Genomic DNA, 144179 nt, shown 5'->3' on the forward strand with positions numbered 1-144179 from the left:
TTTCAGAAACAGCCTTTTCAGTGACTGAGCCTGGCAGCTTCTGGCAAGTGCAAGTGAAGGCTGGTGGAGGCAGACCCTGGGGAAGTTTGCTGACCTGTCCCTGGGCCCCATGTTGCTAACAAACTGGCCTTAGAGGGCAGTCTGGCCCTTTCCATGTGCAGCCAAGTCCTATGAGACAGACACAGACTGTGGGTCACTTGGAGGAAGTGATCCATTTGCCGAGAACCAAATGTGGACAGTTTCTGAACAGGAGTTCGAACCAAAGTACCTTCCGGGAGTCACAGAAATGGCAGAATAAACAGTCAGCCACAGTCAACATAAGAACAGATCCAAAGGGAGCTCCCAGCAGGCACTTAACCTTAACCTCTGCTGAGATGAACTCCACTTCACTTTTTGTTGTTTTTTTAAAAAATTTTCTTCTTTATTTTCCTTGTTTATTGTTTTATTATTCTTCCTCTCTTTTATCTTTCTTACCTTTAATTTTACTCTTTCCTTTCTTACTGTTTTTTTTCTCTTCCTTCTCCTGTTTTCTCTCCTTTTTTCTTTTTCTTATTATTTGTCTTTCTTCTTTCTTTTTTCCCTTTTTATAATTTTTCTTCCTCTTTTCTTTTATACCATTTTCCTCCCCCTATTCTTTATTCTTATTTTCTTTTTTTTCTCTTCTGCCCTTTCATATTCCTTTTCTTTCCCCCTTTTTTTTCCTTCTCCTATTTTCTCTTTATCATTCTTGTTCTCTTTTCTCTTTCCAAATTCTATTGTCTTTTGTGGTTGCTTTTGTGGTTGTTGTAGTAGGGGATCTTCTGTCTGTTTTGTTTCTTGTTTTGTTCTGTCAGCACCTGTACAACAGCTCACAATAACAAAGTCAGCCTGAGAGAAGACATGAACAGGACAACAATCAAGACCAAATTATAACAGGAGAGCCCAAATACTCCACACACAGGACATTTCCAGAGCATCTAGCTCAGGAGATCAAAGAGACAACACTGCTGGGTCCCATAGAACACTTACTACATATGGCCACCCCACGAAGACTGGGAGACATAGAAGTCTAATTTAATACATAGAAACAAATACAAAGGGCCAGCAACAATTTGGGGACAAAGAAACAACCGACAATTGAAAGGAAAGGAGGAATCTGCAGAAAAAATGATAAATGAAATGGAGGCAAGCAATTTATCAGATATAGAGTTCAAAGTAATGTTTATGAGGATACTCAAGGAACTAGTGGCAATTATAAAGAACTTGTAAAGACACTACAAAGAAAAAAAAAATTATAGGCCAATATCCCTGATGAACATAGATGGTAAAATCCTCAACAAAATATTAACAAATCAGATTGAGCAATACATTAAAAAGATCATACACCATGACCAAGTGGGATTTTTCCCAGGGATGCAAGGATGGTCCAATATTTGAAAATCAATAAACATGATACACCACATAAACAAAATGAAGAATAAATACCATATGATCATATCAATACATGTCAAAATAGCACTTGAAGAAATCCAGCAACCATTTATGATAAAAACTCTCAGAAAAGTGGGAATAGAGGTATCATACCTCACCTTAATAAAGGCTATACCTGGTATGACAAACCTGTAGCCAACATCATACTCAATGGTTAAAAATGAAAAAACACTCCCCTTAAGATCAAAGAAAGAGATGTCCACTGTCACTTCTCTTATTTAACAAGTACTGGAAGTCCTAGCCACAATGATTAGACAAGAAGAAGAAATGAAAGGCATTCAAATTGGAAACAAGGAAGTAAAACTCTCGTTATTCACTGATGACATGATATTGTACATAGAAAACCCTAAAGAATCTGCCAAAAAACCTACTAGGCATATTAAATGAATTTGGCAATGCAGCAGGATAAAAAATTAACACCCAGAAATTGATGGCATTTTTATAATGAATTTTCAGAAAAGAAAACTAAACAAACAATCCCATTTACCACTGCAACAAAAAAAAATACACTTAGGAACAAACTTAACCGAGGAGGTAAAAGACTTGACCTCAGCAAACTATAGAACATTGAAAAAAGAGATAGAAGACGATATAAACAAGTGGAAGAATATACTGTGTTCATAGATTAGTAGAATGAACATCATTAAAATGTCCATACTACCCAAAGCAATCTACAGATTCAATTCAATCTCTATAAAATACCAATGGCATATTTCATAGATCTAGAAAAAACACTCCAAAAATTTATATAGAACTAAAAATAGCCCCCAAATAGCCTCAGCAATCTTGAGAAAGAAGAACACAGTTGGAGGGATCACAGTACCAAACTCTACTACAGAGCCATTGTAATCACAACAGCCTGGTACTGGCACACACACACACACAAAGGCATATAGACAAATGGAACAGAACAGAGACCTCAGAAATTAACCCATGCCAATAAGGTCAATTAATATTTGACAAAGGAGGTAAGAGAATACAATGGAGTTAAAATAGTCTCTTTAATAAATAGTTTTTGGAAAATTGGACAAGTGCATGCACAAAAATGAAACTAGAACACCATCTTATACCATACCCAAGACTAAACTCAAAATGGATGAAAGACCTAAATGTAAGTCATGAAATCATAAAACTCCTAGCTGAAACATAGTAAGATCTCACGTAGCAGTATTTTCATTGATATGTTGCCTTAAGACAAGAAAAATAAAGGAAAAAATAAACAAAGGGGACTTCATCAAACTAAAATCTTCTGCACAGCAAAAGAAACCATCAACAAAATGAAAAGGGAACCCATTACATGGGAGAACATAGTCACCAATAGTGCTTCTAGTTAATTTACAAGATATACCAAGAACTCATACAACTCAACAATTCAATCCAGCAATCCAGGAAGATAAACAATCCAATTAAACAATGGGCAAAAGACCCCAATAGACTTCTGCAATGAGGCCTACAGATGGCCAAAAGACATATGAGAAAATGCTCAATGTCACTAATCATTGTAGATTTGCACATTCAAGCTACACTGAGGTGTCACCTCATACCTGCCAGAATGGCTACCATCAATAAATGAAGAAACAACAAGTGCTGATAAGGATGTGGAGAAAAGGGAACCCAGGATCCTGCTGGTGGGAGTGCATACTGGTGAAGCCTCTGAAAAACTGTGGAGTTTGTTCATTAAATTGAAACTGAAACTTCCATTTGACACAGAAATCCCACTTTTGGGAATATATTCTAAGAATCCCGAAACACCAGTCAGAGAATCCTGAACCAATCAGAAAGAATATATGCACCCCTATCTTCATAGCAGCACAATTTGCAATAGCCAGGATTTGGAAACACTCCACATGCCCATCAGTGGATGAGTAGATAAAACCTGTACGTCTACACAATGAAATACTATAGCTCAATGGATAGAGTGTAGGCCTGGTACTGAAGGGTCCTGGGTTTGATGTCTATCCAGGGCGTGTACTTCGGTTGCAGGCTCGTATGCGTGAGGCACCCAATTGATGTGTCTCTAACATCAATGTTTTTCTCTCTATGTCCCCACTCCTTTCTACTCTCTCTAAATATCAATGGAAGAATACTCTCCAGTGAGGATCAACAAAAGAAAAGAAAAAAGAAAAAAAGAAGGATTTCATACCCTTTGAAACATGGAGGGACCTGGAGAGTATTATGCTAAGTGAAATAAGACAGTCAGAGAAAGACAAGTATTACATGATCTCACTCATATGTGGAATCTAATAAGCAAAATAAACTGATGAACAAAATAGATCAACAGACATTGGAGCATGGAACAATCTGATGAATCTCAGAGCGAAAGGGGGGTTGAGGGGTGGGAAGAGATCAACCAGAGAACTTGTATGCATTTATGCATAACCCATAACAGAGAGAATAGTGTGGTGAAGGCCTTGTGGGTCTGGGATGGAGGGGTCAATGGGTTGGGGGGAAGGGGATATCTGTAATACTTTCAACAATAAAAATAAATTTTAAAAATAAGTAAATTGTACAAATGCATGCCAGGTGTTGCTCCATATGCATTACTTATATAAACTCATTTCATCCTCACAACAAAATAGAAAGAAAGAAAGAAAGAAAGAAAGAAAGAAAGAAAGAAAGAAAGAAAGAAAGAAAGAAAGAAAGAAGGAGGGAGGGAGGGAGGGAGGGAGGGAGGGAGGGAGGGAGGGAGGAAGGAAGGAAGGAAGGAAGGAAGGAAGGAAGGAAGGAAGGAAGGGAGGGAGAAAGAAAGGAAGGAAGAGAGAAAAGAAGAAGAAAGAGAGAAAAGAAGAAAGAAAAAGAGAAAGAAAGAAAGAAAGAGAGAGAAGAAGGAGCTCTGACTTGTTCTTACTTTTTGAGACAGCATGGTTGGACCTGGAGATAATTATGATAAACGAAATAAGCCAGTTAGAGAAGGACAAGTATCACATGATCTCACTTATATGTGGAATCTAATGAACAAAATAAACCGACGAACAAAATATGTCCAGAGGTATGGATGCATGGAACAAAACATATCTCAATGGGACATAGGGGGTGGGAGGGTACAGGAAGAGATGAACATATAGGCATGTATGCATAACCCATATACACAGACAATAGTATGGAGAAGGCCTGGGGTGAGGTGGGGGTTGGGTGGAGGGGGGCAAAAAGGGAGAAAATGAGAGACATCTGTAATACTGTCAACAACTTTTTAAAAAGAATGAGTTTTATGGTATATGTCATACCTCAAAACAACCTTTTAATAATAGCAGTCTTGAAGCAAGACAAAATCCCAAAGACATACCAGGAAATATATTTGCATAAAAAATATTTTTGCATGGTGTAAATAAAATTAAAAGAAATATGTAAAGCTCACGAAAAAAAAATGCAACCTGCAAAGCAGACATTGGGCCTTTTCATTATGTAAAACATCCACCAAGCCAATAAATAAATTAACAAAAAAGAAACCAAAAATGGGGCAGTGCATATAGACTATTTACAGATGAAAACATACCAATAGTCAATAAAAAGGAAATATTTATCAAAACTCAACAATAATCTGAAAAATGCAGATGCAAATAACAACTTCCAAATTAAATTTATAAGAACCTGTGGATTCTTTTAGATGCTGCAAGGATGATGAATGGGTGGTAGCTTGGCAGTAACTATTATAATTAAAAAAGTGAATGCCACATAACTAACAACTAACATCCATTTCCAGATATCTACATTAAAGAAATAATACTACATGAGGTCAAGAAGACATAAAATTGAATTTTTGTTGTACCACGATTGGGAATAATAAAAACATTTTCAAATTCTAAAAGAAAAACGAATACATTTGTCTTGACTTGTACATCAAGACTACAAAGCACGTGACAGGACAGCGTGCTGCCAATGGCACTGGGTGTTGTGCCCGGTGCAATGAGCATACGTTGGTGCACCCCTCCACCATAGTTTGGATAATACAATGCTCCACCCCAGGTGTTTATACCCTCAATCATTTCTCACATGCATGCCCAAGATAACATATACAAATGTGATAGAAGAGGAGAGAAGCAGTCTGAATTTTCAGGTAAAGAACAGATAAATTATGATATAGCCATGCATAACAAAAACACACAGAGCTTTAAATAAATTACTTAGCACTCCCAACATGGCTAGGAAAAAAGTAAATCATAGTGCTAGTTAGGATGACAAAAATTACAAGGGCAATCACTGCCACCATAAGAACAAGAAAAAATGGTAAACTGGAAAATTATTGTTCTTGAAGAATACTTAAAAATTTATCTTGTACTTGGCGGGTTTTAAGCCCCGCCAATAGACTTAAAAATACTATAGATGCAAAGAAGCCTAACAATGCCAAATTCTGGAGATGGTCACCTTCTGCTTAGTTGAGCAGGGACAGTGCCCCTTTCATTCCCTGGGTCATCTGCCGAGCATCAGCATGGGTACACATTGGCCTGGCACAGAAAGTGAGATGGATAAGGAGAAACCAACTAAGTTTAAGTAACCCTGTGGGTGCCCTAACTGGTTTGGCTCAATGGATAGAGCGTTGGTCCATGGACTAAAGGATCCTGAGTTCGATTCCAGTGAAGGGCACATACTTTGGTTGCAGGCATGTTGCAGGCTTCTTGCAGGAGGCAACCAATTGATGTGTCTCTCTTTCACATTGATGTTTCTCTCTCTCTCTGTCTTTCCCCCTCCATCCCACTCCCTCTCTAAAAATGAATGGAAAAATATCCTTGGGTGAGGATTAACTAACTAACTAACTAACTAAATAATAACCAAATCTGTGGGTGTGTGTGATGGATTGGAGTCTATGGAGCTGTGAAGTATCCTATCTAATGAAAGAGAAACATGGTAATTAGCCGTACCTCCGCTACCCTTCCCATTGGCTAATGAGGGTGATATGCAAATTAACTGCCAGCCAAGATGGCGGCCGGCAGGCAGGCAGATTGAAGTGCACATGAGGCTTGCTTGCTTCAGTGATGGAGGACTCCAACGTTCCCCGCATGCCACTGCTGGCCTCTGAGCTTGCAGTTTGAAACATTGTTACAAATATAAAAGCTAAACAAAACCCCAGAAACCTGCTTTCAGCCAGCAGGGATCTCAGAGCTGGAGTTGAAACAGTGTTTCGATTATAGAACCCAAATAAACCAGATACCTGCTTTCAGCAGCCAAGCCTCAGAGCTAAAGCTGGCCCAGAATAAAAAAGAAAAGAAAAAGAGGAGCGATTGGGAGCTTCAGTCACCCTCCAGCCTGAAAACAGCCCTCAGCCCTTCACCCAGACTGGCCATGCACCCCAGTGGGGACCCCCACCCTGATCCAGGACACCCTTCAGGGAAAACCTGCCGGCCCCCACCCATGCACCAAGCCTCTATCCTATATAGTAAAAGGGTAATATGTCTCCCAGCATCGGGATCAGCATGACAGGGGGCAGCGCCCAAACCCCCTGTTCGCCCTGCGGCTCTGTGTGTGATACGGGGTGGGGCCACAACCTCCCTATCCGCCCTGCTCTGTTCATGACAGGGGAAGGCGCCCCAACCCCCTGATCAGCCCTGCTCTGTGCCTGATAGGAGGGAGCTCCCCAACCCCCTGATCGCCCTGAGGCTCTGTGTGTGACAGGGTGCGGCACCCTCCCCCCCCCCCCCCCCACACACACACACTGGCCCTGCTCTGTGTGTGACAGGGTAGAGCCATAACCTCCCCATCTGCCCTGCCCTGAGTGTGACAGTGGAGGCACCCCAACCCCCTGATCGGCCCTGTTCTGTGGGTGATAGAGGGCGGTGCCCCAACCCCCTGATCCACCCTGCTCTGTGTGTGACAGGGGGGAGCTCCTCAACCCCCTGATGGGCCCTGCTCTGTGCATGACAGGGGGGAGCTCTCCAACTCCCTGATGGGCCCTGCTCTGTGTGTGACAGGGGGGAGCTCCCCAACCCCCTGATTGACCCTGCTCTGTATGTGACAGGGTACGGAGACCCAACCCCCTGATGGGCCCTGCTCTGTGAGTGACAGGGCACAGCGCCCCAACCACCTGATTGGCCCTGCTCTGTGCATGACAGGTGGTGGCTCCTCAACCTCCCCATTGACCCTGTCTTGAGTGTGACGGGGGCGGTGCCCCAACCCCCCAATCGGCCCTACCCTGAGCGTGACTGAGGGTGGCATCGCAACCTCCCAATCCACCCTGCTCTGTGCATGACAGGGCATGATGCCCCAACTCCCCAATAGGCCCTGCTCTGAGCCCAACCAGGGGCTGCACCTGGAGATTGGGCCTGCCCTCTGCCACCCGGGAGCAGGCCTAAGCCAGGAGGTCGTTATCTCCCGAGGGGTCCCAGACTGTGAGAGGGCACAGGCTGGGCTGAGGGACCTCCCCCTCCCTCCCGAGTGCACAAATTTTTGTGCACCGGGCCTCTAGCCTATAAATATAAAAGCCTAAGTGAACGTCTGACCATTCCACCCTTCAACTGTTCAACCCTTCGACCTTTCGACCAGTAGCAATGATGTGCACTGACCACCAGGGGACAGATGCTCAATGCACAGGCATGGAAATATGGAACTCAGAGGGAAGAGGGGAGGGGAATGGTGGGAAGAGATTAACCAAACATCTTATATGCATGCTAGAGGCCCGGTGCACGGATTTGTGCATCGGCAGGGTTCCTCAGCTTGGCCTGCGGGGATTGGGCCAAAACCGGCAGTCCGACATCCCCTGAGAGGTCCCAGATTGCATGAGGGTGTAGGCCAGGCCGAGGGACCCCACCAGTGCACAAATTTGTGCACTGAGCCTCTAGTATAATATATGCAACTTTCCTTGCCAGCTAATTTTCCTCCCAGAATTTTCACTGAGTCCGTGCTGGTATGAGAACTTGGGAGGTAGATAGAAGACAGAAAAGCTCTCTGCAATCCTCTATAGTTTTATGCAAACAAGCCTCAGTAAGAAAGTCAGTGATGCAAACAATACTTTCAATCATCTTGACCTAATTAACATTTAAAATTGACATGTACATTGCTTATACCCAATAAGTACAGGATAAATATGTCTTTAAATTTCACAAAGAATATCCATGAAATAGACTATATATTATGGTCATAAAACAAGTCCCAATAAATTTCACAGGATTAAAAGCACAGAGAATGCATTATTAGGCAACAATCATATTAACTTAAAAATCAAGAGGATTGAGACAGCCAACTTTTGTAAGTGAAATAATATACTTCTAAATAATCCATGGTTTATCCAAGAGCAATCAGATGAAAAAGGAAATATTTTAAAGTAAGGAAACATTCCAACAGATTTTCAAAATTTGAGGTATTTAACCAAAGCAGTTAGTTATTAGAAATTTATAGGTTTAAAGGCTTATAACATAAATGGAGAAATATATAAAAACCATAGATCTAAACTTTTAAATTAAAAATTTTATGAAAAGTGAATTTATCAAAAAATAGAGGAAAGGAAGTAATAAAGGTAAGAGAAGAAATTAATATAATTGAATATCCTATCTAATAAAAGGGTAATATGCAAAATAACCATCACTCCATCACAAAGATGGCGGTGCCCCTAGCCACAAGATGACGGCGCCCAGTCCTCTCAGCCCCAACAAAGTCCTCCAGTCCCAGGGGGCAACTGCTGAGAGTGGGCAGCATGAGTGGCCAACCCGCCGGAGTCCTCCAGTCCTGGCCTGAGGTACAGGCAAGCCTCGGATGATGGCTCCCCAGCTGCCCAGGGCTGGCCTGAGGCTCAGGTAACCAGGGCTGGCAGAGCAGTGGCAGCAGCAGAGGTGTGATGGGGCATCGCTTTCCCCTGATCCTGGGTTTTCTCCTGTCCCTGGGGGCTCATGGACTGTGAGAGAGGGCAGGCTGGGCTGAGGGTCCCCCATTCAGTGCATGAATTTTCATGCACTGGGCCACTAGTAGATGTATAATAATAAAAATCAACAGGGCCAGAAGGTTTTTTTCTTTTCTTTTTTCTTTTTGCAAAAATACCTACAAGGTTGATAAGAAATAAAAAAAACAAATCCAAATCACAATGTAGTAACATCTGGAGTAAAAAAGATGACATTCCTACAGATCCTACAGACATTAAAATATACTAAGAGAATATTGTAAAGATTTTGCATAAGTAGATTTGATATTTTAGTTGAAATTCCTTGAAAAAGACTATTTCATTATCTATTCCTGTGTAATAAGTTACCTACAAAATTGGTGGCTTAAAATTTAATGATTTTTTTCATTTATTTTCATCTTCAGTCATTTAATGGAGTCTCACAGTTCTGGGAGTTGACTGAGCGCAGTGGGTGGTTCTCACTTGGTGTCCATCATGTGGTTAGAGTCACCTGGTAGCTGGGGCTGGTCCTCACTCGGGAGGGACACTGAGACACTCTGTCCCTCTGTATGCAGGTCAGTGCTCTAACATGGCCTATGTGGTCCCATCAGCAACGAAGGGAATATTATAATATTAAAATTTATATTAGCTACGGCTGGAGACTTTCAAGAGAGATAAGTAAAGCTGCAAGACTCCTTGTGCTCTGAGCAGGAATCAAACCATGACTTCCTGCTTCATAGGTTGATGCTCAACCACTGAGCCACCCTGGCCAGGCTGCAAGACTCCTTTAGACCCAGCCTCAAACCCGTGTGGCATCATTTCCACCATTTCTAATGGTCAGATTTATTGGGTGTGCAAGGGAGGATACAATCTACCTTTCCATGAGATGAATGAGAAATAATTTCACCCCTCTTTAATCTGTCTCACACAATTTACCAAAACTGACTCTAAAATAGACAATCTTATAGTCCTACATCTGATAAAGAAATTGTACCTATTAGTAAAAACATCCCTCAATGGGAAATCAAGGCCCCGGTTCCTTCTATGTTGAATTTACTAGATCTTATCTCCCCATATGGAATTGGCTTTTATTGATGATTTGAGTATATATCGAGAAAATTTTCTCAAGAGAACATTCCAATGACTTAGCAACATTGATTGCAAGGACCACATTCCTCCCATTGCATCGCAACGCCAATCTCAACCACAGCACTGTATTTGGAAGGGATCTGTTTCTGGAATTTTGTTCTGTTGTCTGGTTTGTTTACTATGTTAACTAGTATACCGCAAGATGTGAACTAATATGACCAATACCAATAATGTTAATTAGCATTCACATTTTCTTACCTTATACTACATTTCTTCCAGTTTTGTTCTTAGTTTTCAAAATTTTCTTGGCTAATTTAAGACTTTAGTATTTACATATGAATATTAATTTTAAATTTAGCTTGAAAGTCCCTCCCCCCACAAAAAAATAAACACAAAAACCCCAAACCAGAAGAAACAAGAAGAAAAAAAACAAGACAAGCAAGCAAACAAAAATTCTTGCCATGATTATCAATGATATTTTTACTGAATATAGATCAATTTGGAGAGAACTGACATCTTTAAAATATTTACTCTTATACTCTCCAAATTGTGTATTTGTGTCATTTTTGTAGGTGCATTAATTTCTCCCAATGCTATCATCTAGTTTTCAATACAGAAATCTTGTTCATCTTTTAGATTTAAACTAATAAGGGTGTTCATCAAAGTTGTAGAATCCAAGATCCACGAATAAATTCTATTTGTGTTTCTGCATATGGCAATGAAGACATAAAACAAAAATTAAAAAAAAACAATAACATTTATAATCACTAAAAGTAAAAAGAAAACACAAATATAATCCTATCAGAAAACGTATAGGATTTGTATCCCGAAATGCTGATGAAAGTACTCAAAAATCTAAATAAATGAAAAGACTTACCATATTCATCAGCTGAAAAATAGTGATGTCATTTATCTCCTGATGTCACTTACCCTACTTTAATGAAATTTTAATCCAAATCCCAGCAATAATTTTAATAGCTGTAGACCAAGTTACTCTAAAATTTATATGAAAAAACAAAGGAATCAAAATAAATAAAACAAATTTAATAAAGAAAAATAGAGTTGAGAGATCACTCTCTCTAACCAAGTTTAAAACCTTTGTATAGCTACACTAATTAAGGCTGATGGGTATTGTGGAAGAATGAACAAAGACTAATAGAGCAGAATAGAGAATCTAGAAACAGACCCATGCCGAGTCATCATTTTTTGTTAACCCTCACCCGATATTTTTTCCCATTGATTTTTTAGAGAGTGTGGAAGGGAGGGTGAGAGACAGAGAGAGAGAGAGAGAGAGAGAGAGAGAGAGAGAGAGAGAGAAAGAGAGAGAGGAAGCTCAATGTGAGAGAGACACATCAATTGGTTACCTCCCACACACATCTGGGAATGGAGCCTGCAACTGAGGTAAGTGCTCCTGATGGAATCAAAACTGAGATCCTTCAGTCCATGGGCTGATGCTCTAATCACTGGAGAACCTGCTACGGAATGCCAGGTCATTTTTGACAAAGGTGCAAAGCAATTGAAGGGAGGATGGATGGTCTTTTCAAACAATGGAGCTGGAGGAAGTGAATATCCATGGCAAAAAATAAAAATAAATAAAAGAGGCTGCTCTACCTATGGACTAACCTTCTTTCTCTCTGTCCCATTCCTTCACTGATAAACTCTCTTTCACACAAAAAAGGAAAAAACAAAGGGAAGAAAAATGGAAACAAAAAGAATGAGATCAATTCTCACACATTTTAAAAAATTCACTCAAACTGAATCAAAAATAATTTTTTATGCTCACCTGAGGATATATGTATTGATTTTAGAAGATGGAAGGGAGAGACAGAGAGAAACATCAATCAGTTGCCTCCCAAACAACCTCCTTGCCCTGACTGGGGATTGAACCCAAAACCTTTTTGGTGTGTGAGATGATGCTCCAACTGTTATCGGTGGAAGTGGGGTTCTTGGGGTACTCCTAGAATAAGCATTTCCGGAGGCCCCCATGAGAGCATGAGATATGGTAGAAAGCTTTATTTCCACGGAATTACATCCCTGGGTTTCCGAAGTCTCATTTCCCTGTGTCCAGTCACAGAAGAAGTACAGCTGGGCTTTCGGGAAAGCTAGAAGCAAAGCCAGTGTCCAGAGTTTCCATTCTATGTTGGAGTCAGGTCCAGTTCAGCATCAGGCTAGCTGCAGTCCATTAGCCCATTAGTGTGGGGTCCACGTGGCTGGGAACCATGTGGTTCAAGGGATTAAATATCCCAAATTTCCGCTGCTTGCAGTGACCACGCCCATCTGGCCAACCATCTCTGTCCCCAGGTGTGACTGACAGCAAGCGAGCACCTTCCCTATGTCATCCCACCTTTACTGGGCATGCGCCTATCTTCCCTTGTCCAGTCCTCTTCCCCCAATGTCTTGCAGGGAACATGCCTGTAATGTCTGGCCTTTCCTCTGCTCCTTTTAATAATTAGCTAATTAAAATGGTATCACAAACAACTGAGCCACTCAACCAGGGCTGGGTCAAAAATGCAAATATAAAATATAAACATTTTAGAAGAAAACACAGGAAACCTTTGGGACGAAGGGATAGATTGGTAAGGACTTTTTAGACGTGACACTAAAGCATAAACCATAAGAGGAAAACAGCAATAACTGGGGCTTCATCAAAATTAAAAATGTTCTGCAAAAATTCTGTTAAGAGGATGAAAAGATAACCTATAGGCAGAGAAAAATATTTGCACTCCCCAAATATTACAAAGGCATGCGTGTAGAATATATAAAGGCCTCTCCTAACTGCTCACTAACACCCAATGTCAAATGGGCGTAAGACAGGAACACCCAGCAGAGGACACCCAGACGGCAGATGAGCACACACAGAATGATGTGAACAGCAGCAGCCATGACAGAAATGCAGAAGGAGAACATGATAATGCACCACTGTGAAAACAGCCAAAGCATAAAGTGCTGACAATGCACAATGCTGGTGAGAAACTGAATCTTCCTGCACCGAGGGTGGGGATGTAGAGCAGCGCAACTCCTCTGGGAAAAGAGGTTGGCAGTTTCTTAAAAAATGAAACATACACTTCCCACACGACCCAGTGGTCACACTTCAGTACATTAATGCCAGAGAAATGGAAACTCACGTTCACACAGTAATGTTACACAAATGGTCACAGAAGCTTTATTTATAACAGCCCCAGAGGAGAAACAGCAGCGGGGCCCTTCAGTAGGTGGACAGACAAGCTGCGGTGCAGCCACACTGTGGGACACTACTCAGCAGTAAAGGGGAACCAACTGTGGATCCGCCCAGCAACCTGGAGCGCTCTGGAGGGCGTTATGCAAAGTGAGATAAGCCAGACGCAGAAAGTCACATTCTGTCTGACTCCATTTACCTGACCTTCTCAAACGCATAACATTATAGAGATGGAGAGCAGATCAGCGGAAGTCAGATGCCAGGGGATGGTGTCTGGAGGGAAGTGGTTGGAACTCTGAAGGGGAGCATGAGGGAGATCTCGGTGCTAAAGGAACACAGAGACTGTGCTTGATTGTGGTGGTGGCTACACAAATCTAAAATGTGGTAAAACATAGCAATAGAACTGTGTGCACACCATGTACAATATCAGTTTCCTGGTTTTGATACTGTACTATAGTTTCTTAAAATATACCATTTGGGGAAATTGGGAAAGGGTACACAGCAGCTCTCTGTACTGCCTTTCCAACTTCCTGTGAATCTATAATTAGTTCAAATAAAAAGTTTTTAAAAATTAGCTTTCTAGATAAAATTCAGAGCCCTCAAAATATTAGCAAGGGACTCATTCATTTGTGGTGGGAATACAAAGTGGTACAGTCACTTTGCAAGACACCGCTGGTTTCTTACGAAGCTGTACAGACCTTACCATTGATGCAGCCACCACAGTCTCAGGGATTCACTCAAATGAGTTGAAAACTTTGTCGACACAAAACCCCGCACATAAATGCTTACAGCAGCTTCATTTACAATTACCAAGTCTTGAAGTAACAAAAATGTCATTCAATAGATGAATGGATAAATAAGCTGTGGTACATCCACACAATTAAGTATTATGCAGTGACAAAAAGAAATGAGTTTTAGGCTATGAAAAAACATGGAGAAACCTGAAATATGTATTGCTAAGTGAGAGGATTATCTCTCCCTGCACCCCTTCTTCTCCTCACACTTTCTCACCTCTATTATCAGAGGCCAAACCCTAGGTGTTGAGACCCATTCTACTGAAGATCCAGATGTTTCATTGCCTTGGAGCAGGGGTCCTCAACCTACGGCCCGTGGGCCACTTGCAAGTACAAATATTGTATTTGTCCCCATTTTGTTTTTTTACTTCAAAATAAGATATGTGCAGTATGCATAGGAATTTGTTCATAGTTTTTGTTTTTTTTTTGTTTTTTGACTATAGTCAGGCCCTCCAACGGTCTGAGGGACAGTGAACTGGCCCCCTGTTTAAAAAGTTTGAGGACCCCTGACTTGGAGGCTCAAGAACCAAAACCAAATTCTGAACTGGTTGCCCGTTAGAGATCTCCCAACAAACCTCCCTCTAGAGTTTTCCAGATGAGGACTGGGCCATAGCAACTGGATTCCATATAGACCTCTGACTGAGACCACACCCTAATGAACCTGGGTATCAATTACAGAGGATGAAGGGTCACATATTCCCCAGCCCCTGTGCAGAACTGGCTCAGACACCCAAAAACTCCGCCTGGAATAGTTTATTGTATTTAGAAAAACCACAATCACAGTTTGAAATCCCAAGCAAGAAATATACAGATGTTTTCATAGCAAAGAAAAGATCTTATGGGGCCTATTGCAGGGGCACTGCATGCTGATAGTAAAGAAGATAACGGGAAATGGAGGGAAAACAGATATAGAAAGGGGCAATGGACAGGGCAGCCCAACTAAATCCCGGAATATGGAGAGATCAAGATGGCATCGCTACTCTTAGACTGACTTTGAGGTTGGAAAGTGCTGAAGAATGGTTGTCCTCACTAAGGGGAGCAACTGGAGAAGTGTCAGGTTTGTAAAAATATAAAGCAGAAATCTCTTCATTGATCTTCTCCTTAAGAAAGTCCATTACCTGTAGGAGGACACATAATTTTTAAAGATGAATATTTGAGCACTTACCTTCAGATTCCTTCCCCTTCTCCCTTAATCCGTTGACTATGAAAAGTCTCTTAATAATCATCTGACCTCTAGTAAATACAACTTTTCAAACATGAACTGCATAGATGAGCAAACTATGCTTTACCTTCTCTTAGAACCCTGACACCACTTTTCAGATTGGAGGGACAAAAACAATAAATCCACACTGACCCCCAAAGAGCCAAACTGTGGAAATACTTTTTATCTGATGGCCTGCCTCAGAAAATGTAAGCCAGGAAGTGCCCAAATCTTGAAGCTAACTTTCCTAGACCACCGGACCTCCTATTCTAATGTTAAACAGTAGTGTTAGGTCTGGAGATAATTCCTAAGACTGAATGTTTATGTCAGGGGTAGGGACCATCTGGTCTATGAGCGATATAAGGTCCACAGAATCATTTGGCCTGGCCCTGCCAAGGCATTAGGGGTGAATTAATTAAATGTTTGACCAAATACAGCAGGCTAATTTTTCAGTTGATAATTTTGTATGGCGTGCAAATGATGTTATAAATATCCAAATGGCCAAGCTTGAAGCTTTGGGATATCAGACAAGGCCTATGTCTGATTCTGTCCCAGCAAAGGTAAGTCAAGAGCTATGACCTTTCCCAACCTTTCCCCTAGGCATCACATGTCCTTTTCCCCACTCTGTTTCCTTCCCTTGATGACCCCACCCATGTCTTCCTCTGAACTCACCAAACCCACCTGCAAGAGCCTCACAGCGGCCCTCGGCGTTCAGCAGCATGGCCCTTGCGCACGCCCTTGATGATGAGGACAGTCCCAACGATGATGCCCACCAGACCCACAACCAGGCCCAGGCCACACACCACGTTCTCTGTTGTCTCTGGGAGCGGGGTTTGTGCTTCAAACTCTGGGGAAATAGAAAACAAAGTACAGAGGTAATGAATGTGGTCCTAAGTCAATACAATGGTTATTAATCACCTAAAGAAGAGGAAGACACAATGATGCAGTGAGGGAATGACAAGTTAGAAAGCGAGGAACGCTGGATAATGGGAGAAGACAAGACCAGGAATTACAGAGCTGTTATGGAGTAGTTCAGTGATTCTGAGTCCCAAAGGAGCAGACACATGCATCACAGAAGGAAACACAAACTATAAAGGAGGTGAAGGATGGTCCATACCCCAGTGCTTGATAAGAGGCTCCTCCAAACCCCAGTGCTCCACCTGGCAGTCGTAGACGTCGTCATTGGAGGGCAGGAAGGGGAGATAGTAGAACTTGCGGAAAAGGTGGTCCTGCCTGGGCAGGAAGACTGTCTCTGACACTCCGGTTGTGACAGGTTTCCCATTTCGAAGCCACGTGACATTGACCACAGGTGGGGAGAACTTGTCAATGAAACAGATGAGGATATTGGGCTCTCCCAGTTCCACAGGGTTGTTCGGGAACACAGTCATCTCTGGAGGTACTGGGGGACACGTGACAGAAGTTAGCCTTCCTTGCTTAGGCTGGCCCCTCCCTCTCTCTCTAAAACTGAAAAGAAGTTGATATTGTGCCCTGAGAATCTATGCCACGGAGTCAGGTACCCATCTCTGACACGTTCACCCATAAGCTGTAACCACTATTGAGGTATAAGGTATCCAAGGACTTCATTCCTGGCCTCCCAAGCATAGATTCAGGGCAGTAACTTTTTGAATGACAGTGGATGGCAGACAAGATGTGAGGAAATGACCAGAAAATGGAAAGCCCCATGAAGTAGTTGGGCCTGTAGCATTAGAATTTAAGGCTTGATGTGGCAAGGTGAGGCCCCCAGAAGGGAAAGTCATTCACAATAATACAACAAAAAGAGCTGAAGCGTCTATTTAAAAGCTACGATTCCCACATCTAGAGGTGCAGCAGGGAGAGGTACCGTTGGAGTTCGGGGTGTTATTGGAGCGCTTTATCATAGTTTCCAGGTTGGCTTTGTCCACAGCGATATTGGCCAATGCACCCTGAGCCTCAAAGCTGGCAAATTGACCAAATTCTTTAAGCCGCCAGACTGTCTCCTTCTTTTGCATATCCACGTGGAAAATCTCATCATCGTCAAAGTCAAACATAAACTCTCCTGACTCATCAGGTTTCATGTAGAACTCGGCCTGGATGATCACATGATCCTCTGAAAAGGTAGAAAAGGGAGTTAGGGTTGGAACAAGCCGAGAGAGATGAGGAACCCAGGTTGTGAGACACACATGTGGGCAGCAGGGGTGAAGGGTAGGCCAAGAGGAGGGAAGAAGTGATGGAGAGTAGGGATGAATGGGACGATGAGTGCTGGGTGAAGCATTTTTGTGTTGAACAGAGAAGGAGGGAGAAATTAAGGGGCCTGTTAGAGAGGGTGGATCGAAGGAAATGGACTGAGAAGCCTGCTTCTTGTGAAGCTGTGGTTGGCCTCCAGGTCACTAGCTAAGGAATGATCCCCACGGAAATCCAGCAGCAGCTCCTAAAAGGTTGGGTTCTGAACTCTGAAATCAGATTAGCATTTGAATTCTTATTCAGCTACTTACCAACCTAGTGATCATGAGCAGATTATTTCACCTCCTTATGTGTAATTTTAAAATTATTTTCTTTTATGGTTTTGCTTCTTCCATGGGTTTGTTTTTAATTTAAATCAGACTAGTTAAGTAATTTCTTAGTACATCATCAGGCCTATAACAAGCACTTTAGGGTCAGAAACTGGTTTGTATTTAGGGACTACACCCAGGGAAAATAACACTGGGGCCTGAGGTACCTGGGAAATTAAGATTGAGACCTTGTAGAGCACCCACTTTCCTGGATCTGCACCCACACCATGGGTACTCTGAGGGAAGAACTGTATTTGGCAATGAACCTTATGTCTCAAAGATCCTTATATTGAGACTGTCATTATGGGGTCTATTCTATATGGTTGATATTGAGCCTAATTTATACCAAGGGCGTAATCAATTTGAAGTAAGAAAGTTAAAACTGGAGAGTATGCAGCCTCCATGGTGTGTGTAGAGGAGAGGGGGGTTTGAAAGTCTGACTGTGTATGGATAAAGCCAGGGATTTACTTAGCATTTGCAGCTATGTATTCACGTGTATACACACACACACACACACACACACACACACACACACACACACACACACATTCTAGTTGCCTCTTCCCAACCCAAGGGAAGAGCCTCTCTCTTTCCAGATATGCATCCCCATGTATGGCTCTTTCTGGGCAATAGAAACCTACAGTTGCCATCATGGATATTGGAGCTGGGCTATTCCTTTATTCCAGTGCCTGCCACCCTCTGCAGTGGTCGCCTGGGTGAAAGGTATTTCTTCTCAAAAACACCTTCACTACAGCACAATGTCCGCTTAGGAGATGGCAGAGAACATCAGCTGTTCAATTCCTTACTCATTTTTCTACTCTCTTGGAAAGCCACTAAGTAGCAGTGATCAAAGATCATTGTAAGATCCAGTAAGGAGGGCCTGTCACTGTCCCGGGGGCAGTAAATTAAATGCAGCTCATATCGGCACACCTGTCCTCCCCCTCCCTTGGGAAGACTGTTATTTTTCGGTGACTTTCCTTTCTAGTGATCTTCCCCAAAATGTCATTGCTCAAAATATCCTGACAGGATCCACATGCCAAAAAAGCAACTACCGGGTGTCCAGCTAAGAACCTCTCACATTTTCTCATTTAATCCTCACAATGTTGTGTGAGGTTTTCAATTTTACTAATTATCTAGAAAGAGAAATTAAAGCCTAGAGAGGCAGCTTGCTAGTGCCTTCCAGACAAGATTTCTTCCTCAAGTTTGCCTTACCCCAAAGAAATTTACAGCTCAGGTTTGCTCGTCTAAGCTAAATTTGACTGACTTCAAATTGTGGTGAGAAGAGAACTCTTCCATCTTCAACTTATTACACTTTTAGATTTAGACCCACAGAATACCTATAAAATGTCTCTTTCACTTCAAATAGCGTCTTTCCACACTTCACAATGCTCTCAGCGCTTGTTCTCCCCAGTTATGATGCTCTCAGCACTTACCTTTGATGGCCCATGATTCCTGAAGGCACACCAGGCCCACTGTGATGAAAAATCCCAACACTGAGTCTCCAATTATGGCCATTTTCTTCTTGAGTGCTTTGATGGGGGTCAGCAGAGCTCAAGAGTGGAGCTGAACAGATAGGAATAAAACAGGGGAATGTAGTGTGAAATAGTGTCGGATTGATTAAAATTCAAATCAGTTGAGCTGCAGCCAATCAGCACAGTGTTTTAAGATGACACCTCTGTTGCTAAGGAAAGGACTTTTGTAAAGGGTCTGGGAAAGGAGATAGATTAAAAGTTAAATTTCTTAAACAAATGAACAGAAAACAACAAAAAATAAGTTTTTGAGAATGTTAGGCAATCACTCACACTTTTCCATCCCGATACAAGTTCTAGAAAGGGATATACCTGAAGCACATAGTGAGAAGATAATCAATAAAAAAACCTAAAGTGAGAGTTAGTGTCAGATCATGCATCTGTGCTGTGACAGCTAGGGAGCTTTTAAGATACAACAAATCATCTAAAAAGAAGGTAAATTATCAGGCTAAGGAGAATCCCCAAATCTTGTGGAGGACAGCTTCACTTAAGGAGCTGCTTCTTCTTTTGTTGTTGTTGTTATTCCTTACCTGAGGATATTTTTCCATTGATTTTTAGGGAGAGTGGAAAAGAGAGGGAAAGACAGAGGGAAACGTCTATGCGAGAGAAACACATTGACTGGTTGTCTCCTGCACAAGCCCCTACCAGGGCCTGGTCCAGGAAGGAGCCTGTAACCAAGGTATGTGCCCTTGACCAGAATCGAACCCTGGGCCCTTTGGTTTTCAGGTCAATGCTCTATCCATTGAGCCACACTGGCTAGGGCTTAAGGAGTTTCTTATTGCTTCAGGCTTCTCCTTCAGTGTCCTAGACTCCAAGATGGCCAGCTCTTCAAGAGTTAGGATCCCTGGCACTGTACTATCCTTAGGGAACTCTGAAAAAGAAACTGAGTTTCAACACTCCCCAAAATGGAGGGGGGTGGAAATGGATAATGGTTGCTGAAAACAGTGAACTATTAAGGGGCTATGTTTTACCAATGCCTACCATCTTACCTATGACCAGAGATGGAGTAGACTGTGGGGGACACTCCTCTCTTGACGACTTGGGCTGGGGAGTAGGCTGAAGTGGATTGGGCAGAGCTAACTTTACTGGGAGTGATGGGGATGAGCTGCAGGAGGGCTGTGCCATTACTTCCTCGTGTCATAAGGTTATGAAGTTCTGATCCAAAGACTCAATTTTGATGTTTACTATTGAGAATACTGAAAGTCAAGACACACTGACCTTCATGTTTTTAAAAACATAGTGCAATACAAAAGAAAATGAAACTACACATAGAAAGGGCTGGGATCCAGAGACCTTCAATGAAGAGAGACCTGTAGATGAGGCAGCCCATCAGATGGTGAGCTCACTGTTTAATATCAGTTATGATACATATGCTCAGGGTGGACTTTCCACTTCTGCTGAGGCCTTACCCTGCCCTGCAGCTGCCTCACAAGTCATGGGGGCAACCACCCCATACACACGGATGGTCTGATCATATCCAAGAACTTTGATGTTCTCTGACACTGACTTCTAGGTCACTTGGGGAGACCACAGCACAGCTCTGTCCTGCAACTGTTAAGGACTACACTTCCTGGAGGCGGGGGAATGGGCCTGAGGAGAGCTGCCCAGTGTCCGACTGCCGAGAGCTGACCCTGTGATTCAGGCTTTGCCATCTCTTTTGGAGGGAAAACCAACTGTAATTTTTCTGTGTCTGCCTTTGCTGCCCTCATGCCTCATTCTTATCCGTAGCTCAATAGATAAATGGCCATCTAGAGACGTCTTACAGAAAAGCATTTTACAAGTCAGAATAGCACCTTCAACTCGAGCTGTTGCTCGGCAACTAATGATACTGCTCAGTCTAAAGCACTGATTGGTTCTCCTCCTGAGATTACTAAATCTGGGAGATTTTGCAGAAGACTTTCGGTTCCCTCTCTCTGTGATGGTGGAGAAGTTCCTATCTGGACCCACTCAGGGTTCCCTGTCGCCTCCGAGTGATTGAGGAAGTTTCTGAGGTGCATGGATGGTGAGGAGCCCCTGTACGCAGAGTTCAGTCAGGAAACAGAAACCCCACAGACACTCCCACAGGACGTTTGCTACAGTTCTGCCCTATTTCAGGAAGTTTACCTTAACACTGCTAGGTGTTCTGAGGAGCACAGCCTGCACAGACCCCAAATGCTGAGAGGTCAGAGGTCAGAGGCCTGTGGAAGCCACTGCGGACATCTGGCTCCTTGAGAGCGCCAGGGGAAGGAATGTTCCTGGAACCAGGCGACTTGCCAAGACTCCTGTCTGGGAAACCTTTGTGTCCATGGATGAGAAGGCCTCAGACCAGCTGCCACCTCCAAACCTCACAGCAGCGTGTCCACTGAAACCTGGGGCAAGGAGGGCCCAAGAAATGCCGTGTCCTAAATCTGTTTCCTATAGTACAGGCAAGACCATAGAGGTGAATGAGAATTTAAAAAAAAGACTAAATGCAAATACTATAGCCACCGTAGCTCACTCTGGCTCCCCCCCAGCACTAAACCTAGAACCCAGGAAAATATGATGTGGGTTACAGGTTAGGCCTGGGAAATGACAGCTTTCACATGGGACCAGTCAAGTCTGGGACCTTCATGTTTGTGTGGCTGGAATTCTGAGAACTGCAGCCTCTTCCTTTTGCTCCCTGCCCTGCCCTTACCCCTCCAGCACTAAGAATCTTGCTGCTTCTCCTGCCGAGGCACCCGGAGGAGCTGCAGGGTTTGATCTGGGCATTCCTTTCCCAAATCACCCTGTAGGACTTTCCTTGTTCTGTAGCTTCTCTCCTCCAATCCTGACAGGAGGCAGAAGCTAGTTGGCTGAAATGAGTCTCTAGCAGATCTCAACGAATGTGCTGGGGTGGGGGGTTAATGGGCCTTCCTAGCGTGTCCTGTGTGGGTAAGGGCCGCATGGTGTTTGGGCTCACCCCCAGCTGCGAGGATGACAGCGTGAGAGTCTGATTCATCCTCTCTTCACCTCCACCTGAAACCCAGCACTTTGAAGGCCCAAGTTCCCTCTGCACAGGCCCCAGGGGCTAACATTGCCCTTCTTTGCTTCGGTAGTTTAAGTACATATACATATACATATACATATATACATATATTTACATATGTTTATATATACAAACACAAACACACTTTTATGTTTGCTGTGTGTGCATGCACGTGAGGGTTTGGAAACTATGAATCCACATCTCACAGTACCTGTCCACCAGCCCATCACAGCTTCCATCACTACAACCTGAGCACCAAGAGGCACAAGCTTAGCTTCCTAACCCAGAGACTGTGAAGGAAAAGATTAATTTGAAAAATCACCAAAAGAGCCTAAGAACTACTTTCAACTTCCTTTGTCATCGTGCCACTCAGAAGCCAGCACGAATCCTAGGAACAGAGGGCATGCCCTGCAAAGCTGCTTTTATCTTTTGAAAACTTGCCTGCCCTCACCGGGAGTCTTTCTTTCAACTCTCCCACGACTAGGGAATGACTTTAGTCACTGTCCATGGAAGGCACAGTCCAGAAACCGCACCCTTAACTGTGGCGCTCTATCACGAGGCCTACACTGCGGGGTCTCATCGGGGTCGGAATGCTTTAGTGGAATACAGATGGGTTTCATAAGTACACCTATGAGTGTATGGTACTCAGGGAAGGAGAACTGGAAAAGTCTATTTCAATCAATCAAGTTATATAATTTTCGTTTACTCATCAATTTTTGAATTAAATGCTATTTGATCATACTCTATTTTTAAGGTATTGTTTTGTTGTATTTTAGAAAATCTGAAGCATACAGATGTCGCTGGTGGGCTGGATACGCACTGAATGAGATTTTTGACTGAGCTGAAATTCGTGCGTCTGCTATTGCCCCTTCCCAGATTCTCATTAGGGGAGCTATTTCCCTGTCATTGTACAGGAATTGCAGCATACCACGGGGAGTGTGCTCAATTTTAATGAACAGAATATCCTCTAATTCCCTTCCCTTGCACAAATATATCTTATTCAGCAACTAGGTTATTTAGTTCTGTGTAACAAAAGCCCCAGTTTAATTGAAGATGAATAATTTCTCCCCCTTGCTGGAGAGTTTTGGAGGCAGGAATGAGTTGGGTGTTCCTTCTTCCGCATGCTCCAGCTGGGGTGGGTGCAGCGAGAGGGAGGGAGAAGAAAAAGCGGGCGATGTCCGTGGGAATAAAATGTGTGCATGCTCTGGGCCCGCTGGTGCTCAACGCAGAGTTTTCCTCTTGGGTGAGCTTTTGTAGGCTCTTCAGATTCCCTCAGGGCCTAAACCTGGGGTGTAGGAAACACTAAAATACCATTTGTGCCCACAAACTGTAGGTGTGTAGGGCATTTCAACACAGCCACCCTTTCCAGATCTGCCACCTTGCCTCTAGGTCTCCTGATGGGCATCAGGAGCAAATTTCATTGTTTGCAACCACCCAACTCTATGGCAGCTAAAGCAAACTCGTGGGTGCCCTAGAAACAATTTCACTAAGTTCCAGGCAAGTAAGTTAGTCTCTTTCCCACATGCGTTGGGGGGGTAGAAGTAGAATTAAAAGTAAAGAGAAGATCTATCCAAAGATATCACAAGCCTGCCCTCCTATACTTTCTGAACATCCGTTAGTCAGTGGAGAGAGAATAATGAACTTTTTCCCATTTGTAAATTCTGCAAAAGATGTAAGCCCATAGACGTATCTGTATTAATGGCCCCTTAGGTGAAACCGAGGAAAGAAGATACACATTAGACAAACATTATATGTTAAGAAGTATAAATCACATTATAGTACAGTGAAAGAATGAACATATGGCTAGCACTGTGAGCTGTTTCTTAATCCAGTTTCCTCCAAGGCAATAGAGAGGATTAAGCTATAACCTGGTTTTCTCAGAGTAAGCATTACACAGGGTCTTCGTTAAGGAATAAATCTGAGTTTCTCTCCAACCATTTTAAAGTTACCTGTGCTTTGTTCCAAGAGTAAAATTGGTATTCGAGGCATCAACCCATTGTTTCTATCAAAGCATTCAGCATTACAGTGACATACTTCCAAGTTACTAAAGACATCTACTCTTGTGGGGTAGAAACCACATAAAACTGCTCAGTGTTGAAGATCATTCTTTCAGAGGAAAGTAGCAGGCTTTAAAAAAGTATGTTTCCATTGATTTCAGAGAGAGGAAGGGAGAGGGAGAGAGACAGAAACATCAATAATGCGAGAGGATCATAAATTGTCTGCCTACTGCCTGCCCCCTACTGGGGATCAAGCCTGCAACTGGGGATGTGCCCTGACCAAGAATAAAACCATGATCTCCTGGTTCATGGGTCGACGTTCAACCACTGAGCAACACTGGCTGGGCAGACCTTTCCTTTAGTCAGGAGGACTGTAGGGGCTGGAGTCTGAAGAACTGACCATGCCCAGACCCTAGTGCAGTGGTCCCTGCCAGCACTCCCTGGATCTATGCAGCATGACTGAAATGTTTATCCATTGAACGAGAGCTCTGCCCATTTCCAAAGATTATTAAAAATGTCTATGCAGCCCTCTTTTACATTGACTCTGTACTAGTGGGTATAATTGAGGGAGAGAAACTGAAAACTTGAAGATGGTTTATTTAATGTATTTGGTTAGCAATCAGGGCCAAGGAGCTGGGTGCTAAACATACAAACCACACGTAGTAGAGAAGATAAGACAAGAAGCATGTGGATGAGAAGAAATGTGAAGGATAAATCACTAGACCCATAGCTGACTGGCTTAGGGTGAGGAAAGTGGTAGAAAACAGATTAAAAAGTCCTTAAATAGTTAAGCTTTTAAGTCAGCATGTCCTGAATGAAGATGTGTACAAAGACACGGAGGTCAGGGGCTCTTGTCCCCGGACTCACAGCATGAGGCCAGCGCAGGAGTCAGAGGGAGGTTTGTTGCATGGTTACAGCAGAACTGGGAGCACAAGTGGAAGAGCACTGTCTAGAGAGCAGGTAGGGTAATGCACGAGGAGTGGTCAGGGCAATAAGATGTTTCGGGAAAACCAAGAGGGATGATAGAGAATGACAACGTATTTGGGATTTCTGAGGTGGCTTTTGAATAGGCCAGGGGTTTGTAATTAGTTTTACTGAAATTCTTGTTTTTGGTGCATTCATTCTCCCTCATCAATTAAAAATACTGCTAGTAACATATATCACATTCAATCTTACTATTTAATTTGCTAGATAATAATTGTATTTCCTTATTCTGAGAAACCTGAATTTAAAAGAATTCTAGTCCTTTGGTCAAGGGTTGAAAGTGGAAACAGTGGTATTTCAAACCTAGTCTCTAACTCTGTGGCAGTAACATGCGGAGTCCAAGAATGAGTCCATTCCAAACACTAAGACCCCTTCAACCGTAAATCAGCCTCAGGCAGGGCTGACACTTGTCTTATTAAATGTGCTTCTAGGTAAACATTTCAAAGGTTCTCAGGAGCCATCTCTTTCCTGGTTTTTCTAACACATAGTAAAAGTGGGACCAGGCTTCCCTCTTCTGGTTAATAGTATTGAATTCTTTTTCATATATTTATTTCTAGTTTTATTTTTTCAGGTACAGTTGACATGCAGTATTGTATTAGTTTCAGGTGTACAATATAATGATTAGACATTTCTGTATCTCATGAAGTGATCCCCCTGATAGTCTAGCAGCCACCTGACAGCATTCATAGTTATTACAGTGTTACTGACTATATTCCCTATGTTGTACTTTACACCCTTGTGAGTATTTTTGTAACTGCCAATTGTACTTCTTAATCCCTTCACCACATTCACCCAGCTCCCACCCCCACCCATCTGGTAACCACCAATTTGTTCTCTGTATCTATGACTTTGTTTCTCTTTTCTTTGTCAGTACATTATGTTGTTTATATTCCACATGTGAGTGAAATCATATGGTATTTGTCTCTCTCTGATTTTTTACCTTAGCATAATACCCTTTGGGTTTATCCATGTTGCTAGGAATGTCAAGATTTCATTTTTTATGGCTGAGTAATATTCCATTGTATATATCTATCACGTCACCTTTATCCATTCATCTATCGGTGGGCACTTAGGTTGCTTCCATATCTTGGCTATTATAAATATAATGCTTCAGTGAATAGAGGGGTGCATATATATTTTTGAAGTAGTGTTTTGAATTTATTTGGATAAATACCCACAAGTGAAATTGCTGGGTTATATGGTAGTTCTACTTCTAATTTTTTGAGGAACCTCCATACTGTTTTCCATAGTGGCTGCACCAATTTACAATCCCACCAAGAGTGCACAAGAGTTCCCTTTACTCCACATCCTTACCCACAGTTGTTTGTTGATTTGTTAATAACAGCCATTCGGATGGGTGTGAGGTGATATCTCAATGTGGTTTTTACTTGCATTTACTTGATGATTAGTGATATTGAGCATCTTTTCATATGTCTGCTGGCCATCTGTATGTCCTCTTTGGAGAAATGTCTGTTCAGGTCCTATGGTAATTTTTAAATTACATTATTTATCTTTTCGTGTTAAATTATATGAATTTCTTATATATTTTGAATATTAACCCCTTATCAAATGTATCATTGGCGATTTCTTTTCCATTCAGTAGGTTGTCTTTTCCTTTTAAAGATGGTTTCATTTGCTGTGCACAGTATTTTCAGTTTGATGTAATCTCATTTTTCTTTTGTTTCCCTTGCCTAGAGAGACATGGCCAAAAAAATCTTGCTATGTTTTCTTCTAGGAGTTTTATGGTTTCAGGTCTAAAATTTAAGCCTTTATCCCATTGTGAGTTTACTTTTGTATATGGTGTAAGAACATATTTTAGTTTCTTTTTGCATGTATCTATCCATTTTTCCAACACCATTTATTGAATAGACTGTCTTTATCCCATTGCATATTCTTGCCTCCATGTCATAGATTAATTAGCCATATGGGCATAGGACTATTTCTGCACCCTCTATTCTGTTCCATTGATCTACGTGTCTGTTTTTATGCTAGTACCACACTGTTTTGATTGCCTGGTGGTAAAGTTTTATATCAGGAGGCATGATACCTCCAACTATGTTATTTTTTTCTTCAAGATTGCTTTGGCTATTTGGGGTTCCATATAAATTTTAGGATTATTTGTAGTCCTGTGAAAAAATGCCATTGGTGTGTTGTTAGGGATGGCACTATATCTTTTTTTTTTCTTTTATTTTTTTTTTTATGTCGTCTATATCTTACTAGGGGCCCAGTGCGCAATTTCATGCACCTTGAAAGGAACTGTGGGCCGCGAGGCTGCAGTCAGCACAGGGGCAGGTCTTAGCCCATCCTCTGAGCCCTCGCCCAGCCCCTCCCGAAATGGCCCCTGTTCCAGTCTGCCGGCAGCCCCACTCCCGCCACCACCACTCCCAAGCACTGATAGCACTGGCCCTGCTCGCACCCACTGACGGCATGGAGCAATTGGGGTTGGCACCAGCAGCAGGTGTGAGCAGGGCCAGCACTGGCAGTGGGTGTGAGAGGCGGCTGCTGGCCCCAATCACCCCTCAGGAGCAGGGGGAGGTGGAGAAGCCCTGAGGGGCAATCAGGGTCGGCAGCCGCTGCTTGCACCTGCTGATGGTGCTGAGCAATTGGGCAGGCACCAGGAGCCAGCAGCAGGTGTGAGCAGGTCTGGTGCCAGCAGCAGGTGTAAGCACCAGGCAGGACTGTGGCACATGGGAGCAAAGAATTTTCAGTAACCACCAGAGGCTCGCCCCAATGACAGCGACCAGTGCCATGCTTTGGCCTGGCACCCCCACTCACCTGCTCCACCATTCTGCTGAGGCCGATGCCCGCCATGTTCCGTGTGCGCCCCCTGGTGGTCAGTCCACGTCACAGCGAACAGTTGTTCAGTTGTTCTGCCATTTGGTCTATTTGCATATTAGTCTTTTATTATATAGGACTAGAGGCCCAGTGCACAAAAAGTTGTGCACTCAGGGGGAGGGTGGGTCCCTCAGCCAAGCCTGTGCCCTCTTGCAGTCTGGGGCCCCTTGGGAGATAACTACCTGCTGGCTTAGGCCTGCTCCTGAGTGGCAGAGGGCAGGCCCAATCCCTAGGTGCAGCCCCTGGTTGGGCTCAGAACAGGGCTGATTGGGGAGTTGGGGTTCCGCCCCCTGTCATGCACAGAGCAGGGCTGATTGGGAGGTTGTGATGCCACCCTCAGTCACACTCAGGGTAGGGCCGATTGGGGGGTTGGGGCACCGCCCCCGTCACACTCAAGGCAGGATCGATGGGGAGGTTGTGGCGCCACCCCCTGTCACACACAGAGCAGGGACAATCAGGGGGGTGGTGCGCTTCCCCCTGTCATGCACAGAGCAGGGTCAATCAGGGGGTTGTGGAGCTCCGTACCCTGTCACACACAGAGCAGGGTCAATCAGGGGGTTGTGGAGCTCCTCCCTGTCACTCACAGAGTAGGGCTGATAGGGGAGTTAGGGCACCGCCCCCTGTCACACACAAAGCAGGGTGGTTAAGGGGGTTGGGGCGCCGCCACTGTCACACTCAGGGCAGGGCCAATGGGGAGGTTATGGCTCTACCCCTTTACACACAGAGCAGGGCCCGTGGGGGTTGGGGGGTTGGGGAGCCGCACCCTGTCACACACAGAGCAGGGCCGATCAGGGGGTTGGGGCACCGCACCCTGTCACACACAGAGCCGCAGGGCGATCAGGGGGTTGGGGAGCTCCCCCCTTTCAGGCACAGAGCAGGGTTGATCAGGGGGTTGGGGCGCCTTCCCCTGTCACGAACAGAGCCGCAGGGCTATCAGGGGGTTTGGGCGCTGCCCCCATCACGCTGATTCCGGTGCCGGGAGTCCTCGTGGCTCTGCTGATCCCAGTGCTGGGAGGCATGTTACCCTTTTACTATATAGGATAGAAGCCTTGTGCATGGGTGGGGGCTAGCTGGTTTGCCCTGAAGGGTGTCCTGGATCAGAGTAGGGGTCCCCCCTGGGGTGCCTGGCCAGCCTGGGTGAGGGGATGATGGCTGTTTGCAACTGGTCACACACCCTTCAGGGTGGGGGTCCCCACTGGGGTGCCTGGCCAGTCTGGGTGAGGGGCTGAGGGCTGTTTTCAGGCTGGCAGGTGACTGAAGCTCCCAACTGCTCCTTTTTTTCTTTTTTTTTTATTCTGGGCCAGCTTTAGCTCTGGCTCCAGTTCTGAGGCCTCTGCTGCTGAAAGCAGGTATCTGGTTTGTTTGCGTTCTATAATCAAAACACTGTATCAACTCCAGCTCTGAGATCCCTTCTGGCTGAAAGCCCGGCTGGGGTTTTGTTTAGCTTTTATATTTGTAACTATGTTTCAAACTGCAGGCTCAGAAGCCGGCAAGGCAGGCGGGGAACGTTGGAGTCCTCCGTCACTGAAGCAAGCAAGCCTCATGTTAGCTTCAAGCTGCCTGGCTTCCGGCCGCCATCTTGGCTGGCAGTTAATTTGCATATCGCCCTGATTAGCCAATGGGAAGGGTAGCAGATGTACGCTAATTACCATGTTTCTCTTTTATTAGGTAGGATAGTTGTCTGAGTACAGGTCTTATACTTCTTTGGTTAAATTTATTTCTTTGTCTTTTATTTTTTTGATGCACCTTAAGTAAAATTATTTTTTCAATTTCTCTTTCTAATAGTTTATTATTGGTACGTTAAAATATAACTGATTTTTGAATATTAGTTTTGTATCATGCTATCTCACTAAATTAATTTATCAGTCGAATAGTTTTTTGCTGAAATCTTAGGATGATTTAAAAATATATATATTTTATTGATTTTTTTTTTTTTTTTTTTTTTTTTTTACAGAGAGCAAGGGAGAGGAATAGAGAGTTAGAAACATCAATGATGAGAGAGAATCATTGATCAGAGGCCTCCTGCACGTGCCCTACTGGGGATCAAGCCTGCAACCAAGATACATGCCCTTGACTGGAATCGAACTCAGGACCCTTCAGTCTGAGGGCTGACGCTCTATCCACTGAGCCAAACAGTTAGGGCTTTAAGGTGATTTTCACGTAGTATTCTGTTATCTGTAAATAATTACAGTTATACATCTTTCCAATTTGAATGACTTTTTTTCCTTGTCTGCTTAGTGTGGCTAGGACTTCAAATAGTATGCTGAGTAAAAGTGGTCAAAATGGACATTCTTGCCTTTTATTTTCTGATCTTAAAGAAACAGATTTCAGCTTTTCACTGTTGAGTATAATGTTCAGCTATGAGTTTGTCACCCGGAACTTGCTCACCTAGGCAGGCCAGTCACCCTCTGTCTGACTCTCACACACCAGGCCCTCCCCCGCCCTAAGCCAACCCAGAGCCAGGTACCAGGCAACCAGCCACGGCCTCCACAGCCCCAACCCACCGGGATTATTCAAACTAGCCACTCCTGAGCTGCTTCCTCTGCCCTTCCTTGCACCCCGTGGAATCCCCATAAAGACTGGTCCGGGCTCTCCCCGCAGTCCTGCTCCTGCTCTGACCAAAACCTCCTCCTGCTTCCTCTGAGGCTGTGTGCAGTGTGCAGGCCCCTTCTCTCTGGAAAGGGAAGTAATGGCATTCACCTCTCCCGGTAGGAGCCTCAATCACCTCCGCAGGTTAAAGTCCCGCAGGTACAAGTGCAGTAATTTGCGCAGTGAGCAGGGTGACTCAGGGTGACAGAGATCATGAAGGCGTGGCTCTGGTGATGGGAGCAGTGCCTTGATAAGAAGAGGAGTCCACCTAGAGCTCACTCTCTCCGCCACGGGAGGCACAGTTGGAAGGTGGCCATCTGAGGTGAGCAGCGGGCTCTCACCAAGACCCCACAGGCTGGTACCTCAGTCTGGCTTCCTAGCCTTCAGAACTGAGGGAAATAAATGTGTAATTTATGGCCCCCCAGTCCATGATATTTTGTTACAGCAGCTGCCTGAGAAGAGAAAGAACTACTTTGATCCGTGCCTCCAGGACCCCCGAGGAGCTTCTCAGCTTGAGATTGCAGACCACCAGGTCCAGGTGCCTGGGCTTTCTCAGTGCCACTGCCTGCTGACATGCGAAGAGTCTCCACTGTAAAATCAAATTGTCACAAACAAAGACTTTTAACGATAAAAAGCTGAGGTCACGATTGCTCTCCTAAATGTAGACCCCAGGCCCCTGAGGTGATTGGGACACCCTAGGACAGGAGGCCACTGATGACACAAAGGCCACTCAAGACCACCAGGAGTTTGTAGGGTAAGCATTCAAAGGAAAATAAATCAAAACAAAATAACAAACAAAAATACACACACAAAAATGACCCAAAATAATCAGGGACAGACAGGAGAGAAAGAAAAAGAAGAGGAAAAAGGTTAGCTGTCTAGAGATATGAACCATTCTAAAAGATTTTGTTTAAGAGAAAAAAGGAGGCATGACCTGGGGGGGACGGGTAGGGACTGGTTATGATGCAGGCAGGTGCCTAGAGTACCAGGTCCCTCTTCCTCTTTTCCTTGTATCAGCCAGAGCCTAAGACCTGCACTTTAGGAGAAAAAAACCTAAGCAATAATGATAATAATAATAATAATAATAATAACAAGATACCTGAGGAGCAAATCAAAGGTAAATAAATTACATATATTTGGTAAAGTTCCATCATTTAATACAATTGAAAATTTATGCACAAATATATATTTGTGCATTGAGCATCTGTCCCCTGGTGATTAGTATGCATCATAGCAACCAGTAGTTCCACAGTTTGGTCAATTTTCATATTAGCTTTTTATTATATAGGATAGAATAAACTTGCTTAATTAGACTTGCTTTCTGATTTAGCTAAACTTTTTCCAGCCCAGTGAAGCACCCCTTTGTTCTCCCTGCGTGATCTACAATAATAATCTGCTTGGTGTTGATATTTACTGCCGTGTTGCTGACAATTACCTGAAAGAGAAGTTGGGGTGCTTCCCTGGGCTGGAAAAAGTTTACCTACATCAGAAAGCAGGTCTAATTAAGTAAGTTTATTCTATGTCTATAAAAGACTAAGCTGACTCACACATGCGCAATACATATAAAGCTCTTGCTGGCACCAATCACAAGCGTGTGTTTCAATCTGTCTTTATCCATCGTGAATTTGGTTGACACTTCTATTATTGAGAAAGGGAAAATAGCGATATTAAAATATTTCTTCTAATTGATTTCCTTTCAATGTGCACAAATCCATGCACTGGGACACTAGTAGTAATATAGTCCCCTGTAAATTCAAACAGGGCCTTCTAGGATTTAACTTATTATATCAAACCTAATTAATAAAAGGAATGATTATCCCCGCTGCTTCTCCTTTGATAGACAATTTTACTTGTTCATAAACTTGCAAAAAATAAAGTGTGCCTCACAGTGGATGACTGCAGCTTTAATGCTGGAGTTCCCCCATTGAGGCCTCAGACCCAGCCCTGAATGTTAACACCCAGTTAACAACCAGCAGCATTTTGCTGTAATAAGCTTGGCTAACGTGTTCTTTTCAGTGTCTGTTTCAGTAGCCTCCCAGCTGCAAGTTGGGCTCCCTCAGAAGGGACACAGCACACCTCCTCCAGGCTGCAGATGGGTGGGCACCTGGGCAGCTTCACCATGGTGCATGGTCTTTGCAGCAAGATCTTAACTGCATCACTTTTCTCCAGGGCACAGGTGTGACATTATATAACATTCTCCTCCAAATAAACTCACTTGACACTGTCACAGGGCACAACTTCCGGCGTCTTTTCTATTATTTGGGTTCTGGTGACGATAGTTTCCTCATTCGCAGACTTGACTTCCAGGTGTAAGTCAGCTCCTGTTAGTGCCTCAGAGTGAGACTCCTGCACTGAAGGACATTGGAAACCTCTTCTCAAGCTGCCCGAGGGCTTCCAGTGCCAGAGGCTTCCTTCGTTGGCCTCCCAATATACATCATTGAAACAACAGACAGCCGGCTGTATATCAGACTCCCTGGAAAATACAGGCTCTTATCGACCCTGAGCCTGTGACCCTCTGTACTCAGCTGCCCCTTATGCTCATGGAAACGACAAGTTTGGTCCAGCCACCACGTCCTTCTTAAGACAGGATCGAGCCAGAGCTGGGCCCTCAGGTGTATCCCACCTACAGGAAGGGGTGGCTTACTCTGTCCTCAGTCCCTTGCCAGATGTCATGATGCCAGAGGTCGTCCCATCCCAGGCCCCTTGGCCACCTGGGAAGCCCTTCAACTGAGTGAACAGTAGTGAGCATGCATGAACTATACGAATGGCACTGCTAACCATCAGACACGACGGGGGTCCCTGGAATATGGCTGATTTCCATCCCTTAGCCAGATATCCTTAATGGATGGGGCCCAGAGAGCATCGCACTTGGCCAGAGTTTAGGCCCGTGATGGCGAACCTTTTGAGCTCGGCGTGTCAGCATTTTGAAAAACCCTAACTTAACTCTGGTGCCGTGTCACATATATAAATTTTTTGATATTTGCAACCATAGTAAAACAAATATTTATATTTTTGATATTTATTTTATATATTTAAATGCCATTTAACAAAGAAAAATCAACCAAAAAAATGAGTTCTCGTGTCACCTCTGACACGCGTGTCATAGGTTCGCCATCACTGGTTCAGGCTGTCATATCAGCACTGGATACCCTGGCCAACAAATGGCGCCATCTTGGCGTTTATTACAAACAGTTGTGTCCTTGTCTGAAAATTGGGAAGAACTCTGATAATCTCTTGCTTCACAGCTACCCAAAATATAAATCAAAATCACACATCTCTCCACATTACTAAGACCACACCCTAAGGCACCCCAAAACACTCCTCATTCCCTTCAGAGTAACTGGCAATAACCAAGACACTCGTGCCATTTTCCAAAACACATAATCCCAGGCTCTTGGGAAAGGCATTCAATGGACCATTCATGTCCCTGAGAGGCCTCTGGTCGCCAGTTTAATTGAGAGACATAATGGTCTGCTCAGGCAACTCCCTTTCAAATTCTAGACCAACAAATACATCCCAAATGAGTCCGGGTCTTGCCCACCTTTATAAATTGTTGATCTTGCCTCACCCACGGGGCTGGCGGCCAGACGGAAGATGCAGCTGCCCTGGGACCCATCAGCCATAGACTGTTCCCTGGGCCAGGTGACTGCTCCTCAGATAGAGGAGCCATTTAAGTCCAAACTTCCACCCAAACCCAAAAACCTGGCAAGTGCAGCAGTTGGTGATTGTTGATCCTATTACTGGGTCAGTGTTTTACAATTCAGAGGCCCAAACCCTCCAAATGAGCCATTGTTTCAACAAACATGGCAAATGCCCCACATCATCTCAGGTGTGTACGCGGTAAAAAGAGTACCCCAAGCCCCACTCCCAGACTACATCACCCTGGCTCCACAGCGCATTCCTGGAGAAGACATCGCCTCAGGGCAGATCGGCAAGTCCAAGACCCACTGCCATGAAGATAACTTCACCCCAGACACGCAAACCTTCGCCCTAGCAATGCCCACAAACTGGCTCTCTTAAGGCAAAGTCAGACAAAGGGCAATTTTGCTTTTCCCCTTGGAAAGCAGAGATTCCATTATGTTTCTCAGCCTGCTGCCAGCTTAATCAGTATTCCTACCTGTGACTTTCTAAATTGGAGATTGTTGATTTCCCCAGGGGCCACCTGCCTCATATCAGTCAACCTCCTGCCCCGACCCTTACAGAGAGGGCCACTCACTGCCCACAACCTTCCTGCTAACTGCCTGCAGTTTGTCACCACTACCTCTCACCTTACGCCTGACCATGGCCACACTACAGCCACTTCTCCCCCGTGGTTACACACAAATGCCACTAATGTTTACATAGACTTACCAGTTCATATTCTCCAATAACACGCCTGCTGGGCCTGCCACCCTGACCTCAGCATACTTCTAACGTTTGCAACGCCACCAACATATAGCTAAGACCCTAAACAATTTCAAATATTTTCTTGGCTAATGCCACGTGAATAGAAAACCTAGTTATAGGCTGGCCAACAAGGTCTCCTTATACCTCTGCTTGCATTTCTCCTTTCTCCTTTCATAATGAAATGTTTTCTGTGCTTTTTGGAGCAACTTATACCCTACACCCTAAAAGTCACCCCAACGTTTCCTCACATGATGCCAGGTAGCTGCAGAGCAAATGAAATGCACTGCCCGAGGTTACTGCTGGTCCTGCCCGGTACGCAAGCCCACATCCTGGGGAGGGAGCCCCTTCCAGAAGCAAATCGGCCGCTGTTTTCACCTGCTTCCTGATCCCATGTGAATGCCTCTGGTTGCAGGGGCTCGGAAATAGCAGTGTCCAGATCCAGCCCCGTGGGATGCAGAGCACAGACACAAGGGAAACGCATGCAGTGACAAAGGACAGTATCTTCAGTTCACAATTTTTTGAATAGTTGCTCACAAATATATTACCCTTTTCTAATTCTTTCTCACAAATTTTATTTTTGTGTTGTCCATATATTTAATGGATTTTTAATTATTTTAATTACTTCAAGGTTGTGAATGAAAAAAGGGGCTAAGTAATAAATCTGAAAAGCTCAGTGGCCTGAAGTAGCCTCACAGGGTGATGTGATCATGAATTCCTAACTGGGCAGGTCCTGGTGGGGAGTTGTGCCCGAGGCTCATCTTCACCATAAGCAAGCCCTGCCCATTGCATTGTGCATCTAGGTTAACGCACCTTTTTATTTTTAATTTATTTTTGACACAATTACAGATGTCCCCCATTCCCTGCCCCTGTTTGCCCACCTCCCCTCAGCCCCAGCCCACTCCTCCCCGGCCCTCACCACACTGTTGTCTGTGTGTCTGTGTGTCTGTGTGTCTGTGGGCCATGCATATATGTTCTTTAGCCAATGTCTTCACCTTCTTTCACCCAGTTTCCCCTCCCCGCTGACCCCCTGCAGTCTGTTCCATGCATCCATGCTTCTGGTGCTATTTTGTTGTCAGTTTATTTTGTTCACTAGATTCCACATATAAGTGAGATCATATGGTGTTTGTCTTTCTCTGTCTGACTTATTTCACTTAGCAGTCTAATCTCCATCCTATTGAGGTCGATCCATGCTATCCCCAAAGGTAAGAGTTCTTCCTTTTTTACACCTGCATAGTATTCCATTGTGTAAATGTACCACAGCAGAGAAAGCTCTTTTCCAGGTCCCTCGGAGGCATAACCACCCTCACAGGATCACATGATCCTGTTGCCTTTAATATCATTTCTATTTACTATAAATGTTAACTCTCCTGTACCCACCAATGTAAAAGAAGTAGGCATTGATTCATTTTACTCTTTAATCATAGAGATGTCCCCTCCTTGCTTTCTCTCACCTCCTTAATCCACTATCAGTGGATTTCATTTACTTTCCCTCCTTTGTTCCAAATGCATAAAAAGAGCCACAAAGCCCCCTGGAGCCTTTTCTCAGTCTGTTGAGATATTGTTTCTGGGCCTGCCCTCAGTTAGGCTCAAGTAAACGTTAACAAACTCATAACATTTTCTATAGGTTTGGACATTCTTACACCAACTATTCTATATTTAATAGAAATACTAATTCTTTTTATGTTAATCAAACTTGTTTTAACATCTGATATAGCAGATCTTAAATGTTATTGATCAGATTTTAGCCTCTGGAGTTAGTGAGCACCACTAGGAATCGTATTCTTGTTTTCCATGTCAATATAGGATGCATTAGGCCACAGCAGGATAATTCTCCCACTAGTAACAACTAGAAAAACAATAATCACATTTTAAAATCCCATTTTTAAAGGAGTAACTGTTGACATAAGAAATGTCCAAACCTGTAGAGAATTTTTAACCAAGTGTTTATTTGAGCCAAACTGGTGACCTTGGCAGGAAGCAAGATCCAAATGCTCTGAGGACTGACCGTTTTGCTGTCTCTTTTGCAATGAAAGAAAGATTACAGGAAGGCGAGCTGGACCTCCATGGGTGCTGGGAATTGGAAGAAGACACCAGTAGCCGCAGGCAGAGAGGACAGACTTTATTGCAGACCAAGCTGCCACTGCAGACACAGGAGCCCTTGCACACACAGCAGCCCTACAAACAGCCGCACACCAGCTGGTCAGCAACACATCTTTATACCAACTCAGACAAAAGAGGCTTCTTGCCAAACAGTGGCATCAGTATCTGGGTTGTAGAAAGGTACGCCTGAGCAGTCAGTGTGTGCAGTAAAACTGCGTGTCATTGAACATGGGCCTTGAACATCCGGCATAATCTGGTCAGGGTCCCCACAACGAGATAGGAAACTAATGAGAGAAGATGAAAATGTCTTAAGTTCAGTCTGAATATCCTCAGTCTTCCAGGACTGGAAAGCCATGGATCACGAAGCTCTGGGAGCAGGAGGCAACATGTGGTCTGGGCTGGACCAAGGCTCTCCCAGCACTGACAGCTCACAAACTGGTCGACAGGAGGGGCCCGTACCTCACCTCTGCCCAACAGAGGAACAAGGAGACAGCACTGGTCAGAGAAAACATCATCGGACCCTGTACATTCACTTGCCTGCAATATCCAGCATGTAATAAAAAACTGCCATTGTATAAAGATACACACACATTTAAGTGATAATCAAATAAAAATAACAAAAACCAAAAACAGATCCATAGCTAATTTTGTTGGCATCAGAAATGTCCAAACCTTAGAGAATTTTTATGAGTTTATTTGAGCCAAACCGACAGCATTGCCAGAAAACAAGATGTCAAATGCTCTGGAGAATGGCAGTTTGCAGCTTCTTTTATGCATTTGGAGTTAAGGGAAGAACATAAGGAAGTTACTTGAAGGTGGGAGAAGGCAAGTGGGGACCGGATTAGTGTACAGTTAACAAGAGCATGTGCTCTCTTGGGGGTGATCATTATTCCAAAGCTGTACTCACCTAGATGCACAAAACTATGGGCAGATAAATCTTTTACTAAAGAAACTACAGGCCTTGGGTGTGACTGCCCACCGTGACCTGCCCAGCTCGGAGGTTATGATCAGGTCACCCTGTGTGGTTACTTTGAGGTAGATTTATTACAGAACCCCCTTTTTTTGTCCATAATTCTTTTATTAGAATTAGCAATAAAGGATTTAAAGTTATTATGATTAATATGTTCAAATAAAAAAGAAATTTGAGAAAATAGAGTTTCAAAACATAATTGTAATTAAAAACCCATCAAACTGATACTTTGAAAATAAAAAAATACATCTCAAATAAAGGGCTTAGTAGGAAGATTAGACAGAGCTGAAGAGATTAGTGAACTGGCAAACAAAAAAACAACAGCTCCCCTAGAATTCCATACACCCTGGAAATGTTCTTCAACTATTAGAATGAATGAAATGGGTTTTAGACAAAAGAAGGAGTTGAAAGGGATACATTCAATTTCCATTTTTATTAGATGATATGATAGTCTTACAAAAAAACCTTTTCACCCTAACAGGTTTGGCTCAGTGGATAGAGCGTGGGCCTGCAGACTCAAGGGTCCCAGGTTTGATTCCGGTCAAGGGTATGTACCTTGGTTGCGGGCACATCCCCAGTAGGGAGTGTGCAGGAAGCAGCTGATCGATGTTTCTCTCTCATCGATGTTTCTAACTCTCTATCCCTCTCCCGTCCTCTCTGTAAAAAATCAATAAAATATATTTTTAAAAAAGAAAATCTTTTCAGGAAAAGTTTTTAGGATTAATAAGCAAATTTAGCAAGATTACCATAACCAAGTTCAGTACTGACAACTGTTTTTGTTTAATGATCTATTGATGGGTAATAAACCAGCCCCAAATGAGTGGCTCACAGCAGCTGTTTTGTCCATGAATCAGTCTGGGCAGGGCTCAGTGTGAGGGACTCAGCTTCTGCCCAGGTGCCTCAAAGGCTGTGACCCCACAGCTGGAGGCTGGAACCAGCAGGAGGCTCACTCACTGGCTCGCTCGCTCACTCCTGTGGTTGATGCTGGTTACTGACAGGACCTTCCTGGGTTTGGCTGTAAACACGACGGACTCTCTGTGGCTGCCTGGCTTCCTCCCACGTGGTGGCTGGCTCCAAGCATGGGCCCACCTAAGAAAACCAAAGTGGAAGCTTCGTTTTCCTAAGGTGAGGCCTCAGAGACTGGTACAGCGTCACTTCCACTCTTTCCTATTTGTCAAAACAGCCCAAATGAAAAGGAGATGGATATAGATGGATATAGAAGAATTCGGGAGCAATATCTTCAAACAGGTGCATCACGAGTGCTCAGTCTTGTCACCTGACAGAAAACTGGGAGCCCTGCAGTGACACTGGGAGGCAGGCTGGCTTCTCAGAAAAGCACCCACAGCCTCACAGGTTCCCAGTGAGACCCAGCGCAGTGGGTACAACAGGTGGAGGCAAGGAAGTCCCCGGCGTTGTCGGATCTTGCCACCACCACCATTGAGGAGACGGTGAGAGAGGTTGGCCAAGCTCAGGAAGAATAACTGAGATCTACTCACCATGCAGCCCACATTTGAGAGAGAAAGAGAGAGGGAGAGAGGGAGAGAGAGAGAGAAGGAGAGAGAGAGAGAGGCTATTGATCAGTCACATCACATTAACTGAGAGGACTTTGAGCTGTGACATGACTGGAGCCATGAGCAGTAGCCCTGGAGACAGAAAGGGGAGAAGGACAGCCCCCCAAGACCGTCGGGTAGCGCCCTCTGAACCGACCTGAGCCGATTAGGGTTGAACAAGAGACTCTGGCCCTGGTTGTGCTGCCGCCACAAGACCACAGGGGCCCAGAACTGCAGGTGAGACTCAGGCTGAGAAACAAATCTGCACTATGAGATGAGTGGATAGGACTGTGGTGTACACACACAACGGACACCATTCAGCCTTAAAGAAGGAGGAAGTCCCGCTACATATGACAACATGCATGAACTCGCAGGACATGCTAAGTGAAATAAGTCACGGAAGGACAGATGCTGCATGATTCCACCTACATGAGGATCTGAAATAGTCTAACCAATAGAGGCAGAGAGCAGGAGGGCGGCGTCCAGGGGATGGGGGCGGGGATGGGAGTTGCTGTTCAACGGGCACAGAGTTTCTGTTCTGCCAGAGAAAGTTACAGAGACCGGCTGTGCAGAGTCCCGCCTACAGCGCACAGTACTGTGCGGCACACTTAGAAGCTGGTTAAGAGGGTAGATCTCATGTGGTGTTCTTACCACAAGAATGAAAAATAAAATTAACTGGAGAAAGAGGTGGATCGGAACATATAATTGCTACCAGCAAGAGGGTTATTTCATTACAAGTCACCTCCCCAATACCAGAGGCCAGCACTACCCTCCCGGAGCTTTTATAACCTGGGTGGGTCTCTGTCTCTTCAAATGTCAGAGAGAAAGAGTGGGCTCCAAACTTCAGTGTGTGCTGGCCCTCCCGCCTCCCTCCCCAGGGAGCTTCAAGATCTGGCTTGTATTCGGGGAGCTCCCACCACGGGCCTGAGAGAGTCCTGAGCTCGGACAACGGGCAGAGACCCCGTCTGCCTCTGCAGCCTCAGGTCTGGAGCTCAGCCCTGTGCCCACCAACGCTCAAGAAATCACCTGTGGGGGACTCTGGCGTGAATCTGAGCCCCCCTATTCCTGCTTTCTCATTCCATCCCTGTGTCATCGCCGACATCTTACCTGATTCCAGCAGCTGTTCCTCTGTGGGGTCCAAGTCGTCTCCTTAGCCTGAGTGAGGAATCGCAAATAGCCCCTGGGTGGTGGGGACAGCTGGAGACTGTAGCTCACTCGAAAGGATGGAATATTATTTCATCCATCCATGGTGCGTGCACAGCTCTCCCTTCCCTTTCGAGTACGACTTCTGTGCATGGGCCACAAAGTTTCAAACGCACTGTACATGCGCGCCTGCACGTGGTATTTTGTGGAAGAGCCACACTCAAGGGGCCAAAGAGCCACATGTGGCTCGCGAGCCGCAGTTTGCTGACCACTGCACCTACACGGAAGTCAGAGTCCCGTTAGTCTGCTCTTATTTTCTGATATTCTCCCCTGTTTATTCTGGGTCCCCTTTTGGCTCCTGGGCCCTCATGCCTGTCCACCTGGCTCTTCTGCACCCAGGCCCCTATATGCCTTTTTAAAAAATTGAGGTCTTTGTAAAAGGAAAATATGAGAAATGCTTAGAGACTCCAGATGAGGTCATATTTCCCTAGAGGTCATTTAGGTTTGCTTCCATCGGCCAGCAAGGCACCGCTGCCTCACACCAAGGGACTCCAATCAAGATTGAATCAATTAAAATGTGACCTTCAGTCCCTGTGAGGGATTGTCTATTTCTAGCTCATCGTCCGTACTAGACGTTCAGGTTTGTACTGAAAGTCCACTTTTACCCAAGGGGCCCCTCCTTTTTGTGAGCCATGAGTTTAAAATGTGTCCCTCCGGCCCCTTGGACATGGACACGCCAAGAGGATACATGGTGTGAGTGTGTTTGTGCAACGGGAACTGAGCCACATGAAAAGGAACACACATCTCAGAGTCACCTGGAGCTGCCGCAGCTTCCTGTCGGGCTTCCCCTGAACCTCAGCTTCCCCTCCCCGTGACGAACAGCACTACGCCCCTCTCACCACAGCCGGGACCCGGGAAGCACCCTCTGTTTTGCCTCCACATTTTCTGGCCTTTGCGGTTAGCAAGTCATTTGCAGACGTGCCTCTGTCCCACCTGGTCTGGGCCAATATCTTGCTGCTCTTATTCAAGGGGGTGATGCAGACAGTGGGTTCGTTGGGGCTGGATACACACCTGGATGGTTTTGGATGTGAAGGTGTGTTCGACCTTCATGGGATTCGCTGCAGGCTTGCCCTCCCCACGACCTGCCCAAGTGCTTTCCGGGCTGCCTGTGCCTCAGCCAGCAGCTCTAGGTGAGCAGAGAAAACTCCGGGCCTCCACGTACACCGGGCCCTCATGCCTGTCCACCTGGCTCTTCTGCCCCCGGGCACCTGTCAGGGTTTGCACCTGGATGACTCATCTACAGAAGAGAAAAACACCAGCGACGTAAAAAAGTTGAGGCTATTGATTTGCTTTCTTTGCTTCTAAAAATGGAATAACTGCCTCCTTTTTGCTGCCTGTTCCTGGTTCACAGGGCGCGGCTGCAGCTGCCCGTGCTCCTGTTGTAAAGGCGTCGTCAGAAAATGAAACATTCGGATTTCTAGCCTTTTCCAAAGGTCCTCCCATTAGCAAAGAGCTACAACAAACATTTCCATGCCCCGGCCTCTCCTTTCCTGTTTTAGTCACCTGCTCCCTTTTTTATCCTCTGTCAGAGAGTACTTCCCAGCACCGCCAGGGGCAGCACTGCTTTTCTGTTTGACGTTTTCCTGACTCTCAGCTCTGTCCTGCTGCTGATCAGTGACACCCACCTCATCAGTCTCTTCACAAAATGTGGGAAAGTGGCTGGAATCTAGAGGTATTTCCAGTGTCGTCCCGCATGCCCCTGCTCGTGCAGACAGATCGATCATTAAAAATTATCCCCGAGGACTCCTCAAACTGAAAATTATGTGAGCCAACACTTGTTTGCAGGGACAGTAAATAAAGAAGTTTTGGGGGAAATCACGTTAGCTTTATTAACTCTCACCCATGGTGGTAAAACGGTGTGTGTAGTCTGCATTTCAAGACCGACTGAAACCCATGTTCAGATGTGGAACGTATCACCTCCCAATGCCTCCTTCTCCACAAGCAGCTGGAATGTGTAATGCTGGGGAAGTCATACCTTGTCAGCTCCCCCCGCCCCCTCTTTCTTTCATTCTGTACGTTCTTTCTTGTCCCTGCTTCACCTTTCATTAAAGGTCCCGTCCAGGTGCACAGGAGGGCGGGGCATGGAGGTGATGAGCAGACACCTGAGGGAGCAGAGGTCCTGCACAATCCGGTGTCGGAGGGAGAAAGCCCAGCTTAGCTCGGGAATAACGTGCTACAAACAGTAAACGCCCTGACCCGGTGCTCCGTGGCTGGAGCGTCCTCCATACACCAAAAGGTTGCAGGTCCCATTCCCGGTCGGACACACACCTAGGTTTTGTGTTTGATCCCCTGTCAGGATGGATACGGAAGGCAACTGATCAATGTTTCTCTCTCACATCCATGTTTCTCTCTCCCTTCTCTCTTTCTCCTCTCTCTAAAATCAATAAAAACTGTGTGTGTGTGTGTGTGTGTGTGTGTTTAAAAAGGGTGACCATTTCCCTGGAGACGGCAATGGCTTCCTTAATAAAAGAGGAGGTCGGCTCTTCCTGAAACCTCCCTCTCTCCAGGGTACTGAAAGTCCACTTTTACCCAGGGTAAAAACCTCTGGAGAGAGGGAGGTTTTCACAGTCGCTGCCTGTGAAATGCTGTGAGGACCTTAGAGGATAAAGTTCTTAAAAACTCTAATCAGATCTCAACCCTACAAGTTACAGTTTGTCCTCATGCAACGGAAAGAAGAGCGTACAGGTCTCTCCCAGGCCGGGACCAGATCCAGCAGTGGCTCCTCTCCTGAGCTCATGCCAGCAGCCCGGGGAGGCACCGACCCTGAGCACTGACCATGCGGGCAGGAGGGGGCCCTGAGCACCCACCACCTGGACAGCTGGGGACCCTGAGCACCCACCACCTGGACAGCTGGGGACCCTGAGCACCCACCACCCGGACAGCTGGGGACCCTGAGCACCTCTCCAATCCAGGACCCCTTGGGGATCTCACTAGTGCCTCTCATCAGTGCTTTGTAGTTTACACTGTTTTGTAGAGACAGCACACATCGTTTGGTTAAATTCATCTCTAAGTATTTTATTGCTATTGTAATAAAATTACTTTTTATATGCAGCATTCTGCTGCTAGTATATAGAATTATAACTGTTTCTGTAAACTGCCATTGTTAAATTCACACATCCTGGACATTTTGATAACTTCCTTAGGGTTTTCTGTGTAAACATAAAATTGTTTTCCAGGCTGCAAAGTTTATTCTTTGCCCAAAGGAGTCGGAAATGGTGTGATCTGCTTGGCCCATTTAAAATATCATTTTGAGGTATAAGTCCTGCTTACTTAAAACTTTAAAGTACATTTTAAAAATCGTTTCTCATAACCAATTTTATGTTTTATTACAACCAGTCAGTTAGTTAAATATTTTAAACATGATCATGGAACTAAGCAGCCACCAATTCCCGCTCTCGGGTTAAGTCATTTTCACCGCCAGCATATCCTACAAGGGGTAGATTTCCGTTCTCTCTGCCAGCACTCCTTGTTCTCATGCATCCTGAGCACACATCCCCTGATAGTGACAGCACCGTGTCCCTAACCGGGAACGCCCTGCGCCCGCACCCAGCACTTTCGCCTGGCAGCGCCATCCCATGCACCAGCTGCGCCCATGCTGCTGGCTGCCTCCTCAGTAGCCGAGTTGCTATAATTTAGTGCCTATGTCCTTCCCTCTAGTGTTTTCTGCGTTGCTCCTGGAGAGTGCCGGCAATGACGCATGATGACCAGGAAGGTAGGCTAAGGAGGCAGCCTTGCCTCTGGCCTCTGCCTCCCCTTCAACCTCTCCATGGCTCCCCGCCCCTCTCCATGCCATCACTGAATTTCTCTGGGGCCTCCAAGGAGATTGAAGCATATTCGCAGCAGCAGTTTTCCATTATTCCCGCTCCCATTCCGCACAATTTTGAAAGGAGGAGATGGGAAGTTACGATCTGGGACTTTAGGAGACACAACTCAGTCCTCCCCGCTCAGGGTGAAGTCGGTCTGCCTCCTGGACACCTGGTGCAGGTTCGTGGACAGGCACGCCCTCTGGTGGTCATATGCGGAACTGCAACAGTCCTCTTGGCGTGACATCAAGAGGGCCGGGTACTGTGTGAACCAAGGAGCGTGGCAGGGTGTGCGGATGAATGCAGGAGGCTTGGGCGCTGGGGTGCTTTTCCTTAACCCTCTTCCTCCCTACATTCGGAAGGTTCTCTTTCCTCCAGTGTGCGACCTGCCCGGCGATCTCTGTGAGTGCATTTCAGGTCCGGGGGGAGTGTGCGGGGCCCAACCCCCATTCTAGCGCCTGCGCTGCTCTGGTTTGCGGGTGGCTGGGACTGACAGGTGTGTTTCACCCATGTCCTCACCTCTTCCCGGGAACTCCACTCCTGCAGGCCGAGCCTGCGTGGAATCAGTTTCACATAATTTTATCATTTTTAAAAGATCACGCATGATAGTCATTTCACACTTTTGTAACTTTTTCATTTAAACGTTTCAATCTTTCAGAGGAATTGGTTTATCAGACACTTTTGGATTCTAAGACGGCGATCACTCCGACAGCACAGCCAGCTCTGCAGCTTAGACTGCAGGTTCATCCGAACCAGGAATGACCTCGTTCCATCCCCTAAGTGAGAAAGTTCTACTGCGTGTCTTCCCTTTTCTTTTCTTTACTTTTTTCTTTTCTTTCTTTTTTCTTTTCTTTTCTTTTCTTTTCTTTTCTTTTCTTTTCTTTTCTTTTCTTTTCTTTTCTTTTTTTCTTTCCTTTTCTTTCTTTATTTTGGATGTATTCTGGTGGGTAATCTATAACATGAGGATATTTTGTTAAGAAAGCTGGTTGTCGATGGAGTCTTGGGGGCCATTACAGCTTTAAAGTTATGCTTCTGCTGGCATGAACTATCAAAACCACCCTCTTCTTCATTCTCCTTCCCAAGACTCCTCCATCCACAGGGTCTCACTTTGCTTTTTCTTCCGTGGGCCTTGCCAGATGGCACTGTGGTGCTTCCCTCTTAGTGGGATGGACACTGTCCCTGCCCTAAGCCAGGGGGATCTCAGGTGGCAGCCAAATCCCAAGCCCACGGTGCCCTGCGGAGGCCAAGGCAAGACTGGGTGAGGTAGGCGAGGGCGAGGAGGCTACACACCAGGCAGTCCCTGAGCTGTCTCCTGAGAGTTTATCCCCACATCACCTCCACCCCATGGACCCCGAGATATCACAGAGTAACTTGTTTCTCTCACTGAATAGCTAGTCTCCAGGCGATTTACACCCTGAAGCCCAGCACCCTGTGGGTGCAGCCTTCCCAGAGGTGGGCTGTTGACTTGCCCCTGTCCTCCTGCACACAGAGCCCTCTAGGACCCACTTCCACCCTTACTGCCACTGTAATGGGTGACCTGGACTCCTAAAACCTCAGTGTGAGGTAATCACTCCCCACTCTCAAAACCAACTACCTTTTATTTGTGTCAGAAGCATTTATTTGCAAGAGAAACAAATCTAGGAAACACTGTTTTAAACAACATTTCAAGGCCTCAGGCTTCTTCCAAACACCAGCAACAATGAGAGTCAGGCAGAGCATAAAGACTGATGGGGGAGGGAGGGACAGAGGGTCCCAATCCCCTCCCCAAGTGGCCATACTGAGGAAGGAAGGCCATCATCTACCTTTGAGCCTCAACCTTCTTTTTCTTTTCCTGGGAACGCCAGGCCTCTGACCTGCATTTGGGTGGGCATCTCAGGGCTCAGTCAATCCGTCTCCCCTGCAGGTAGGAAACAAACCCAGAGGCCTGTAGGGTGACGCTCTGCTGTGACACAGGCGTATGGGGGCTGAGGATTCCCTGTTCTCTCCTCGAGGGAACTCTACATGTGTAGGCCCAATGCCGGGGACTCCGTGAAATGAATAATTATTCTTTCTGGTGAGTTGACCTGACAACTGTCAACAAAGGTTTCTACCAAGTCCCCAAGGCCCGAGCTGATCACCAAGTCCCCAAGACCCTTCCTGATCACCAAGCCCCCAAGACCCGAGCTGATCACCAAGCCCCTAAGACCTGAGCTGATCACCAAGCCCCCAAGACCCGAGCTGATCACCAAGCCCCTAAGACCTGAGCTGATCACCAAGCCCCCAAGACCCGACCTGATCACCAAGCCCCCAAGACCTGACCTGATCACCAAGCCCCCAAGACCCGACCTGATCACCAAGCCCCCAAGACCCGAGCTGATCACCGAGTCCCCAAGACCCGACCTGATCACCAAGCCCCCAAGACCCGACCTGATCACCTAGTCCCCAAGACCCGACCTGATCACCTAGTCCCCAAGACCCGACCTGATCACCAAGTCCCCAAGACCCGAGCTGATCACCTAGTCCCCAAGACCCGAGCTGATCACCAAGCCCCCAAGACCCGACCTGATCACCTAGTCCCCAAGACCCGAGCTGATCACCAAGCCCCCAAGACCCGACCTGATCACCTAGTCCCCAAGACCCGACCTGATCACCTAGTCCCCAAGACCCGAGCTGATCACCAAGCCCCCAAGACCCGACCTGATCACCTAGTCCCCAAGACCCGAGCTGATTACCAAGTCCCCAAGACCTGACCTGATCACCAAGTCCCCAAGACCCGAGCTGATCACCAAGCCCCCAAGACCCGACCTGATCACCTAGTCCCCAAGACCCGAGCTGATTACCAAGTCCCCAAGACCTGACCTGATCACCAAGTCCCCAAGACCTGAGCTGATCACCAAGTCCCCAAGACCTGACCTGATCACCAAGTCCCCAAGACCCGAGCTGATCACCAAGTCCCCAAGACCCGACCTGATCACCAAGCCCCCAAGACCTGACCTGATCACCAAGTCCCCAAGACCCGAGCTGATCACCAAGTCCCCAAGACCCGACCTGATCACCAAGTCCCCAAGACCTGACCTGATCACCAAGCCCCCAAGACCTGACCTGATCACCAAGCCCCCAAGACCCGAGCTGATCACCAAGTCCCCAAGACCCGAGCTGATCACCAAGCCCCCAAGACCCGACCTGATCACCTAGTCCCCAAGACCTGACCTGATCACCTAGTCCCCAAGACCTGAGCTGATCACCAAGCCCCCAAGACCCGACCTGATCACCTAGTCCTCAAGATCCGAGCTGATCACCAAGTCCCCAAGACCCGACCTGATCACCAAGCCCCCAAGACCCGACCTGACCACCAAGCCCCCAAGACCCGACCTGATCACCAAGCCCCCAAGACCCGACCTGATCACCAAGCCCCCAAGACCTGACCTGATCACCAAGTCCCCAAGACCCGACCTGATCACCAAGCCCCCAAGACCTGACCTGATCACCAAGCCCCCAAGACCCGACCTGATCACCAAGTCCCCAAGACCCGACCTGATCACCAAGCCCCCAAGACCTGACCTGATCACCAAGTCCCAAGACCCGACCTGATCACCAAGTCCCCAAGACCCGACCTGATCACCAAGCCCCCAAGACCTGACCTGATCACCAAGTCCCCAAGACCCGAGCTGATCACCAAGCCCCCAAGACCCGAGCTGACCACCAAGCCCCCAAGACCCGAGCTGATCACCAAGCCCCCAAGACCCGAGCTGATCACCAAGCCCCCAAGACCCGACCTGATCACCAAGCCCCAAGACCTGACCTGATCACCAAGTCCCCAAGACCCGAGCTGATCACCAAGCCCCCAAGACCCGAGCTGACCACCAAGCCCCCAAGACCCGAGCTGATCACCAAGCCCCCAAGACCCGAGCTGATCACCAAGCCCCCAAGACCCGACCTGATCACCAAGTCCCCAAGACCTGAGCTGATCACCAAGCCCCCAAGACCCGACCTGATCACCAAGCCCCCAAGACCCGACCTGATCACCAAGCCCCCAAGACCTGAGCTGATCACCAAGTCCCCAAGACCCGAGCTGATCACCAAGTCCCCAAGACCCGAGCTGATCACCAAGTCCCCAAGACCCGAGCTGCTCACCAAGCCCCAAGACCCGAGCTGATCACCAAGCCCCAAGACCCGAGCTGATCACCAAGTCCCCAAGACCCGAGCTGATCACCAAGTCCCCAAGACCCGACCTGATCACCAAGTCCCCTAAGACCCGAGCTGATCACCAAGCCCCCAAGACCCGAGCTGATCACCAAGCCCCCAAGACCCAAGCTGATCACCAAGCCCCCAAGACTTGACCTGATCACCAAGTCCCCAAGACCCGAGCTGATCACCAAGTCCCCAAGACCCGAGCTGATCACCAAGTCCCTAAGACCCGAGCTGATCACCAAGTCCCCAAGACCCAAGCTGATCACCAAGCCCCCAAGACCCGAGCTGATCACCAAGTCCCCAAGACCCGAGCTGACCACCAAGTCCCCAAGACCCAAGCTGATCACCAAGCCCCCAAGACCTGACTGATCACCAAGTCCCCAAGACCCGAGCTGATCACCAAGTCCCCAAGACCCGAGCTGATCACCAAGCCCCCAAGACCCGACCTGATCACCAAGCCCCCAAGACCCGACCTGATCACCGAGTCCCCAAGACCTGAGCTGATGGCATCACCTGAGCTCCTCTGACTCATACCGAGAACCTGATGCCCTCCTACATTAATGTTCTATTCTTATTTTATTCACCTTCTCTGTTGTTTCAGTCTACCTTCTTTCCATGGCTTTCACTCCCAATAAAATCTTATAACTAGGTTGGGACTTTGTGTCATGATTATATTCTCCCACTACTCTTTTAAGAATATTTTAATGTGAGTTGTGTACATATTACCACTATTTTGTTTTTGTTCAATTTATTGGAGTGATGTTGGCTAATAAAATTATGTAAGTTTCAAGTATACGATTCTACGGTGCATCATCTGCATATTGCATTGTGTGTTCACCATCCCAAGTCAAGTCTCCTTCCATCACCATTTATCCTCCCTTTACCCTCTTCTACTTTCCCCCACCCCCTTCCTTCTGGCAATCACCATACTGTTGTCTGTGCTCATGAGTCTTTCATTTTTTTAAATTTTTACTTAATCCTTTCTCCCTTCTCACCCTCCCCCTCCCCTCTGACAGCTGCCAATCTGTTCTCTGTATCCCTAGTCTGTTTCCACTCTTAGTTTATTAGATTCCACATATGAGTGGAATCATATGGTACTTGCCTTTCTCTGGCTGGCTTATTTCACTTAGCACAATATTCTCCGGGTCCATCCATGCTGTCGCAAAGGGTAAGATTTCCTTTCCTTTTATGACTGAGTAGTGTTGCTATTTTAAAGCTAAGGACATTGAAGCCCCAGAAATAGACTTATCCAAATAAATCTTGTCCAAATTTATAGCAAAAGTAGAATTAAAATCTCAGACATCCTAAGCTCAGGGCTCCTTTTGCCATTTACTGGCTGAGGGAGCCTTCATGTGGGTCACACATGACAATAGCATGTGGAGGAGGAAACATCTGTGAGTGAATCACCTTTGGAAGAAAAGTCCTAGAAGGCCAGACGGTGAGTGTGCCTCTGCTGCCCTCTGGTGGCCGTGTAGATGCATGGGCCCCTGGTGACTGAACCATAAACAGAATGCAGACTCCCGGGTTCCAACACTATGTCCATCTTCAAGGGGTTAGGGAATATGTGCAGCGGGTAGAACATTTTCACAAGTCTGGGTTGAAAAAATTCTGCATTTTCCTATAATGGTTCCTAATTTTTAAGTCAAGCACTGTAATGCCCCCGGTGGTCACTGTAAGCACCATCATATCCCCACCATCTCTCTCCCCTGCTGTATCATTCCGTGCCAGCATTTTAGGCAGTGAACTTCCATTACAGTCCCTGAGCCTTCCCGGGCCACCTCTTCTTACCGGGGTGTGTGTGGGAGGGGGCTGGGGGGGCAGTGAGGGGTGAGGGGTAGAAGGGTGGGCGTGGGGGAAGAGGTGGAGGGGGTGTTGGTTGTTGCCTTCCTTTTGCTGATGCCCTGCAGCTTTGTGGGGAGGGAAGGCTGTGGGCACCGCTGCCATTCCCGCAACAGAGGGAAGGGGGCGCTGTCCGCCCTGGGGTATGGAGGCAGACAGGGAAAGGAGACACCAATGTTTACTTTTTTCTCTTGTCTTCACACCCTTCACCCTCCACAGGGGGAAGGGTCTTTATCACACTGAGAGGTGGAGGGAACATGCTCACATTAAGAATAGCAACCTCCAGAACAAAATCTTACCCTTTGCGACAGCATGGATGGACCTAGAGGGTATTAAGCCACGTGAAATAAGTCAGACAGGGAAAGGCAAATGCCATGACTTCACTTCTATGTGCAATCTAAGTGATAAAATAAGCAAACAGACTCAGATACAGAGAACAGACTGATGGTCGCAAGAGGGGAGAGGTTGGGGCCTGAGAGAAAAGGGTGAAGGGATTGAGAGTACAGGTTGGGAGATAGATATAGTCATGGGGGTGAATGGAGGGTGTAAGGTACAGCATAGGGAATGGAGCCAATAATATTGTAATAACTAATATGTTGTCAGGTGGGCACTGGGAATACCAGGGGTCTCACTTTGTGAATTACATGAACGTCACCTCAAGTTAGATCTCCAAATGCAGGCTGATCACGACAGGTGAGGGGAGACACTGCAGGGAAAAGTCAGTTTAAACCTTACCCTCATCTCGCATGTGCGTGTGTTTTACACCGAAATGAACTCCGAAAATGAAGTTGTTCTGGGAGCTCTTGAATCCCCAAGAATAGATCTTCGGGCCCAGGGCTACTCCACGGCGATTCAAGAAAAACTGACTTAAGGGGAAACTCAACCTGAACAACCCACATCCGTAAATGTGCCTACAAGCTCGGTGCTATAATTTTGTGCCCAAACACTGTGCTGAGAAGCCTACTCAGTTTCTTTGGTCGCTATCGGGGGTCGTTAAGCTCTTTATTTCCCAGCAAAAGGGGATGAAGAACCGGGCGGCACTGAGGGCACACAGGGGCCTGGGCCTGGGCTGTGCTGCCGGAGAAGGCCAGTCCTTTCTCCCGCCTCCCCCATCTCGTCTCCTCAGCAAGACGAGGGTGGGACCCGGCTGCTGGGTGCCCTCCTCACTGGGCCTCAGCCCTGCTTCCAGCTCTCAGCCTGTGAGCACCGTCTTCTGAGACCTGGGCCTGGGCCGGGCCGGGCCGGGGTCCTTGACGTCTAAGAGGCAGCGGGAGGGGTGGAGGCAGACCCGGGGAAGGGAGCTGCTGTGGGGGCTGACCTGTGTCCTGTCACCGGGCCGCGCCCTGCCCTGGCTCTCCGGGGACGGGGGAGCCCAGCTAATGCCACCGTTCAGTCTGCAGGAGGAACGAACTCATAACTAGACCCAGGCAAAGTCCACGGGTCCGAGTTTCAGTGTTTGGAGGATTGCAGCTGAGGCGGGACACGCCTCTCCATTGGAATCTGTCTGACTTGGCTGGGCCTCGGGGTGCGGCTCTCCCGATGGTGCGGGCGAGGCAGCATTCACCCTCCCAAGCCGGGCCTGGCCCGCACCCACAGCTGTGGCTCCAGCCTCGGTCCCCTGCTGCGCGGATGGTGGGAGCCCCGGAGCCCCGGTGAGGAGGGCGCCCAGCAGCCGGTCCGGAGCCGGCAGACGGGTGAGTGTGCGGGTCCCAGTGCAGGACCGGGGCAGGGTGTCCGGGGGGCTGAGAGACGAAGGAGCGGGCGTGGACAGGCGGCATGGCCCGGACACTGCCTGTCGGAACCCCTCCCACTTGGGTCCACCCTCCGGCCCCCCTCACACTCCTCGGAGGGCTGTGTGAGCCCCCGCGCGGCTATGAGCAGGCGGGTGCGGGAGGGGCCAGGTCCGCACCCAGGAGGCCGGGCACCTGGACGCTTCTCACACCTGGTGCTTGTCTGCGTCTTGAGCCACATGGCGATGCAGGGGGAGAAGGTAGGACAATGGTCTCCACCCGGAGCAAGGAGCGGGGCGGTTCAGGACGAACCGCCGGGGGCTCCGCTCACAGCAGGGAACCGTCACCCGAGTCAGAGGGCCCTTCGCTTCCTCTGAACATGTCCCGTCAGCATGCGATACGCTGCACCTGCTCTTTAAGTTACACAGATATATAAGCTTCACATTTGGTGAACTGACTTAATTCTCGCTAGTTAATTACTGCAGTTCCTTGGCACTTTGAGAATTTAAGTTTTGAGGGTTTTTTTTAACTAGAAAACCTCATGCCGGGTGATGGTAGTTTGTATGGGTCTGCGGGGTGTGTTAATACTGTGCGCTCAGACCTTGGGCTCAGACTTGTCCACCGAATGGCTAAGCACAGGCCACGCAGCCGGCCTCCTAACACCGGTGCTTCCCGGGAAGTAAGTGAAACGGGCTTTCAGAACCCGGTGACACACCCGTGAGAGCCACTCTGACACCGGGGTTTGCCCTATTCAACATCAGCGGCAGCTTCAGAGATTCCTCGCCTACATTCAAAAGGTAAAATAGAGGTGTCAAAAGGCTGACCGCTAAAATGCTATGATTTAAAGTCACAATTTACCAGTAAGTCCAGTTGCAAAAAGTGTGCCAACAGCTCCCCGCTCACGGTGGGCAGATGGTACAGGCGGGGCTTCCTGGGCACTGACAGCGCGGGCTGCGGGGCGGCCTGTGCTCTGTGGGAGGGTCAGCAGCACCCTAGCTGCCACCTACTGGATGCCCCCGCCCCCTGTGACTCCCAAAATGTCTGCAGACATTGCCCAGCGTCCTCACAGCTCAAAACTGGCCCCTCCCCACTGAGAACCCTGGGCCAAGGCAGTTTCTCCGGCTCATACCCGGCACAGAGCTCTCACCGGCACCAGGGAAGGGTAGACACACTTCACAACTTTCTTCCAAAGCTTCATTGAGCTGCAGTGCAGCTGTACCCCCCTTCCCCCCCGCCACACTCACACACTGATAAGCTGGTTTGTGGCAAGTGTCCTCAGTCACAGGGCCAGCGAGGGTGCAGGGCTTGGCCTTTGCGTGGAACAAAGGTTTCTGCTTATCTCAGGGTGGCAAGGAGGCCTCTGCAAGTTCCTTGGTCTGGAGAGGGGGTGGGGGGTGGGTGGGTGGAGGCACTGGGACCTTCCAAAGCGCGCAGCCTTGTTTTCATGTAAATATTTTAGCTCTTTCCGGATCTGGGCACTGAGACTGGACGTACAGCAGGTTCCCTAGAGGTTTTGTGAAAGTGAGCATCACTTTAAACCCAAGCAGAGTGAGTAAAACTAACTCCCAAAGCACCCAAGTCGCAGCCTCGGGCTCAGGTGGCTGCTGATTCCCCGCCCTGTAGTCTCCGGACATGAGCTTCTGGCTTACAGCTCCGAGCAGGCTCTTCTACTGGGAGTGAAGCGAGTCCTTCTTTCAATAAGACACTTGGCACACCCTGTAGAGCAGGTCTTATATGCCTTTCATTCAGAAGTTCCCAGATTTCAAAACGGAAGCTGGGGCTCTTTGGGTCCCCAGAGTTTTCCCAGGTCCTGGCCAGGACGCACCGGGCGTGGCCTGGGCCCCGGCCTGTGGTTCACCCACCTCTGCCTGGCTCCTCCTTTTAGCCATTCCCGTGCCTTCAAGCCCACGCTGCCAGGCCGTCCAGGGCTGTTCCCTAGGTCCTCGCTGCGTGGAGCGCCATTTCCACGGCTCTCCCCTCCCCTTTCCAAGGCACCCTGCCTGGCTCCCTGGGCCCCAGCGATGGAGGCATTTGCAGGAGGGCCTGGAGGAGGACTGGAGAAATATTTGCCGCCTGCTCTAGAATTTCTGCATGCCCAGGTAGACGGAACTAAGGCGATTTTTAAAGTAAATATTACTGTCCCTTTAGCCCAGGAATGCGTTTCATTTCCATCAGGAATCTTCCTTCAGGCCTGAACTCAACTCAGAGGGCAGCACATGGGGAGAGGGTCGGAATGGTCAATGACTGAGAAGGGAGCCCAGGCCTTTCACTGTTTGCTCTCGGAGGCATTGATGGTGACTCCTCATAGGGCCACGGAACCGCACCGGGAACCAAGGAACCGCCGGGAACCAGGGAACCACTCCGTGTGGCAGCCTCACTGAGGCGCAGCAGCTGCGTTCTCTCCTGTCTGCTCAAGGGAGGATGGTGGACTTTCCCGGGTACAGCCTGCCAGGCGTGGCTGCCTCCTTCCTCTTCATGCTGCTCACCATGAAGCAGTCAGGTAGGCCCCCCTCCCCCTCCATGAAGCAGTCAGGTAGGCCCCCTCCCCCTCCATGGAGCAGTCAGGTAGCTCCCCCTCCCCCTCCATGGAGCAGTCAAGTAGGCCCCCTCCCCCTCCAAGGAGCAGTCAAGTAGGCCTCCTCCCCCTCCATGGAGCAGTCAGATAGGCCCCCCTTCCCCTCCATGGAGCAGTCAGGTAGCCCCCCTCCCCTCCAAGGAGCAGTCCCCCCCTCCCCCTCTATGGAGCAGTCAGATAGGCCCCCTCCCCCTCTATGGAGCAGTCAGATAGGCCCCCTCCCCCTCCATTGAGCAGTCAGATAGGCCCCCCTCCCCCTCTATGGAGCAGTCATGTAGGCCCCCTCCCCCTCCATGGAGCAGTCAGATAGGCCCCCCTCCCCCTCTATGGAGCAGTCATGTAGGCCCCCTCCCCCTCCATGGAGCAGTCAGATAGGCCCCCCTCCCCCTCTATGGAGCAGTCATGTAGGCCCCCTCCCCCTCCATGGAGCAGTCAAGTAGGCCCCCTCCCCCTCCATGGAGCAGTCAGATAGGCCCCCCTCCCCCTCTATGGAGCAGTCAGATAGGCCCCCTCCCCCTCTATGGAGCAGTCAGATAGGCCCCCTCCCCCTCTATGGAGCAGTCAAGTAGGCCCCCTCCCCCTCCATGGAGCAGTCAGATAGGCCCCCCTCCCCCTCTATGGAGCAGTCAGATAGGCCCCCTCCCCCTCTATGGAGCAGTCAAGTAGGCCCCCTCCCCCTCCATGGAGCAGTCAGATAGGCCCCCCTCCCCCTCTATGGAGCAGTCAGATAGGCCCCCTCCCTCTCCATGGAGCAGTCAGGTAGCCCCCCCTCCCCTCCATGGAGCAGTCAGATAGGCCCCCCTCGCCCTCCTGTGCACCCGGGTGCAGAGTCCACAGCCCAAGGTCTAGGACACTAGCAAGGGTGGGGTCCTGGGACCAAACATCTGGGTTCCAAAAGGGCCTCCACCTCCCGCCGCGCTGCCTTGGACAGCTGCTTGAGTACCTCCTGCCTCAGTTCCCTCAGTTTTATAGGCCACACAGCACTGAGAAAGGAGGCCGTGCAAGCACTGAGTCAGCCCCCGGAGCATCGTCCAGACCACTCCTCCTCCTGCTGCTCCTCTGGGATGCATTTGGGGCTAGAAAAACGCTTTGTAGCAAAAATTAAGTAGCATGAAAACACCTGGAAATAAAGAACTAGGAGCGACTCCCAGTAAACGGGTTTGGAAAGCTCAGTAGCTGAATTTTGTCGTCAAAATATTGTCCTTTGGAAAAGGACACGAAAATGCAGTGTCAGTGGGTGATGTCCGAGCCCCAGGAAACGCAGCGGGCAACGTGGGAAAAGCACCGGCCAGAGCGTCAGAAGGCAGGGCTGCCCCGGGCTGCCGGGGACTATGAGGGGTGAGCTGGCCTGCGCTCTGGACATGGCAGGTCCCTCACGGGGAAGCAGCCTCCAGGTGGGATGGCCACCTCTGGCTCCAGCAGGTTCCATCAACAAGCACCCCGTGAGGAGCCTCTACATGACACTGGGCCACTAAGCAAGGCCAGGCTCCTGCTAAGGGGGTGGGATCTGCACAAAGTCCCTACAGCACAGAGGCTGAGGAAGACAGCACATGTGGCATAGCTCTAGAGGCCTGGTGCATGAAATTTGTGCATGGGTAGGCTCCCTGGGCCTGACCTGCGATCAGGACTGATCAGGTTCCCCGAACCCCTGACTCCTCCTTCCCTCACAGCCCAAGCGCCGCCACCCTGTGGCTCCCTGCCTCCTGCTGCCTCCTTCCCTCACCCTCAGTGCCCTGCGGCTGCCATGGTCTGCACCACCCCCTGGTGGTCAGCACATATCATAGCGAGTGATCAAACTCCTGGTCTCCTGGTTAAACTCCCGAGGGGACAATTTGCATATTAGCCTTTTATTATATACTAGAGGCCCGGTGCACAAAAATTTGTGCACTCGGGGGGGAAGGGGGGTCCCTCAGCCCGGCCTGTGCCCTCTCACAGTCTGGGACCCCTCGGGAGATAACAACCTGCTGGCTTAGGCCTGCTCCCGGGTGGCAGAGGGCAGGCCCAATCCCTAGGTGCAGCCCCTGGTCAGGCTCAGAGCAGGGCTGATTGGGGAGTTGGGGTGCTGCCCCTGTCATGCACAGAGCAGGGCGGATTGGGAGGTTGTGATGCCACCCTCAGTCACGCTCAGGGTAGGGCCAATCAGGGGGTTGGGGCACTGCCCCCTGTCACTCACAGAGCAGGGCCCATCAGGGGGTTGGGGAGCTCCCCCTTGTCACGCACAGAGCAGGGCCCATCAGGGGGTTGGGGAGCTCCCCACTGTCATGCACAGAGCAGGGCCGATCAGGGGGTTGGGGAGGTCCCCCCTGTTACTCACAGAGTAGGGCCGATAGGGGGGTTGGGGCACCGCCCCTGGTCACACACAGAGCAGGGCGGATCAGGGGGTTGGGGCATCGCCCCCTGTCACACTCAGGGCAGGGCCGATGGGGAGGTTATGGCTCTACCCCGTCACACACAGAGCAGGGCCTGTGGGAGGCGGTTGGGGCGTCACCCTCTATCACCCACAGAGCAGGGCTGATCAGGGGGTTGGGGCGCTGCCACTGTCACACTCAGGGCAGGGCTGATGGGGAGGTTATGGCTCTACCCCGTCACACACAGAGCAGGGCCTGTGGAGGGGGTGGGTTGGGCACCGCACCCTGTCATACACAGAGCAGGGCCGATCAGAGGGTTGGGGCACCTTCCCGTCACGAACAGAGCAGGGCTAATAGGGAGGTTGTGGCCCTGCCCCCTGTCACACATAGAGCCGCAGGCGAAGCAGCGATCTAGCTATGGGGGGGAGGGGGGGGGAAGGAGCTACAGGAGCAGCTCTGGCCAGAGACTGAAGACTCCCGCCAGAGCCGGGAGCAAAGACTGAAGGCTCCAGCTGCAGTGAAGACTGTGTCCAGGGAGAAGATGGAAGGCGGTGGCCAGAGTAAAGGTCTGCGTCCGGGGTGCCAGAGGAAAACTGGTGCTGGCAGCCAGGGGAAAGAAGGCCTATTGCACAAATGTTGTAACGGGCCTCTAGTAAAATATAAAATAATTCAGTAATACAGTTCCTAGTTAAAAATGGATTTACACATTAACTTATATGAGAATGAAAACACCCCAGAAATGATGGCTGCAGTATTTTCAAAGTGAAGAAGTTGAGATTCCAAATCTCAAATCTCACTGAAAATAATGGATTTGCCCCCGACCACACAGCTGGCGAGAGATTCGGCACTGACTCACATTTGAGGGCTGTGTGTTATTTTCAGTACACGGAATCGTCCCTGTAACAGCCACGTGTGCAAACCTCCAGGCTGGGCTTCTCCAAACACTGACACTGAAACCCGCCCTCCTCCAGGGGCCTCCACCTGGGTAGCTGGTCTCCCAAAGCAAGCAAGTTAGCATCCAGTTGGCATTCCCTGGTTCCTCTTTGCACTCTTTTGTAGAGGACTTCAGAGTGATTGGTCCTGCTCCTCGCATCCTGGCCAGGGTCGGGGAAGATGCCCTCCTCACTTGTCAGCTCTTCCCCAAGAGGAGCGCGGAGCACATGGAGGTGAGGTGGTACCGCTCAGAGCCCAGCACGCACGTGCTGTTTGCACACCGGGACGGAGCTGAGGTGAGCGAGGTGCAGGCGGAGGAGTACCGGGGCCGAGTGGAGTGGGTGGAGCACGACCTGGCCGAGGGGAGCGTGGCTCTGAAGATGCACAACATCCGGCCATCCGACGACGGGCAATACTGGTGCCGTTTCCAAGAGGGGGACTACCATGGAGAGACCAGCCTGCTGCTCCAGGTGGCAGGTGAATATCTGGGGAAAGACACCAGGTCTCGGATCTCAGAGGGAGAAGTCTATTGATTTATGGGAAGTTCATGGCCAGTTAAAAAGCTCCCTTTAATCTTTGAGGCACTTCCCAACGCCCAGTCCTCCTCCCTGATCCATCTGAGGGCAAGTGGTCCCGAGGTCTCCGGAGCAGGCCCACATGGGCAACATCCCCAAACTGAACTGGTCTGGTTTTGACTATTCTTGACAGTTATTTTAAATCCCTGGGATGTGGTCATTCGCAGTTTTGCTGAGGATGATTTGTGCCACACAGGCTGATGTGCAAGGGCAAGTTCATCTCTGAGTGAGTAGCTGACTGCTTAGCATCCATGTCTCAGTGGAACTGGTTGGTCTCTTCCCACCACCAATATGCAGGAACTGAGGTGTGAACACGTCTTTCTTTGTGTAATGCCTCCAGTTAGAAGGCTAGTGATGGTGCCACAGCGGTTAAGAACTTGGTGCCTTTATGGAGATTATCATACTGTGTGCCATGAGTCTGGGACTCACTGTGAACGGCAGGTTCTGTCTTCACGACGCTTCTGTAAAGCAAAGCACGAAGGAGTCCAGACGAAGGGGATTACGAAGAAAGGATCTGTCTTTAGGGAGAACAAATAACTGAACATTAAACTGTCAGATGGTTTGCTGGCAGGAATAACTCCTCCCCATGCTGAGGAGAAAATCAGGCAAATCCATTTACCTTATTGGAAAAATAGTTCTTTGGACGAAGCAGTATCTGGCTGTTTCCTATTACACCCACTCACTTTTTCTCTTAAACACTCATAATGTTCGAGGTGGTTCCAGATGGATGCAAGGTGTTTCTGAGCTGTGGAGGGTGCACATTACTAAGGGATTTCACAGTCAGGGACATTTGAAGATAAGCCATGCAGGTTCTCGCTGAAGGAGTGGATCTCCGTCACCCAGCGAGTGACAGACACTTACCGTGTAGGGAAAATACAGTCCCCTTTGTTTGGGTTTGAGAATTGTGTTGAATAGAGAAAGAATTGCAACACTGTAAAACTAGGATTTCACAAACACATTTCCCCATTGAATGGACTATTTAGCTGTGGGAACTCCTCATGGAACATCCCATTTTACACACCCAACTGCCTCAGCATCCCAAGGTCACAGTCACAACCGAACGAATGCGGAAGGTCCCCAGGGAGGTGATTTCAGACTTTTTATTATTCTGTTTAAATTGGAGTCAAGTTATCACCCAAAATGTCAGACAAAGTGATACCATTGTAAAGGACATAATGTTATATTTTTATTTTCAAGTGTCCTTGATGGAGAGGCCTTGGAATGTGCCTCCCTCCCCCACCCCCACACTCCACATCTCAGAAACACATGGATTCTTTCATCCATATTGAATCACCTTGAACACAATAATATTAAGATGAAGAGAGGCAGAGGTTGTGGCTAGGGCAAGCTCATGAATAAATTATAACACATCTCTGTTTCCAATACTAGAGACAAGAGCCAAAGGTCACATGTCCTTTCCTCTTATTCTCCTGCCTAGATCCTAAGAAAAGTATTGCTTATCTGCAAAAATTGACAGATCCCGCCTGGGGAACAAGCACAGTGGATGGGAACTCCCACTGGGATGGATGGAAGACTTGGGAATGGTTTTTGCTCCCCAGACCCTAGACGTCTACTCTCTCCTTCCAATGTCGCCGGGATCTCAGTCTCCATGGTTTGTGACTGAATGCAGGGCTATGTCCTCTCCACAGGTCTGGGGTCCGCCCCACACATCCACATGGCGGGGTCCGTGGCAGGTGAGACCCAGCTTGTGTGCACAGCGGACGGCTGGTTCCCAGAGCCCCGGGTTCACTGGGAAGACGCCAGGGGAGGGAAGCTGCTGACTCTCTCAGAGCATCACATCCCGGATGAAGACGGCTTGTTCCACGTGGAAGCCACGCTCGTGGTCAGGAACGCCTCCATGGAGACTGTGTCCTGCTCCATCCACAACCCTGTCCTCACCGAGGAGAAGGGCACAGTCTTCTCCATCCCAGGTCAGCGCTCTGCCCCCAGGACCCAGATGCTCAGATTAGCGGGAGAGGTTCCGGGGATGCTGCAGCGCACCGGATATTTATTCAATCAAGAAAATTATCTAGCATTTAAAAATTTGTATTAAAAGCTATAAAACATTTATGGCTAAAATATATACACTACATTTTGATTGAATAGCTATTGCTAATGGTGTTGCAATTATTTCCAAGTTCAAGATTTTATTACAAGTATGCATGACATTGTATAGGAAAAAATAATATTCTTTCAGCTGAAATGTTTTTTATGTGACATTGTGACAATTACTTCTAGGAACTTGTCACATGAAAATAATCAAAGGTGAAGACAGTTATTTATACAATAGCATCCTAATTATAGCCTCACTGGTAAATAGCAATAAAAACAACAGCCCAATGAAATTACATTTTAGCATCACTAAAAAATATTTCCAAAAAACTTAAATGGTTGAAAAAATTCTTCATTATGGACTGCTTAATGGTAAAGATTACATCTGTCTATTATATATCTATCTATAAATAGGCATTTCCAATCCTGTAAAGATTTTTGGGCTTTTGGGATGCCATATATATTTAGATACAAGGATATAAGGACAGAGCTATTCTTATTATAGATGAATACAGAAAAAATTGAAGTAAATGTTAATACTAACATGGGACACACTATGTTTTATCTCTCAGTTTGAATTATAGGTGGTAATTGTCTAGGTCCATATACATTACACGTTCCATGCATTTACAAAAAGGGTATGTATTATGAGGTGGTAGAACTGAGAGCATTTTTGTTGTTCAGAGGAAAGGAAAAGCAGCTGAACCATGGGGAAAGAATCAATATTTTTCTAAGGTTAATTTATTTTTTATGAATCTGGATTTCCAATAAAATGTAGGACTTGCTTTTATTTTTGTGAGATATTTTAACTTCTTTTTCTCAGAAAAAATTGCTTACTTAACATGTTGTTCTTGTACTTTTTTCCAGAGAAACTCCAAACTGAGCTGGGTAAGTAGCCGCACACCCATGGGTATGGACGAGGCCCTGCGCTGCCTGGAGGGAGCCTGGTGCCCTGGGCCTAGCAGGCCCCAACACACCGTGTGATCCCCAGGCGGAGTTTCCCCCCTCTGGCTCCCCTGTGCCACACTGCCCCTTGCCCAGGGCACTCCTAACCTCATGACCACGGGACTTGCTTTCCCAGGTGCAGCCTGGGACCCTGTGCTGCCTGGGCTCATAATTCTCCATTTTTGTCTGTTTTGTGTTTTTCTTTTCACTAATAGTTGGACTGCAGGTATTTTACTGTACCTAAGATGAGTGTTTTAAAAATAGCCAATTGATATGTGAATGTATTTTGCTTTCTCCTTTACCTTGTTTTTGTCTTCCTCCTTTTTGTGACCTCTTCTCCCAGCCCATGACCACAGCCTGCACCTGCCCAAATGCATATGAACTTGCGTCACTCATCTCTTCCATCCACACCCTGCTCTCCGTCACCTTTACAGGAGTGTGTGTGTGTGTGTGTGTGTGTGTGTGTGTGTGTGTGCACGCCCGCCTGTGTACACATCAGATGAGCGTAAGCACACTTCTGTGACCATGTAGGAGTTTCTAGGACCATCAGGGTGGCAAACACTCCCCAACATTTCCCAGAGTTTAGTGTGACACTTTGGACCCCAGTGGGTCATAGAGATAAAGGAAAGGGCCTCAGGAAGTTCAAAGGTAACTCCACAAGCTGAGGAGAACTGTACACCTGTGTGCCTCACCTTCCAAGTTGGATCCCTTTCTGTCCGGGGCAACATCTGCTCACAATCAGACAGAAACCTTCCCCAGCAGCGCTTGTCAGCTACAGATCAGAAAGCCAAGCCGGTGTTGGGCAGATTGGCACTTGTCTCTGTCCTTCAGGAAGGTGTTAGGTGAAGTGTCATCCTCTGAGTTATGGGGACCCAGCACAGAGTACAGCCTGAGGCTGTGCGGTTCCTGAGTTGTGCTGGCCTCTGGGATGCACTGAAACCAGAAGAGAGCCCAGCTTCTCCAGGCTCGGAGGCTGGGCCCTCCGGTGCCCGGGGTGAGCTGCTGAGGAGGCAGGAGCGTCAAGCCGCCTCCTATTTTCCTCAGGAATTAGGGCTCCGAGGCAAAGGGGGTTGGCAGACCGAGCTCTCTCTGGAAGTCCCAAGACAGGAACCCCAGCTCCCACTCTGGCTAATCATGTTGTTGGTTTATAAAAATAATGACTAGTTCTTCGAAATATTAATTATATGCTAGGCACTATGCTAAGTGCTTTACAGGAATTTTTTTCTTATGTTATTTATAAAGGTTAATAGATTTATCCTTACTTTACAGTTGGGGAATAATCTTAGAGACATATGTGGTTTGCTAAAAACCATGAATAAATTGTGATGTTTGCTTTCTAACCTATGTCTAACTTATGGGTGCAAGTTCTTAATCATTTATATGTGATTTAAGTAAAGTGTTGGTCCCTATTTTTCTCAACTTTAAAATGAACATGTTGAATTTAATCTCTAAAGTGTCAGCTTATAAGAGTATTGATATGATATGATAACATATGTAGTATAGCCCTGGCTGGTGTTCTCAGTGGTTAGAGCGTCAGCCTGAGGAACAAAGGGCCGTGGTTCGATTCCTGGTCAAGGGCACGTAACTCGGTTGCAGATTTGCTACCCACCCCTGGTTAGGACCTGTGTAGGAGGCAACCAGTTGACCTCTCACATCAATGTTTCTCTCTCTCTCTCTCCCTCTTCCTCTTCCCTCTCTTTCACATTCTGAAAATCAATGGAAAAAATATCCTCAGGTGAGGAATAAAACGAAACAAAACACATATAGTATAGTATAATATAATTGAGCATATCGGGGAATGAGATAGCCCCTTAATTGGATATGCTGACTGAATGAGGATTGTATGTTATGATGGTGAGATGGTCAGGTTTCAGGGAATGAGTGTGTAAGTTGGTGGGCTTCACACTCCAGAAAGGTTTTAATTTTTCAATGAATATTCCGAAGGCATTTCAGGAGCATGCGTCCAATTCTCAAAACTAAAACAAAACAGGAAGTGTGAGCATGGATTGGGGGTGGGGTGCTGTATGGGAAGGGTGTGTAGAGCTGCCCTCAAGTTCTTTCCCTGGTGGAGCATCAGTTCCTGACAGGCCTGCAGGGCTCCGCGGGACTTTAAACTCGATTTTCACTTGGATTCTGGAAGAACAGGAGTTTCATGTATCTATAACACACCTGATTCCAAACTTATATTTTGCTTTCTTTCAGTTTCCATTAACATCAGTTTTAGCTTTTAATTAACCGGTGCCTGGCAGGGTGATCCAGTTTGACATGCACCATGGGCCATGCACCGGGGAAATCCTCAGATGGTAGCAGAGATGAGGAAATGGTCGGTTTTACTGAGTAATTTACTGTCAGACACACGGGTGGAGGAATAGCAGCAAGCTAATCCCTACATCATTTTTTCATTATAAAAATTGAAAGCATAGTTGGTATACAATCTTATCCTGGTTATATTAGTTTCCGGTGTACAGTATAGTGATTCAACATTTTTATACCTTACACTTGTGATCACCCCACTAATCCTAGTAATAATTTGTTTACTTTTTGACTCTTACATTTGGTTTTAGCCTTTAACAGATACACATGGAATGGATACATATTTTATATTTCAACAGAAACATACTGTTTTAGGTAAAATTGAAGGGCCAACCAAACAAAATGCTGGAAATAAGTGGGAATCTAATTTTAGCTAGAATAGAAGGAAATGATCTGAAAATTAGAACTGTGTCGACAGTGAGTTTTCTCGCTAGAGCAGTACCTAACAGATTTTGAATAATTACATAATGAGGATATTTTTGCCTTTGGTTATTGAGCCCCATTCAGACGACATGCAAATCTATGCCTGTCTTTCTAATATAAATGATCACAACATATGTGGAAGCTTCCCGACCATTTGATAGGAGAGGATGACTCTTCATTTAGAATAGAGCAAAGCTGGCGTGGCCAGGGCCAGGGAGCTGGAGGTGTGACAGCTCAGAGCCAGGAGAGCCGTCCGGGGACCCTCCATTCTCCAAGATCAGACTCCTCCTGTGGCTTCATCTTCCTGTTGCATTCTGTATTTTGCCAACCTCCCCCATTCTTGATCTTATTTTTCTCAAAATCATCTGGGGACATTGAACTCGGTGTGTTTAGAGCCCCACACATGTGCACCTTGAACAACTGAAATATGATGGTTGATCTGACTTCTAAGGTTTAATGAAATTGAACCAGGAGAAGGTTTCACATTTGATTACTAAGATCAACCTGACACTAACTTCCATGCCCCCCTTGTCAAGGTGGAGGGTGGGGTTTGCTCCCGTGCCCTCAGGCCTCAGTCTGCATGCCTCCACTCACACTGATGGTCATCCAAGAGCTTTGCACCTATTATTTTGTTGACTCCAGAACAACCTCATGAGTTTGTAGGGATATATTTGTTTTACAGTTTAAGAAACTGAGGCATACACCGATTAAGAGTTGTTAAGGTCATGCAAATTTGAAAGGATAAAGTATTAATTGTATTCTAGAAGTTTTAATTGCAGAATGATCTTATTGGGCTGTAACCTGAATACAATTGTAGCTAGGGGCAGGTGAGGGCTTTGTTAGTGAATTTTTCAGACTGACAAACATGATGGGATGGTTCGTCCTTGAGCAGGACAACCTCTATCCTGATCACACCAAACACCCTCCTCTCCAAAGGGTGACCTTGAGCTTCGAGCTCCCCTGGGGTGCTGGTGGGACCTAAACCCCACTTGAGATGTTGTTGCAAATGACAGTTATTTTTGCTCCATTTTGAGTCTTTTGTTGTGTTTTTTTTTTTTCTGTTGTATTTAATAGCTTCCTTAAAAGTGATTGGACCTACCCAGCCCCTTCTTGTCAGAGTGGGAGAAGACATACAGTTAACCTGTTGCCTGTCCCCCGAGGCCAATGCGCAGAGTATGGAGGTAAGGTGGGTCCGTGCCCACCGTTACCCTGCTGTTTATGTGTATATGGATGGGGACCATGTGTCTGCAGAGCAGATGGTGGAATACAAAGGGAGGACAGTGCTGGTGACTGACGCCATCAGCGAGGGGAGGCTGGCCCTGCAGATACACGATGCCAGGACCTCAGACGATGGGCAGTACCGGTGCCTTTTTGAAAAAGATGGTGTCTACCAGGAGAACACCTTGGATGTGAAGATAGTAGGTAAGGGTTCTGGATAGATGTTTGGTTCCTACTGCTTTAACATGGTCGTTCTGGGAAATTTCCCCGGCATCCGAAATTTTCTTAATGTCATTCACTCATCAAATTCATATTGAACCCTTTGATGTGCAGTAACTGCCATAGATACTTAAAGTCCACAAACTCAAATGGACCAGATTTAATTCCTTGGCTACAGAACTTGTACCCTTCTTAGGATCTCCATAAAGCGGCCATCCCTTTAGTGAAATGTGAGAATTTTTCGCCATAATTTTACACAGCCTTCTATTCACAGAGTGTTATTAAAATTCTGTGAAATGTGTTGTTACTGGGAAGTGTAATGATTCAAAGATTAAACTAGATCCACATATAAACAAAAATAGTAAATACTGACAGAATTGGCAGGCTGGAGGAGGAAAGACAAAATTGTTGCCTGCCTCATAATTTGCCACTGTCTATATCTGTGAATGAAATGGATTTTCCAAGGCTAGAAAATGCCATTGAAGACATAGGCCAACATCTTGGTTGCTGTACGTGATTCTCCCATTGATTTTGTGTCTAAATTAATAAGCACATTTAGGGAATATCGACAGGAGCACATGTGGAGGAGTTGAATGGACTCCATCACTTTCTGCCACTGGACGTACAGACAGGGTGCACCCTCCTCCAAATGTGTACACACTTGAACAGGTGACAGCTCAATTTTGAAAATGAATGTATTTTAACAAACACTGCCTTTATAATTCTTCAAAGTGTGTGTATACATTTTTGGGGGCACTCTGTATTTATAAGATTTTGATCTTGGAAACTATATTCTCTTGCTTATTGACTCACTTCCTGGTCACGTGCTTTATGCCCTGGTCAAAATAACTTTGTTCTCAGGTAGAGAAGAAAAAAGATTGGATTTGAAATTTATTGCATCCTTTAATAGGTCCTAGGATAATTTTAGAAATACAAAAAAATAAATAAGCGAACAAAATAAAACAAAAGCAAACCACTCGGGCAGTCTCACCCCTCAGTGGAGGATCATTCCCCGTAAGCTTTGCCCTGCCCACTCAGTCTCCCGTCCTCTCAGTGATCTCACTGCTCCTCTGGCCACGTGCAGAGACTGAGGTTTTGTGTCCGGATCCCTATTCCCCAGGTGTGGGCTCTTCCCCGCGGGTCACCGTGGAGGGCCCGGCGGACGGAGAGATGCGGCTGATGTGCTCCTCGGAAGGGTGGTTCCCACAGCCCCGCGTGCAGTGGAGGGACTTGGAAGGGAGGACAGTGCGCTCCTTTTCCGAGGTGCTGGCTCAAGGCAGCGATGGGCTGTTCCGCGTGGAGGCGTTCCTTCAGGTCACAAACAGCTCTGATGGCAACGTGACCTGCTCCATCGGCAACCCCCTTCTCGGCGAGGAGAAAATGGCAACGTTTTTTATCTCAGGTGGGTGACTCAGGTGATCCTCGCAGCCGTGGGAATGAATGTGAGGTCCACCCAGAGGTTTTGTTTTGCTCACGGTGGATTTTCTTCTGGATCAGAAACTAATTTTCCTTAACGCCATCTTCCTGGCTGTGGCCTGGCCACTTTATCCTCCCCGCTCACTTTCCACCTTACTGTCCACTGATCGTCGTGATGTAGCAGGAAAAGAGAGGGGAGAAATGTGTGTGTGAGTGAATGTGTGCATGTGTATGTGGGTGTGTGAGTGTACGTGTGTGTGTGGGTGAGTGTGTATGTTTGTGAGTGTGTGTTTGTGTGAGGATGTGTGCGTGAATGTGAGATGTATGTATGTGTGTGACTGTGTGAGTGTGTGTGACCGTGAGTATGTGTGCATGAGTATATGTTTGTGTGTATGTGTGTGTGAATATGTGTTTGGGGGTGATTGTGAATGTGTACGTGTGTGAGTGTGTGTACATATGTGCACTATGTGAGTGTGTGCGTGTGTGTGTGTGTGTGTGTGTGTCTGTGAGGAGTAAACAATAACCTAAACTTCACTAAACTTCAGCTTCTGCAGGGCCGGGAGGAGCAACCAACTTCCTCCCTGAGGCCCAGTCCCACCTCCTCTCCAGCTCAGGAGTTGGTCAGATACAGTTGGAATTTGCCCAGTTTTATGATTTAACTAGGGGAACAGTGCACGAATTTGTGCACCTTGAAAGGAACGGTGGGCCGCGAGCCTGTGGTGAGCATAGGGGTGGATGTCGGCCCAACCTCCGCGCCCCTGCCCAGCCCTTCCTGCTGTGACCCCCATCCCCTTTCTGCTGAGAGCCCTGCTCCCTCCACTGTCACTCCATGCACTGAAAACACTGGCCCTGTTCACATCCGCTGCTGGCACCAGCCCCAATGGCTCCACGCTGTCAGCGGGTGCGAGCGGGGCCAGCACCATCAGCAGGTGTGAGCCGTGGCTGCTGTCCCAATCGCCCCTCAGGAGCAGCGGGGAGGTGGAGAAGCCCTCAGGGGCAATCAGGGCTGGCAGCTGCTGCTCACACCTGCTGACGACACCAAGCAGTCAGGGCCCGCACCAGGCACCATCAGCTGGTGCGAGCAGTGGCTCTGGCACCAGCAGCATGTGCAAGTGGGGCCTGCTCTGGCAGTGGGTGTGAGTGGGGCCTGCTCTGGCAGTGGGTGTGAGTGGGGCCTGCTCTGGCCATGGGTGTGAGTGGGGCCGGCACTGGCAGTGGGTGTGAGTGGGGCCTGCTTTGGCAGTGGGTGTGAGTGGGGCCGGCAGTGGCAGTGGGTGTGAGTGGGGCCAGCGCTGGCAGTGGGTGTGAGTGGGGCCAGCAGTGGCAGTGGGTGTGAGTGGGGCCAGCGCTGGCAGTGGGTGTGAGTGGGGCCGGCAGTGGCAGTGGGTGTGAGTGGGGCCAGCGCTGGCAGCGGGTGAAGGCACTGGTGGGACTGTGCCATGTAGGAGCAAATAATTTTCAGTAACCATCAGAGGCTTGCCCCGATGACAGCAACCAGCGTCCTGCCTTTGTCTGGTGCCCCTATTCACTTGCTCCACCCATCCCACTACAGCCAATGCCCACCATGTTCTGCACTCACCCCCTGGTGGTCAGCGCACATCACAGCAATTGGTTGTTCAGTTGTTTAGTTTTTCCGCTGTTTGGTCCATTTGCATATTAGGGTTTTATATACTAGTATATAGATAGATGGGATTTTTGGTTTAATTTTAGACTCCAGTATGACTTTTTCATGGAAGATACTGTCTCTCTTGGGACTGCTTCTCCTGGGACTGCCTGTTGTGGTGGCTGTCGGCTGGATCCAGATGAAGAGCTTTAGTAAAGGTACGTGAGGCAAACAGACTGTGGGCACACCCGGCAGTGGGAGCCTCTCTCTTCAGGAGGCACCTATGGCAGTCATTCTCTGAACAGTCAGTAACTGATGAACACAAGACTCCATGACTTATGTTCATGCACTCAGATCAGTGCTGAATGAGGTCAGCGTTCACCGTGATATAGAAGCAAAAGGATGTAAAGACAATCATCTGTGGCTACGGACATTCCCAAGCGCTCTCGTTAGGGGAGAGGAAGAAAAAGGTGGGAAAGCCAGCCTGGCTTTCCGGGCTGTGAGCTGAAACACAGGTCCATTGGCAGGAACATCTCACTGAGGCTTTCACAATGTGGCGACTGGCTTATTGGTGATGAAAGACTTCTCATGTATTGAGATGCTAGTCTATGTGCCCTGGCAAGTTCTTCCACTTTAAATTTCTCATGTCACTGTAACATTTGCTTGCCTGTTTGGATGTTAATTTCACAAAATTAATATTTTTAATGCTTCCATAATATTGCTTACTATCAGATTGGAATTTCTTCCTCTATAGTGAATGAGACACTGGATCCAAATACAACTTACCCAGAAATGACCCCTTCAAGGGAAGCAAGCATGGGACAGTCATGCAACCAGACATCCCACAGGGACTTCACAGCGTACCCCATGCTCCCGGCCAGGAGGAGAGGTGGCACCGGGAGGCGAATGCTGAGGACAGGATGGGATGGGTCCTAGCTATTGACAAGGACAATGCTGGAGGGAGTCATCTCTGTGTCACCTGAAAATGAGTTCGGGCAGTGGGTGCTATGGACACGAGTCCTGGGCAATGCCCTCTTCTCATGCCTCCTCTCCCTGAAGATGGCCCAGGAGGGGTCATACTCTCCCTTGAGTGTGCCTGTGGACACCTCTTCTTTTATAACATGACCAAGTGCCCTATTGTCACCTTCCCCCATTTTATTCTCTGAAACTCTACACCTGCTCTTCATTCTTTGGCCCCTAATGTAGGTTCTCCTGGCACAGTTCCCTTGGACTTTGGAAACCAAAATTAGATTCCGAGCACCAGCTTGTTTCTTTTTTTACCTTCAAGTGGGACTCACAAGACCATCAGGTACCAGATCTAAAGTGCTGTAATCTCTGGCTTCAAATCTGATTTGGTGACTGCTCCCTTCAGAGATATAACCATCCCAAGTCCTCTGATATCCTGCCTACTGATCGCAATCTGATATCTGATGACCAAAGACCCTTAGAAAGTCCAATGGGGAATGCAATTTAGCATAGAGAAGGACATGCAGGAAATGGTCAAGTATTTTATTGGTTTCTTTAACAAGATGACAATTAATTATCCAAGTAGGGCTGAGAAATTATAAATACAGTTTAAAAAGAGTAAAAGAAAATACAGCTGAGTATACAGAGAAAACCGATCACTAAGATATAATCTAGAAAATCATGCAAAATGTGGAATCCCAGACTTTTTCAGAAAGTTAATAGAAAATGTGGAGTGGAGACAATTTTCAGAAATTGTAGTCCACGAGGACATTTAATTATGCATCACGTATATGAAATGTCAATTTTGTTTTTAGAGAAAAATAAAACAGTTTAAAAATCAATAATTATGAAATAAACATAAGCAATAAATGTAACAGAGTAAAAATATGTTAAAATCATAATAAATTAAAGAAGAGAAGTTACATGAGGAAGAAGAAATAATGTGAAAAAAATGTCTTGGAAAAAGTCTTAACATCTTCTGAGGTGAGAGTGGGGAAAACCTGCAAACGACACTGCTGTTTTCCAGGTTGGAAACTGGAAACTCTTTTCATCATAGAGTTTTGCTGTTCTGTGAAGGTCATTCATATACAGCAGCGGTTCTCAACCTGTGGGTCGAGACCCCTTTGGGGGTCGAACGACCCTTTCACAGGGGTCGCCTAAGACCATTGGAAAACACATATATAATTACGTATTGTTTTTTTGATTAATCACTATGCTTTAATTATGTTCCATTTGTAACCATGAAAATACATCCTGCACATCAGATATTTACATTACGATTCATAACAGTAGCAAAATTACAGTTATGAAGTAGCAACGAAAATAATTTTATGGTTGGGGGTCACCACAACATGAGGAACTGTATTAAAGGGTCGCAGCATTAGGAAGGTTGAGAACCACTGATCTACAGCATTCTGGAGTTTCTTTCCAGTCATGATATTCTTGTTTTGTGTTTGAAACCATGTTAATTCTTCCACAATTATGGACACATTTATTTTATTTAGTTCTTAAAATTTTTTAATTGAGGTATGTGGAGAGCGGCTACAATGTTTGGACAGGTTCAAGCCTGGGACTAATGAGAGGGCACGATCTTCTCATGGCAAAGCCATGTGCAAGTCCCAGAACAATTATAGCCAAAGGCTATAGTCGTAAGCTTGACCTTATGGTCCAAGCCTGTGGTCCCACATGGCTAAGTGATATGGGCTGTGGGAGGTGCAGCAAGTAAACAAAGCTTGATCAGGCACATAATTGAGTAGATTCGAAACCTGCAAGAGCATTGTAAACATCTTGACCACGCCCTTACTTTGCCTCGTGGAATCTGGCTGTAAAATAAAGACTTGGCTTACAGGCTGTGGTGTTATCTCTCCATCAGAGAGGGCAGTGTCCCACCTAGACTAAGTTTTATTCTTTTGGCCATGCCAACTCAGCACAGAGGTAAAATACACATAACATAACGTTTATCATTTTGACCATTTTAAAGTACACAATTCAGTGATATTTATACTTTCATAATATCATGCAGCCATCATCATTATCTATTTCCTGAATATTTTCATTATTCTAAAATGAAACTCCATACCCATAAGCAGGCACAACACATTTTTCCCTCTCCCCAGCCCCAGGTAACTGCTAATCTATTTGGTCCTGATGTAATTACATATTATCAATCTATACTAATAAAAGGCTAATATGCTAATTAGACTGGAAATCTTCTGGATAACCTTCTGGACGTCCTTCTAGACAAAGCCATGGTGGCAAGGCTGAGGCAGAGATGGTTAGGGGCAATCAGGCTGGCAGGGTAGAGCAGTTAGGGAGATCAGGCCAGCAGGGGAGAGCAGTTAAGGGGATCAGGCTGACAGGGGAAAGCAGATATGGTGATCAGGTTGGCAGGGGAGAGCAGATAGGGTGATCAGGCAAGCAGGCAGGTGAGCGCATAGGAGCCAGTGGTTCTGGATTGTGAGATTGGGATTGGGCCAGACATCCCCTGAGGGGTCCCGGATTGGAGAGAGTGCAGACCAGGCTGAGGGACAACCCCCCAGGTGAGTGAATTTTGAGCACCTGGCCTCTAGAATCCTATCTAATAAAAGACAAAAGGGTAATTAACCATACCTTCACTACGCTCCCCATGGGCTGACCAGCGAGATATGCAAATTAACTGCCAACCAAGATGGCGGCCGGCAGCCATGCAGCTGAAGCAAGCAGGAGGTTTCTTGCTCCAGTGATGGAGGAAGCCAAAGTTCTCCACCTTCTGCAGCCCGGCTCTGAGTTCTGGAAGCAACAATGTTTCAATTATAGAAGTTAAACAAACCCCAGATACCTGCTTTCAGCCAGTTGCAGCCTCAGAGCTGGGAGTATCAGTGAAGGCAACAATGTTTCAATTATAGAAGGTAAATAAATCCTAGAATAAAATAAAAAGAAAAAAAGTAGAGGCTGGGAGCTTTAGTTGCAGGCCAGCCTGAAAACAGCCTTCAGCCCCTCACCCAGACTGGCCAGGCACCCCAGTGGGGACCCCCACCCTGAAGGGGGTGTGACCAGCTGCAAACAGCCATCAGCCCCTCACCCAGGCTGGCCAGGCATTTCATTGGGGACCCTCACCCTGATCCGGGACACTCTTCAGGGCAAACCAGCCAGCCCCCACCTGTGCACCAGGCCTCTATCCTATATAGTAAAAGGGTAATATGCAAACTGACCCTAACAGCAGAAAGACTGGGAATGATTGGTCACTATGACACACACTGACCACCAGGGGGCAGACACCCAATGCAGGAGCTGCCCCCTGGTGGTCAGTGTACTCCCACAGGAGGAGCTCTGCTCAGCCACAAGCCAGGCTGATGGCTGCCCAGACAGCGGTGGTGGTGGGAGCCTCTCCTGCCTCCTCAGCAGCGCTAAGGATGTCCGACTGCAGCTTAGGTCTGCTCCCCATTGGCAAGTGGACATCCCCCGAGGGCTGCCGGGCTGCCAGAGGGATGTGTGATTGACAGCTTAGGCCCAATCGCCCAGGGACCATGCCTAAGCCAGCAGGTGGACATCCCCCGAGGGGTCCCAGACTGCAAGAGGGCACAGGCTGGACTGATGCCCCTCTCCCCCGCCGAGTGCACAAATTTTTGTGCACTGGGCTTCTAGTCCTATCTAATAAAAGAGAAACATGGTAATTAGCGTACATCCGCTACCCTTCCCATTGGCTAATCAGGGCGATATGCAAATTAACTGCCAGCCAAGATGGTGGCCAGCAGCCAGGCAGCTTGAAACTAACATGAGGCTTGCTTGCTTCAGTGACAGAGGACTCCAATGTTCCCCGCCTGCCTTGCCGCTCTCTGAGCTTGCAGTTTTAAACATTGTTACAAATACAGAAGCTAAACAAAACCCCAGAAACCTGCCAGGATCTCAGAGCTGCAGTTGATACAGTGTTTCGATTATAGAACCCAAACTAACCAGATACCTGCTTTCAGCAGCAAAGGCCTCAGAGCTGGAGCCAGAGCTAAAGATGGCCCAGAATAAAAAAAAAAAAAAAAAAAAAAAAAAAAAAAAACAGAAAAAAAGGAGCGGTTGGGAACTTCAGTCACCCGCCAGCATGAAAACAGCCTTCAGCCCCTCACCCAGACTGGCCAGGCACCCCAGTGGGGACCCCCACCCTGAAGGGGGTGTGACCAGCTGCAAACAGCCATCATCCCCTCACCCAGGCTGGCCAGGAACCCCAGTGGGGACCCCCACCCTGATCCAGGACACCCTTCAGGGCAAACCAGCTGGCCCCCACCCATGCACCAGGCCTCTATCCTATATAGTAAAAGGGTGATAGGCCTCCCAGCACCGGGATCAGCAGAGCCGAGAGGCTTCCTGGCACCAGGATCAGCATGACAGGGGGCAGCGCCCAAACTCCCTGATCACCCTGCAGCTCTGTGTGTGACAGGGGGCGGGGACACAACCTCCCTATCTGCCCTGCTCTGTTCATGACAGGGGAAGGTGCCCCAACCCCCTGATCAGTCCTGCTCTGTGCCTGATACGGGGGAGCTCCCCAAACCCCTGATCGTCCTGCGGCTCTGAGTGTGACAGTGGCGTGGCGCCCCAATCCCCTGATAGGCCCTGCTCTGTGGGTGATAGAGGGCAGCGCCCTAACACCCTCCCCCCCACAGGCCCTGCTCTGTGTGTGACGGGGGGTAGCTCCCCAACCCCCTGATTGGCACTGCTCTGAGCATGACAGGGTATGGAGCCCCAACCCCCCTGATTGGCCCTGCTCTGTGCGTGACGGGGTGGCGCCACAACCTCCCCACCGACCCTTCCTTGAGTGTGACGGGGGGGGGTGCCCCAACCCCCCAATGGGCCCTACCCTGAGTGTGACTGAGGGTGGCATCGCAACCTCCCGATTTTCCCTGCTCTGTGCATGACAGGGAGCGCAGCCTCAACTCCCCAATCGGCCCTGCTCTGAGCCCGACCAGGGGCTGCACCTAGGGATTGGGCCTTCCCTCTGCCACCCGGGAGCAGGCCTAAGCCAGCAGGTCGTTACCTCCCGAGGGGTCCCAGACTGCGAGAGGGCAGAGGCCGGGCTGAGGGACCCCCCCCCTCCCCCCCGAGTGCACAAATTTTTGTGCACCGGATCTCTAGTTTTATATAAATGGAACCATGAAACATATGGATATTTTTGTATCTGGCTTTTTATAATCAGTATAATGTTTTCAATGTTTGTCCATGTTGTAGCATGTAACAGTACTTCATTCTTTTTTTAGAACTGTTTAAGGTTTACAGCACAATTTAGTGGAAAATCCAGAATATTTCCATATATCTCCCCCCATAGCTTCCTTTTAATAATGTCTTGCATTGGTATGGTATATTTGTTACAATAGATGAACAAATATTGATACATTATGTTAAACTAGAGTCCAAAGTTTACACTGGGGTTCACTTTTAGTGTTATCTGTTCTATGGAGATTTACAAATTATACATTTTGATACATTAATATGCCCTTTAAATTTTTAATACAAATTTAGTGTTACACTTAGTAGTAAACAAATTTCGTAGTAAATAGGTTACCTTTGCCTTAAAATATTTTTGACATTTCTCTATTTTGATTTAATGTAACTGAAAATGTTTTATTTAATATCTCGAGGTTAACTGTCTTCTTTATTTTTTGTTTTTATTTTTATTACTTTAACCTTTCTTCATAATCAAACTAGCTCTTTGCTTGTTAGTCTTGTGTCCTTGTGCAGATCTTATATATAAATGCATATATTCCTTAAGAAAATTTCACAAAAATATTCTTTTATCACTCAAAATTTTTACTAGCTAAAGAACATAATTTTTTGTTAGCTCCCCAAATTAGGGATTAATTTACAATCTCACTTCCAGTTCCAATAAAAAAAAAATCCATAGGAAAGAGAATGATTAGAGGCTCGGGTAAAATGCCACAATTGGTGAGTCAAAAGGATCTCGATGCATAGATGGTTGTAGTCATGTAAAGCATGGCAACTCTCAGAATAGATGTAGAGATTGGATGAATCTTAGTTTCAAGGAGAAGACTGGAACACCAACTTACACCATACACAAAAATAAACTCAAAATGGATAAAGGACTTAAATGTACGACAGGAAACCATAAAAATTCTAGAAGAATCCAAAGGCAACAAAATCTCAGACATATGCCGAAGCAATTTCTTCACTGATACAGCTCCTAGGGCACTTGAAACGAAAGAGAAAATGAACAAATGCGACTACATCAAAATAAAAAGCTTCTGCACAGCAAAAGAAACCATCAACAAAACAACGAGAAAACCCACTGTGTGGGAAACATATTTGCCAATGTCATATCTGATAAGGGCCTAAACTCCAAAATTTATAGGGAACTCATACAACTTAACAAAAGGAAGATAAACAATCCAATCAAAAAATGGGCAAAGGACCTAAATAGACACCTTTCAAAAGAGGACATTCAGAAAGCCAAGAGACATATGAAAACATGCTCAAAGTCACTAATCATCCGAGAGATGCAAATCAAAACAACAATGAGGTACCATCTCACACCTGTCAGACTGGCTATCATCAACAAATCAACAAACGACAAGTGCTGGAGAGGATGTGGAGAAAAAGGAACACTTGTGCACTGCTGGTGGGAATGCAGACTGGTGCAGCCACTATGGAAGACAGTATGGAGTTTCCTTAAAAAACTGAAAATGGAACTCCCATTTGACCCTGTGATCCCACTTCTAGGAATATATCCCAAGAAATCAGAAACACCAATCAGAAAGGATATATGCACCCCTATGTTCATAGCACCACAATTCACCATAGCTAAGATCTGGAAACAGCCTAAGTGCCCATCAGTAGATGAATGGATTAGAAAACTGTGGTACATCTACACAATGGAATACTATGCTGCTCTGAAAAGGAAGGAACTCTTACCATTTGCAACTGCATGGATGGAACTGGAGAGCATTATGCTAAGTGAAATAAGCCAGTCAATGAAGGAAAAATACCACATGATCTCACTCATTCATGGATAATAGAGACCATTATAAACTTTTGAACAATAATAGATACAGAGGCAGAGTTGCCTCAAACAGATTGTCAAACTGCAGCAGGAAGGCCGGGGAGGGTTGGGGGGCAGGAGGTAGGGGGGTAAGAGATCAACTAAAGGACTTGTATGCATGCATATAAGCATAACCAATGGACATAAGACACTGGGGGATAGGGGAGGCTAGGGGACTGTCTAGGGCGGGGGGATAAAATGGACACATATGTAATACCCTTTGTAATACTTTAAGCAATAAATAAAAATAAATAAATTAATTAAAAAAAAAAAGAAGACTGAAGGAAACAGAGAAACTAAATTTGTTAATCTCCCTGCAGGACTTTTTTCCTTATTTGTCAGTAGATTATAAGTTCCATTATGGCAGAAATAGTTTTTCTTTTATGTGTCCTCACAACCTAGAAAAGTACCACCAGTTAGTTGATCAATAAGCATTTGTGGGATGCATGAGTAGATTTATAAGTAGGATATTTATTGAATCCTTATTTGTAGAATGCACTCTCTAGGCCCTAGAGATAAAATGCTTAACAAGATATAATTTCTGCCTTCCATTTTTTATTCTATTGAAGCTTATTTGTTTTTTAATGTCCTATCACACCTTTATAAACTCTACTCAGAATGAGATTTCCAGAGTAGTTTAGCATTAAAGAATTCAATTGATGGAGTCAGACTGTGAATTCAAGCTCATTACTTTGCCAGAAATCATAGGCTACTGGGCGACCCTTCGCTGCTTGTTGTTTTGCCCACACTAGAGATGAGGATGCTGTGGGTGATGTCACCTTGACATTTCTACAACTGGTTCTAAAACCACCAATATTCACACTTTCTTTCATTGCCCACCTCCAACCTATGCTGCCCAGTCTCCAAGCTTAGAGGACAAAAGCTCATTAAAATGAGTGGAGAAGTGACAGGTGGAAGAATCCTGTGTAGAACAAAGTATGCATTTAGTTCCAGTGGGAGAGACACTGAAAACTCATTTGAGAACCTCATGTTGAATATCCTAAATTTAGAACAAAATAAAAATATCCTAAACTGAGCCCATTATCCTTCCTGCTCTATATCATAGTTCCAAACTCACTTTTTTTCTGTTTTGTTATGACCCTGTGTATAGGGTTCTCATACATGGAAATCCCTCCTCATCTACCATGTCTATTTAATTATAGCAATTTAATATTTTCCCACTGCTCACTTACTTCTCTCCTGCCTTTATTATTTCTTAGGTGCTGTGTTAGTCCCTCCCTTTCTCCCACTGTCAGTGACGTGAATATTCTGTGCTCTGGTTTTGTTCTTCTTGGGTTGAAATACTGGCTTTGCCACTTAATGAACCTCATCCAGCATGGCCAGTGGTGAACCTGAGGAGGGGCGGTGAAGGATTAAAGAAAACAGACAAGAGAATATAGTTGGGGCCAGGTGGATCACTGCACCTGGATGAGGACACAGCCTGTAAGCCAAATCTTTATTTTATAGTCAGATTCCACAAAGCAAAACAAGGGCAAGATGTTTATAATCTTGCGAGTTTCAAATCTGCTTCTTTTCTGTTGTTGCAATTCTCTGAACTTTATCAAGCTTTCTTTTGGCGGCACTTGCTGCACCTCCCACAGCCCACATCCCTCAGCTACCTAGGACCACAAGGTCAGACTATAAGGTCAATGTTACCATATATAACCATAGCCTTTGGCTATAATTGTGCTGGGAGAGCTCTTCCCTCCAAGCTGAGACTTGTATGTGGCTTTGGCACAAGAGGACCATGCCCTCTCATCAGTCCAAGGCTTGAACCTGTCCAAATGCCGTAGTCGCTCTGCACAACTAAGTGTACCAGGGAATTTTTGCTAAGGAGATTCATCTCCAAGAGAGATTCTTAAGAGACTCTTAAGAATTCTTAAGTCTCCAAGAGAGACCTGTGGTTTAAAGAACTGTCAATAGTGTAGAAAAAGCTAAGTTGTTCTCTTCTATCACCAGGAAGGGAAGGCTCACTCAAAAGGAGAAGCTCGTATTTTATATCCTTGAAGACACAAGCTCGGTGATGTTAGAGAAGGCTTAGCTGCATTGAGGCAAAGGAAACCTCAACAGTGGGAACGACATCGTCAGTGAGGAAAACAGGCAGTGCTGTCAACTCTTCTCCATGAAGGCTGCATATGTTTCTCCGTGTTTATTTGACTAATTTTACTTTTTACTCTGAAATCATAAACTGCAACATCAATTGCCTTCTCATTCACATATTCCCAGAGGACAAAAGTCTGGACTTTCTGACCAGTGAGAACTTGTCTGTATACATAAAAGCCTCTCCATATATATAAGCCTAAGCTGCCGAATGACCAAACAACCAGTCGACCGGTCGCTGACCACCAGGGGACAGACGCTCAATGCAGGAGCTGCTCCCCGGTGGTCAGTGTGCTCCCACAGCGGGAACACTGCTCAGCTGACTGACAGGCGCTAGACACAGGGCTCATGGCTGGCAAGCGCAGCTGCAGCCTCTCCCACCTCCATGGCAGTGTTACCAAGCAGTGGCTACCAAGCGGCAGTGGTGGCAGGTACAGCAGGGCCAGGATGAGTGGGAGCAGTGCCCTGCCCAGGCTCAGGCTCCTCACTGGGTGCCTGCTGCTTCACACACTACTACATCCCTTGGGTGATGTCAGACTGCCGGTTTGGGGCTTTCAGGGATCCGGTAGAAACCAGCATTCCAACATCTCTTGAGGGGCCCCAGATTGCGAGAGGGCACCAGCCTGGCTGAAGGATACCACCTGTGCATGAATCTGTGCACCAGGCCTCTAGTTAATAAATAAAAGGCTCACCTCAAGAAAGCTTGGTCTCCCACTGGAAAGGTTTTACCATCCTCTCCACCACATGGAAGACTCCAGGTTTACAAGTCAAAGGGCAAGGAGGCAAGGACAAGCTGAGCTATTAACTTTCAAAAGATTTGAATGATTTCTGTGTATTTCCAATAACAGTAACATGTACTGAGAATTCACTCAGCTGTTGACCCTTCCCTTTAGACACCACCCCTCCTCCACATTTGATAACACAAACAATAAGTGTAGAAAATTTCTCTGTAGATGTATTTTTAAAAATATTTTAATATAAATCTTTATTGTTGAAAATATTACATGTGTCCCTTTTTTCCCCCATTTCCCTCTCCCAACTCCCTCCCCTCTAAGCCTTCACCACCCACTGTCTGTGTCTAGGGGTTATGCATGTACGCATGAGATAATTGGTTGATCTCTTCCCCCCTCCACCCTCCCCTGCCTTCCATCTGAGGTCTGAAAGTCTGTTTGATGTTTCTATGTCTCTGGGTTGATGTTTCTTCATCAGTTTGTTTTTCATTAGATTCCACATATGAGTGAGATCATGTGATACTTACCTTTCTCTGACTGCCTTATTTTGATAAGCATAATGCTCTCTAGGTCTGTCTATGCTGTTGCAAATGGTAAGAGTTCTTTATTTTTTACAGCTGCATAGTATTCCATTGCATTTATTTCAACTCACACTGAGCAATGGAACAGAAGAGATATCATGCATTTGTTTGCAGTTTTCTTGTGACCAATGGTTACTGCTCATAGAGACCACATTGTCCCAAAGGTAACATCAGAGGAAATTCTCCCAATGCATTTCCAGTTGCCCCATTCCTCTCTCTGCGTCCCCCTCTTTGACAGGGGCTGAAATGTTAACTACTGAAAACGGGCTACTCTCCACACAGAAACAGCTTTCTCACCCATAAGAGCTTCGAGTAGCGGCAGCTCAGAGATACCTAAGGCACTGACACTTCACTTCTTATGGAGGTAACAGAGAGTTAGCTTCTTGGGGGACGCCCATATCAGAACTCCTTGAGTGAGTCACAGAGGTCTTTGGAGAAGAATCAGGACAATTTTCAGTGTGATCTGAGGCTGGGGAGATGGCCACAGATGTGCCAGGACCCTGAAGGCTAAAGTAAGGACGGAGGATCCCACAGAATTGGATTCTAGTGAAGGAATAGATGTGAGATCCATCAGCCATGTTATAAAAGGACACATCCCCAGCCTCCCAGTCCAGGAACACTCCTATCCTCTGGGGGCACTGCCTCAGTGACAGAGGCTCTGATTGGGAAGTGAGAGCCCTGATTTCCCCTTCCTTGTATGCCACCACCCAGAAATTCTTTTCTGGACTTTCTACAAACCACCCCTCTCTCTTCACTGTATCTGAGCAGACACCCAGTGCCCATCTGGTTCCGGGTCCACCTTCTGTTCCCACTTTTACTTCTGCCTCCCAGTAATGTCTCCCTGAGGTAAAGCAATTCTGGCCCAGAACACTGAAGGTGTCCTCTTGCTGTGCGGGGCCATCATGGTTCTGAGAAACATTTTCTTTTGAAGAAACATGTGTTCTATCCTCAGATAAGATGAGTTTGGTATGAGCTGTGTCTGGATCCAGAGTAACAGCCACTGCAGGTATAAAAAAAATAAAAAAAATAAAGGTCATTACAATCAAGACTGGTTGGTTTTAGGAAAGATTCAAATACAGGAAAAGGGGCATGTCGGAAAGAAGGGGAAAGCAATGGAAGAGTGGGCAAACCATTGTGTTCTATCCATATCTAGTCATAGGAGACGCGTGGTGTGTAGATCATAGAAGGTAGGGGTTGACAGGACCTCGGGTGGCCACCTGTTCCCCACAGGCAGACACTGTTTAGGGAAGACGGCTGTCTCATCTGAAAGCCCAGGAATTGGGTATTGCAGAATGGGGATCCCTCCAATTTCCTTCACATGCTGGCTGTTTGCTTTTAATAATTAAGTCTTGCCATATTTCAGTCACACTGTACCTATTTGCATTTAAGTTTCTTTGGTATCCTTTTTCTCTGGGCTTATGTAATAACTCAGTTATCCTTCTCACACAAACACTTTTTATACTTCTAATGGTTGAAATCCCAGGCTCTTTAGTCAGAAAGCCCACATTGTGACAATCACTCCATCCTTAGGAGCTTGGAAGTTGGCGAAACCACTTTGCTTCTCTCAGCCTTGCTTTGCCCTCATGACAATGAACATAATTCTGAGCCTTCAGCATAGGAGTCTGGGGAGCAAGAAATGAGGTAACCTGTAGAGTTTAATACTATGTCTTGCCCGTGACGAACACTTGGTAAACTTTAGCTTCCAGTAGCTCTAGGAACACTAACACTGTACATTAAGGGTAGCAGTAGCTCTAGTACTAGTAGCAAGTAGCCTGCTTCTCGTCAAACCCAGCATTTTCAATAATTAAAGTTTTTCTAAGAATTTGTGTGTGGGATATTATGTGTTTGGAGGATTATGTTAACTAGAAGATGGGTGTGGATGCGGGGATATTCAGAGTAAAGCAGAATGCAGTAGACAAGCAGTTCTCAACCTGTGGGTCGCAACCCCTTGGGGGATCGAACGACCCTTTCACAGGGGTCGCCTAAGACCATCAGAAAACACATATATAATTACATATTGTTTTTGTGATTAATCACAATGCCTTAATTATGTTCAATTTGTAACAATGAATTGGGGTCACCACAACATGAGGAACTGTGTTAAAGGGTGCGGCATTAGGAAGGTTGAGAACCACTGCACTAGTCATTGACAATCAACTCTAACTCTGGAAAGACTCTGAGGCCAGGGCCATTGTGCACTTGCACTGAGCAGCAACAAGCTCTGCTCTGTCTCAGGATGGCTACACAGCAGACTTCCTTCCGGCTGAACTTCTTTCAATGTTGTTCGCATGAATAAATCTACCTTGTCGCTGAAGTCTCAGATTGAACATAATTTCTTCATGGCAGTTTCTTTAATCCCCCATTCCTTCCCTTCACAGCAATTGCTTTTTCCTTCATAACATTCATCACAATTTGTATGTGTACTTTCCCATGGAGTCAGAGACCAGCTGTATTTATTTGACACTGAATGAATAGTTGTATAGATTTAGGCTGAATGAATGGTATCAAAATAGTAAGAAATCTGTTAATGTTTCAGCATGAAATTGAGACTGAAGTGAAAGCCATGAAGTGCCTAACCAAGGAGGTATTATTGGGTGTTTATATACCTGTTTCTGGTTTGTATAAAAGAGATAATGTAGGACAAAAGAATAGGACCACTCACCTGCTTTGAAATGTTCCTTTCTCCAGTCTAAAGAGAAAAAAAAAATCACGTTAAAATACAGCAAGAACATGTCCTCTGAACTAGTGGGATGCTTATTCACTTAGCCGCTATATTTTTCTAGACTCTCAGTTTCAAAATAAAATCTCCAGAAGATGGCACCTTTCTAAACACGCCCTGGAAATGGCTCTTGAAATCCTGGGCACCTGAAGCCCCAAGACAACATCAGTTACTCACCAGCATATAACCCAGCTTTTCTCCAGTCTGAAATAAAACAAAGAAGTTAGATATTCCCATTCAAAGGACATTTGCTTCAGACTGAAATTGCTGCAATCTCATGGAATCTGAAGGTTTATGATAGTGCTATATTTCTGTGTTCATCATCTCAATTAAAATTATGGGATATTTGTTTTCTTTTATATTTCTTGTACTATCTCTTCACACTTTCCACATCCACCAACCCATCTGTGATAAAATATGAGGGGTCTGGTTCTTTTTGGAGAAGAAGAGGATGGGCTATAATTGTGAAACTGTGTTGTAAATCCTGAAATTGCATTGCTGCCTTGACATCTTTAAGCCTCACATGGCTCCAAATGCCCAACTGTGAGTTGCCCTGTTCTTACCAGATATGCTCTGCATTCAGCAGGAAAACCTCCCACCCAGCTAATTCCCCTACCAGCCAAAGCCGCTGGCCCCCACCTGTCCTCAGCCCAATAGTGGGTGTCACCTCCCTGTCAGCTGGCAAAATTATTCAAACATGCCAGTCACATACTTCCACAGAAAACAGGAGTGCCTCATCCTCCTGTCATCATGATCCTACCTCCCACAGCCCTGCTGGTTGACTCAGCTCCCAAGTGCAGCCTCCATGTGTCAAAGGCACCTGCACGGTGTGTGGTGCCTTGCCCCAGGATGTGAGTATATGTGATTAACAAACCGCTGTCAATCTCATCTGCCTAGTGTTGGGTGACCCCCTTATTATTTTAGGGTGGAGTATTCCCCTTCACCAACAAGGTCTATAGGAGGGAATCAGAACAGAGGGGCAGATGAGATGGTTGACCCAACAATATCAGTATAACTCACCTTGATTATATAATTCCTTCTTTCTGTCTGAAAAGCAATAACAGCCTGTGAGATGCCAACTGTACAGAATAAAGTAATGACTAGAAAATCTACACTAATAAAAGAGAGACATGCAAATTGATCATCACTCTGCTATGCCCACCAGCCAATCAGAAATGAATATGCAAATTAACCCCCCCAAAAAATGGCAGGCGCCTAGCAAAGACTGAAGGCTCCAGCCTGAGTGAAGACAGAAGACTAAAGAGGCTTGAAGAGGCTTGGCTTCTCTGCTGTGGTTGGAGTGGAGAAGCCTCCAGGCGTGGCTTCTCTGTTGAGGCAGGAGCAAAGGCTTGGGTCCTGGGTGCCGAAGGAAAATTGGTGCCGGCAGCCAGAGGAAGGAAGGCCTATTGCATGAATCTCTTCATGTCATGGGCCTCTAGTCTATATAATAAAGAGCCATGATGCAACTACCATTAGAGAAGGACCAGACTGGAAGTCAGTGCTGGATTGCCGTGGTGACCCAGCACTGACTGGGGCTGCTACCGGCACCCACACCCAGCACTAACTGCCTAGGGCAGTGGTTGGCAAACTGCAGCTCATGAAGTTTCAATCGCACTGTACGTGCGCACCCACACGTGGTATTTTGTGGAAGAGCCACACTCAAGGGGCCAAAGAGCTGCATGTGGCTCATGAGCAGCAGTTTTCCGACCACTGGCCTAGGGGGCTGAGGATCAGGCCCGAGAGAGGCCTTCAGAGAGAGAGGCAGGGTCTGATCCGCAGTCTCTGTGGCAGTGGTTGATCAGAACTTGCCTCTCTTTCTCTCCTCATCAGGCCACCAGTCATGCCTCTGTTTCTCTCCACCAGGGCTTCTGATCAGCCCTGCCTTTCTGATCAGGCCCTGTTGATAGGCCCAGAGACACTGACTGGCATAGAAATTAACCAATCAGAACCAAATCTGGGTGAACATAAGGAGCCAATGTCTGCCTAGGAAGTGGAGCTTTTGATGCTGACTGGCATAGAAATTGACCAATCAGAAACAAATTGGCCAGCAGAGGAGGGCAGTTGCGGGGAGATCAGGCCAGCAGGAGGGCAGTTAGGGGTGATCAGACCAGCAGGGGAGAGCAGTTAGGGATGAGATCAAGCTGGCAGGGGAGGGCAGTTGGGGGCAAGATCAGGACGGCAGGTGAGGGTAGTTGAGGGTGAGATCAGACCAGCAAGGCAGGGCAGTTAGGGGTGATCAGGCAGGCAAAGGCAGCTGGGGGTGAGATCAGGTCAGCAGGGGAGGGAAGTTAGGTGAAATCAGGCAGGCAGAGGCACTTAGGGGCAATCAGGCAGGTAGGCAGACAGGTTAGGGGTGATCAAGCAGGTAGGCAGGTGAGTGGTTAGGAGCCAGCAGTCCCAGATTGTGAGAGGGGTGTCCAACCACCAGCTTAGGCCCCATCCCACAGGGGTCAGGCTTAAACCAGCAGTCGGACTTCCCCTGAGGAGTCCCCGATTGGAGTGGGTGCAGTCTGTGCTGAGGGAACCCCCTCCTCAGTGCACGAATTTCATTCACCAGGCCTCTAGTAAAAAATAAAAAATAACTTACCAAGCTCTTTCTTGAATGATTCTAAAAAGGAAAGAAAATAACAAATCAGATTTTACAGGAAAAGTCCAACGTTTACTTTCTAGACTGTTACTGAGCCCAGATCCTAAATGCTGCTTCCATATGTCTAGATCAGTGGTTCTCAACCTGTGGGTCTTGACCCCTTTGGTGGTCAAACGACCCTTTCACAAGGGTTGCCTAAGATCATCCTGCATATCAGATATTTACATTACGATTCATAACAGTAGCAACATTACAGTTATGAAGTAGCAACGAAAATAATTTTATGGTTGGGTCACAACATGAGGAACTGTATTTAAAGGGCCAAAAGGTTGAGAACCACTGGTCTAGATCAAGAAATGTATCTTAACTGAGAATTACTGTGGCCATTTATTCTTGATCCCATGTTTATACCAGTGAGTTTCCTCTCTCCATTGGACTCTATTATCATATTTTTCTCTTGGAGGTCCTGGGCCGCATGTCTTCTTGATGGTCTTGGGCTCTAACTAAGTCCTACATGTGTCTCTGTGCCCCAACAGATGCCATCCATATACACAGCGGTGCTAACAAACTCATACATTTACAGATGTCCCCAAGTCTCCTTCAGTTTTACCTTTGGCTTGGCTTTCTTTTTCTTTTTCCTCCTGGGCTTCCTTTGCTCTCTTCCTTTCCTGTTGCTCTTTCCAGGTCAAAAATACAACAGCACCGATGAAAATCCCAAGTATGAGGAAAGTCACAGCGAATGCTACTTTCCAAGGAGAGGTCCTAGGGAAGAAGGGCTCTGATACAGGGCCCCAAAAACCTCATCAAAAACATACACTGAGCAAGCCTATCCCACCCCAGTTCCCACACATCTCCTCCTTACTCCTGTCCTGTCTCCAAAATGAACAGTGCTGACCTGGGATAAAAATGGTTTCCACCTGCTCTTGTCCAAAGAAGGGGTTCTTCATGGTGCAGGACACCTCTCTCCATGAGCTGTCTCTCACAATGAGAGAAGCCTCAATTTGAAACAACCCATCATCGTCTTGGGTCTTGTCCTCAGAGAGAGAAGGTATCTTTTCTCCCGTCACATCTTTCCATTGTACCTCAGGCTGGGGGAACCATCTCTTGCCTGTGCACTTCAGTCTTATTCCTCCATCTTCTGGACCCACCATGAAAACATTAGGACCAGAGCCCAGACCTGGAGAGAAAAGCCATTCATCTGAGACCTGGATACATTTTGTCCAGAGGTCCTAGCGTTACACAGTAACACTGTGAGGGGAGATGGAAAAAGTACCATAGTTCTTGGTGGAAGGGCAAGGCATCTTACCTCCTCCCATGAGGTAAATGGGTATATGTAGTTCAAATTCACAAAAGACTTGAAGTTTGTACTGGGACTTATACTGATACCTGTCACATCTTCTCTACCCAGAGATATCTGCAATTGGTCATAGAAGGTTTATAGAAGGAGCATAGTAAAATTTGCCAATGTTGAATTCTTTCAGAAAACAACAATATCTCTATCTCTATCTCCATTTTTATCTCTATCTATATCTATATTTAATCTATATCTATATCTATATCTATATCTATATCTATATCTATATCTATATCTATATCTATATCTACACTTGATCTTAGCCAAAAGGCTGATAAGCGATGTATCTCTATCTCTATCTCTATCTCTATCTCTATCTCTATCTCTATCTCTATCTCTATCTCTATCTATCTACATCTATATTATATCTAATCTACTAGTGGCCAAGGATTCGTACACATTGAAAGGAAATCAATTAGAAGAAAGATTTGTGAGGTAATTACATTATTGCAAAAAATTACATATCAACATAGTATATACTAGGGGCCCGGTGCACGAAATTTGTGCACTGGGTGGGTGCGGGGGGGAGTGTCCCTCAGCCCAGCCTGCCCCCTCTCACATACTGGGAGCCCTCAGGCGTTGACCCCCATCACCCTCCAATCGCAGGATCGGCCCCTTGCCCAGGCCTGACGCCTCTGACAGAGGTGTCAGGCCTGGGCAGGGGACCCTCTTTTCCCCCCATCACTGGTTCTGCCCCCAGCCCAGGCCTGATGCCTCTGGCCCAGGAATCAGGCCTGGGCAGGGGACCCTCTTTTCCCCCCATCACTGGTTCTGCCCCTTGCCCAGGCCTGATGCCTCGGCCAGAGGCGTAGACCCCCATCACCCTCCGATCGCCTGATTGGCCCCTTGCCCAGGCCTGATGAGTCCACCAGAGGTGTCAGGCTTGGACAGGGGACCCCCATCTCCCCCCGATCACTGGCTCTGACCCCCGCCCAGGCCTGAGGCTTCTGGCCCAGGAATCATGCCTGGGCAGGGGACCCCCATCTCCCTCTGATCGCTTGCTCCACCGCCCTCCCAAGCCTGACGCCTCTGACCCAGGCTTCAGGCCTTGGCAAGGGGACCATCATATCCCCCCAACCCCCGGCTCCGCCCCCCACTCAGGCCTGATGCCTCGGCCAGAGGAGTTGACCCTCATCACCCTCCGATCACCAATCACCGGATTGGCCCCTTGACCAGGCCTGAGGCCTCCGGCAGAGGTGTCAGGCCTGGGCAGGGGACCCCCAGGCTTCACCCCTGCCCAGGCCTAACGCCTCTGGCCTAGGCGTCCGGCCCGGGCAGCAGGGACCTGCAGTGGCAGTGGGGGCGGGGGGAGTGGGAGGGGGGGCCGCGATCGCACGGGCTCCATCCCTGCCCCTGCAGGATGCCTCTGGCTGAGGCGTCCAGCCTGGGCAGCGGGGACCTGGAGCTGCAGCGGCCCCGCGATCGTGGGCTCCGCTTTAGGCCCAGGCAAGGGACCCCTAGATCCCGGGACTGCCAGCTTCGACCATGCCCAGCTCCCATCGCTGGCTCCACCCCTACTTCCTGCTATCACTGGCCAGGGCGGAAAAGGCACCTGATTCTCCGATTCATGGCTGGGGGGCAGGGCAAAGGCGGCCCCAGGGCTGCCGTTGCCCTGCCCCCCAGCTCTTAGCTCCCCCCTGGGTTTCCATCACTGTCAGTGGCAGGGGGCTTCTTCCTGCTTTCCCTTTCGCCTCCCTGCATTGTGCCTACATATGCAAATTAACCGCCATCTTGTTGGCAGTTAACTGCCAATCTTAGTTGGCAGTTAATTTGCATATAGCCCTGATTAGCCAATGAAAAGGGTAGTGCCATACACCAATTACCATTTTTCTCTTTTATTAGTGTAGATAATACGTACAAAATATTTTAATATCGCTATTCCCCCTTTCTCTATAATAGAAGTGTATGAGTCAACGTTTATTTTTAAATTTCCAGTGCACATAAACTGTACTGACCAGTTGGTCAGCAGATTGGACGGATGGTCAGTCACTTAGACTTTTATATCTATCTATATTCATATCTATATCTACCTATTCCATTTATTGGAGTCTCAGGAAAACTAACTTTTTGTGCTTAAATTGAGACTTCTTATAGTCACTTCCTTAAACAATCTCTATCTTTTTCCAAATTTTCTTTCTTGTTCTGATTAGGGATTATATACAAGATGAAGGTAGCCAGGTTAATTGAGTCAATTAAGGAGTTAACACGTATTTTATTTTTTACTCTCATCCATTTCTTTTCCCTTTACCAACTCTCCTCTTCAACTCAGCACAGGCTGGGTTCATTTGGGGATCCATGTCCCCAGCACCTGTATCAAAACATCACATTACAAGAACGCTAGAAGAATCCACTGTCTCTTTGAGAATAATGACTGTCTTGACTTCTAAAATTATATATTATTTTGTATTTTTATGAATCCTCTTACGTCTGGCTCAGTATTCCTTCAATTCCTTGGATGTAGAAAATATATTAGGAACCTCAGCTACAATATCTCTCTCTCTTCTTTTTTTGCTGAAAATTATGATATAGATAATAATTGTTACTACCAGACCCTAGCCTTCCCAGGAGGGACACACTACTAGAAAACAGAAATCAATCTGCAAGACAATGCTTAGAACTGCCTGGGGGGCTTCTAAATCTCTGGGAGAAAGAAAATGACTGTACGCAGGTGAAACTGGTTCTAAGCAAAATGAAGCAGATCAAAACCTAGGGAGCAAGTACTAATAGACCAAACAGACCTTGTACCTCCTGGAAGAATGTAACCATTGAAGTGCCAAGTTGAAATAAGCAAACAGAAACCACACTGGCGTTGAGAAAGGAGCAGGAAGGGATGCCCATTTCTGAGCATAGAAGCGGTTGGTTTTACTAACTAGACAAAGGTCAACTAGATGGAAGATAATACAAATGTATAATCAAGTAATTGCTTCTGAACATTGGACTTGCCTTTATATGTATAGGTCATTCAAAGAACTGATATGGAAAGGTACTAAAAATACTGTGACTCCCGCGAGGTTATTACTGGGAATCTGAGAATCTTTTACCTCCTACTGGGAGGTCACAGTTACATGGCTCAGGAGAATATGTCACTCTTTCTTTCAAGACTGAATGGATTTGTCTTCTTCCCAATAAAGTTACAGATAAAGAAAACACATAAAACAAGCCCATAGCTATCTTATCAGATATAATCGAATGAGAAGTGTTAATTTAAGAGGTCAAATATTAAAAGAAGAAAGAAAACAAAACATTATAATTAAAAAAAACATGTTTGTCTTGGCAGAGAATACAAAGCTTTAGAAATGGGAACTCTATGGTATTGTCAAAGAAATGGTCAGATAAATCATTATAATCACACAAAGAATTTAGAGTTTACCCCAGTATTTATGAGAAGTTTATGGGAAACAATGTATTTGTTCCCCACATTATTCACTAATGTTATAGAGATGAGTGAATATGTCTAGGAAAGATATTTTGAGAATTCCATGAATATTTATGCTAAAACAATTTTGAACGATTAATGATTGAAATGTAAATAGGAAGACAATAAAAAGAGATAGAAGTGAACTACAACTACAGGCAGTTAACCGTAAAGAAATCTCACCAACATAATGGTGAGCAAGAAAAGCCAGACATAAAAGAGTTTGTGTGTGTGAAATTCAAAACCAGGCCAAATTAACCTGGCCAAGTTAGGAGTGAGATGAGTGATTACTCTTGAGGAAATGGTGAGCTGAAGGGAAAAAGCAGATTTGGGTGCTGGTTTCTCAAGGTGTACTCCCGTTGTGAATATTCATTGAGTGATATATTTAAAGTCAGTACTAAATTTGCTATGCATGTTTTTACAATATATTTTACAGAAAAGTATTAGGAGGAAGGAGGTAAAATATTTTTGTAATGTTATTATATAAGCGTTCATCTAAGAGCATCATAAAAATAAGACATAAAAGATAATGTTGACAGTTCTGACAGCATACCTTTAAACTTCAATAGTTGAAAATTACCGTAAAAATTATAAGACAAATACATACTAGGAAAAAGTCTTTCAATATTTAGGAGTAAAGGAGCAACTAAAACTCAATCAAAAAAATTTTAAAAAGATGCCTCCCCAAAAAACCCCAGTTAATTAAGGGGCATGAACTAAGATAATTGAAGGTAAAAAAATATGAAAAACTATCCAATGTAAATTTTTGTGAGATATCAGTTTTTACTTTATTTTTATTGTGTGATATAATATTTTTACCTATCAGATTGGTAAAAATAAAAGCAGAAGAAATTGAATATTCAGTGTCATCAAACATGTGAAGAAATGTGTATTCTCATACATTGCTATTAGAAGTGTAAACTAAAACAATTATTAGACTGTTCACATATTTAAGAAATTTTATGATTATCTTGAAATTGGAATTGTTAAATTATCGGGTATAAATTTAATCATTTAAGAAAATTTATCTGGTAAGAACCAACTGCACAGAGACTTATGTGAAAATATGTGTATTTTGCTATTTTTGCAATGACATGAAATTGAAGATAATGTTCATTATAAAGTAAATATTCACATAAATTATGAAATTTCTATATCATGAAATTATTATTTTTATATCAATTATTATTTCTATATCATGAAATTCCTATATACCTGTTACTTGAGTTTTTCTCTTAGCTTTTCCCTGTCCTGATTCCAATTATAATATTTCAGTTTCAGGGTTATTCATTCTGCTTAAAGTAGGAACTACATTGTTTTGCTATATTGTTGAATGCATGTTATGACAGAAGTTGTGTAATATGAGTGGGAAAAATGGATGCCAATGAGCAAGTGTCTTTAAGGAGAACAGAAAGAAGCTTTGATAGAGTGAAGGGGAGACTTCTCAAAAGTCAGAAATCCTCAGGTGCCTCTTGATTCATTGCATCAGAGACTTTATACTAACCTTCCCCGGGTCAAGGTGAAGAGATGTGACAAAGCCCGGATAAACAGCATCCTAGTGGTAACCAGTGAGGGGCCAGGACTAGGGGGCGGTTCCTGAATCCTGAATGCCACAGGCTGCATTAGACTCCAAAGGCATATTCAGAATTATTACTCAAAGAAAAGAGGGTCAGATAGCTCCAATAAGAACTGAGGCATAACTTTACACCAGCCTGAATGACTGAGAGCTCAAAGACAGACTTAATTTTGTTTGTTTAAAAAATATCTATCTATCTATCTATCTATCTATCTATCTATCTATCTATCTATCTATCTAATCTAATAAAAGAGAAACATGCAAATTTACCGTAATTTTCCTACCCCTTCAAGAAACGCCCACCAGCCAATCAGAGTGACTATATGCAAATTAATCCAACCAAAATGGCCGCCAGTAGCCACAGAGCTGGAGCAAGCTGGAGGCTTGGTTGCCCCGGCGATGGAGGAAGCCACACTTCCCGCCTGCCCTGGTCAGCTGTGGCCTCCACTAAAGGCAACAAAATTTCAATTATAGAAGATAAATAAATCCCAGATACCTGCTTCCAGCCAGCCTCCACTGGGAGGTTGGGTGGCTGGGGGCCATGGCCAGCCTGCAAACAGCCATCAGCCCCTAAACCAGGCTGGCCAGTCACCCCAGCGGGGACCCCCACCCTGAAGGGGCTGTGGCTAGCCTGCAAACAGCCATCAGCCCCTCACCCAGGCTGGACAGGCACCCCAGGGGGGATCGCCACCCTGAAGGGACTGTGGCCAACCTGCAAACAGCCATCAGCCCCTCATCCAGGCTGGCCAGGCAATCCAGCGGGGACTCCCACCAAGAAGGAGCCATGGCCAGTCTGGAAACGGCCCTCAGCCCCTCACCCAGGCTGGCCAGGCACCCCAGTGGGACCCCACCCTGATCTGGGACACCTTTCAGGGCAAACCAGCCAGCACCCACCCATGTACCAGGCATATAATAAAAAGGTAATATGCAAATTGACCCTAACAGCAGAATGGCTGGGAATGACTGGTCACTATGACACACACTGACCACCAGGGGGCAGATGCTCAATGCAGGAGCGTCCCTCTGGTGGTCTGTGTGCTCCCGCAGCAGGAGCTCTGCTCAGCCACAAGCCAGGCTGATGGCTGCCAGCACAGCAGTGATAGCGGGAGCCTCTCCTGCCTCCTCAGCAGTGCTAAGGATGTCTGACTGCAGCTTAGGCCTGTTCCCTGCTGGCAAGTAGGCATCCCCTGAGGGCTCCTGGGCTGCCAGAGGCATGTCTGACTGCCACCTTAGGCCTGATCCCCCAGGGAGCGGGCCTAACCCAGCAGGTGGACATCCCCTGAGGGGTCCCAGACTGCGAGAGGGCACAGGCCGGGCTGAGGGACCCCCCTCCCCCGAGTGCATGAATTTTTGTGCAATGGGCCTCTAATATATATATATATATATATATATATATATATATATATATATATATATATATATAAAATTGATTTTATAGAGAAAGGGAGAGAGAGAGCGAGAGAGAGAGAGAAACATCAATGATGAGAGAGAATCATTTATTGGCTCCCTCCTGTATGTCTCCTACTGGGGATCGAGCCCAAAACCTGGGCATGTGCCCTGACAAGGAATCGAACTGTGACCTTCTGGTTCATAGGTTGACACTCAACCACTGAGCCACAATTGCTGGACTTGATTTTTTTTTTAAATAAGTTAACATAAACATTTTTGAAGATTAGTTTATGAACAGACATCAAATAAATGCAATGTAAATATATTACATACTAGTGGCCTGGTGCACAAAATTTGTGCACATTAAAAGGGAATTAATTAGAAGAAACATTTTAATATTGCAGTTTGCCCTTTCTCTATAATAGAAGTGTCAGAGGTGAAAGAAAATTAGTAAAATTTCTATGAAAATCTCCCTCCTGTCAGAGTCTGAGGAGCACTGCAGGACCCAGAATCAAGTCCCTGCCCACTCGTGTATGCCTCAAAATTGCACGAGACCCAGAACCGGTTGACCCCACCCCCATCAAGCCCCACAGGGAGGGGGCACAGCCTCAGGTCCCCCAGCCTCAGCACGAGGGCATAAGTGCGTGATGACCATTTGCATATTAGCTTTTTATTATATAGGATTTGCCCTAGCTGGTTTGGCTCAGTGGATAGAGCGTTGGCCCACAGACTGAAGGATTATATATAACTATATATAATAGTATCCTATCTAATAATAGACAAACATGGTAATTAACCATACCTCTGACACGCTTCGCATTGGCTAATGGGGGCAATATGCAAATTAACTGCCAACCAAGATGGCAGCTGGCAGCCAGGCAGCTGAAGTGAACAGGAGGCTTGCTTGCTCCAGTGAAGGAAGAAGCCAAGGTTCCCCACCTGCTGCTGCCCGGCTCTGAGCTTGCATTCTAAGAAACAATGTTGCAATTATAGAAGCTAAACAAACCCCAGAAGCCTGCTTTCAGCTGTCAGAGCTGGAGCTGCAACAGTGTTTCAATTATAGAAGCCAAACAAACCCAGATACTTGCTTTCAGCAGCCGAGGCCTCAGAGCTGGAACCGAGCCTTAGAGCTAAAGCCGGCTCTCAGCTCCAATGACAGCCATAGAAGGTAAATAAATCCCAGAATAAAAAAAAATTAAAAAAAGGAGAGGTGTGCTGGGCTGTATATCTGGCGCTTCGTCCAGACGGGTCATGCTGTGCTGTCTGTTCCTAAAACACATAGATAGGAAGGTACTGACATCAGGCCAGGCCTTGAGATATGGTCTCATGGCCCCTTCCCAGCATGCAGGCCTTCTTTCTCAGAAGGCCTGGAAGTCTCATTCCAAATTTGGGAGACAAAGGACTGGAAAAAGTATAAATAGAGTCTCCTCCATATTGGGGGGCCCAGAATTTGAAAGACACATTTTTCTCTGGGCTTCCACAAAATTTAAGAATAAAATGTAACTCTTGCAGTCAGGCTGCAGTTCAGCCTCTGCTTCGTCAGGGTGCTGTAACTGTAGTCAGCTGGCCAGCTTAATAAAGGCTCTTAAATTTAAATTCTGAGTTGGTGGTCTATCTCGCTGAGTGAACCCATAACAGAGGTTGGGAACTTCAGTCACCCGCCAGCCTTAAAACGGCCCGCAGTCCCTCACCCAGACTGGCCAGGCACCCCAGTGGGGACCCACACCCTGAAGGGGGTGCGACCAGCTGCAAACAGCCATCATCCCCTCATCCAGGCTGGGCAGGCACCCAAGCAGGACCCCCACCCTGATCTGGGACAAACTTCAGGGCAAACCAGACAGCCCCCACCCATGCACCAGGCCTCTATCCTATATAGTAAAAGGGTAATATGCAAACTGACCCTAACAGCAGAAGGACTGGGAATGACTGGTCACTATGACACACACTGACCACCAGGGGGCAGACGCTCAATGCAGGAGCTGCCTCCTGGTGGTCAGGGCACTCTCACATGGGAAGAGCTCTTTTCAGCCAAAAGCCAGGCTGATGGCTGCCAGTACAGTGGTGGTGGTGGAAGCCTCTCCTGCCTCCTCAGCAGCACTAAAGATGCCCAACTGCAGTTTAGGCCTGCTCCCCACTGGCAAGTGGACAGCCCCCTAGGGCTGCCAGGCTGCCAGAGGGATGTCTGATTGCCATCTTAGGCCCAATCCTCTGGGGAGCAGGACTAAGCCAGCAGGTGGTCATCCCCTGAGGGGTCCCAGACTGCGAGAGGGCACAGGCCTGGCTGAGGGACCCTCCCTCCCCCCTGAGTGCACAATTTTTGTGCACTGGGCCTCTAGTATTATATATTTTATTATTATACTATACATTTGTTAATCATTTTAATTATATGTAGGTATATTTAAATTACATATATAAATATATAAAGAAAGATAACTGGAAGGGCATAGAATAATTTGGTATTAATAATTACTTTGGAAGAGAAAAGGGAATATAGAGAAAGGGAAGATTATCAATTTATATTTTACTAGTGGCCTGGTGCATGAAATTGGTGCATGGGGGGGGGTCCCTCAGCCCGGTGTGCACCCTCTCTTATCGGAGATCTCTTGGGGGATGTCCAAATGACATCCTGGGATCGGGCCTAAACCAGCAGTCGGACATCCCTCTTGCAATCTGGCTCTGCTGGCTCCTAACACTCACCTACCTGCCTGCCTGACCGCCCCTAACTGCTCTCCCCTGACAACCTGATCTCGCTCCCAACTGCTCTCCCCTGCTGGCCCAGTCACCCCCAACTGCCCTCCCCTGCCAACGTGGTTGCCCCCCATAGCCCTCTCCTGCTGGCCTGATCTTGCCCCCAACTGTCCTCCCCTGCCAGCCTGATCTCACCCCTATCTGCTCTTCCCTGCTGGCCTGATCACCCCTAACTGACTCTGCCTGCCTGATGGCCCCTAACTGCCCTCCCCTGCCAGCCTGATCTTGCCCCCAATGGCCCTCCCCTGCCAGCCTGATCTCATCCCTAACTGCCCTCCCCTGATAGCCTGATCGCCCTTAACTGCTTCTGCCTTGGCCCCCACCACCATGGATTTGTCCGGAAAGAAGTCGGATATCTGGAAGATGGCCAGTCAACCTGGTCTAATTAGCATGTTATCCTTTTATTAGTATAGATAGATTATACAGGATAGTATTGCTTAAGTGTGTGTGTGTGGGGGGGTGCCTTTTTCAGCAGGAGGAGATGCTCTTGGCAGACAAAAACACATAATCCCTATATCTGGACTGATAGCCAGCCTTATGCACTATACTAACAAACCAGTTATTAAAAAATTGAACCGCTTTCTTACACCTTACACCAAACAGCTGTTGCCCTTAAAACCCCTCCTCATTCCCCACATTATGCTTTGCCTTCACAGTTCACCCAGATTAGGTTCTGATTGGTCGGTTTCTATGCCAATCAGTGTCAGAAGTTCCTCCTCATAGGCAACCATTGGTCCCTCCCAGTTCACCCAGATTTGGTTTTGATTGGCCGGTTTCTATGCCAGTCAACATCTCTGGGCCTATCTCTGGGCCTTATCAGAGAGGTGGGGCTGATTCACAGCCATTCCAGGCTGCTAGCCAGTGGGCTGAACTGCTGATCTCTCAGACATAGAGAGACATGGCTGCTGGCGAGGCCCAAAGAGACAGAGAAGCAGGGTCTGATCTGCAGCCTCAAAGCTGCAAATCAGACCTTACTTCTCTCTCTCTCTCCAGGCCTCACCAGCGGCTGCAGAAGCCACTGGTCAGCTCCTCCTCTCTCTCCCCAAGAGGTCAGCAGTTTAGCCCTTTCGCCAGTCCCCGCCCACCTGAACCTGTTGCCTGCACAGGTTCAGTCATCCCTCTGGTCGTTTTGGATGTGACAGCCCCTGGGTTTTTGTATCTTTATTAGGATACCTTTCTGAATTGAGTTTGATACAATGAGTTTACAGTATTATTGTAATTAAATGAAATAGCATCAATGATGATAAAACTTATGGTGGTTAATTCAGTTGTGACCAAGCCTCAGTCCATGGTGGCCCTTCCCACTGGTCCACTCTTCAGGCCATTTTATTTCCCCCCAAACCATTAAGTCCATGTTTTAATCAACTGTTTCAGTTAGTTATTGATTGTTTATTATTTTCTGACCTCAGTTCTCTAAGGATAACTTTTTTCCTGCAATATCAAGCCACCCTGTCACAACCCTCAAGTCACTTTCTCCAAGCAATGCATTTAAGACACGACCACCAGCCGTCCTGCCTGGGCCAGTCCCTTGCAGCAGATACCTGGGATTCTTGTCTGAGAGTGATGGTACATTTGGTAAGGATGGCACTCTCCTGCCCATGTGTAGGAGAGACACAAGAGGCCTATTTTTATGGTAGACTAGAGGCCCAGTGCACAAATTTGTGCATGGTGGGGTCCCTCAGCCTGGCTGGTGATTGAAGCCTATCGGGGAACCGGTGGCTGGGAGAAGGGACCCTGGATCCATCCCCGACTGGGGCGGGGGACCTGATTGGGGGCCGCTGGGGAGAGGGGCCACGGGAGATTGTGGGCGGCCCATAGGGACCCAGATTGGGCCAGTTGGCTGCTGCAGTTCCCGTCATAGTGACCTGTAGTTCTGGTCATTCCGGTTGTTCTGACATTTGGTCGCTCAGCTTTTATATACATGTAGATATTTAGGGAAGTAGTTTAATTTTGAAGTACAGAGCGATGTGTGGGGCTAAGCCCAGTCTAGGATGTCAACCAGCTTGCAGCATACTTGCCTTTGTGTATCCGTCCTGTTCGCCATCCTTCCCCCAAATCAAATGCGGAACACTTACATTTCTCTTAGAGTGGTCTATGCTCTCAGACAATTACTCACCGATCACCTTTAGCTCCAAAATCGCTTCTTCAAAATCATTTCCTTTTTTAAAAAAGCAGGTGTACATCCCATTGTCTGAGACCCTAACGCTGCGGATTCTCACAGCCACTCTTCCCTCGGCGATGTGATCTTTCACCAGCTCGGCCCTCCCTCGGAAGTCCACCAGCTGCTGCTCCGTCTGCTCCACTCGGTCCTCATACGCGTACACGGCATCTGCGAACCGCGAGCGGAACCACCGCAGCTCCATGTCCTCAGCGCTCATGGCCGGGGCTACGCGGCAGGGCAGCGCCGTGTCTGCGCCCAGCAGGGCCACAATGGGCTCCGAGGGAGCGAGGACCGTGAATGAATCTGTGGGACAGACCGAAAGCGACAAGAATAACACAGGACCCAGGCGTTTTCTGACACAGCGTCATCACATCCTGTGGAGACCCATAGGCACTCTGTCATCCAGACGGCCGCCTTCTGCTGCACACACCAGGCTGAAGGCGGGGGAGCAAAGACAGAGAGGGTGTCTACGCCTCCGGAGCTTACAAGCAACATGGTAATCTCATGTTAAATAAATGACTTTTTAAATTGCATTGGTGGTAAATTCCATGAAGGGGGAGGGAAGAGGGCTGGGAAATCATGAAGCTAGAGTTTTTCATCAGTGCTTGGACATCAGGAAGTGCATTCCCCATGAAGTTGAGACCTGCACGAGTTAGAACGCATTAGTGAGGTAATTCTGCCTGATCCTTCTCTCTAAAATAATCGTATGATGACTTATTTGCCCTTGTGTATAGGCAAGTAAATCACTGTATCAAAATGAAGGATTTATAATTAATCCAGGTATGTATGAGAAGTGATTGAATCCTTCTATTCAGAGAACGAGAGAATCCAGGGATAAGAATCTTTAAATATTCTCACCTGAGCCCCACATGGACACCTGGAGAAGCAAGATTGAGAAGAGATCTCTGGGCAGAGAGATGTCCAGGGAACCCACCATCTTTCCCAGAACGGAGGACAGTGTGCCACAGAGGGAGGCCCTGAAAATACCTAGAGGAGCAACAAAGATGGACCCACAGTAAGAAGTCTAACCAAGGTGGTTCACAAAAATGGCTCCTATAGCTCTCAACAACTGTGGTGTCTCGCTCAGGGACTCCAGGGAAGCCTTCACACTCACTAAGGACACCTTTTGTCTCCTTTTCCAAGGAAACAGTCTTGTTCCATCTTGACAGCCATGTTCTGCAATAATATATCTGTCCATGATCTCTCTAAACTCTAATTCAAGAACATTTTGTTCAATGGATGGGGCAGACAGGAGGTGAAGAGCAGTCGCTGAGATAGATGGCGCTAGGGCAAACATTACTCTGGTCTCAACAAATTCTGTCCCCACACATTCCTATGGGATTAAGGGGCAGATGTCACCTGGTCTGCCCTCTGTCAACCCCCAGGATCCTTCCCCAGGCTCAACCTCTTCCCTCTCTCTTGCCCACCACCTACAAAATGCAACCCTCATAATTTTAAAATCTTACACACAATATACAGAAGATGTATTATAGAATTGTTCACCTGAAACCTACATCATTTTACTAACCAATGCCACCCTACTAAGTTCAATAAAAAGTATAAAAATACCTAAATTAATTGAAAAAAATCTTACAGAGATGAAGGCATCCGGGAACTCCTCACCCTCACTGCCGCAGGCACTGAAACAAATACTCTGACATTCTGCCCAGTTACCGCTCTTGGCTGCCACAGGTCTCTCCTCTGAGACTTGCTCCAAGAAGCCCGGGGGATATCAGTCCTTGGAAAACTCGTGGCTGGGAAGGAGGCCTTGGGTGGTCTTTAAAAAGGTTTCAGAAAACTGGAAGACAGACGCCCCTGAATAGCTGCTTCTCAGCAGTGTGCTTCTCTTTGGCCACCTGACATACTGAAAACTAAAAGTAAAAAAAGATAAGGAAAGAGAACTTTAACCTGGCATGGTAATAAATCCATCCATCAAATAATTACATACTTATTGTGCTATGCCATCAAGGCCAAGGGTGAACCTGAGAAGCTGGCACAGTCAAGGGTGAACCTGAGGAGGGGAGGTGAAGGATTAAAGAAGACAGACAAGAGAATACAGCTGAGGCTCGGCAGATTTCCCATTCCTGGATGAGGACACAGAAAGACCCAGCCTGCAAGCCGAGGCTTTATTTTATAGTCAGAGCACACAAAGCAAAACAGGGGAAGTGGTCAACATGTTTACCATGCTCCCGGCACTTGTGTGTTTCACCATGTTTTGGCAGCACTTGTTGCACCTCCCACCCCTCATTAGCTACCTGGGAAGGAACTAGGGAGGGCTATAATTATGCCAAGAGGCTCTGCCCTCTAAGCTGATACTTGTTTGTGGTCCTGCCAGAGGTTTATCCGAGACTTGACCCTAACACTCCCAACTTATGAGCTATAGAGAGAATCAGGAATAAGTGTTTTCTTTCTTTCTGAGAGGTATATTACCCAAGTTAATAGCAATGATATTAGAACTTGCCTGACTGACTTAAAATCCTGGTGAGGCTATTTGCAAGCTGGTGATTTTAAGCAACTTATACAACCTCTCTGTGCCTCACTTTTCTTATATGACGATGGGTTTGATGATAGTACCTACTCTAAGTTTCATGTGATAGTTATATGAATTCATACATGTAAAGCACTTAGAAGACTGCCAGTAACTTTTAAATTCTGTAAGTTGTTAGCAATTTTTCTTTTAATGTCTTGCTTCATTCACTTCAATATAGCTGCTACCCTATTGTTTTCTAGTTTATTTTTCCCAGTTTTATTGAGATATAATTGACATATAATACCTGCCAGTTAGGCCCTTTATTTATTAGACAGGGAATTAAAAATACATCCATGCTTTCTGACTCCCTTTCTCCCAGACTTATAAATTCTCTCCATTGACATTTCTCCATTTTGTCCAGGATAAAAGGAAAAGAGCATAAAATTCTGAAGGTGATTTTCTGAAACCTTTTATCTTCCTTTCCTGCTGTAACTATGAGAGGTAAGGGTGACATTGCTGTCATGGGTCTTCACAATTCTTTTTAATTTTAAAAGTCCTCCAAGTTCTATGAATTCTAGAATAATTGTGTTTCTTGTTTAGAAAGACAGAACAATTCTGAGTTAGATCCTGAAAGAATTTAAGCAGGTACATTTTTAAAATTCTGGATATAATATTGAACATCTATATATGGCTTATAAGAAACACAGAAAAACAAATACACACCAGACATAGCCTAACAAAATTGGTGAAATGCCAGTATTATTTGGAAATAAAAACATTCAGGTAGAAATCACTCCAAGAAGCAAGATGCTCTTTCAAATACAGACATTTGCTAAGCACACATACTTTTTTAGGTTGTTTGGTGCTGACAACATACAGCAGAATTAAAAAATGCCAAATCTGTTGAGACCTCAAAAAGAAATTTATAACTGTAATAAATCAGAAATGAACAGACTATTGCAAACATATAAATGAAGTGATAGAGGTTTTAAATAAATAGCAACTATGCGATATCAAATCATTTATTTTATGACTTGGTAAGATTCAACAACTTCTCTTAAGTTGAATAATACACATCCACTTTAGGCAGTTAAGATGGATTAGTAGGATGACTCAGTGTGACACTTATCTAACCCCTTCCTCCACCTTGCTCAGTGTCAGACTTTTCCTAGGTTTGCTTATGAAAATAAATACCAAAAGTCTGTCACCACCACAGGAAAGCCACACAGTCTCCCTGGAGACAACTACTCTATTCGAAGGGCTGCCCGGAAAAGAAGAAAACAGATCAAATCAGCAGGTGACTCCTCTATTTCTAGGTGGTTAAATTCAGCAGATAACATCTGCCAAATCTCTTACTTCCCACCTTACCCCAACTCAAATAACAGTGACCACCCAGAGGAGGAGAAAACCAAGCCTAGAAGTATCCATATGTTCACCCTGCTCCAAGCCCCTGCATTGAAACCTGTAACTGTCTCTCTTTATTTATTTTATTTTTTTAAAGTATATATTTTTATTGATTTCAGAGAGGAAGGGAGAGGGAGAGAGAGTTAGAAACCTCAGTGATGATGAGAGAGAATCATTGATCGGCTGCCTCGTGTATGTTCTCTACTGGGGATTGAGCCCTCAACCGGGCATGTGACCTAGACCGGAATCGAACCTGAGACCCTTCTGTTCACAGGCCGATGCTCTACCCACTGAGCTAGGGTGCAACTTTCTCTCTTTATATGAGAGGTTTTATGAAGAGAGAACTTCTGATTCCTTGCTTGTCCAGAACTTTACTGTTTTGTTTTGTTTGTTTTTTGTTGTTGTTTGCTTTATACTTAAATGATAGTTTTGAGCCTTAGATAATTGTAGCTTCTGCTCAGGGAAGTAAAGCCTATATTCATTTGTTTTCTAGCAGCGAATGTTTAATGACAGGTGTATGGAGGACTCTGGAAGCTTTGAGGTTTTTGTTTGCTTATCTTTTTTTGGAGATCTAAAACTTTACAAGATTTCATGTATAAATGACCCATTTTTCTCCAATGATCCAACTTTATTTAAGTGTCCTTTCAATCCAGAGACCTGGTTCTTGTCCTTAATTTCCTTCTTTCTATTTGGGGAATCCTATGAGCTGAATGTTAACATTCTGGATCTGTTGCTCCTAAACTTGTGCTTCCTAAAGTATGCCTCTGATTTAATGTTCTGTATTCTGGGAGAATTCAGTAACTCCACTTTTCCAGCCTGATGTGTTGATCTTCAGTGCTGTCTACTCTGATATTGCCCCTCCCACTTGGTTTCTATTTCAAGCCAGTTTTTCATTCCCAAGAATGTTGATTGGTTCTCAAATCCTGCATCTCCCACAAATGAATCTTTACTTTTACACTTCACAGTTTTATTTTAAAAATCTTTCTATTCACATTTTTCTTTACTTTTTCATGTTAAAGAAATCTGGAAATTAGAAATAAGCAAATATAATAGACTAGTAGCACAAAAATTTGTGCACTCGGGGCGGGGGTCCCCTCAGTTATTAAACATTTATCGGCACAACACTGACCACATTGGTGGTGATGGTGGTCTTGTCAGAATGTGTTATATTATGCAGATGAAAATCTAAACAGATTTGATGTAGATATTTTCAAAGATGGAAGAATTGTCCCTGTCAACTATTTTAGTTGATTCATATCTTCACTAATTGTCATCATTGCAAAGTTTTCAGTCCCCGTATGGATTGCTGGATATAATAGGTCATGCACTGTCCCTGTCCTTTGTAGCCTTTGTTATCTTAAGGACTCTAGTTTTCCATTTATATGTTTCAGTACCAACCTTACCGGCTTAAAAATGTAAGCTTTTAACACTGCTCTCTCTGTTCTGTATCCTTCCGATGAAAAGTGGAGTTGGGTTGCAGCACAGGAGAGAAATTCAGAAGGGGAATATTGAAGTAATGACTGCAGTAGGAGAAGAGGGAACCTATTTCCCTGGTCACAGGTGCTGGCGCCCTGGACCACAAGGCTGGCAGCTTCTCCAGGTGGCTGCAGCCTGGGACCTCGGGCGGGTGGCTTATCCATCTCCTGGGCTGCAGCCAGCCGCAGGTGCTGTCACCTGGACCAAAGGTGGGTGGCTTCTTCTTCTGGCAGCTTCTTCTTCTTCTGTGTTTCCAGGGAGGGCAGTCAGTTATGTATATATGTGTGTGCATGCAAACATAGATGTGTACACATGTGTATGTGGAAATCTGCTGGGCAAGTCAAAACCATAGAAGAGTTGCCCCCTATCTCTTGAATCTTCCAGAGATATCCCTCACTTTTTTATTCTATCACTATTGGAGAGTCAGTATTTGTAGCCAGCCAACCAGTAACTATCTCAGTGTCTATTTCTGACTTCTTCTTTCCCTGTCTGTCTTCTAACCCCTAATCATATTTCCACCTGGATGCATCATATTTACTCCCAATATGCTGTTTAGAGAAGGAGTCAGGATGCTGTCTTCCCATGAATAGTACTCAGTAACAAACCAATTGCATTTTAGTTGGGCAATGCCCCTACCCACCCTTCAAATCCCTTCCACCATGCATTTCTGTTTCCCTTTTTGTTTGCTGGATTGTTCTGCTGCTCCTTCTCCTCACCCCAACACCCTTGGATTGTAATGTAAAATTCTTTTACCATGTCAAGAAATTATTAAAAATACAGGTACTTTGAAAAAAAAATACAGGTACTTCTCCAATCACTGGCGGGGAAGTGCGGGAGGTGGGGGCAGGGAAGAGGTGGATGCTGGCCGCCCGAGATCTACGTGGCAGCACGTAGAGGCCAGGACCTGGTCTCATGGGTTTTACCCACACAGTTTGAAAGGTGCTCGCAATCTGTGTGGCGGCCAGGACCCGGTCTCAGGGGGTTTGCAGTTTGAAAGGTGCTCATGGCACTTAGCGGTCAAGACCCAGTCTCAGGGGATTTACATGCACAGTTTGAAAGGTGCTCGCGATCTACATGGCGGCATGTAGCAGCCAGGACCCGGTCTCAGGGGGTTTTACCCTCAAAGTTTGAAAGGTGCTCGTGATCTATGTGGCAGCCAGGACCCAGTCTCACCAGTTTTACCCAAGCAGTTTGAAAGGTGCTCGTGGCACATAGCGGTCAGGACCCAGTCTCAGGGGGATTTACCCGTGCAGTTTGAAAGGTGCTCATGATCTACTTGGCGGTCAGGACCCGGTCTCATGGGGTTTGCAGTTTTGAAAGGTGCTCGCGATCTACACAGGGGTCAGGGCCGCCTCTTCCCTGCCCCGCATGGCTTCTCTGATCACCGGCTCGGGGCTGGGCAATGGCGTCCCAGTTCTCTGATCATGGCTGGGGGGCGGGGCAACAGTGCCCGGGTTTTCTGATCACAGCTGGAGGGCGGGGCAATGGCGGCCCGGTTCTCCAATCACAACTGGGGGCACAGCAAAGGCGGCCCTGCCCCCTGGCTCTTGCCTGCCGCCTGGGTTTCTGATCACCATCAGCGGCAGGCAGCTTCTTCTGTCCTTCCCCTTTCGCCTCCCAGCATGGTGCCCACATATGCAAATTAACCACCATCTTTGTTGGTGGTTAACTGCTGTCTTTGTTGGCAGTTAATTTGCATATTGCCTGATTAGCCAATGGGAAGCATAGTGAAGGTACAGTCAATTACCATGTTTGTCTATTATTAGATAGGAAGATAGAAATACCCATATTTCTACCATTCAGAAATAAATACCCTATCATTAATTTTTTGTGTGATTTTGATGTCTACTCTTCTGTAATTATTAAACAAATAGAATTATACTGTTCACACTGTTTTTTTTCTGTTCACACTGTTTTAAAAACTGTTTTTTGAGATGAATAGCTTGTAGTTCTCTCTTTCTCCTCACTTTTCTCTCTTAAACAACAAACACTGATGTGTGTGTAATATAACTCACTCAAAATATTTTCCACAGATTAATGGACTCTACTCAAACAATTTTCTATTATTGTGGAAAATATCTGGTATGTATATACATTTTCCAAATGTATTTTTTCAGTTTCACTGGAAATGTATATTAATATATTGACGTTTAAAACAGAGTACACACACACACATATCATAACTTTCAAAGTAAACAAAAGAGGCAAGTAGTGTTTCAACTCTCCTCTCTTCCCCTCAGTGTTCCGTTCCCATTCTCCAACATTTCAGACCTAACTGTTAGGTGGGGTCAGGGCCCAAGTGCACCAGAAGAGGCTTCCCAGCCTGGTGTGAAAGGGCTTGAATGCACGAGGAGGGAGGCACGAGTGGGGGGCAGCCCTGAAGAGAGCGGTGGAAGAACGTATTTTACTTTAGTCAAACAATGCAATATCATGCAGCAATAAAAATAAAAAAGTGCCAATACATACAACGTGGCTGACTCTCGAAAAAAATTGTGTTTAACTGAAGAAACCAACACAAAATCACATATCATGTATGATTCCTTTCTCCTTATTTTGAAATTTTAGAACAGGGAAGACTAAGTTATAGTGATTTGCATCAGATTCTTTTTGTTTGTCCTGGATTGTCCTGGCGAACAATGGACATGAAGAAAATTTTCAACTGATGGAAATGCTCCACATTTTGATCCAGGTGGTGGTTATATGAGTGTGAGCATTTGTAAAACCTCACTGAAATGTCTTTTCAAAACCATGTTTCCATTGTGTGCAAACTAGATCTCAGAAATTTAATTTGTTAAAAGCTGAATGCACCTCACTGTCTCTAGAGAACTTAGGTGTTTGGTGTCCCTTTGGCCAGACTGTTACTGGCTCCCACAGTAATGTTTATGCACTGGCTAGTTGTGTCTCTATCTGTAAACCTTGTGAGGGAGCAAGGTGTAGTGACGTGCAGGTGAAGAATCAGATTGAACTTGGAAAGTATGTGGCATGGAAAGAAAACACTTTTTGAGCACATTCCATGTCTGGCACTGTACAGCTGTGCTACTGCTTCTTTCCACTCCTGGGAGCCCTAAGGTTCTTGGAGCACAGAGCCTCCCCTTTCTGACCTCCTATTTTCCCCCAAAGCTCTGCACACGACTTCCAATGTCCTTCAGAGTGTGGTTTTACTCCCCAAAGGGAAGCATGCTCCTGTTGGTCTTATTGTCTAAATCAGTCCCATTTGTGAACTGAACATTGGGAGGACCAACACCTGAATATCTTACAGGAAGATTTCCTCTCTGAAATATGTGACTGCCGCCCTCTGCAGGCAGGAGGAGGAGCTGCACTGAGCATTTTCCACCGAAGCAACTTGAGAGTTCTTATCATTCCATACTCAGCTCAGTCCAAAGTCCACCGTGATGGCCTTTATTCCTCCACTTTCGAAGTAACTAGAGAGTGGAGGCAGGCTGTGCCTTTCTCATCAGACCCTTCTCGGAGAGGCATGCCAATGCCAGTGCCTCCTGGCAGCCCTGTTTGCCCTCCTCCTGAGGATATTTTCCCAATCAGGGTGGGTTGAAGCCTGCTGCTCCCGGCCCCTGCAGCCACAGCCTTGGATGCTGACCACAAGGACAGCCAGGTGCAAACTGCCTCTGGAGCGAGCACTGTGGGTGCACGGAGAAGACCCGGGGCTTCCAGGAACACCCACCCTGTGGCCCAGTCTGGATGGTGAGAGAGAAAGGTGTGGGATGCACAGGTGTGTCTTTGGGGCATGTGGGTCCTGGAAAAGGGAGGGCTTGACCTCAGGGTCACATGGTGAGAAAACTGCCTTCCTTAGGGAGCTAAGCCACAAGAGCTGTTTGTGGTCAAAAGAAATAAAAAACGTATCAATGAAGGCATGAGTGAGTGAATGAATGGATGAATGAATGAATGACAAGAAGGAGAAAGATAGATTGGCTGAGAGAATGGACTGATTTTGTGTCTGACTTTGTTTCTCAACGTTGAACTCAGGGCTTTCTCTTTCAAGAGAGCCCTGGTGAGAGGCGCGTCCCCAGGCGAGCAGACAGCTCACAGGACACAAGAGGACGGTTTACAGCTGTCCACACCTGCGGGGGAAACAGCTGGTTTTCAGGAAAAAGAGGAAAGGAAACCCATTGGCAGGTGGGTGGGAGTTGGTGGTGCTTATCGGAAGGCCTGTGAGGGACAACAGACAAAACCCTGCGTACGAAAGTCAGTGTTTGGGAGGGGACTTTTTCCTAAACCGTTCACCCCGTGGACTTTCTCACCCTCTGCTCAGCCCACCCTCCTCCCTCAGTGAACAGTGTGCGTCCCGTGCTGCCTCCTGCCCTGAAGATGGTGGGTGTTCCTGGCCGTGCCGCTGGCTGTCTCCTCCTCGTCCTCCTCCTCCAGGTGCCCGCATGGTGCTCCGCAGGTCCGTGTTCTCCCTCGAGCTTTTTACTTTTTGCCTTGTTTTCAATGGTTCTTCTGTGAGGATAAAGCAGGCTATCCAGAGGTCACACTCTATCCGGGACTGTGGCTGTGTCTGCTGCCAGCAAGGGGCTGGAGGGCTGGGCCAGGAATGGGGTGATCGCCTTCATGTCAATGTCCCTTACTCCTGTGGTTAGACCTCATAAAACTCAAAGCTGTAATATTTATCTAAATCTTTATTGAATATGTGTGATTTTAGTCTGTTTAATTTTGATGTAAATGTTTGTAAAATGATGTTTACACTGCCAAGAAAACTCAATCTGTGTACAAAGACTTTGGACTCAAGACCCCTGAGCTCTATCTGGTTATAATCTTGGGAAAAGGTATTTATTTTTTCTGGGACATGAGTTTTTTCCTTTATATAATAAAAGGACCTTCAGTATAAAGTTTTCAGACACCAGGATTAAAGATAAACCAGCTATGAGATTATAATAATGATATTTTTACCTCTGATTTAAGGTCAATTAGGCAGTGAGTATCAAATGTTTAATTTCCATATACGTTGACTCAGCAATCCTACAAGAATGTACCCTAAAGATAAGCTCTCCCATATGTACACCTATTATATACTAGAGGCCTGGTGCACGAATTTGTCTATGTGGGGTCTGGCCAGACCACCCCAATGGGGGCCGATTGCCAGGCCAGCCAGGGGGTGGAGCTGTGGTGGTTGGCTGGCCAGCCCCATCCCCTGGTCAAACGCCCAGTCAAGGGGACAATTTGCATATTAGCCTTTTATTATATAGGATAGTGTTTATTGTGGGGCTGTCTGTAGTCATAATTGATGTAGGAAAGTTTAAATGTGATGGTGGCAACATTTAGGACTTTCTATACTAAAATAGCTGCATGTTCCTATTGCAGAAGTTGATACACAATGACCCCATTTATGTGAAGCAGAATGATATTTTCCAGTTCATCATGGCTTTAAGAAATGCCAATGCCTTTTTCTAAATTAAATGGCTCATGTAACATGTATGGCCAACAGCCCAGTACAGTTGGTAAGGAATAGATATCCTTCAAGTTATACCAGTTCCCTGGGTTGTACGCAGGAAGGGAAAGGAAGGGGTCTTGGCTCAGTCCAGCCTAATGGCCAGTGTCATGCTCCTTGTCCAGGACTGCCTGATCCACGCTCCTGGGACAGACCAATCAGGAGCTTCTTCTCTCAGGTCACATGCCTTTGCCATTAGTGCTCAGCCCTCCTGAGCACCCACACAGCATGCCTTTCTGAACCCTTCCCACCCCACCCTGCATTTGCCGGCCCTTAAATCCTAACCATGTACAGGATCCACAGGATCCTGGGCCTCCAAATGCAGATGTTGCCCAGGGGGCACCAGTCACTTTTTAGTCATCATGGTTTTCTATGGCAAAACAGCTTTCAGGCAGATGTCTGTAAGTGACTTGACAAAAAGGGGTATTTTATAATTTAGGTAAAGTTCCCATTTAGGCCTGCAGGCATCCTCATTCCCTTCCCTGGGGATCCAGCCCTCTACTCTGGTAGGACTGCCCTGCTTCTTAACACCTGGAACCACTGGCATCCAAGTTTTGCACTTCTCTCAGTAAATCTTTTACATTATTATTTTTTTAAAAAAATATTTTATTGATTTTTTACAGAGAGGAAGTGAGAGATATAGAAAGTTACATAGATGAGAGAGAAACATCGATCAGCTGCCTCCTGCACATCTCCTACTGGGGATGTGCCGGCAACCCAGGTACATGCCCCTGACTGGAATCGAACCCGGGACCCTTCAGTCCGCAAGCCGACGCTCTATCCACTGAGCCAAACCGGTTTCGGCATATTACTTTTAAATTTAAAATATTTTTTAAAATTTTCAGTTATAGTTAACCTTCAATATTATATTAGTTTCAGGTGTACTGCATAGTGGTTAGACAATTACATAATTTACACAGTGTTCCCCCTGATCAGTCTAGTGCCCCCCTGACACCATACCTAGTTATTACAATATTATTGACTACATTCCATATGCTGTACTTTACATCCCTGAGACCATTTTATAACTGCCAATGTGTACTTTTTAATTCCTTCACTTTTTATACCCAGGCCCCTTAACCACCCCTACCCTCTGGCAACCAACAGTTTGTTTTCTGTATCTATGCATCTTTCTTGTTTTCATTTATTTATTTATGTATTTATTAGATTTCACATATAAGTGAAACCATGATATTTTTCTTTTGTTTGTCTGACTTATTTCACTTAGCATAATACCCTGTAGGGCCATCCATGTTGTCACAAGTGGTAAGATTTCATTCCATTTTCTGTGGCTGAATAATATTCCATTCTGTATACTAGTATGTACCACATCTTCTTTATCCATTCAAGAAAATAGTTTGTATGAAAAAAAATATTCTCTATGATTCCAAGCCTTCATAGTTATTAAAAATAAAAGACCTAAAATAGCTTACCTTACCTTATAAATTCTGCTTTTCACCTTGGGATAGCCATATACTATAATCCTCCCGGCATCCCAACCCAACATTCAGTAACCTAAATGTCAAGGTCAGAAACATCTACTTATCCTTCTAGGAACAGAGTGCTGGGAGGCAAAGGGAAGAATGACGAGGGAAGTACCTTTCAATATCCCTCTCTCCACCACAACAAAAGAGAAATGCTTAATAAGTTACTTTGCCATATTTAATTATCAATAAATCTCTTACATTGGCTTTACCTAATTCACACATAAATGCATAGAAAAAAATGCCTTCTCAAAGACCAAACTATAAATAGTTGTTACTTCAGGGGAATACAGTTGAAGAAGTCAGATTTTTATATATAAATCAATTTAAAAATATGTATTAACTTTTTGGAAAGTAATACAAGTAAGAAAATATGTATGGGTCTCTAAATAAAGAAATGCAGATGGGTCTTTCATCTCTTCTCCCCTCACTCATCCCCTCTAATCTCTCTCTGATTCTTATGCAGCACCCGGGTTTTCTGTGAAGGGGCCAGCTGAACCCGTCATGGTCCTGCTAGGGGCAGATGCCACTCTGCCCTGCCAGCTGTCCCCTGAGCAGAGTATAGCCCACATGCACATCCGGTGGTACCGAGCACAGCTGTCCCCCGCTGTGCTTGTGTACAAGAATGGGCAGGAACAAGGTGGAGAGCAAATGCTGGAATACCGTGGCAGGACCGAGCTGGTGGGGGACTCCATCGGCAAGGGGGCCATGGCCCTGCTGATCCACCACGTCCGTGCCTCTGACAATGGCCAGTACCGGTGTCAGTTTAAGGACGGTCACATCTCCCAGGAGGCCACTGTGGAGCTGCACGTTATAGGTATGTCCATCTGGCTCACCTGTCCTGCTGTAAAGCAAAGAGAAAGATGAGGATGTCTGGATTCCTAAGCATTCCTTGTGATGCTGACATGCTACTTTAGCTTGCAGAATATTTTCTTTGTTTTCTTCTTTTTTAAAATAATCATTGTTGAAAGTATTACATATATCCCTTTCATGTCCCCACAGACCAGTTCTAGCCTGCCCCTGTCCCCTGCCCCAGGCCTTCAGTCTATTGCAGGACAATGGCAGATGCAGTTTGCGACTGGCCCTGAGAACCTTGTTTAGAGCTATCAGCAATCCATACCTTGTGGCTCCCGCTGCTGGGGCTGAGTGCCTTTGCAAAAGAACAAGATGTACATCAAGGTCTGCTTTTCCTAGCCCCAGGCCCAAGAAGCAGGGCAGGCCAAGACTGAAAGCCTCCAGAGATCCTCCTCTGCCTGCCGTCTAACTTTTATTCTCAGTCTTAATGAGCCTCAGGCTATGAAGGCACATACAGCAAGGCATAGACTCCACAGGGTGGGGTGAGTGGTTTTCCCACAGTGTGGGGCAATTGCTTCCCCTCCAGCCAAAGCTGCCTGGGTGGCAAAGGTCTCCCTGAGAAGGATGTCCTCTGCAGTATGAGGACAGGAAACTGGGGTGGCTGCCTTCTGAGCTCTAAACCCAGACCCCCAACCCTGGATTATCCTCACACAGCTCCAGTCCACTCTGCCCCCCCTCTGCCAGAGGCCAAGATGAGTGGCTGCACACGAAATTTTGTGTATTGGACCTTTAAGAGGGTGCCTGAATTTCAAGCCATCTCTTCCTGGCAGACAGAAACCCTGCTGCTTTTCACAGCCAAATGTTATGTGGGTTTCTTCTCAGTTCTGGTGCTCTGGGCTAGGGCATCAGACCCAAGACCTCTGGAACTTTAGCTGCTGCCTGTGGGAGCCCAACCAGCCCCCTCGACCTCTTCCCTTCCTACCAGTCTCTATGTGGTGTCCACTTTCCATCCTTGGTTATTGGGGTTCTCTCCAGCTAGTCTTTAGTTGATTATTCAGGACTAGAGTCCCAGTGCATGACATTCGTGCACAGGAGGAGGGGGTCCCTCAGCCAGGCCTGCACCCTCTCACAGTCCAGGAACCCTGGTGGACATCCCCCTCAGGGTCCTTAGCTCTGCTGCAGAGGCGGGAGAGGCTCCCACCACTGCCACTGCACTTGCCAGCCATAAGCCGGCTTCTGGCTGAGTGGCACTCTCCCTGTGGGAGTGCACTGACCACCAGGGGCAGCTCCTGTATTGAGCATCTGCCCCTGGTGGTCACTACATGTGAAAGTGAGCAGTCGTTCTGCCTATCAGTTAATTTGCATATTAGCCTTTTATTATATAGGATGGTTTTTCTGTATTTTAGTTGTAATTTCACTTTGGTCTTGGGAGAGTATCAGTGTAGCTTCTACTTAATCTGCCATCATTTTGGAACCCAGACTACCTTGCAGAATGTCAATTTCCTAAGCTCCCAGTGAGAATAAGAGTACATACCCTGTTCACTTTTGAACAATAATGAAGGCAATATTTCTGATGTTTTGGTACCCCAAAGGATCCCAGAAAATTCATTGACTAGCATTGATTCAGATAGGTACTGATACCCCCAAACATTAGTTTTATCCAATCAGGAGAGAAAGATAACTAATATAATTAAACTCTTTTTTCTAACTTTCATTTTTCCTGTTCTTTTCTCTTCTTAATATTACCTCAGTGCTCTCTTAGTCCAAGTATAGTGCACCAGCATTATGTTGATTTTGAAACTGAATCACAGGTCACCCTAATGCTGGCTGTGAGCAGTTTCTTGACCTCTGAGCTTCAGTTTATTCATTTGCTTAGTGAAGGGCAGTGTGGCCTTTAGCCTCAGAGACTCCTAAGCACCAAAGACCACGTGTCTCAGGCACACACCTTCTCTCCTCAGGCTTGGGATCTGACCCTCACATTCACATGACGGGGCCTGAGGATGGCGGGATTCGAGTGCTGTGCTCCTCAGGTGGCTGGTTCCCAAACCCCAGGGTGCAGTGGAGCGACAAGGCGGGAGTGAAGCTCCTGTCCCACTCTGAGTCCCTGACCCAAGATGGAGATGGGCTCTTCCACGTGGAGGCATCACTTGTCGTCATGGACAGCTCTCTAGGCAATGTGACCTGCTCCGTCCAGAATCCCCTCTCTGGGCAGGAGAAGGTGTCAACCATCTTCCTCCCAGGTCAGTGAGGCACAATCTCCAAGGCACAGCTGGGGGTGTGGTAGGGGGAGGGAAGGAGGGTAGGGCTTTCCTCAGGTGGTCCTCACTGCGTCTGTCCCTGCCTATGTCAGAGCCCTTCTTTCCCAGGGTGTCTCCATGGAAGGCAGCCCTGGCTGGGACACTCCCTGTGCTGGTGCTCCTCCTCATCGGGATCAGCTACACTGGCTGGAGAGAACACCTGGCCAAAGAGAGAGAACTAAAGAAGAGGGATGATGAATCTGATGAACGTGATCAGATGAAGCATGAAAAGGAAAAGGCACTGAATGCCAAAGGTAAATTGGAGCAGCAGGGCAAATCAGAGCTTTATAAAATAGCTGGGGATACATTGTGCAGTGAGAATGGGGAAATGAAAGGTTGCCAAAGGGGCTCAAGGAAAGCACAGGGTACCAAGAATTCCACAGGAGCCCCAGGGAAGGAGCAAACTGTGTGGGAAGCCAGGAGGTCTGTGGGAGTGGCCATGAGCCTCCGCATGTGGCTCAGGCCATGCCGCGTCCTTCCGTGCCTCTGTGCCCAGCCTATGCTGATGCTCCAACTGTGGAACTGTCTGCCACCATCTTCTCTTCCTATTCCTCCTTCAAGCACAAGCTTCAGAAACCACTAAGAAATGTTAAACCCCATGAAGCATGGGCACGCCTTCTGTGGCTCTGTGACACTTCCCAAGTAACTTCTCTTAGCTCTTGTCATGTTAGATTTGACATGTAAGTCTGCTAATTTTCTTGCCTACTTTACTATGGTACCCCTAAGGGAAAGCCAAATTTAATTTATTTAGCTACTTCCCGAACTCAGGAGCAGCTAAAACCCACCTTGATGGAGTTTATATCTTCTCTTTCAGCGACTCTCGAAGCAGAGCTGGGTGAGTCTTGCTTCTTCTCATGCCCTGGGGAACTTGCTCTCCTTTCACACCTGTTGTGGGTTTCTCATTGAGTGCTGTTTCTTCCAGAGAGGCGGAAGAACTTATACGTGGCAGGTAAGACTCCCTGGTTTCCCCTGCCACCTTACGTCCTGTTGCCCAACACTTCCTCAGCTCCTTCTCCTCAGAGGGGAAGACTAAGAGATTCAATAATAATCAGTGGAAGGAAAATAAGGGGGAGGGAGAGGCATGTGAAGCCCCAGATGAATGTCTCACATGTTTTACCTGGATTTGTTCTGTTCAGATTGGAAGAAGGCCCTGCTATATCCTGGTAAGTAACTCTTTGGCCTCAGATCTTGCCTAGTGCTTCTGGTATTCTGAGCACAATAAGCAGAGACAAAACCACAAAACACACACACACACACACACACACACACACACACACACACACACATTGTGAAGATATATTCAGTTTCAATCTGTAGTATTTTGTATTTGGATGCTTAAGTAATCAATTGTTTTCCAAAACTAAGGACAGAGGAGAAATAGCTGCTAACTGGGGACTTTTACAACACGCATAGGGTATGATTCAACAATAATTGTTAGCTCATCCATCATGGAGAAGGAAGGCACAGAACTCAGAGCAATTTTGATGAGATTCAGGAAGAATAAAAAGTACCCCATTATAGCAGCATTTCTATACTGAAATTAAGGTTTAAAAGAGCAGATCATATATTATATTTTAAATTTGGGAAATATATTAACTATGATTTTACCTATTTGAAACAAAGAAAGTAAAGTTCAATATACAGGGATGGATTTATGTTTGCAAATAACTCAATATCATTTATAAAATTTTTAAAAATATGTCTATCTGGTGGTAGAAGGAATTGATTGTTGTTATACCTTCTATGTATTGTGTGGGTTTTAAGTAAAAGTGTGTGTGTGTGTGTGTGTGTGTGTGTGTAATAGAGTTGGACCTTGAAAACATATCAGGTCATTCTTTGAACGTATGTGTGTGCAATTTCATATGCCAGACATTGTGCTGGATGTTGGTGGCATGAGCCATTATCTCTGACCCTATGGAACTTAAATCCACTGGGAAAGTTAGCTAGCAAGTGCACACAGCCTGAAAAGTGCTTTGATAGGAGGAGGTCAGAGGAGCCCCTCACAAGAATATAAGTTAATGAGGCAGTTTCTATAGAGTTTTCTGTCACAAGACGCTTAAAAATGTTCCCATAATTCCAGGGGAGATAGCAAGTACGGAGGATGAGGACAGAAGTTTTAGCTCTAACTCTTAACGGTTTCAGCTGAGGAATAGGGTCATTCTCTGTCTTGGCCTCAGTCTCCTTACTTCTAAGGTGAAGAGCTTGGGATGATTTCAGCTGTTCCTCAGGATTCTCTGTATCGGAGCTATACTTGTTCCAGGAGGGAAGTTCTGTGAGAGACCATAACACTGCTCCTGTCGAGAACCATGGTCATGTCTTTATTTGCCTATCATCCTAAGACTCTATGTTAATATCCAACCTTTAAATAACAACACAGGTCTTATTATAAGAGAAGTGGCCATGAGTAGAAGCAGATGCAGGAATCTGTCTCTGAAACACACACACACACATTAAAACTGATTACAGGGGTCAAAATAACAGAGGTCAGTTGAGTAACTTAAGCCACATTTGAGGAGGTCACAGGCAGGGAAAAGCCCCCAAATAAAATAAAATAAAATGAAAGGACATTTGATAGGTTTGGTCCTCACTAGGGAGGGCCATGGAGATCTTAAGAGCATAGGCACCTGGAACACGGGACCCTCTACAGGTGTCCCCTAACCCAGCATCCAGATGAACTAGGTGATGGTTCCTAACCTGAGGCAGGGCACAGGAAGCTATGTCTGTCCTGTAGTTTCTGGACACTACCAGAGTGAGGGGCTTGGAGGGGGAAGTGAGGAGAGTCCAGAAAAATTAGCAATGAGCCAGGGTTGAAGAATCCGCCTCCTTTTCATTCCCTGGCTGTGTGTCCATCTTGATCTCAATTGGTATTGCTCTTTTTCAGACTGGAGGAAGGAACACTTCGACCTTGGTGAGAAGTTCTTTATTTATCTTTTTGCTTCTCTTCTAACTCCCTCCCCCCTTTCTCTTCCTAACATCAATGCCTAGTCGAAGATGGAGGCAGCATTATTCTGGTAAAGAGAGGGAAGAACATGCAGGTCAGTAAATGTTAACCTGAACTGAAACTTGCTGCTGGGATTAGCTACTCCACTGTGCTTCTGCCTTTGTCTGTTGGCCCAGCTTTCTCCTCTGTGGAGTCCACTTGGTTCTGAAACAGAAATTAGTGCAGCCCCTCTGCGAGGAGACCCCCAACTAGTAAAAAGTGCTCAAAATGGCAAGAGTAACTGGGCTGCTCTCTTTAAAGAGGTCAGCCCTCATGGAGCCTATTACTCATTAAGGACTGTAGGTCTGATTCACAGAAAACACGGAAAGAGCATTATTCTCAAGTGAACACCGCAGTCCCTGGCTCACTGACATTCTTCCAAAACACGGATAGCAGCATGGATGAGATAAGGCCAGATGAGTAGCATCGCACCCCGGGGAGAGCACAGCTAACCCCCCAGCCTCACCTCCCCAAACACAATTTCAGAAGAGTGGTCTTTCACCACGTAGCCTACGTTTGCTAATTTGTGGTTCCGGTATAGCAGATGTCTGAAATTTACAGTGTTGTCCTTTCCTTTCTTTTCTTCCAGCTCCTGTGACTCTACATCTTAAAACTTTTCTCCAGAACAATTCTGACACACAGAGAAAAGAGACCTTGAGAGAGGAAACACAGGATCTCTCTCTTAGTAACAAGCAAGGAGACAGCAACCTCATCACACTTAATATGGAAGGCTTCACGTCAGGGAGATATTACTGGGAGGTGGACATTGAGGACACTGATGAGTGGACTCTAGGCATTTATGAGGAGCCCACAGACAGCAGGGAATTACAATTCAGAATCTTAGAGAAGAAGGGATGTGACTACAGGGCTCTTGCCTGTTGTCTCCAAAAAAATTCTCTATCAGAGCCTCTCCCGATGGAAAAGTGTCCACAAAAGGTTGTGATTTTCTTGGATTACGAGGACGGTGACATTTCTTTCTACAACATGACTGATGGTAGCCACATCTTTTCTTTCACCCAGCTCAGCTTCTCTGGGTCATTGTATCCTTACTTCAAACTGGAATCCATGGAGCTTTCCCCATCTGCTCAATATTAAGTGATTTAGAGGGAAAACCCTATACCATGAAGACAGTAGCCCATTCTCTGTAATGCTGCTGGGATTCCAGTCTTGATGGGTGGCCCCGAGCCATTGACTTTGAAGCCTCTTGGCATAAGGCCCTATAAGTCTGCATGACCAGAGTGTCTGACTACATCAAGCAGTGTCTCTTAAACAACCTCCAGAGAAGTATAATGTTTTTGCTTATTGCTGTAAATGTTGTTTCTTGATTTATATATATGTATCACAGAATGATAATTTTCTAAAATGAATTACTGCAAAATGAAGTGTATAAAAGACACATGATTACAAGTGGTAATTATTATTAGATTCAATATACCTGCAATTATTCTGTCAATTTGCTCTAAAAGTGTTATAATATACTCTCTATCTGTATTTGTCTCAGAAACAACTGGTAAGAAAGTTTATATAGAGGCACTTGTCTGTGGCCCACATGTTGAGTAGTTTTGCTAACCCAATATATAAAGGAATAAACATTTAGATAAATATCCTGACATTTCTCAATACCAGTACTGCATAAAGATGGCAGAATGTGTTTTCTAATATTAAAGGAGAAAAGTGAAACTATAATTTTATAACAAGCTGATCTAGATCTTTAAATGCAAGGATAATTTGAGGAAAGAAAACTAAACATCAGTCACAATCTAATCCTAACTAATGTGATGGTGTCAACATGATGGAGGCTGGAGGCCAGAGTGAAGTCAGAGGCATTTATCATGTTGAAGGAAAGAGAAAAGACTTTGCCTAAGATATTAATAAGAAAATGACCACTTTATACTCTTGGGAATTCTCAGTTTGTCCACAAGCAGAGGTAAAGAAAGGTGCTTCTTCTCCCTCCAGTCACTCTACCTATCATGTGACCCAAATTGAGTGTCTGGAGAGAGAAACTACACTGTGTGAGATGAAAATTACATCAGAGGGGATTAACAGCAGATAAGCCATTGCAAAAATAAATGATTAGTGAGCTTGAAGATATAGACATAGAAACTACTCCAAATTTAACACACAGAGAAAAATCAATTTAAAAAGGAACTCATAGACACTGACAACAGTATGGTGATTACCAGAGCGAAACAAGGGGTGCGGGGGAGATAGAAGAGGGTAAAGGGGGAATAAATTGTGATGGAAGAAGACTTGGCTGTGGGTGGTGAATCCACAATACAGCATACAGATGATGTGTTATAGAACTGTACCCCTGGAACCTATCTAATTTTATTAACCAATATTACCCTAATAAAATTCAATATAAATGTTTAAGAAAATAAAGAGTATTGGTGAGCTGTGCGAAAAAATTTAAAGGCTCTAAAAGTAATTGGAATCCTTGAAGAGAAGAAGAAGATATATTTTAAAAAAAGATTTAAAAAGATAGAGCCAAAAATATATCTAAATGTGATCATTATAAATTTTGGATTCAAAACAAGTTTTACACAGAGATGAGATTTTAGTGGCTATCAATAAATCTAAAATTATGAAAATGTTTAAGCCGGTTACAAGTTGAGACAAAAAGACTAGATTTTCAGAATAATTCAAGGTAGAAATAATGAAGATAGCAGGAAAGATTAAAATCAGGTACAAGAGGGGGTTCTGACCAGATGATTTTACAGAACTGATTCATATGCTCACATGCTAGAATGACAGTTAGAAGGAGAATAGAAAATGGCAGCCAAATAGGCAGCAGTGTCATGCACCTCCTCCTAGGGCCCAGCCAGAAAAGCAAATAAATTGGAGAACATCCACCCTGAGTTAACAAATTAGACACAGCTGAGGAGACAATTTTCAATAAGGAATGGCAAAGGATGCCTAGATCAGTGGTTCTCAACCTTGGCTGCACATTAGAATCACCTGGGAATCTTTTTTAAAATCCTGATTTCTGGGCCTCATCCTCTGAAAAATTCTGTTTCTTTGTTATAAGGTGGGGCCACAACATTACTAACAAAGAAACAGAATTTCCAGAGGCTGAGGCCCAGAAATCAGGATTTTAAAAAGATTCCCAGGTGATTTTAATGTGCAGCCAAGGTTGAGAACCACTGCCCTAGAGTATGCCACTTGCCAGTCATAACCCATGTGAAACCACCACCGTGCCCCAGCAATGAATAGTGCAGTGTTCCAGTTGTCTGCAGGAAGCATGAGCCACCAAAGTGAGCTCCCACACCAGGGCTCCTCAACAACCTGCTGGGACCCAGTGTCCTAGGATCTGGCTCCAAGACCACACAATGAGTGCAGGCTAGGGGGAAACCTGTGCCCCACCCCCACCCCCACCCCAGGCCCCAGAATCATGCTGCTAGCCTGACCTGGAGCCACCCAGTGCCTGCTCCAACCCAAGCCCTGGGACCTGCTGCTGGGATGACCTGGAGCAACTCAGAGCATGGCCCACCCTAGGCCACAGGAGAGTATGGACTGTGTGACCCAGAGCAACCAGTGCCTGCTCCACTCCAGTCCCCTGGGATAGGCCAGCTGGGTTGACCTGAAGCAACCCATGCCCGCTTCACCCTGGCCCGGGATGGGTGGCCCAGAAGAACCCAGTACACCCTTCACTCAGGGCCACCAGGGAGCTCTTACCATGTCACCCAGAGCAACCCATACCTGCTCTACCCTGGCCACTGGGACAGTCCTGCTAAGGCCATCTGGAACAACACAATGTGGATCTCACTCTGGGAGACAAGAGAGCATGGACTGAGCAACCCAGTGCAATCTGTCCCTGCTCCACACTGAGGAGGGGTGAACTGGAGCAACCCAGCATGTGTCTCACTCTGGGCTACAATAAAACAAGGTATGACCCACAGCAACCAATGCCCACTCCATCCCTAGCCCAGGGTCTTGTTGCCAGAGAAACCTGGAGTACACCAGCATGTGCCCCACTCAGGCGACAGGGGAACTCTGACTGTGCTACACAGAAAAACCCCACACTCGCTTCTTCAAGGCCCCTGGAACAGTCCTGCAGGGGCTACCTGGAGCAACACAGCACATGCCTCACTCTGGGCCACAGGAGAGCACTGCCGGGGTGACCCAGAGCAAGCCTGTGTGCCCAGCCAGGGGCCACAGGACCATGCTGTAAGTGCGATGCCAGAGGGACTTAGAGTGCCATAGTGCCACAGGTGCCAGGACTGCAGAGCAATTGCATGCCAGAGGGCTCTGGGTCCTCACAGGGAGTCACACAACAGAGGAACTGTGCATGTACACCCACCACCCTGAGCATCTGAAACAGAAAACTGGGGAACCAGATCCATGACAGAAGGGTATAAAACTCAGAGCAGAGACAATAAGGGAGTGAGACTCAAGGCAGACTCAGCCTCTGGGCTAACGATTTCCAGACAATTGACCTGATAGAGTCTTCAACCTCTCAAACTCCTCCATACTGGGTGCCCAGGGCCAGAAAGGGACAGCAAAAATGGGGAGACAAAGAAACATCTCACCCAAGGAAAGAAAAGGAGGAATCTCCAGAAAAGAAACTAAATGAAACAAAGGCATGCAATATGTCAGAAAAACAATTCAGACTAAGGGTCATACAGTTCATAAACTACTTGGATGAGAAAATCAACAACTTATGTAAGAATCACGAGGAAATCAAGAATGATATAGCTACAGTAAAAAACAGGATGGCAGGATTCAACAGTAGACTAGTAGTGGAGAACTAAATTAGTGAGTTAGAAGATAGGGCAGAAAACACACAATCTGAACAGCAATTGGATGAAAAATTAGAAAGCAGGAGGAGAGCCTAAGGGAGCTTTTGGACAACATGAAACAAAGTAATATATATATATATATATATTAGGGGTGACAGAAGGACAAGAAGAGGAGCAAGGATTAGAAAACCTATTTGAAGAAATAATGAAAGAAAACTTCCCGGATCTGTGGAAGAAAAAGTCACACAAGCACAGAGAGTCCCATACAAGATGAACCCAAAAGACTTACACAAAGACATGTCATAATTACAATGGTAAACATTAATGACAAAGAGAGAATCCTAAAGGCTTCAAGAGAGAGACAGAGAGTTACCTAAAAATGATCTCTCATTAGATTATCAAATTATTTCTCAACAGAAACACATCAGGCCAGAAGGGAATGGAATGAAGTATACAAAGTGATGCAAAGCAAGGGGACTGAATCCAAGAATACTCTATCCAGCAAGGCTATCATTTAAAATTAAAGGGGAAATCAGGAACTTCACAGACTAAAAAAGGCTAAGGGAGTTTATCCCTACCAAGCCAGCAATGCAAGAAATACTAAAGGGACTGTTATATATAAAAAGAAATAGAAAGGCAACAAGGAGCACATGCATAAATAATAAAAATGATTACAAACAAGTACCTATCAATAACAACCTTAAACAAAAAAAGGACTAAATGCTTCTATCAAAAGACACAGAGTGGCTGAATGGATAAGAACACATGACCCATATATATGTGTCTACAAGAGACCCACCACAGAACAAGGGACTCACACAGACTGAAAATGAGGGGATGGAAATGTAGAAAAATACAACCTTCCAAAATTCAATCAGGAAGAATAAAAAAAAAAAAACCTGAATAGGCTGATAATTATGAAGGAAATCAAAGCACTAATCAAAAAACTTCTAACAAGCAAAAGCCTTTGGACCAGGTGGCTTCACAGGGAAGTTCTACCAACATTCAAAGAAGAACTAAAACCTCTTCTCCTCAGACTATTTCAAAAAATTCAAGAGGAAGGAACATTTCAAGCTCTTTCTATGAAGCCAGCATTAACCTTATCCCAAAATCAGATAAAGACACTATAAAGAAAGAGAGTTACAGGCCAGTATCGCTGATGAACTCAGATGCTAAAATCCTCAACAAAATCCTAGCAAATTTAATCCAGCATTACATTAGAAAGATCATGCACCATGTCCAAGTGGGATTTATTCCAGGGATATAAGGATGGTACAATATCCACAAATCAATAAATGTGATACATCACATGAAAATTTGAGAGACAAAAACCATATTATCATATCAATTGATGCAGAAAAAACATTTGACAAAATCCAGTACCCTTTCTTGATAAAAAGTCTTAGCAATGTGAGAATTGAAGGATCATACCTCAGTATAATAAAAGCTATATATGACAAACCTACAGCCAACATCATACTCAATGGGCAAAAACTAAAACCATTTCCCCTAAGAAGAAACATGATAGGTATACCTACTCTCACCATTCCTGTTTGACATAGTATGGGATGGGCTAGCTATAGCAATCAGACAAGAGGAAACAAAAGGCATCCAAATTGGAAAAGAAGAAGTAAAACTATTGTTACAGATGACATGATATTGTACATAGAAAACCCTAAAGCAGTGGTTCTCAACCTGTGGGTCGCGGCCCTTTTGGGGGTCGAACGACCCTTTCACAGGGGTCACCGAAGACCATTGGAAAACACTTAATTACATATTGTTTTGTGATTAATCACTATGCTTTAATTATGTTCAATTTGTAACATTGAAATTGGGGGTCACCACAACATGAGGAACTGTATTAAAGGGTAGCGGCATTAGGAAGGTTGAGAACCACTGCCCTAAAGACTCCATCAAAAATCTATTAGATTTAATAAATGAATTTAGCAATGTAGCAAGATACAAAAATTAACACCCAGAAATCTATGGCACTTTTATACACCAAAAATGAACTCACAGAAAGAGAAATAAACAAACAAACAAAAAACCCAATCTCATTTACCATTGCACCAAAAAAAAATTAAGATACCTAAGAATAAACTTAACTAAGGAAGTAAAAGACCTTGTACTTAGAAAACTACAGGATGTTCAAAAAAGAGGTAGAGGAAGACATAAACAAATGGAAGAATATACTGTGTTCATCGATTGGTAGAATCGGCATCATTAAAATGTCCATACTACCTAAAGCAATCTATAGATTCAATCTATTCCCTATTAAGATACCACCGGCATATTTCGCAGACCTAGAAACAACTCTCCTAATATTCATATAAAATTAAAAAAAGACCTGGAATAGCCAAAGCAATCTGGAGAAAGAACAAATTTAGAGGGATCACAATACCAGATATCAAGCTATATTACAAAGCCACTATTCTCAAAACTGCCTGGTACTGGCACAAGAACAGACGTGTAGACCAATGGAATTGAACAAAGAACCCAGAAATTAACCCAAGCCATTACGCTCAATTAATATTTGACAAAGAGGCAAGAGCATACAATAGAGGCAAGACAGTCTCTTCAATAAATGGTGTTGGGAAACTTGGACAGATACATGCAAAAAAAAAAGAAACTAGACCACCAACTTACACCATAAACAAAAATAAACTCATAATGGTTAAAGGACTTAAATGTAAGATGGGAAACCTTAAAAATCTTAGAAGACTCCATAGCCAGCAAAATATCAGACATATGTTGTAGTAATACCTTTACCGATACAGCTCCTAGGGCAAGGGAAACTAAAGAGAAAATAAACAAATGGGACCACATAAAAAATAAAAAGCTTCTGCACAGCAAAAGAAACCTTCAATAAAACAAGAAGGCTCATTGCATGGGAGAACATATTTGCCAAAGTTTTATCCAATAAGGGCCTAATCTCCAAAGTTTATAGGAAATTCATACATCTTAACAAAAGGAACCTAAACAATCCAATCAAAAAAATGGGCAAAGGACTTAAATAGATACTTTTGAAAGAGGATATACAGAAGGCCAAGAGACATATGAAAACATGCTCAAAGTCACTAATTATCTGAAAGATGTAAATCAATACAACAATGAGGTACCATCTCACACCTGTCAGAATGACTACCATCAACAAATCAACAAATGACAGGTGCTGGGGAGGATATGGAGAAAAACAACCCTTGTACACTGCTGTTGGGAATGCAGAATGGTGTCGCCACTGTGGAAAACAATATGGAGTTTCCTCAAACAATTAAAAATGGAACTCCCATTTGACCCAGTAATCTCACTTCTAGGAGTATATCCCAAGAAACCAGAAACACCAATCAGAAAGGACATACACACCTCTATGTTCATAGCAGCACAATTTATAATAGCTAAGATTTGGGAAAAGCCTAGTTCCCATCAGCAGATAAATGGATTAAAAAAATCGTGGTACATCTACACAATGGAATACTACATTGCTGTAAAAAAGAACACTTACTGTTTGCAATAGCATGGACAGGCATGGAGAGCATTATGCTAAGTGAAATGAGCCAGTCAGAGAAAGATAAATATCACATGATCTCACTCATTTGTGGAATATATTGAACAACTTAAACTGACGAACAAAAATAGATCCAGACACATAGAAGCATCGAACAGACCGTCAAGCTTCAGAGGGAAGGCAGGAGAGGGAAGAAAGAGGGAGAGATCAACCAAATGACTTGTATGCATGCATATAAGCATAACCAATGGGCACAGACACTAGGGGGTGAATCCATGTGCTGGGGGTGGGGGTGGCTGGGGATAGGTCAATGGGGGGAAAAAGGAGACATATGTATTACTATATATAATACTTTAAACAATAAAGAATTTGAAAAATAAAACATAAAAGCATGACAGGTAGAGCTCACCATCCTCTAAGTCTACCTGAAAACAATGCAGAAAAATGAAATAGACTTGTTAGAATGACAGATATAAGGAACTCTGGGCTGGCTTCTCTCCATTTATAAGATGGCTACAAGTTTTATTTGGTGCAGTCACAGAGTAATGACCTTCAATTACTTCCTAAGCACGCTCTTATTCTTTATTCTTATAATCTCATTTGAAAAAATACTTTATATATTTTTTGAAGTCAGAGTATTTATAAAATAAAATAATAAATTAATATGTTAATATGCAATCACAGGACTCTGCCACACCTTTACTCAAAGAGCAACCACACTCTAACTGCCCTCATGGCATTTAGTGGCGCAGAACAAAGTTTACAGGTGCGGCTCCACAGTACCTTTACCCCATGAAGATGCTGATATGGATCATGAACCTTCAGTTAATTGTGGGTGAAACTCGTAATGTGAAGAACAGAGTTCAGAATATTTTATGTCTGTTCCCGCTGAGGCTGGTGTGATAAGAGGGTCCTTGAACAATGCACTCCCCATCCACCTCACCTGCTTTGAAAGCTCAGCTTGAGCTGATAGATAAGGAGCAGGAAGCATGGAGACAGCAGCCTGGGCCTGTAATCACTTGAGAATATTTTTTAAATTACTGGTTCCTCCCCTCCTGCCCATCCCTGAAAAGTTTACATTTGATTGGTCTGAGGTGCAACTTTTGCTATGGTAGTTTTTAGGAAACTTTTAAGGTGCCTCTCATGGAGAGCTAGAGTTAATAACTGTTGATCTGGAAATATGGTTAATATTTTTAAGCAGTTGTGTAGCCAAATGAACTTTGGTGTCACACTCTTTTAAACTGTATCACTCAAAATACGTATTTCTCAGCAATTATAATGAAGATTGATTCCTGACTGGTTGGTAGGGAAAAATTTGAAGATTCTTGTATCGTTAGTAAACAGAGGTTGATATTAGTTTTATAGTCTGTGGTGGTTGTGACACGGGAGGAGTCTTCATCTTGTTTTTTAATCCCATCTTTGGCTGTGCCATTTGTGTGGACAGTTGGGCCAAGCTGTGGTGTGTTTCGAAGCCCACCACTGGTTGTGTTGGAAGGCCAGGGCTCAAATGTGGGAAGATGCCAGACATTGTGTGTCACTGGCCTTGGGCTACCCATTCCTAGCTACCTTGCTATTCACTGTTTGTGGCTGCATCTACTAGGCCTGGATTTATGTGGGAGGGGCCAGGCTGTGAATCAGAATCAGTTTTCTGAAGCTTTAACCTGGGGGGTAGATCAATAAAAGACCATGGATCTCTGACATTGGTGTCCACCTGCCAGCTACTCAGCTACCCCCTGAGGTTGCCTGGACTTCCTCCAGAGTCTTATGAAGAAAGGCTGTAGAGTGAGCCAAAGCTGGCCACACCCCACTAACCCTTCCATGTAGTTCAAGCTCTGTACCGCAGGGTAAACAGGTTGGGACAGGACTAGTGAGTCCCCTGCTTGGGGTCAGTGTGGTCAAGCATTCAATGGGAAGAATGTGGTCTCTACTCTAGAGCCATGCTACTCAGTGTCTGCCAGAGTCTTGAACTCTCGCTTCCCTTAGAGTAGCACACTACAAGTTCAACTTGTTTGCAGCCCACTGTTTCCACTGCTGGGGAAATCTTGGAAGGATGGGGCCACTGGGGCTTGGGAAAACAGATCAAGAAAGCCTTCCATTAAGGTTGATACCAGCTGAGCTGTGGGAGGGGAGCAAGCTACATGCCCCCTACCCTAGCTCCACAGACATACTGCCAGAAACATAGATAGGTGGTTCTGAGAGGGTCACGTCAAAGGTCTCAGTTATGATTTTTTCCCCTTCCCCGCACCATTCTTATCCTCCCCCCACCCCCAAGAACTGAGCTCAAGAGGACAAGGCCTGTGGGACTTGGGAATACAGATCAAGACAGCCCTCCATTGAGATTAATGCCAGCCCATGGTAGGGAAGCAAGCTGCACTCCTCCCCATAGTTTCACTTCCATTCAACCAGAGACCTTGACAAAGGAGTCCTCCACGGGGAGTGGTACATGCCAAACCTACAAGAGGGGAGAAAAACTGATTCCCTATCCAAAGCCACACAGTCCAATGACCCTCTGAGGATCTGCCTTTAGTTTCTGCAGAAAAAGAGGCCACCACAGGTCCTTGTTGGGTGCAGCCAAGAGTCCTTTCTGCCTGACTTGAGCTTGGAAGGGTGGTGTCTCCAGTATTTGGAGGTACATGTTAGTGCACTCCCCAAGCTGGTGCTTAAGAATAGGTGTGTCAAACCCTGAGGGATGGTGCCTGAGGGCGCAGTGGGATGTTGCTGCAGGACTGGGACTCAGTAGGTCATTCTCCAAATACCTTTCCTGAGCTTCACCACCCAGGTATTTCCTTTATGGCTACCACAGGCCCTGAATTGCCTGCCTTCTACCAGAGTCTCAGGTGAGTGCCCAAGAGCAAGCGCCTGTACATTGCCCTGTAGGAGAGCACTTGGGCTTCTAGCAGATCCCTCCTTTGGCCAGTGGACAGAGTCCTTGCTGATCTGTGTTGCTAGGTGCTAGGCAGACTCCTCTTTCTGGCCCTGGCACTCTGCTTTAAGTGTCCTGGCACGGGTTGGAACCCCATGCTTTTCAGGGAGAACCTTTGCACCATGATGTCACTCCAGATTCTCAGTCAGGGCACATGGGTGAAACCTCTCCGCGTTTCTGCCTCTCTTACCAGGCTCTGTGTAACGTCTTTTATAAATCCTTGTATACAATACACTCATGTTCAATTACTGTAAGTTGGTCATGCAGGTTGATTGCTCTATGATTTATCTGTAAATCCAATTTGGTGCCAGGAGGAGGTGTGTGTAGCTTTCACCTGCTCCACAGCCATCTTGGAGTCCTTCTGCTCAGCATAACGTCTTTGTTTTCACACATTTCTACATTTCTGCCTCTATCACACATTCCTTTCTTGTGAGAAGTTGTATCAGTCAGAGTGTAGCCACTACCTCCTGGGCTGAGATAGAGTATTTAAGGAAAGAACAAATTCAGAAGAGCACCAATCAAAGCACATATAAGGCATCTCCAGGCTTCAGTAGGGATGGTGTGCCTGTGGTCCCCTTGATGACAGAGAGGTTCATTGAGTTAGTAAAGCCATATCTGACCAGCAGGAAGCTGACTGTGGGAATGCTGCCAAAATTCCTTGGAAACCACCACTGTATTAACTTCAAGGCTCACTGACTCATAGATACAGAGAACAGACTGACAACTCTAGAGGGGAGGGAGATTGGGGGCTGGATGAATAGGTGAAGGGATTAAGAAAAAAAATTTCATAGACACAGACAGCAGCATGGCGATTACCAGAGGGAAAAGGAGGAAAGGGGACGTAGAAGAGGGTAAGAGGGGATAAATGGTGACAGGAGCAGATTTCACTTTTGGTAGTGAACACAATACAATGTACAGATGATGCATTATAAATTTGTACATGGAAGCCTACAAAATTTCATTAACTAATGCCATCTCAATATATTCAATAAAAATTATAAAAAAAGACTCGCTTTGAATTCAACTAGGGTGCTGGTGGAATCCCCTGGGCTTCCGTCTGTAGAGCAGGAACTGAAATGTCTTGGGAGTTGAGCTCAACTAGGAGCTCTCCATGCCTCAGGAGAGGGCAGGGAAAGCCTGGTCAGAAACAAGGAAAGACCTTCTTCTGATATGCATCGCAGTGTCCCACCGCTGCCCCTGCTCGCACAGTTTACCATGTGTCTGCTGCAAAGAAGAACGCTTACAGCATGCCAAACCAGGATAAAGAAGTACGAATATGGAAACCAGAGGCAAAAAATGGACAATGCGCACCATAATATTTCACCACATGGGTGTATCAAAGTTTATTTTTATCCATTTACCTTATGCACATATACCAGTTTCGGGCTTTGATAAATAATATTGCTATGAACATTTGTATGCAAGTTTCTTAATGAGAGTATATATTTTCATTTATCTTGGGTGAGAATTTGGGAAAGGTTTTGCTGGGTCACATGGTATGTATGGGTTTAACTTTGTAAGACACTGAGACTGCCAAACGACCTTCAAAAGTAGTCTTGCCATTTTCATTCCCTCCAGCAATGTGTGGGAGTCTTCTCCTTTCCAATACTTCATATTGACAAAAGTCTCTCTAATTTTAGACAGTGTGAATACATAGTATTTCATTGTGGGGTGGTTTTTCTGTTTTTCGTTTTTGGCTTTTAAAGTGACTTTTTTTTTTTTTTACAAGTTAACATGTGCATATAATAGGAAACTGAAAAACATAAAAAGCAAAGAACAAAGCCATCCATAATCACAAGCAGCTTACAGTCTGATATGTCCTTCTAAATCCTCTTTGTATCTATACAACTAAGCTTCCAGTTTTATGTAATTAAGATGGTACAGTTATGTATCTTGCTTTCTCACACATCATGAATATTTACCACTTCAAAGTCCCAAAGCTATGACTAGTTTGATAACCAAGAATACCCTACACCGTAAGAGATCAACCGAAGGACTTGTATGCATGCATATAAGCATAACCAATGGACATAAGACACTGTGGGGTAGAGGAGGCCAGGGGATTGTCAAGGGCAGGAAAAAAAAAGGACACATATGTAATACCCTTTGTAATACTTTAAGCAATAAAAAAAAGACAAAAAAAAAGAATAGCCTACACTAACTCAATCTCAATGAAATGTAATCCTGCCTTTCTTGGTGACAAAATTTCATAAAGGACTAAAGTAGCAACAGACCTCTAGATAAAGATATTTGCAAAATTACAATTAAAATACAGTGTTCCCTTAATGTTCAACTAAAAATGAAATCCAAAGCAGGAGTACACAAAGTATAATGCTTCCAGGAGAATTCATTGTGATTTGTAATTTTGTTATTATAAACTTTATTTTATAGAAAAGTTTTAGATTTACAGAAAAATGGAAAAGATAGTTAGGAGAGTTTCCTTATATCCTTCACTGCTTTCTCATTATTCATATCTTACAGTAGTGTGGTTTATTTGTCACAAGTAATGAATTAACATTGATACCTTATTGGTAACCAAGAGTCCAGAGTTCATTCAGGATTTTTGTTTTTAAAAATTATATATATATATATATATATATATATATATATATATATATATAATATTATATATATATTTAAGGATAGTTGGTACACAATATTATGTTAATTTCACATGTACAAAAATGACTCAACATCTATATACCTAACAATGTGATCACTCTATTAATTCTAGTCATCATCTGCAGCCATGCAAACTTACCACAATCTTATAGACTATATTCCCCTTCACCCTTTTCACTATTCCCCCTCCCACCTCCTCTCTAGCAACCATCAGTTTGACCTCTGTTTCTACATATGTTTTTTTTGTTTGTTCACTTGTGTGTGGTTGTGTGCTTTCTTTTATCGGTTCCACATAGAAAAATTATATAGTATTTGTCTTTCTCTGTCTGACTTATTTCACTTAGCATAACACATTCTAGTTCATTCACATTGTGACAAATAACAAGATTGCATTGTTTTTATTGTGAGTAATATCCGTAGTATACAGGGATGGGCAAAATAGTTTTACAATAGTGTCTATATAAAACACAGAGTTAATAAACTTATCATAGTAATTGTAACCTGCATGTCTTTTGTCCTACAAGCAACTATAAATCACCTTTTCCCACCCCTGTATATGCACCACATCTTCTTTATTCTTCTATTCACAGGATGAGAACACCAGCACCTGGATGTGCTATGTTGCATTTACAAGTCCCAGAATTCTCCAGGACAGGAGAGAAGATCCTGGAGCAGCTTGCTTTTCTCATGTGCCGTGTGCACACAAGACCATTACAACCTCTCCCCAATCGTGTGCACTGACCTAAAAGAGCAGCTGCCAAACAGGACAGGCCTACTCTTCTCACCCACACATGTTCTATACCCACATTTTCCCTAGTCTGCCGGATAAAAGGAGAGAGTGGGTTTGGTAACTGATTGCATTAAGTCACCCAGTTGCCCACCTGAGAGAGGTGACATTCAGAGCATTCTCAGTCATGGACCGAACCTTTCCAAGGCCAAAGCAGTGTGTGGTGCTGACATCAGTGTGGGGGACCGAGAGCCAGGAGGGTAGTTAGGGTCTTCTATCAGGGATCAAATCCAAGGAATCATGAGGTATCGAATAAATTCAGATTATGACCCCGGGATTTATCTTACGCCCTAAGAGGTTAAACTGAGTGCAAGTGATCGAGCTACAAATGACAGGTGGCTGTCTCCTGAGTTCTCAGCTGGAGCAACCATTACAAGTTCTCATTCAGTTTTATGGACTGACAACATTGAACATGCAGAAGTGTCCTGGAGAAAGCAAACTCTTGAAAACTTTAAACATCTTTGGTAGCTTTATGCACGGGCAGGCCCTAGACATTTATGAGGCTGAAAATAAAAAGGAAGAATCAATTACCTTCAATGTCCTGGGCAGATTACCCATAAACTGTAGAATTAATGAGGCTAGACTGCAAAAACTACAGTGACAGCACATCTAGCATCCTGGGCTTTCCTCTGAACAAGGCAACACATAAACCTAGGAAGTGGTTATGAGACTGTTTCACTAAAATCTCTACTCCATGTTATTCTCTTGGGGGGAAAAAAGCAACAAAGCAGGAATAAGGGCAGCCATTCTTCAGAGAGAGTGTGAGTGTGTGTGTGTGTGTGTGTGTGTGTGTGTGTGTGTGTGTGTGTGTGTGTTCATGAGTATATAAATCACATGGCATCACGGTCACATGAGCTTATCTTTACGACCATCACAGAACAGAGAGGAGCAAAGTACAGTCAGGTTCCCTTCCCTGGGACGTCCTGCCCCGCTGGCCTCAGTGCAGGCAGGAAGACAGCCGGGTGGTCTGACTGAAGCTTTGGTGTTGCAGGGGGGACTCAGGAGAAGAGAGCTATCCAATACATCCTTTGAATCTGACACTGTGCTGCTGCTGGTTAACCAGGTGAGTTAAAAATGAATTTTGTTTCCTGAGGATTTAGAAGGGGAGTGTTGGTGTGTGTGTGTGTGTGTGTGTGTGTTTGTGTGTGTGTGTGTGTGTGTTTATGAAAAATTTGAAAAAGGTTACTAGAGATAGTGAAGAATCTAGAAAAAAAGGTCTAAATTTAGTATCTTTGACCCTCATGATTTGTCCATGTTCAATTTCTTTCCCTCTTTAGGAAACCTTAAGGATTCCTCTAGAAGAGCCATTATACTCTCCAACCTAGCATATGGCCTTACACTCTCCAGTCCTCAGAAACTTTCTGGTTCTATCCCCATTGGCTCTCAGTCATTTCCATTGTCTCTAATCCCTTCAAATCTCCGTTGTTTTTCCATCACTGTCTGAACAACAGCAGCACTTTTTTCCTGTCAGGTGAGAAAGTTTTGAGTCATTTTCTTCATAAACAAAGAAGAAAAATGGGGTCTTTTCCTTATATTCTTAGTTACATTTTTATTTAATAATAATGTTTAAAACAGGATATGAAAAGTACAATATTTACAATACAAGTAAAAAGAATCTTGTGAAATTTAAAACATAATTCACTTTTCCTCATATCAGCACCCAAATAAAAGCTTTATTTTGTTAAAAAGAAAAAACTTGTACAAATTAGACTTTTGTTACCTATTTCATAGCTCGATGCTCTGGTATTCCATAAGTGGCTACATTATCTGCAGAGTTTGACATATTTCCCATACATATTTGCCAGATATTTTGCAAATATTTTTCTTTTTTCTTTGATTTTCTCTTTTCAAGAGCAAAATTTTAAATTTTCCTAATTTATAACTTTTTATGTTTCATATTTTATACGTTTTATGTAAGAAATATTTGCCTACTCAGCCATAAAGAAGAAGAAAATCTTTATGACAGCAGGGATGGACCTGGAGAGCATTATGCAAAGTGAAATAAGCCAGTCAGAGAAAGACAATAGTATATGATTTTACTCATATGTGGGATCTAATTAACAAAATAAACTAACAAACAAGATAAAAACAAACTCAGAGAACAGACTGACAAGTGTCAGAGGGGAAGGAGGTTTCCGGAGTGGGTGAAAAAGGTGAAGGGATTAAGCAAAAACAAAACAAAGCAAAAACCTGATGGACAATAGCATGGTAATTTCCAGAGTGAAAGCAGGATGGGAGTAAGTAGAAGAGGGTATGGGGCGATAAATGGCGATGGAAGGAGACTGGACTTGGAGTGGTGGAAACGCAATACAATGTGCAGGTGATGCATTATAGACTTGTACACCTGACACCTACACAATTTTATTAACCATTGTCACCCCAATAAATCCAATAGAAAACAGTATATATTTGCCTAATCTAAGATTGCAAAAGTTTCTCTTATGTAATTTTCTAGATTTATAATTTTTGAATTTACATGTAGGTTGTGAGCATTTTTAGTTTTTAATATTGTAAAATCTCTGATTATTATTTTTTTCCATGTGGATATCCAGTTTTTCTAACATCATTCATTGAAAAATTGTCCTTTCTCCCATTGAATGGCTTAACAGCTTTGTTGCAAATCAATTAACCATAAATGCATGTATATCTCTAAATACATATATATCTATGTATACATATGTACCTATATAGATGCAAATCAATTGACTATGTGTACATCTATATCTATATCTACCTGCCTTTCTTAATGCTAATCTACTAAGTTAGTGAAACTGCTGAAATAAAAACAAAAAATATACGCCCTCCAGGCTGGCAGGCAAGTGGTTGGGAGCCAGCAGTCCCAGATAGGAGAGTGTGCAGGCTGGGCTGAGGGACACCCCCCCCCCTTCCAGTGCACGAATTTTGTGCACTGGGCCTCTAGTTGTAAATAACACTACTATGAACACGGGGGTGCACATATTCTTTTGAATTGGTGTTTCAGATTCTTAAGATATTTTCCCAGAAGTGGGATAGCTGAGTCAAAAGGCAGTTTCATTTTTACGTTTTTGAGGAAACTCCATACTGTTTTGCACAGTGGCTGCACCAGTCTGCATCCCCACCAGCAGTGCACTAGTGTTCCCTTTCCTCCACATCCTCACCAGCACTTTTTTTGTTGATTTGGTGATGGTAGCCATTCTGGAAGGTTATGAGGCACTATTTTAATATGATGTTCATTTACATATCTCTGACCATTAGTGACTTTGAGGTTTGTTTTTTAATATGCATGTCCTCTTTGGAGAAGTTTCTATTCATGTCCTTCTCCCCACATTTGAATTGGATTGTTTGTCTTCCTGGTGTTATGGTATACTAGTCCTTTATATATTTTGGAAATGGCTCACCCCTTATCAGATGGATTAATGGCAAATATATTCTCCCATTGAATGGGTTCCCTTTTTATTTTGATGGCTTCTTTTGCTGTGAAAAAGCTTTTTAGTTTGATGTCCCATTTGCTTCCCTTTGTTTCCATTGCCCTTGGCGATATATCAGCAAAAATATTGCTACAAGAGATGTATGAGATTTTACTCTCTATGCTCTCTTCTAGGGTTTTTATGGTTTTGTGACTTATATTTAATTTTTTGTCCATTTTGAGTTTATTATTGGGTATGGTATAAGTTCATGGTCTAAGTTCATTTCTTTGCATGTACCTGTCCAATTTTTCCAACATCATTTATTAAAGAGACTGTCTTTACTCCATTGTATGCTCTTTTCTCATTTATCAAATTCTCAAGTATTTTATATTGCTGATGCTAACACAAGTGGGACTTTTTGTTGCTAATATATAATAAATTGATACTTGTTTATTAACTTTATATTCTGTGACCCTGATAAATTTACTCATTAGTTCTTGCAGTTTCTCTGTAAAATCTTTATAATTTTTTGTCCTTATATTCTACATGTTATCTGCAAATGGTGATGGTATTATTATTTTTTTTTCTTTCTGAGTTTTCTGTTCTCTCTTTTTTTCTTACTGCAATGGCTGGTACCTTAAGTAAATTATTGTTGAGAAGTGGTAAGAGTGGGCTCCCTTTCCTGTTTTTCAGTATTGGGGGGAAAAAATCAACATTTCATCATTATGTATGATACAAGTTTTTATGGCTTACTGTAGATGCTGCTAACATGAGTGGGAAAATTCCTATTACAAGTTGAGTGAAATCTTAATTTTTTACAATATATTTTTATTGATTTCAGAGAGGAAGGGAGAAGGAGAGAGAGATAGAAACATCAGTGATGAGAGAGAATCATAGATTGGCTGCCTCCTGTACATGCCACCCCTAGGGATTGAGTCCACAACCTGGACATGTGCCCTCACCGGGAATCAAACCATGACTATATGGTTCAATCACTGAGCCACACCAACTAGGCAAAAATTCAATTTTTTAAAGAACAAAGGATGTCTTTCCATTTATTTATTTTTTTATTTCTTTCAGCAATGTTTTATAATTTTCAGTGCACAAATATTTCACTCTTCAGTCACATTTATCCCTAATTGTTTTACCCTTGTGATGGCATTGTAAATGGAGTTGTTTTCTTTTCAGAAAAAAGCTCTTTTGGGTATAACTATGTTAAAAATTTAACCAAGTAAATTTGAAGTTCAAATTGGCTTTATTAAGTGATGAGAAGTCAGAAGAGTTGTACAAAATGAAAGGTTTTAATAGGAAGAAGGGTGGAGCAAGCGAACTATTAACTAAAATAAAAAAAAGAAGAAATGATTATTTTTGAGATGGGACACCTTTTATTCAGGGGAAAGCGAATGGGAAGGGTTTTCATCATGTAAATTGCCTCTTCTCTTTATGGGGTTGTTGAGGGCCCACAATGACACATTACCTTCCTGATGCTTGACCAGAAAATTGCAAACTGGTTGATTGGATTCGGTTTCTGGGAAGTTGAAACTGCAGCTGATCAAGTGTTAAATTTAGGTTTGGTATCATGGGGTTTTAGTACGAGTGGTGCCATTTTAGGCCTGCAGTTGTTTTTTTAACAACTGACAAATAAATATATATTTAAATATTTATATACATATATACTTGGTGTTTTAGTAATTGTATACAATGTGAAATGATCAGACAGTCAAGCCAGTTGACATACTCATCGCTTCACAATAATAATTTTCTTATTTCTGTGGTATAGTTAAGATCTACAATCTTTGCAAATTTCAAGTATATATAAAGTATTGCTAACTATAGTCACCATACTGTACATTTGACCTCCATAACTTATGTACCTTGCATAACTGAATACTACACTTTTAACAATGGATATGTCATCAATAAGGAAAGAGAAGGCTTGAATGACACAGTAGACTAAATAAATCTAACAGACATATACAGAACATTTTATTCAAAAGGAAAAGATTCATTCTTCTTAAGTACAGATGGAATATTCACTGGGATGGATCAGGTAGTGGACCACAAAACAAGGCTTCATAAATTTAAGATGATTGAAATCATATCAATGATCTTTCCTGATCTCATCGGTCTGCAACTAGAAATCATAACAGGGGGAAAATATAAGATCACAAATAAATGGAAAATGAACAATACATTTTAAGGAAATCAATGGGTTTTAGAAGAAGGAAAATCCAAAAGTGTGTTGAGGAAAACAAAAATGGGAACACAACATATTAAAACTTATGGTTACAGCTAAAGCAATTTTAAAGAGAAATTTATAGAGATAAATGCCCACATTCAGAAAAAAAATCTCAAATAAAAAGCCTAACTTATGCTTCAAACACCTAGGGGAAAAACCACCAAAGCATAGAGTTGGCAAAAGGAAGGAAATAATGAAGCTAAAAGCACACACACAAAAAGAAATAGAAACTACCAAAACAATAGTAAAAGTAATGAAAGTATGAGTTAATTTTTTGAAAAGTTAAACAATTTACAAACTTTTAGAAAGAATAAACAAAGGAGAAAGAAGACTCAAATAAATAACATTATATAAAACCTCTGCTACACTTGTTATTACTGTCTTTTTTTTAATTAAATCTTTATTTTTCAGATTATTACATTTGTTCCTCTTTTTCCCCCCATAACTCCCCTCCTCACAGTTCCCGCCCCACCCTCTGCCCTCACTCCCCACCCACTGTCCTCATCCATAGGTGCACGATTTTTGTCCAGTCTCTTCCCGCATCTCCCACACCCCTTCCCCCCCCCCCCAAGAATAGTCAGTCCATTCCCTTTCTATGTCCCTGATTCTATTATGATCACCAGATTATTTATTCACTTGATTCTTAGATTCACTTGTTGATAGATGCATGTTTGTTGTTCATAATTTGTATCTTTACCTTTTTCTTCTTCTTCCTCTTCTTAAAGGATACCTATCAGTATTTCATATAATACTGGTTTGGTGGTGATGAACTCCTTTAGGTTTTTCTTATCTGTGAAGCTCTTTATCTGACCTTCAATTCTGAATGATAGCTTTGCTGGATAAAGTAATCTTGGTTGTAGGTTCTTGGCATTCATCACTTTGAATATTTCTTGCCATTCCCTTCTGGCCTGCAAAGTTTCTGTTGAGAAATCAGCTGACAGTCGTATGGGTATTCCCTTGTAGGTAACTGAGTTTCTTTCTCTTGCTTCTTTTAAGATTCTCTCTTTGTCTTTTGCTCTTGGCATTTTAATTATGACGTGTCTTGGTGTGGTCCTCTTTGGATTCCTTTTGTTTGGGGTTCTCTGCGCTTCTTGGACCTGTAAGTCTATTTCTTTCACCAGGTAGGGGAAGTTTTCTGTCATGATTTCTTCAAATAGGTTTTCAATATCTTGCTCTCTCTCATCTTCTGGCACCCCTATAATTCTGATGTTGGTACGCTTGAAGCTGTCCCAGAGGCTCCTTACACTATCTTCGTATTTTCGGATTCTTTTTGCATTTTGCTTTTCTGGTTGGGTGTTTTTTGCTTCTTCGCATTTCAAATCTTTGCCTTGATTCTTGCGCTCCTCTGGTCTGCTGTTGGGAGTCTGTATAATATTCGTTATTTCAGTCCGTGTATGCTTAATTTCTAGTTGGTTCTTTATCATAACATCGAGGGTCTCATTAGATTTCTTGAGGATCTCACTACATTTATCAACGGCTTCTAGACAGTTCTTAAGAGACCTTAAAAGTGTGGTTCTGAACTCAATATCCTCCATTGACATTTTTGTCCTGTTTCTTTGTCTCCGCATTTTTTATGCTTTCTTGGTGCACCCCCTAGTGGTCTTTGTGCGCAGTCTTGTTGTAGTTAAGCCTTGATTGTTGTCAGCAATACCGGGGGTGATTTGACCTCCAGGCTAACTGGCTATGAGAGTCCGCTGTGTCTGCAGTGGGAGAGCTTCTGTGCTGGATCTCTAGGGTGGTGCTAATCTAGCATTTGCCTGAGGCTATCCAGCAAATGGCTCTGTGCAGGGCTTGGGTGGAGCGGGTCCCCGGGGATCTACAGGGCGGCCGGAGTGAGCAGATATGTCTGCTCTCAGTTCCGTCCCTAGGGGCTCTGCCTCACAGAGTCCCAGCAACCGCTGCAAACCTCAGAGAGAAAGCTGCCTTCGAGTTCCGACCGAAGCCAGACAGTCCCGCTTCTCCCGTTTGAGTCTGGATCCCTAGAGACTCGCCCAGATCTGGAGCTCAGAGTCTGAAACTCCCTCCGATTGAAAACAACAACCACGCCCTCCACCTCCAGCCCGCTCCACGTGCACTCCGCACCTTAGTATTTCACTTCAGCATTGCGCCTCCTCTGAGTCTGGGTATGATATTCTCTTTCCTCCTAGTTGTAGAATTTCCACTCAGCCAGCCTTCCTGTTGTTCTGGATGATGTCCCTTCCATCTTTTAGTTGTTTTTTGAAGTGGTTGTTCGAGGCAGCAATCTCCGGTGTTAACCTATGCCGCCATCTTGGTTTCTCTTCATCTACTTCTTATAAGGATTTAACAGTAGTGCCAGAAGACATATCCCTATTTTTGGTATAGATAATTTGTTTGTAAATTACGGACATTAACAGAGCTGGTGAGGGGTCCTAAGGGTCTCTGTTCAGGCACCAGATGTTGGGGTCCAGGGGTTCCCAAAGGTGTGGACAGAGTCGGCGAAGAAGGAATGACAAGGAGGCAGTGTTCAGGTGATCATCATAGCCAGGTTCTGTCTGTCTTGTTGATAATAACCATTCTGACAGATGTGGGGTGGTATCTCATACTAGTTTTGATATGCATTACCCGAATAGCTAGTGAAGTTGAGTATATCTTCATAAATCTGTTGAACATTTATATGTCTTCTTGGGAGAAGTGTCTGTTCAGTTCTTCTACCCCAGTGATGGCGAACCTATGACACGCGTGTCAGAGGTGACATGTGAACTCATTTTTTTGGTTGATTTTTCTTTGTTAAATGGCATTTAAATATATAAAATAAATATCAAAAATATAAATCTTTGTTTTACTCTGGTTGCAAATATCAAAAAAATTCTATATGTGACACGGCACCAGAGTTAAGTTAGGGTTTTTCAAAATGCTGACACGCCGAGCTCAAAAGGTTCGCCATCACTGTTCTACCCATTATTAAAGAAAATTATATTTTTTATTGATATCAGAGAGAGATCAATGATGAGAGAGAATCACTGATTGGTTGCCTCCTGTGCACCCCCTATTGGGGATTGAGCCTGCCACCCAAACCAGTCATGTGCCTTGACTGGGAATGATACTCCTTGACTCTCGTTCATAGGTCAATGCTCAACCACTGTGCCACACTGGCTGGGGCCTCTGCCCACTTTTTAATTAGATTGTTTGGTATTGAGTTGTATGAGTTTTTAATTGTTTTGTCCTCATGGGAGAATTGTGTTTATTGATATTAGAAAGAGAGAGAGAGAGAGAGAGAGAGAGAGAGAGAGAGAGAGAGAGAGAGAGATTAGTCCGTTGCCTCCATAAGTACCCCAATTGGGGGTCAAACCTACAACCTAGGTATGTGTTCTGACTGGTAATTGAACCTGCAACCTTTTGGTGTACAGTATGATGCATCAGTCAACTGAGCAACCTTTATATAATTTGGATATTAACATCTTGTCACAGCTGTTGCTTGCAAATAACTTCTTTCATTTTGTTGATTGTCTTTTTATTTTGTTGGAGGAGTCTTTTGCTGAGCAGAAGGTTTTCATTGTTAAAGTCCCATTCAATTATTTTTGCTTTTACTTCCCTTGCCTTTAGGGTCAAATTCATAAAATCCCCTTGAAGACCATGGTTCATTTGAGTTAATGTTGGTATATGAGACAAACAGAAGTCTAGTTTAATCTTTTGCATGTGGCTTTCCAATTTTCCAGCACTGTTAAGTGAAGAAGATTTCTTTTTCCCATTTTATGTTTTTGGCTCCTTTGTAGAAAATCATTTGCCCATATACATTTGGGGTTATTTCTGGGTTCTCAATTCTGTCCCATTGTCTGTGTGTCTAGTTTTCTACCAATACAATGCTGTTTTGATTATTGTCACTTTGTAGTATAATTTGAAGTTAGAAAGTGTGATACCTCTCTCTGGCTTTGTTCTTTCTTTTTCAGGATTGCTTTGGCTATTCAGGGTCTTTTGGGGTTTATATGCATTTTTGGATTATTTGTTTTAGTTTTGTGAAACACATTATTGACATTTTGATAGGAATTGCATTAAATCTATAGATTGCTTTGGGTAGAATGGACATTTTAATAATGTTAATTCTTGCTATTCATGAGCATGTTACATTATTTTGTTTATGTGTATCTTCTTCAATTTCTTTCTTCAGTATCTTATAATTTTCAGAATTCAAATTTATTTCCATGGGTAAGTTTATTCTTAGATGATTTATTATTTTTTTGGTGCAATTGTAAATATTATGGTTTTCTTAGTTTCATTTTCTGATAGATGATGATGATGATGATGATGATGATGATGATGATTATTATGTTAATCCTCACCTGAGGATATTTTTTCATTGATTTTTAGAGAGAGTGGAATGGAGGGGGAGAGACACAGAGAGAGAAACATCAATGCGAGAGAGACATATTGATTGACTCCTTCAAGTGCACCAAGCAGGGTTGGGATTGAGTCTTCAAATGAGATACACAACCTTGACTGGAATCAAACCTGCAACCCTTCAGTTGGTGGGCTGATGCTCTATCCACTGAGCAAAACTAGCTAGGGCTGATATTTCATTATTCGTGTATGTAAATGCAACTGATTTCTGGATAATTATTTTGTACCCTTGCTACTTTGCTGAATATTATTAATCATTTCTAATAGTTTTTTGGTAGAATCTTTAGAGTTCTTTATGCACAGTATCATGCCATCTGCAATTAATTTTACTACTTACTTTTCTATTTGGATGCCTTTTATTTATTCTTTTTGTCTGGTTGCTGTGTCTAGGACTTTCAGTATTATGTTGAATAAGAATGTTGAAAGCAGACATCCGTGCCTTGTTACTGGCCTTAAGAGAAATGCTTTGAGTTTTTCCTCATCCTATATAATAAAAGGCTAATATGCAAATTGACCAAATGGTAGAACAACTGGTCGCCAAGACATGCACTGACTACCAGGGGGCAGATGCTCAATGCAGGAGCTGCCCCCTTGTGGTCAATGTGCTCCCACAGGGGGAGCACCACTCAGCCAGAAGCTGGGCTCAAGGCTGGCAAGCACAGTGGCAGTGGCGGGAGCCTCTCCTGCCTGTGTGGAATTCGGCCATTCCCTGAAGGGTCCTGGACTGTGAGAGGGTGCAGGCCAGGCTGAGGAGAACCCCTGCCCCCCCCCCACCCCGAGTGCACGAATTTTGATGCACTGGGCCTGTAGTTTATTATGATGTTTTTTGTGGGTTTGTCATACATGGCCTTATTATGTTGAGGTATGTTTTCTACCATTTTGCTAACAGTTTTCATCATAAATATGTATTGGATTTTGTCAGACACTTTTTTGAAATTGACTGTTGTCATCATATCAAGGATTTTATCCTTCATTTTATTTATGAGGTGTATCACATTAATTGATTTGCGGATGTTGTACCAACCTTGCATTCCAGGATTTAATCCCAAGTGAACATGGTGTACAATATATTTAATGTATTGCTGAATTTGGTGTGCTAATAATTTGTTGAGAATTTTTCCATCTGTGTTTATCAGAGATATTGGTCTATAATGTTTTTCTTTGGAGTGTCTTTATATGATTTTGGAATTAGGATAATACTGGGCTCATAAAGTTAGTTTAATTTTCCTCTTTAATGTTTTGGAAATAGTTTGAGAAGAATCGTTATTTATTTATTTATTTATTTTTTGACAGTATTACAGATGTCTTCCATTTCTCTCCCCCTTTATCCTCCTCTGCCCAAACCTTACCCAACACCCCCCCAGGTCTTCACCACACTATAGTCCATGTCCATGGGCTATACATATAAGTATACTAGAGGCCTGGTGCACAAAAATTTGTGCCCTCGGGAGAAAAGGGGGTCCCTCAGCCCAGCCTGTGCCCTCTCGCAGTCTGGGACCCCTCAGGAGATAATGACCTGTTGGCTTAGGCCTGCTCCTGGGTGGTAGAGGGCAGGCCCAATCCCTAGGTGCAGCCCCTGGTCGTGCTCAGAGCAGGGCCGATTGGGGAGTTGGGGCGCCTTCCCCTGTCATGCACAGAGCAGGGCAGATTTGGAGGTTGTGATGCCACCCTCAGTCATGCTCAGGGTAGGGCCAATTGGGGGGGTTGGGGCACCGCCCCATCACACTCAAGGCAGGGTCGATGGGGAGGTTGCGGAGCCACCCCCTGTCACGCACAGAGCAGGGCCCATCAGGGGGTTGGGGCTCCATACCCTGTCATGCACAGAGCAGGGTCAATCAGGGGGTTGGGGAGCTCCCCCCTGTCACTCACAGAGTAGGGCCGATAGGGGAGTTGGGGCACCACCCCCTGTCACACTCAGGGCAGGGCCGATCCGGTGGTTGGGGCTCCGCCACTCTCATACTCAGGGCAGGGCCAATGGGGAGGTTATGGCTCTACCCCGTCACACACAGAGCAGGGCCCGTGGGGGGTAGGGGGGTTGGGGCCCTGTCGCACACAGAGCCTCAGGGCATTCAGGGGGTTTGGGCGCTGCCCCCTGTCACGCTGATCCCAGTGCCGGGAGGCCTCACGGCTCCGCTGATCCCGGTGCTGGGAGGCATATTACCCTTTTACTATATAGAATAGAGGCCTGGTGCATGGGTGGGGCTGGATGCTTTGCCCTGAAGGGTGTCCTGGATCAGGGTGGGGGTCCCCACTGGGGTGCCTGGCCAGTCTGGGTGAGGGGCTGAGGGCTGTTTTCAGGCTGGGACTGAAGCTCCTAACCGCTCCATTTTTTTTTTTTTTTTTTTTTTTTTTTTTTTTTTTTTTTATTCTGGGCCAGCTTTAGCTCTGAGGCCTCGGCTGCTGAAAACAGGTTTCTGGCCTTTGTTTACCATCTGTATTTGATACAATGTTGCGGTCCGGCTGGCTGAAGCTCCGCTGAGTAAAGCAGGTTTCTGGGGTTTTTTTAGCTTCTTTATTCACAACATAGTTGCTGAGAGTTGCAGCTGAGAGGCTGGCAAGTCAGGCGGGGAACGTTGGAGTTC

The 144179-nt window shown here is 45.3% G+C and overlaps 5 protein-coding genes across 6 annotated transcripts; 3 read left to right on the plus strand and 2 right to left on the minus strand.

The window, feature by feature from the left end:
- Nucleotides 1–15067: 15067 nt before the first annotated feature.
- LOC118679619 (HLA class II histocompatibility antigen, DR alpha chain) lies at nt 15068–19659 on the minus strand. Of its 2 annotated transcripts, none has more exons than XM_036356573.1 (5): nt 19492–19659; nt 17371–17616; nt 16648–16929; nt 16212–16377; nt 15068–15447 (listed from the first exon to the last, which is right to left on the minus strand). In XM_036356573.1, exons 1-4 carry the CDS (start codon nt 19571–19573, stop codon nt 16223–16225), a joined length of 765 nt encoding a protein of 254 aa, XP_036212466.1. In that variant the 5' UTR covers nt 19574–19659; the 3' UTR covers nt 15068–15447; nt 16212–16222. The 2 variants fall into 2 exon arrangements, with proteins under 2 accessions (XP_036212466.1, XP_036212467.1); XM_036356574.1 differs by having other exon boundaries at nt 16203–16377.
- A 25225-nt stretch (nt 19660–44884) lies between these two features.
- LOC118679497 (putative uncharacterized protein ENSP00000383309) lies at nt 44885–49526 on the plus strand. The gene is made up of 6 exons (XM_036356273.1): nt 44885–44896; nt 47070–47377; nt 47792–48133; nt 48251–48538; nt 48762–49103; nt 49220–49526. The coding sequence occupies exons 1-6, from the start codon at nt 44885–44887 to the stop codon at nt 49524–49526; spliced, it is 1599 nt and encodes a 532-aa protein (XP_036212166.1).
- Nucleotides 49527–55147: 5621 nt separating this feature from the next.
- On the plus strand, nt 55148–69721 carry BTNL2 (butyrophilin like 2). Its single transcript, XM_036356663.1, has 7 exons — nt 55148–55226; nt 58709–59059; nt 60807–61088; nt 62077–62097; nt 65965–66312; nt 67448–67729; nt 69454–69721. The coding sequence occupies exons 1-7, from the start codon at nt 55148–55150 to the stop codon at nt 69570–69572; spliced, it is 1482 nt and encodes a 493-aa protein (XP_036212556.1). The 3' UTR covers nt 69573–69721.
- An 11377-nt stretch (nt 69722–81098) lies between these two features.
- On the minus strand, nt 81099–99628 carry LOC118679548 (butyrophilin subfamily 1 member A1-like). The gene is made up of 9 exons (XM_036356406.1): nt 99550–99628; nt 98647–98994; nt 86944–87225; nt 86659–86826; nt 86049–86069; nt 84482–84508; nt 83639–83665; nt 83405–83431; nt 81099–81742 (listed from the first exon to the last, which is right to left on the minus strand). Exons 1-9 carry the CDS (start codon nt 99626–99628, stop codon nt 81099–81101), a joined length of 1623 nt encoding a protein of 540 aa, XP_036212299.1.
- Nucleotides 99629–109466: 9838 nt separating this feature from the next.
- LOC118679498 (butyrophilin-like protein 1) lies at nt 109467–118135 on the plus strand. The gene is made up of 8 exons (XM_036356274.1): nt 109467–109494; nt 111435–111785; nt 113722–114003; nt 114114–114332; nt 114983–115009; nt 115197–115223; nt 116942–116968; nt 117630–118135. Exons 1-8 carry the CDS (start codon nt 109467–109469, stop codon nt 118133–118135), a joined length of 1467 nt encoding a protein of 488 aa, XP_036212167.1.
- The last annotated feature ends 26044 nt before the right edge of the window (nt 118136–144179 follow it).

This window comes from Myotis myotis, unplaced genomic scaffold, assembly GCF_014108235.1.
Source record: "Myotis myotis isolate mMyoMyo1 unplaced genomic scaffold, mMyoMyo1.p scaffold_m19_p_26, whole genome shotgun sequence".
Taxonomy (NCBI): domain Eukaryota; kingdom Metazoa; phylum Chordata; class Mammalia; order Chiroptera; family Vespertilionidae; genus Myotis; species Myotis myotis.

Bases quoted from the DNA above. Each gene is read 5' to 3' on its own strand.
- BTNL2 (XM_036356663.1), top strand. From the start codon at position 55,148: ATGGTGGACTTTCCCGGGTACAGCCTGCCAGGCGTGGCTGCCTCCTTC. The intron at 59,060-60,806 runs GTGAATATCTGG...TCCTCTCCACAG, and splicing joins CCTGCTGCTCCAGGTGGCAG to GTCTGGGGTCCGCCCCACAC. The intron at 62,098-65,964 runs GTAAGTAGCCGC...TGTATTTAATAG, and splicing joins GAAACTCCAAACTGAGCTGG to CTTCCTTAAAAGTGATTGGA.
- LOC118679619 (XM_036356573.1), bottom strand. From the start codon at position 19,573: ATGGCCATAATTGGAGACTCAGTGTTGGGATTTTTCATCACAGTGGGC. The intron at 16,930-17,370 runs GTACCTCTCCCT...CGTGTCCCCCAG, and splicing joins TAACACCCCGAACTCCAACG to TACCTCCAGAGATGACTGTG. The intron at 16,378-16,647 runs GTATGGACCATC...CTATTTCCCCAG, and splicing joins GCCTCTTATCAAGCACTGGG to AGTTTGAAGCACAAACCCCG.
- LOC118679497 (XM_036356273.1), top strand. The intron at 48,134-48,250 runs GCCCCCAAGACC...CTAGTCCTCAAG, and splicing joins AGACCCGAGCTGATCACCAA to ATCCGAGCTGATCACCAAGT. The intron at 49,104-49,219 runs GCCCCAAGACCC...AAGTCCCCTAAG, and splicing joins AGACCCGAGCTGCTCACCAA to ACCCGAGCTGATCACCAAGC.
- LOC118679498 (XM_036356274.1), top strand. From the start codon at position 109,467: ATGTATGGCCAACAGCCCAGTACAGTTG. The intron at 114,004-114,113 runs GTCAGTGAGGCA...TGCCTATGTCAG, and splicing joins GTCAACCATCTTCCTCCCAG to AGCCCTTCTTTCCCAGGGTG. The intron at 115,224-116,941 runs GTAAGTAACTCT...GCTCTTTTTCAG, and splicing joins GAAGGCCCTGCTATATCCTG to ACTGGAGGAAGGAACACTTC.
- LOC118679548 (XM_036356406.1), bottom strand. From the start codon at position 99,628: ATGGTGGGTTCCCTGGACATCTCTCTGCCCAGAGATCTCTTCTCAATC. The intron at 87,226-98,646 runs GTGAGTAATTGT...TTTTCTCTCCAG, and splicing joins TTTGGAGCTAAAGGTGATCG to GTCTGGGCTCTGGTCCTAAT. The intron at 86,827-86,943 runs GTCAGCACTGTT...GCCCTGTATCAG, and splicing joins GGAAACCATTTTTATCCCAG to AGCCCTTCTTCCCTAGGACC.